Source organism: Hyaena hyaena, unplaced genomic scaffold, assembly GCF_003009895.1.
Source record: "Hyaena hyaena isolate Hyena2069 unplaced genomic scaffold, ASM300989v1 scaffold_378, whole genome shotgun sequence".
Lineage (NCBI taxonomy): Eukaryota > Metazoa > Chordata > Mammalia > Carnivora > Hyaenidae > Hyaena > Hyaena hyaena.
In genome coordinates this window covers 1,545,018-1,656,985 of record NW_024081009.1, presented here as the reverse complement: position 1 = coordinate 1,656,985, position 111,968 = coordinate 1,545,018, and the positions used below count along the sequence as shown (strand labels likewise).

The 111,968-nt window shown below is 52.9% G+C and overlaps 3 protein-coding genes across 5 annotated transcripts in view; 1 reads left to right on the top strand and 2 right to left on the bottom strand.

Moving 5' to 3' along the window:
* WNT9B (Wnt family member 9B) overlaps positions 1-18,840 on the bottom strand; it is a 23,105-nt gene extending 4,265 nt beyond the window's left edge. Inside the window, exons 1-2 of the mRNA XM_039250662.1 lie at positions 18,720-18,840; positions 261-517 (exon numbers count right to left, since the gene is read on the bottom strand). Coding sequence (XP_039106593.1) covers positions 261-517; positions 18,720-18,799 — 337 coding nt within the window. The 5' untranslated portion in view covers positions 18,800-18,840. The remainder of the gene's footprint in view (positions 1-260; positions 518-18,719) is intronic.
* Positions 18,841-44,639: 25,799 nt separating this feature from the next.
* WNT3 (Wnt family member 3) lies at positions 44,640-91,723 on the top strand. 2 transcript variants are annotated; one of them, XM_039250679.1, is made up of 5 exons: positions 44,640-44,846; positions 81,869-82,110; positions 85,675-85,940; positions 86,661-87,148; positions 91,035-91,723. In XM_039250679.1, exons 1-4 carry the CDS (start codon positions 44,767-44,769, stop codon positions 87,138-87,140), a joined length of 1,068 nt encoding a protein of 355 aa, XP_039106610.1. In that variant the 5' UTR covers positions 44,640-44,766; the 3' UTR covers positions 87,141-87,148; positions 91,035-91,723. The 2 variants fall into 2 exon arrangements, with proteins under 2 accessions (XP_039106610.1, XP_039106609.1); XM_039250678.1 differs by having other exon boundaries at positions 91,030-91,723.
* Positions 91,724-97,151: 5,428 nt separating this feature from the next.
* The window catches only part of NSF (N-ethylmaleimide sensitive factor, vesicle fusing ATPase), a 138,899-nt gene continuing 124,082 nt past the window's right edge, over positions 97,152-111,968 (bottom strand). For both annotated transcript variants that reach the window (XM_039250659.1, XM_039250660.1), the window contains exons 18-21: positions 103,655-103,789; positions 102,450-102,563; positions 99,256-99,311; positions 97,152-98,807 (exon numbers count right to left, since the gene is read on the bottom strand). In XM_039250659.1, the coding sequence (XP_039106590.1) occupies positions 98,762-98,807; positions 99,256-99,311; positions 102,450-102,563; positions 103,655-103,789 (351 nt within the window). In that variant the 3' untranslated portion in view covers positions 97,152-98,761. The remainder of the gene's footprint in view (positions 98,808-99,255; positions 99,312-102,449; positions 102,564-103,654; positions 103,790-111,968) is intronic.

Here is a 111,968-nt window from a genome sequence, read left to right as displayed (position 1 = left end):
CCCCCCAGCCACCCCTCCTCCCCAAGCGTGCTCCCCCTCCCTAGTCCTCCCCGGCCCCCTAGTCCCCTCCTCCCCCAGCCACCCCTCCTCCCCAAGCGCACTCCTCCTCTCTAGTCCTCCCCAGCCCCCCAACTCCGTCCTCCCCAACCACCCCTCCTCCCTGAGTGCCCTCCTCCTCCCTAGTTCTCCTCAGCCCCCCAGTCCCCTCCTCCCCAGTGGTCCCTCCTCCCCAGCCCCCTCCTCCCCACTCCCCCCACTACCTCTCTTGAGCAGGCCTGTCCTCCCCTCCAGGCTGCAGTTCCAGCGCTCATGCCGGAACTGAAACTGGCACTCGAGCAGGCTGAGGTGGGCAGCGTCCTGCAGGGTCTCGGCCAGGCCGGGCTCCCTCCGGCAGAGCTGCTTCTGTCGGCGGGACAGCTTCAGCAGGTCACACTGCTTCAGGTGCGCCCCGCTCTGTGCTGGGGCCGCAGCGGTGCCCAGCCCTGGGAAGGGTGTCAGGACCTCCCGCCCGGTCAGGCTGGAGAGAGCAAAAGAGGAAGACAGTGACCCTCAGGGGTCATGATGGGGGGAGGGGGTAAAGAGGACATGGGACAAGCAAGAGGAAGGGGTCCTTCTAGGGGGGGCTTCATTTATTCCCTCCTGGCAGGCAGGCCAGCCCCATGGGGTATGTGCCCATTTCACAGAGTAGAAAACCCAAGTGCTTGTAACAAGGTCTGGTGCCCAAGTTTTCCAGATACCAAAGTCTCTGCTCTTGTTACCATTCTATTTCCCAAATTTGCCCAATCATACAAATCATCTGGGTGCTTGTTAAAAATATAGATGCCCAGGATCTACAGTTGGCAATTCTGATTCTATCAGTCTGGGGCGCAGTCTGGGAATCTGTATTTACTCCACACCTGGGGCAGCTTCTATGATCAGGAAAGTTTGGGAAAAACTGTGTGTAGTATTGGCTGCTGCCTGGAGGGGACAGGCAGACAGATATGGATGTTGAGCACTCAACAATTCCCTGTTATCCCTCTCTCCCGTAGGTTACATTGCTGTCCATGTAATCCCATGCCAGCCTAGCCTGTTTCCATAATTCCCAGTTAGATCTCCAATCATCTGACCGCTCAGTGCCTGTTACAAAGAGATCCTTAGGGAATACCTGGATGGTAGAAGGAAAGAAGGAGGGAGGTAGGGGAGGGAAGGGAGGAAGGAAGGGAGGGAGGGAGGGAGGAATGGAGGAAGGAAGGAAGGAAGGAAGGAAGGAAGGAAGGAAGGAAGGAAGGAAGGAAGGAAGGAAGGAAGGAAGGACAAATGAACAGATGAATGGATGAACTGACAGATGGGTGGATGAATTTCCATCAGGCCGTCAGTCCCAGTCTTCCTATTCTTCTGTATCCGAAGTTCATGGATTTTGAAGTCAGGCTGCCACTTCCCAGTTGCATAACCTTGAAGCCTTGGGTTTCTCCTCCGGGAAGAACAAAGAGGATCCTTTCTACCTCTTGGGGCTGCTATGAAGATTATATGGAAAGTACCCACCACAGTGCCTGGGACTCTCTGGTTCACCTTTCTGCTGGTTAGAGTTTCTCAAGATTCCTTCCTCTTGCAAGATGCTTTATTCTCTCACCTGGGCAGAGTCTTCCCTTCGTCCAGATAAGGAAATAAAGTTTAATGAAGAGGCAGGGACTAGCCCGAGCCATACAGCAGAGATGGTTCTGAGACTGTTCTTCTATTTTCTATCCTGTACTCTGGCGGTCCTCAGCATGGGCAGAATATATACCATTCCAGACCCAGGTGAGAGAAAGCCAAGATAAGTGAGCAAAAATAAAACCAGGTGATGGCTCTTAAAGCTTATGCTTGGATGTGGCCCTTGTCACTCTTGCTCATATGCCATGGCCAAGGCCAGTCCGGCCCACTGGAGTGGTCGGAGAGGCACCTTCTCCGTGGAACCAAGGGCCCGGCTCTCCTGTGTAGAGCCACCTGCCCCAGCCAGGACATCTGGCTGGATGCCACACCGCCCTAGGGAGAGCATGGGTTCTGGCCAGGCCCCAGGTGCCCCCAGAAAGTGCCCGTAGATTCTAAATCCATCAGATGCAGCCAACCCAGTGTGGAGCATATCTCTGAAACCCCTGAGCAGAGACAGATGCTATCAGGCTCCTCCCGGCCCAGCCTGGCCGTAGCCTCCCCTGCTAGACAGGGTGAGGGCAGGGACCCGTTAATCATTAACTTGGGGGCAAATGGGTAAATTTCCGGTCCACCAGGTCTACACCCAAACCCCTCCCTGCAGCCTGGCAGGAAACCCTTAGAGCTTGACCCTTGGCAGGTCCAGATGTCAGCTCTTGCTGAGGAGGCCCCACCCTGACTGGCTTCCAGTGTGAAAGGCGCAAAGGGAGCAGGGGCCATCTAGTCCCACAGATGTCCGCCTCCCCATGGCAGGTGCTGGTGTGAGGGAAAACCGCTCATGCTGCTGCTGTGTGTTGGAAACGGGGTCCTCCCTTGTAGCGGCTGATTGACAGGTGAGAGAACAAGCAGAGAGTGATAGCAGGTTTGACCAATGGGGCTGCGCATCCTTCAAGGCCTGCCTCAAATGGCATTCTAAGAACGATATTGTATCTTTATAGCTATATGATATCTTATATCTTATCTTCTATAATTTATATCATTATCACTTTTTGAGTGCTTATTACTCAGGCCTTTAGATTGCAAATGTCTGTTGAGTTGGCTACACACCACTTCTTCCCAGCTACACAGATACCATGGGGCCAGCCATTTTATACCACATGACCTTGCTGCTCTGGCCTACTGATTGGACCAATGAGGAATCACGTGACTTAAGCTGGGCCAATCAGTCCTTTCTCTGGGAACTTGGAATTTGAATGAAGTGCACATACAGTTGCTTTCTCTCTTTCTTTCTTGGGTGATGGGGCTTGTAACTCAGGAGATAAATAGAGGATGTTGATCCAAAGAGAGAGAAAAAGAATGAACCAAATGCATAGAGGGAAGCAGAAGTGAGAGTGGGAGGGAGAATTTGGGGAGCTTTTCAGCCCTGGGCCCAGAATCTTCCTGTGTGCAGCCGTGTTCTTGCCTTAGACACTCCTTTCTATAGTACAGTGTCAAGGCCTGGAGTTGGTTGTCCAATTAAGGGTGCTGTCACTGATCATGACCTTCTGACAGCTGTGGAGTACCAGCATGGCCTTGCCTGCACTTGTGAGCCAGAATCAGCAAACACCCTCTCCCCTATCCATAGGCACCTATTTTTAAAAAATTTCGTTTAATAGGCCCTGTGATTGATGGCCCCAGAAGTCCAGTATAAAGTCGGTTAATTTTATTAGCAGTAATGACACTTAGTAGCGATTAATGGTCAGGAAAGGCAGCCAACCGCATAGAGGCCTCAGGCCACACCGGGCCCTGGTCTGCCCAGGGCTGCTCTCAGAGAAGGCTCTCTGGCACTGCCTTCGGGGTCCCCACAGGGCTTAGGAAAACAGCTGGGAGATCTTCCAGGACCCAGTTTCCCTTTTATTTATTCTTCACGGCCAGGATCATTTCCGTCGACGAGACCGTGCCATGCCATCAAATTTGGAAAACACCATATTTCATCGGGTGGTGTTAGCAAGCTATCCTGCCCTTCCGGTGGGATCTACTAGGGGAGGCTCCCTCCTGGACCTCAGGAACATTCCAGGCATTGCAGGCTCCAGTCCATTTCGGGATCTACGGGCAAGATCCCCCATCCCCGCCTTGAAGAAAGCACATTCCCTGGCACCCCAGGCCTGAGAACCAAAGCCCCCGCCCCCACCCCCCCGGCCACCTGCCTCTCTGCAAAATCTTAATTGCCCGCATGTCAGTCAGACCCCATGAGGGTAAGCTGCACACCCGGAAGAGATCAAGTGAGCCTCATTGGTCTTACGTATCCAGACAAAATTTGGAGTTTTCATAAAGATACTGCCCTGTGGTCAGGTCAGATGCCATCGCCACATAAGTCGTCAGTGTTCTGAACTGAAGAGAAGAGGATGAGTAATTTGTGAAGCTGCTAGTTGCTCTTCTGGGCTGTGGGACAGAGGTTCCTTCAGGCGTCTGCCTGACTAGCGTGTTCCTGAGCCATCAGGGACCGCTCTCCCCAAACAGGTTGTATCTGCTGGTCTGGTCTCCCCCATTTCCTGCTTCCAGCTGGGGCCCCCAGGCTGACTTGCAGCCCCTCTTCTCCGGTCAAGAAAGCAACAATTTAACAGAAGACCATGTGACCAACTCCATTCTCCTCCCTTCTTTGCCTCCAGGCTGTGACTCTGCTCTCTCTACCCTCAGCCCAAAGCCCTTAGTTTAACAATAAGACCAGAAGCCCCCCTCCCCTACACAAGATGTCCCTGGCTTTGACCCCAGAGCATCCCCAGCTACTCCCTGGGCCACTTTGTCTCCACCCAGGGTGGAAAAAGTCAAGGGTGCCCCTCAGGACTTCATCTCACATACACCCCCAACCCCAGGCCTCCTCCGCACACCCTGGCCCCTTCTGCCCTGGCCTTCCTTTCACTCTTCAGGGCTTACCCCATCCACAGTTTGGGCTAAAGCCGCCCCATCTGGGATGACCTTGAAGGAAGGAAAAGAACTTGGAGAAAGTGTCTCAGGAGACTGCTTTCATTTACCTTCAACACGATCCCCTGGTCACCACTAAACCCCAGACAGGAAATGGAGCTCACACTGGAATGGTTACCCACCACCTGCTGGAGTAGGGGACCCGAGGATCTCAGGTCCCCAAAGCTGCTCTGGCCTGGGTAGGCTGGTCCCAGTCTGCCCACATCACTGTTGACCTTGGGGACACCCACTCTGCCCCTGAGCTCATTCCATCTAACAAACACACAGTGATCAGGGGGAGAGCGTGACCGGCCCAGACTCCCGCCTCTTACTAGTTGTGCCACCTTGGGCCAAGCACTTCACCTGTCTCTGCCTCATCTATAAGATACAGACAATCACAGTACCTACCTCACAAGGTTACCGGGAGGATTAAATTAGCTAACTTTTGTGCAGCTCTTAGAACAGTGCCCGACACCCAGTAATCTCCAGGCACGTGGCATTCCTGGGCACTCACTATGTGCCAGGCGCCATGCTGGCTGCTGGGACCTGCTCCCGCCCTCAAGGAGCTCACAGTCTAGAAGGAACTTGGTTGCATTTCAGGAGTATCCCAGACTTCTCCCAAGGAGAAGAAAGCTTCAAACCAGCCCAACTCCTCATGGAACAATCAGTAGCTGCTCAGAGATCAGAACTCTTAGCTCCATCTGCATGAGAACCTGACCTTGGCTGGTCCTGTCCTGCCTGTAGTAGGAGGCCTGGTGGGGGGGGGGGGATGGAGAGGAGGCTGGAGGGAGCTCCTAAGGAGCACCCCCCTGGCTAGCTGGGGAAGACCTGGCAGCTGTAGTGCATTTCCCATCACTTGGGGGCGCTCTAGGCTCCAGTCTTCCACCCCCACTCCCACCCTTGTTTCTGCTTGAGAAGTCTGTTGATTCCAGGGGAGGGCCACCCCCAGGATGTGGGTGACTGAGAGGGTGGGTGGTGGAGGACAAAGCTGGCAGTTCCCAGGGCACCAGGTAATGCCAGCCTGTCTGGACCCTTAGCTGGAGGGGCCAGGAGCTGTGCCTGGCACCAGCGACCATGCCAACTGGGGGCAACTGCCTGGGAACCAGGAAAGCCTTGCTCTGCCTGAAGCATTGGCCTTGGCCCTGCAAAACCCCATTAGATGCTCCTGATAACAGGCTTCCGCTGTAGGGCCATTTGCATGGTAAGTGTTCACTTTGAGCTTTCATCTCAAACATCTCAGCCCTCCACTCCCAGCCCTCACTAAGTCCCCCTACACACACACACACACACACACACACACACACACACTCCCCACCCCCACCCTGTGCTCTCCACCACTCATCTCTTTCCACTAGGGGAGGGTTGCTGAGGGCAATGCCAGGAAGAGAGGGCATATGGCTCTGACAGTCCTTCTACAGAGGGGGGGGGGGGCGGTAACTTCAATACCCACCCCAAGCTTCTCTCCCCTCTTCCTGTCAAGTTGAGGGGCCCCAAGTTTATGCTGCTGACCAGCATGCCATTCTCTCCATCCTTCAGACTCCTCTCTCCTCTCCCGGACTCCGTGTCTACCCCATGCCTCCTCCAAGAACTTGTCCTTAATGAGCAGGCTGGCAAAGTCGCCAGCTGTCATTTCCTACCTCTCCCTTAACAAGTGCCATCCCCTCTTCACTCACCCATTCATTTGAATATAAATATAAACGACTTTATGGATGTCAGCTTCCTGTCTACTCACAAGAGACCAAATTACACAAAAGATCACTCACTACTTCCCTGTCTGGGTCCCCTACCCCACCTGCCCGCCCGCAACCCCCCCCCCCCCCGCCGCCTCTCCTGGGTCTGGCCTTCCTTTCCTCCCCAGCTCTTAAGTTCATGACTCCATGGGCCCACCTCGAGGACCGAATCNCCCCCCCCCCCCCCCGCCGCCTCTCCTGGGTCTGGCCTTCCTTTCCTCCCCAGCTCTTAAGTTCATGACTCCATGGGCCCACCTCGAGGACCGAATCTGGCCACCACCTTCCCCCTAAAGCTCATCCCCAGAGCCCTGTCCCCCAGCCCAGCGCAATCCCCCTGGCCAGCTGCGGGCTTTGTCTCTCTAACAACAGCTCTACTTCCTGTTTCACAGCTGCAGACCCGGCTGCCCGCTGAGGGTGGCATCAGGGAGACTCGTGCTCACAGCTATGCGGGCAGTGAGCAGCCCGTTCAGCAAGCACGCTTTGCATCTCAACAATCTTGGGTATTTAGAGCTTGGCCAGTACAACATCTGCGGAGGAAATGCTTCCCCCTCCTCCTCCCTGTCTCTCTCCCTCTCCAGTCAGGCTCAGACAGAAGCAAGGAGAGGAAACCTTCATCCCTGGCATGCATGGGTCAGGTGGCACAGTGGCGATGGAAGGTCCCCATGTGCAGAGGACTCCCTCGCGTCTGCAGGCCTGAGGTTAGGAGCATCTCCCCCAGCTCACTGCCTGGGTGCAAATGCACGCCATTTGAATCATTGTGGCTTAAGGCTGGAGAAGCCCTTTGAGATGGCCCGGTCACCCAGATGACTCCTGGGAGGTATTCCAGAGGCTTCTAGGGGTAGGCAGGAGAGCAAGGCGTTTGCCAAGTGTGCGGGTCTCTACTTTGCCCTGTCTACTTTTGCCCTGAGTTCATGTAATATTTATTGTCCAAGGTGACCCACTGAGTTCATGGCATGACTAGGACTGTGCCTAGGGTCCCCTGATTGTTTCTGTCAAGCCTGGCAGTTTCTGCTTGCAGTTTTAACATAACACTTCAGGGAAGCAAAATCAGTCGCCATCCTCAGCAAATGTCTAGGTTGAAAAGAACACAAGACAGGTTGGTTTGAAAGGAAGGCAATCCGGTTAGGACTCCTCTGGGACCCTGGGCAGCTAAAGGGAGGAGAGAGGTATGCTTTGTTTAAAAGGCTACCTTTTCCTCGTCTAAAACTCTGTTTGTTTTTGGCTAAAAATCAGAAATAAAGCTTAGAGAAGTGGCCTGTTTATTCATACTAAAGTGTGAGAGTCTGATATAATACTAGTGTCTGAGAACATACTTTGCTAGATAGAAGGGAGATCAAAGGAGAGGGTCTGGGATCATGAAGAAACTGAAGAGAAAGGGGAAGCCTGGAGCGAGGAGAGAGAGGGGTAGAGAAAAGGGGGTGCTGGAGGCTTTAAGACAAGCTCCTCCAGCTTCCTGGGTTCACGGGACCAGCCCTGACCCAGGGAAGGAGTAGTTTAGGGGACATGGGATGGAGGCTATAGGGAAAAGCAAGGAGTCGCTGAGGCTGTCTCTTCTTGCAGCCAGCAACACCCCCACCCAGTTCTGCCGCAACCATGAAAGCCTGCCTCGTGGGTTGGGTAACTTCGGCCAAGTTAATGAACCACAGTAAGTTGACCAACTAACCAGCTTGGTAGCCTCTTGACCGGGGCCCACGGACAGGCAGGCAGGCTGAGCCCCTGGGGGAGTGCCCTGCGCCCGATCTCGGTGTGAGGAGGAAAGCTCCGCTATTTGCAGCTGCTCCAAGAAGACATGTCCACGTGTCCCCCCGGCAGGGCCCAGGGATGGTCCCCACCCCCACACCACTTTGCTCAGCTCCAGGGAAGCAGGAGCCTCCCAACCCGGTGAGGGAGCCACTCCCTAAATGGGCCTAGGGAACAGCAGAGTGGCCAGGACAGCCCGCAGGGATGAAGCTGTAAGGGGCTCCCTCGGGAATAGGCCAGGAACCCCCGGGGGCAGGATCAGAGCAACTTCCCACCTTGGGCTGTCCTGGACCCAGGACCAGCCATGGCTGTCGCAGAGGGTCCCTCCCCTCAGGGCAGTCTTGGCTACCACAGTCGGCTCCACGCCTTCCTTCACACTGTAACCCCTGCCTGGCACGCCTCTCCCAGCCCCAAAGCCCTCACAGAGCCCCTGGACTCATGGCCATGGCCTTCTTCAACGCTTGCCTCACAATGTAAGGAATAGGAAAGGTGATCCTGAAGCCCCGTCTGGTGCTGGCATGTTCTAATGCTTGACTGCCTCCTCCAGGAAGCCCTCCTTACTTGCCAGTCCCACCTGTCTCTAACTATCCTCTTTCTTTGTCTTCTCTCACTTTTACAAATATAATACCCTTAGTTCTGCATGGTTGACACTTTTTTCTTCCTCCTCAGAGCTGCAGATAGGTCTCTTCAAGGAGTCTGTAAGCCCCTTGGCAGAGTCCTGGTTCTTGTACCCGGAGGTCCCCCGTCCCCAGCTCAGATCCTCCACCCCAAGCAGGGGCTCCTCAGACACCTGCTGGCTGCATAAATCCCTGATGTCCAACCCCAGGCAGAGAGTGTAGTTCCAGGCCATCCCTCAGCCTTCCCCCATGCCCCATCCCACACCCTTGGCCTCCCTGCGGCCTCACTCCCAGGCTGCAGAGGCCACCCGACACCCCACACCCCCACCCTTCCCAAGCTCAGCCCTGCAGGCGCTGGGAGGGCGTGGCTCTCAGACCCTGATCACTGACACATGCTCTCCCCAGAGCCAGATTGCAGGGCCCCCTGGCCTTGGCCGGTCAGACCCCGACTCTTACCCTGGCTCAGCCTCTGTGGGGAGTGGGAAAGCCAAGTCTGTTCCCTCTGAAACTCAGTTCCCGGAGATGAGGAAGCCAGGCAGCTGAAGCCACCCTTTGATACCCAGTGAGGACCAGACAAGACTTGGCCCAAAGCTTTCTGATTCATAGGGTCACATATACCCCAATGTTTATAGCAGCGCTTTTAACAATAACCAAAGTGTGGAAACAGCCCAGTGTCCATCAACTGAGGAACGGATCAAGAAGATGTGGTTTATCTATACAACGGAATACTACATGGCAATGAGAAAGAATGAAATCTGGCCATGTGTAGCTACGTGGATGGAACTGGAAGGTGCTATGCTGAGCGAAATAAGTCAAGCAGAGAAGGACAGATACCATACCTTTTCACTCATATGTGGAACTTGAGAAACTTAACAGAAGACCAATGGGGGAAGGAAAGGGGAAAAGTCATTTCAAACAGAGAGGGAGGCAAACCATAAGAGACTCTTAAATACAGAGGACAAACTGAGGGTTGGTGGGGGAGGGGGAAATGGGTGATGGGCATGGAGGAGGGCACTTGTTGGGATGAGCACTGGTGTTGTATGTAAGCAATGAATCATGGGAATCTACCCCCAAAGCCAAGAGCACACGAACACATTGTATGTTAGCCAACCTGCCAATAAATTCTATTAAAAAATAAATAAATAAATCTCTATTATAAATAAATAAATAAATAAATAAATAAATAAAACAAACTCAGCTTGCACAATCTCTAGAGGTGACACACACTGAAAGTTTACCGCAGATTCACAAACCTTTATCTACAATTCCAACTCCAGAAAGCTCGGACGACTACAAATGTTTGTGCAGTTATGGTGAATTCATATGGCCGCAAGTCCTGACCTGAACCAAAATGAGACTATTTATGGTCTTTATTTATCCCAACATGTAGATGTTTTCCTGCAAAAATAATAAAATGTCTGATTATGGGGTGCTGCCCTCAACATGGCATATGCATTATGTTGTCTTTCTAAAATTCAAAAATTCTTGAATTCTGACATGACCTGGCCTTAGAGGAAATGTAACTGTCAAGAGAGCAGACCTTCTCTGCTCTCACCCTAAAACTGGTCTCTTTAGAATTTCCAGGACTCTGGGGGTGCCTGGCTGGCTCAGTGGGTAGAGCATGTAACTCTTGCTATCTGGGTAGTGAGTACAAGCCCCAAATTGGGCACAGAGCTTACAGAAGGAAAGAAAGAAAAAGGAAGGAAGGAAGGAAGGAAGGAAGGAAGGAAGGAAGGAAGGAAGGAAGGAAGGAAAGAAAAGAATTTCCAGGGCTCTGAACATGGTGGTTTAAGAATATTCTGGCTCTTTGAGACTCTCCAGCCTCCCCCTTGGGTCTTCATCGCTCCAGTGAGGGGTCTGTCCTATCCCTCAACCCATCTCGGAGATTCCCATGGAAGGCCCACTGTGGCTGACTTCTGGAGTCTGAATGAGACAGACTCTGTTTTCTGCTTTGTTTCTACTTCCTATCCTGACAGAGGCCAGGTCATGACCAAGCGGTGTGTGCTCAAGAGAGCCAAGCGTAAGCAGAAGAAGAAAGTGCAAATATGATGGAGTAGAGGAAGGTTCTGGAGGAGAGGAAGGGCCAACGAAAGGGAGAGGGGCCGCCCCTTTGGACATTCACTGTGCACCACGAGGCAATGCCAAGACCCATGGGGGACCCAGCCAAAAACAGGGCCCCCAAGACCCTCGCCTAAAGGGAGCTATGCATGAATTGAAGACCTAAGCACGTCGGGGGCAAAAAAGGACAACGAAACGAGAGTTTAGGACACGCAGTGCCAGAGATGCTAGGGCATATGCCGGGTGAGGGTATGGGCGATGGAATGGAGGGCTCAAGGGTCAGGGCCACCCAGGGAGAGGCAGACCCCGTTGAGCCCCAGGTCAACATGAGGCAGGGAGGACGAGCTTGGCTCTGGATTCTGACAAGCTAGAATTCAAATTTTGGTGCTGCCAGCCACAGTAGCTGTGTGACTTTGGGCAAGGCACTTGACCTCTCTGAGCTTTCTTCCCCACTCACCTCTATGAAGAAAATTATTCCAGCACCACCTCCTGGGGTGTCGCGGTGGTTAAATGAAATCATGCACATAAAATGTTGAGCACAGGAATGACTCAAATTATACAACGACAGGGGCTGAGATGAAGGGAGAAAGGAATCGAAGATGCTCCTTAACTTGGGAGGCTCTAAGGCCAGATTGTTAGATTTCTTGAACTCATTTCAGCACTTTTATATGTACTTCTTTAACTGTCACAATAACCCTGCAAGGTAAGGATCTGCCCATTTTATAGATGAGAAAACTGAGGTTAGAACAGTTAACTGACTTGTCCTGGGTCACAGTTAGTGAATGGTTGGATGGAAGATCTGAATTCAATCTGTGTGACTCCAAGTCCAGTGCTCCTTATGCTGTAGCAAGGCCTTGGGCTGCCTCTCTCCCTACTTAGGCTGATGCCAGGGTGAGGTTCACCCTCACAGCACCTGGCCCACATCTCCCAAGACCAACCTTTCCCAAGAGCTGTTCATATAATCCTAAAGGCACCAGGATCTCTCTTCCAGGGGATTCCAGCCCAGGAGTCCCCCTGCCTTACCTGTCCTCCTCAGCCTTAGAAAATCCATCACTATCCATGAGGAGGCTGGTTTGACCCTGAGCCCAACTGCAGAGCCCAGCTTCTCAAGGGTGGGGGTTGGGAGGGGTTACAGCCTAGCCTGGGACAAGCCGGCCTAAATTCCTTCCCCAAACACAATGATTCTTATCAGTGATGTTTGGCTTTCAATCCACCACCCCAAAGCAGTAAAATTTCTTTTACCCTTTCTTCCCTCCAACCCTGTTTTTCTCAGGACCCAATCAATTTCTAAAAATGTTTTCAGATGAAAACAATACCATCCAAATTCATAAAACCCTCAGGAATACGTCTTTTTATATTATTTGCAAGACGTGCATACTGAAAATTTAAAAACATTGCTGCAATAAATTTTAAAAGCCCCAAATAAAGAGATATGCCTGTTAATAAATCGGCAAATTCAATATTGTTAGAAGGTCAATCTTCTATAAATTGATTTATAGATTCAGTATAATCCCAAGCAAAATCCCAGCAGGCTTTCCTATAGATATTGACAAGCTGATTCTAAAATGTAGGTGGAGGGGCGTCTGGGTCGCTCAGTTGGTTAAGCATCTGACTCTTGATTTCGGCTCGGTCATGACCTCATGTTTCATGGGGTAGAGCCTCAAGTCAGGCTCTGTGCTGACAGTGTAGAGCCTGCTTGGGATTCTCTCTCTCCCCCTCTCTCTGCCCCTCCCTGCTCAAGCTTGCACTCTCTCTCAAAATAATAAATAAACTTTAAAAATGTATTAAAAATTTATGTGGAAATACAAAGGACCTAGAATAGCCAAAACAATTTTAAAAGGGGAGAGAGAGAACTTATAGTACTTGGCTTCAAGACCTACCATACAGCTTACTATAATCAAGACTATATGGTATTGGCATAAGAGTAAACATATGGATTAATGGAACAGAATAGAGAGTCCAGAGATAGGACCTCCTATATTGAATCAATTAATTTGCACCAAAAAGTGACAACAGAGAGGGTACCTGGATGGCTCAGGCTAAGCATCTGACTTCAGCTCAGATCACAAGATCATGGTTCATGAGTTCGAGTCGCTCATCAGGTAAGCTTAAGCTCTGCATTAGATGAGCTCGTGCCCTGCTTTGGATGAGCCCCACCTCTCTCTCTCTTTCTCTCTCTGCCCCTTGCTCACTTGTGCCCCTACCTCAAAAAAAAAAAAAAAATGGAAAGAAAAGAAAGAAAGAAACAATAGACCTAAGTATGAGAGATTAGACTATAAAGTTTCTAGAAGAAAATATAAGAGGAAATATTTACAGCCTCTGAGTAGACAGAGATTTCATGGATAGGACAACAAAAAAAGCACAAAGCACATAAGAAGATGTAAATTGTACTTTGTCAAAATGAAGAACTTCTATTCTTCCTAAGATTCCAGTAAGAAAGTAAAAAGGCAAGGGGCACCTGGGTGGCCCAGTCGGTTAAGCATCTGACTTTGGCTCAGGTCATGATCTCACAGTCTGTGAGCCTAAACCCTGCATCAGGACCCTGCTGACAGCTCAGAGCCTGGAGCCTGCTTCAGATTCTGTGTCTCCCTCTCTCTCTACCCTTCCCCTGCTTGCACTCGTCTGTCTCTCTCGAAAGAAAGAAAGAAAGAAAGAAAGAAAGAAAGAAAGAAAGAAAAGAAAGAAAAGGGAAAAAAAGGAAGAAAGAAAAGAAAAAGGCAAGCCACAGATAGTGATGAAATATATACCAAGAACTCTTACAACTCAATAATAAGAAGACAAATGACCCAATAAAAAAGATATTCAAATGACTACCATGTACGTGAAAAAAATATTCAATACACCATTCATCAGTGGGAAAATGCAAATTAAGACCATAATGTGATAGCAATACATATCCACTGAAATGGCCAAAATTAAGATGGACAGGGAGCCGCCTGAGTGATTTGATCTGTTAAATGTCCAACTTGTGGTTTCGGCTCAGGTCATGATCTCGTGGTTTGTGAGTTCGAGCTCCACGTCGGGCTCTGTGTTGACAGTTCAGAGCCTGCTTGGGATTCACTCTCTCCGTCTCTCTCTCTGCCCTTCCCCACCTCAAAACAAATAAATAAACTTTTAAGAAAAATTTTATTTTTTTTTTAAATGTTTTATTTATTTCCAGGAGAGAGAGACAGCGTGAGCAGGGGAGGGTCAGAGAGAGAGGGAGTCACAGACTGAAACAGTCTCCAGGCTCTGAGCTGGCAGTCAGCACAGAGCCCGACGCGGGGCCCGAACCCACGAACCGCGAGATCATGACCTAAGCGAAAGTCGGACGCTTAACCGACTAAGCCACCCAGGCGCCCCAGAAAAATTTTAAAAGAGGAGTAATTGGAACTCTGATACATACTGCACAAAATGGTGCAATCATTTTGGAATACTATTTGGCTGTTTCTTATAAAGTTAAACATAGGCATACCGCGTGGCCCAACAATCAGGTCCCAGATATTTATCCAAGAGAAACAAAAACATATGTCTACATCCGTACATGGACGTAAATGCTTAGAGCAGCTTTATTTGGAATAGCCCCCAGCTGGAAACAATATAAATGTCTATCCGCTGGTAAACAGATAAACAGATTGTAGCATATCCACACAGTGAAACACTACTCAGCAGTAAAAAGAGATGTGCTGATATACATAACAACATGGGTCGGTCTCAAAAACATTATTTTGAGCAAAAGAATTCAGACACAAAAGGCTGACTGTATGATTCCATTTCTAGGAACTTCAATGGGCAAAATGAATCTCTAAGGACAGGAAACAGAGACGTGATGGTCTGAGGCTGGTGGGGGAGGGTTGACTGCAAAGGAGCATAGGGATCCTTTGGGCTGATGGAAATGTTCCATCTAGTAGTCGTGGGGGTGGGGACATGGGATATACATCGGTTATAACCCAAACTGTGCACTTAGGGTGCTTGCATTTTACTGTATGTGATGTTGATTAGAAGGAAAGATTAAGGTCGTGTCTTGCCTCTTCACAATGATGCCTCTATGACCCAAGAAGATGGGTAGAGCGCCAGCCACCACCCAAAGCACCCAATCAGACCCTTTCATTCATCATCTCAATTAAGCCTCACATCAGCCTTTAAGGTAGGTATTAGCATCACCTGAAGCTCAGGAAGGTTAAGCTATTTGCTCAAAGTCACATAGCTAGCAAGACAAAGGGCTGGGATTTAAACTCAGGCATAGCTGACTCCAAAGCCTGTGTGTTCATAAACGTCTCTGTACCATCCCTAAGGGGAAAGAAACCCAAGTAATGCAGAGATCACACATTTTAAAAGCACCACTAAAGTCAACAAGGATTTTAAAAGTTGTATCCAAAAAAAAAAAAAAAAAAAGTTTGTATCCACAAGAACTGCTGCTACTTACAAAGCCCTTGGGATGACTTAAAGACTGGGTGCAGTAACAAGGTCTGTATGGGCTCCACATGCCACATAATACAGTGCATGTTCATTTAGAAAACACCACACAAGTTATTATTTGCAGAATCCCCAAGCCATCCAAGCCAACATATGAGCTCCTGAGTCATCCTAGACTTCTAGGCCAGGATCAGCCCGTTAGGAATGGGGAACTGTGGGGTTCCTGGGTGGCTCAGTCGGTTAAGCTTCCGACTTCGGCTCAGGTCACGATCTCACAGTCCGTGAGTTCGATCCCTGTGTCTGGCTCTATGCCGACAGTTCAGAGCGTGGAGCCTGTTTCGGATTCTCTGGCCCTCTCTCTCTCTCTCTCTCTCTCTCTCTCTGTTCCTTCCCCATTGTGCTCTATCTCTGTCTCTCAAAATTAAATAAACATTGGAAAAAAATTTTAAAGAATTGGGGAACTTTAGGACCTCCAGGTGCTATAGACCTTGGAGGCAAGTGATGTGACCAAGTGACCAAGCAGGGGAGGGGGCTCCCCTCCACCCCCTTACTCTCTGCAGCTCCTTGCAGCTGCCGCTCCACTGGATTATCTCACAGTATTAGCTCTTGAGACTCTTTCTTGGAGGGCAAAGGGCCCAGACTGGAGGCAGGACCTTGTTTCTACCCTGCCTCTCCCACTGACTTGCTGTGTGACATAGGGTGAATCACTAGACTTTCCTGACTCTCAGTTTCCTTTAGGGAACTATTTACCCCATCCTATATTCCTGTAGAATGGCTCTGGGGATGAGAGGAGAGAGAAGCTGTATGAGAAAGTGATTTGTAAACTGAAACACTAGTTATTAGGTAATTATCAGCATCACCAGCCTTCAGCCCTGGGTTCATACAAAAGCCCTAGAAGCAATTGCTGGCTTACTGTGGTTTGGAGTATGATGGCTGCCTCATTTGAAAAATGGAAATAATAACACATGACCTGTTTGAAACAGGGAGTTTAACCACAGGTGCTTTTGGGGCACTTGCAACTCTTAAATCTAAGATTCTATGATTTCAAAGACCCCAAGAAGATTGGCCTCACTTGCTCTCCTGATATTTGCATTTTCTTCTTCTTCTTCTTCTTAATGTTTATTTATTTTGAGAGAGAGAGATAGAGAGCAAGCTGGGGTGGGGCAGAGAGAGAGGCAAACAGAGAATGCTAAGCAGGCTCCGCGCTGTCAGTGCAGAGCCCGACATGGGGCTCAAACTCATGAACCACAAGATCATGACCTGAGCTGAAATCAAGAGTCGTTCACTTAATCGACTAAGCCACCCAGTCGCCCCTGAATTTTCCTTTATCAAATGCCCAAACACTTCATCTTATAATCAGAAATGATATTTCAAATGCAAACAACCTGGAGACAGGAGAAGCAGATTTCCTCTCATTCTCACTATCGTGTGGATGGCTGATATCAGATTCCTTCCAGAGAGCAAATTCTGATGGGAAGCTGGGAAATCTGACCTGACTTGAGTCACAGTAGGGCTTCCTCAGTGGGAACTCAGACTGAACACCCTCTCAGAGACTAGACACATAATAGTGCAAGGCCTCAGTTTTAGCTTATTCTCTAAGTATTTGTCCCGTTCCCCAGACTGGGGTGGTGGGGGCTTGAGTCTATTTGGTCACCTTTGCCTAGTTGGATTCATGACCTGGAAGAGGTGGCTCCAATACTCACATGATCCCTTTCAACCCTAACCCAGGCCTAATCAACCATCCCCTCCTACCCCGATTTCAAGGCTGCTCCCCTGCTCATATGTCTCAAACTCTACCCCTGTGCACTGCTACAGACTCCTTTCCCCTCCAACCACACACTCCAGGATGCTCCAGGTCTCCTGGAGCCCCTGTCCTCTCACCCCGTCTGGCCCTCACCCCATCCCCAACCCCAAAACCCAGACAAAGAATTGTGGAAATGAGCTGGGGTCCAAGTGGATGGAGGTACATTCATCCTCTTGTTCTCCATCCCAGCTCAGAAACCCCTGGAAGGGCTATCAAGATACGATGCCCCACTGTCTATACTGACAGTAACTGTGGCATTAGCTGAGCATTTACTATGTGCTAGATACTGTCCTAGGTGCTTTACGTGTACTAATGCACAGAACGCACATATGAAATAGGCACTATTCTCCTCAGGTTACAGATGAGAAACTGCGACACAGAGAGGTTAAGTGATTTGGGCAAGAGCACACAGCTAGCAAGTAGCAGGGTTGGGAACTGAACCCAAAGCCTGTGCCCTAGCCATTCTATCCATGCCTTCAAGCCTGAAGTCATTGGCATACACGTTTGTACACTGTTCTGTGTGGAAATAGAGGCTCAGTGCTATCAAGTTCAGCCCCTTCTCTGTACAAAAGGGGTCACTGAGGCCCAGAGACGGGTCTTCCCCGGTCACCAGCAAGCTGAGCTCAGACCTAGGGTCTGGCCTCACCTGCCTACCCCCATCCCTTATATTTCAGGAGAGGCCCCCTGCTCACAGCCAAGGCACGTTTTAACCAGGGGTCATGACCCGGAAATTAGCCCACAGCCCTTAGCTGGGCCTGTGCAGGCGCTTCTCAGATCCTTACTCGTTGTCTCTGGCAGGTCACTGGCCCGGTGTTTTATTGCCTTCTCTTTAGTCAGACTGTAAACCTCACCCTGATTTGGAGTGAAGATCACAAAAAGTGACACGACTAAAGTCATAATCCGTACACTTTTGGAGCAAGCTGTGGGTGGAGGTCAGGGAAGTGCCTTCGTAGCTACGACCCCACCTCCCACCCAAGTCCCTGGGTCGGAGAGAAGGGACAATTGCCCTGTAACTTGCACTGGGTTCAGTCCCGGCTCCCGCCCGCTCTCCCCAGGTGTCTCCCCAACTCTGATCCTCCTTTTCCAACCACGGACACCTCCTGCCTCCTCACTCCTGCTCATCCTCCCCAGAATTCACGCTTCGTCAGGTCTGAGATTTGGTTGGGCTTCCCTAGGGGAAGGTCCCCCCCCCCATCTCCAGCTGACACTCCCCGAAGTCTGCAGGTCCGCATTCCCCCGGTGTCCGCGCGATCCCCTCCCCCGGCTGGGGTAACACCCCACCCCGCCCAGCCACGCAGCCCGAAGGGTCTCCATTCTGCAGGGGGAAGGCAGAGAGAGGGTGGAGAGAGAGCCCGAGGCGAGGACGGGGGCTGGACGGAGACCGGGGTACAAGCAGACAGGGCACAGAATGAGGGTCCAGAGAGGGCATCAGAGCGCGCGAGGGGCGCCTGGAGCAGCAGGGACAGGGCGCGCGGAGAGGCTGGGGCCAGGGTCCGCAGCCTGGGCAGAGTCCGGGCTCTCGGACGGGGGTCCGAGACAGCGCGGGGTGAGCGAGATGCGGTCGCGGACAGGGCGGGGTGGGAAGAGCGGCGGCGCAGAGGACCAAGAGTGCGACCCCAGAAGGCGCTCTCCGGGCCTGAGCGGGGGAAAGCCAGAGGTCAAGCTCGGCGTGCGAACCCCGACAGCCAGCCGGGACTGGGGCCCGCCGGGGGCTAAGGTCTGAGTTCGAGGTCCCACCGCGGCCGGGGCGGGCGGGCGGGCGGGAAAAGTTGGCCCTGCTCTAGCCGGAGGAGGGGAGGCAGGCGGGCCGGGGGCGCGGCGGGCACTGACCCGAAGTAGGCGGCGGCGGCGGCGGCGGGCAGCGCCAGCAGGCAGAGCGCGGCCAGGGCCAGCGCGGGCGGGGGGCGCATGGTGCCGGCGGCGCGGCGCCCTGTCGCATCTCCTCGCGCCGCTCAGCGCTCGCAGCGCCGCCACCAGCCGCCCGTGGGGCTTTAAACCCGGGCGGGGCGGAGCGGGGGTGGGGGAGGGAGCGGCGCCGGCGGCACCCCCCACCCCCGGGCGGTGAGCCCCCCGCCCCATTGGCCCCGCCGGTATCGCCCCGCCCCGTCGCGGGTGGGGCCGCCGCCCAAGGCCCGCCCCCGCCCCGCCCCCATCTCCCGGTCCCACCCGCCCCAGGTGAGAGCTCACCTGTCGCCGCGCCCGCCGGGCGACGAGCCGGCGGAACTTGAAGGCCCCCGGGCGCGGAGAGACGGGGATGGGGGTACGCGGCGGAGACCGGGGAGTCTCTGCATCTCCCCGCGGGGTGGAGGGAAGCACGAGATTCTCTCCCCCGAGGTACGGGGGTGGGTGTCCCCGAAGGAGGGAGGCTCCTGGAATCTGCGGAGAAGCCGTGCGGTGTCCGCCCTCCTGCGCGTCGGGTGTGGGTCTCTCTGCTCAGCCCCGGGATTTTGAGGGCAGGGCCACTGTCCCGAAATGGGAGATCCAGATCTGATGGCTGGGCGGGACCCTGCTGCCCGGCAAAGGGAATCCTGGAGGGGCATCCCTTAGGGCAGAGGGGGTGAAAGGAACCCTCGTTCTAAAGGGGAGACTGTGTCAAGGGCAAGGTGCACAGTGCGGGCCTCAGTGGGCGTTTGACAAAGTGCTGCTGATGTTCACTTGACAAAAATCTAGATTCTCTGGTTCGTGGGGCAGGAAAAGCAAGGGTGGGAGTGGGAGGGCCAGGGAGGAACCTGCTTTCCAAAGTGTGTGGATGCCAGAGCCAACCATTACTGGCCCACAAAGCTTTGTCTTGCTTATCCTTTTTCAAAGTTTAACCCCAGTCCCTCCAGCGAAGGTGCCATCATTGAGGCAGTAGGTGACAGTTGTCTATGAGATATGTACACCACCAATGCCCCAAGTAAGATTTAAAATGTTTTTGAGGGTCTTGGGTGTCTGGGTGGCTCAGTCGGTTAAGTGTCTGACTTCAGCTCAGGTCATGATCTCACTACTGGTGAGTTTGAGTCCAGCATTGGGCTCTGACGGCTCAGAGCCTGGAGCCTGCTTCCAGTTTGGCTCTCCCTCTGTCTCTGCCCCTCTCACTCACACTCTCTTTCTCTCAAAAATAAATAAGTGTTAAAAAAAATGTTTTTGAGGGTCTTGAACACTGGGCCAAATCAAGCAAAACACAATATAACTTGCACCAAATGTCAAGATCTGCACGCAAAGTTTCCAAAACCTCAGCCATATGTGTATAACGTCACGTGACAGTGACCTGGCTTTGCCGTGGACACCAGCGTGATGGGGGCCTAGGGGGCTGGTGGATAGATGGCAGCTTCTGTGTTAGGCAGGATTAGCAGAGGAAGCCCCTGCCACAGCGAGCCTCTCTGAGCTCAGTGTCCCTGCGCACTCAGTGGAGGGATTAGATGATCGATGATCTTTAACAGCTCGGCTGGGCCTTTCAGTTCTCCTGGTTCTATTTATTGCACGGCCCAGTGTGGTGAGTGGAGACCTAGAGTCAAATCATGTAAATCGTGAACCCTGGATATGAAACGGAGATGATGATGAATATCTCATGGGATTTTTGTGCAGAGCAGTGTGTTGCCAAATGCTGAACACGGGCTGGTGGGTTGTTACAGCAGCAGGCGGGACCAGTGGTGTGCTGGTGTTTTACCTACTTTCAGGGGGTGGATGGCTGTCTGATTTGTATCATTTGCTGATTTCCTGTGCTGGAAATATTCCCACCATGGCTGATTTCAAGATGCCAAAGTGGCATCATCTTCGAGCTCCTGAGTTAGGAAGAGATTTGCAGTAATGCTTCTGCTAACCGGCCAGAGCTGGCCCCAGCACACCCCTGGTGAAAACTTGATCTAGGCTCCAGGAGGCTCAGAGGAGGTGGCGGGGGGGGGGGGGGGACAAGCTGAACACTGTGAGTCAGGGAAGAGGAAAAGCCCCCACCGGGCCCCACCACACCCAGTGGGCACCAGCAGAGTTCGGCAGGTGAAGAGGGAACAGATCCAGCAAGGCCTCCTAACCTCATGCCCTCAGGCCCACAGCACACGTCACTACACAACAGTGCACACAGACAAGCATGTGCACCTTTTTCCAAAGTGACAGGTCCTCAACATTTTATAAAAGTTGCATGTTGAGGGACACCTGGGTGGCTCAGTCAGTTAAGTGTTCAACTTCAGCTCAGGTCATGATCTCACAGTCCGTGGGTTCAAGCCCCACATCAGGCTCTGTGCTGACAGCTCAGAGCCTGGAGCCTGCTTTGGATTCTGGGTCTCCCTCTCCCTCTGTCCCTCCCCTGCTCGAGCTCTGTCTGTCTGTCTCTCTCTCAAAAATAAATAAACATTAAAAATTTTTTTATTTTTTAAAAAATTGTTTAAATGTATATTTAGTTTTGAAACAAAGAGAGACAGAGCATGAACAGGGGAGGGGCAGAGAGAGATGGAGATGCAGAATCCAAAGCAGGTTCCAGGCTCTGAGCTGTCAGCACAGAGCCCGACACGGGGCTCAAACTCACGTACCGCAAGATCATGACCTGAGCCCAAGTCAGAGGCTCAACCCACTGAGCCACCCAGGTGGCCCCTGCTTCCCCCCCCCAAATTTTTTAAATTGCATGTTGACACCTGTTGGTTAAGGCTGTGGTGCAGAGATTGGAGGAAAAGCACCAGGATGGGCTAGAGCCGTCAGTGGCTAGAAGGTGAGGTACACACAGAAAATATTCAGATGGGTATTCTTGTGCCCTCACTAGACAATGGCACGGACCCAACCCTTGGTGCCTTCCTTCCAATGTTAGAACTGTGTGGGTCTCTGCCTGCTGGGGTGACTCCTGGCTTGCCCACGAAGACATCAGAGTTCTGTTTATGCCTCCCCCGTCCTCTGACCCCAGGGGTGCAAAGAATTGCCCAGGCAGCAGCTCCTGATGCTGATAATAATTCCAGCAGCAGCTCCCATGTGCTGTGTGTGTGTGTGAGGCCTGGTATGTGGTCTCAGTGAAGCCTCCCACCCACTGTAAGGTCAGGGAGATCATGATCACCATTGCAGGTGAGGAAGCTGGAGGTTCAGAGAGGTTAAGTAGCTGATGAGGGTGACCCAGCATAAGTAGCGGACACAGAAGTTGAGCACAGCCCCAGTAGAATGGTCACACTGGTTGTGATTGGCCGTGGCTGGCTGAGGACTGCCCAGGCATAGCCTTGCTCACAGTGGCCTTTCCATAAGCATCGTGTACTCCCTAACAGGCTCCCACCTGAAGGGGAGATGGTGCCGAAAGGATATCATCGTCACAACTGTGGGACTGTGGAATCCCTGAGGAAGGACAGGAGGGGCGTCCCTCAGGACTCATAGCCCTAAGCCATAAGTGGTTCATTGCCCTCTCACCCCATGAGCTCCTTAAGGTAGACCTGAGCATCACTCAGGATCCAGCACATAGTGCTCAGGAAATATGCGCTGTTGGGGCGCCGGGGTGGCTTAGTTGGTTAAGCGTCCGACTTTCGCTTAGGTCATGATCTTGCAGTTCGTGGATTCGAGCCCTGCGTCGTGCTCTGTGCTGACTGCCAGCTCAGAGCCTGGAGCCTGTTTCAGAGTCTGTCACTCCCTCCCTCTCTCTCTGACCCTCCCCTGCTTATGCTGTCTCTCTCTCTCTCTCTCCTAGAAATAAATAAAACACTAAAAAAAAATTAAAAAAAAAAAGGAAATATGCGCTGTTGCCAGCTTATAACTGGTCTGTGGCCTTTGTGTGGGGCTGCAGAGATACAGTGTTATACTGACAAAATGCATGCCGACAGCATCCCCTCCTAAGCTCATATTCCGTCTCTCTCACACACATACACAAAACTCTGACACTCTACAACACAAGTCCAGGCATTCAGTGATACACGAACTCTCCTGCACCTCCCCCACGGATGTCTAAATTCCTAGGCAGACCCACAGCTGCTCCTGGACCCACAGGTTCACACAGGTATGCAGAGAAGCATTCTTAGACAGCCACATGCAGCTACCTGTCTCCATTAACCAGCCCAAGGCAGCCACGCTCAGTGATAGAGTCCTCCCCTCCCCCTGCATGTACACACACACGCGCACACACACGCACGAGTTTGGAGGGTGCAAGCACGTACCTGAACGGCTTGCAAAGGCTGCATTAAATCCAGCTCTGAGGTGTCTCCAGACCTCCCTTCTCCCCCTGAACCCTGTCCCCAGACCAGGCTGATTCTAACCCTCAGGAAGCATCCATCTTTGTCTGGCCCCAGGGCTCCCGGGACTCCAACCCCCAGCTCAACCCAGGCCCCAGGCAGAGCCCAGCAAGTACACAATCTCCCAAGCTCACAACCAAGCCACGAGTGAGTGGAAGTGAGGAATTCCAGGCTGGCTATCTCCCTCTAATCGCTCTCACGGCTGCACAGGAAATGGACTTAACCTGACAGGAAGTGGGGCAGGTGATGATGCCCCAGCAGCTGTGAGGGAAGGAGCCAGCACTCAGACCAGTCCAAGGCATGGCTGCTCAGGAGAGCTGGTCCTGGGGAGGCTCACTTATCCCTCTGAGTCCTCCCTACCTGCTCGTGACCAGCCTTCTCTGCTGTGGCCTCATTATGACTACGTGTGTTCTCACCACTCCCAACCACCCTACCTCTGCACCTTTGAACCGGACTTGACTCTCACTTGCATTATTGGACTCCGGGGCACTGTGAGGTAGTGTGCTGGGCATCACGGTCCTCACCATTCAGAAATGACACTAAAGTCCCAAAAGTTGAGTGGCTTCCTCAATGTCATGGAACTCACCAGCACTTGATGGTTGGGGATTTGATGTTTCTAGAACATCAGACTGAGATAGGACTGAAACGAAGTGGCGAAAATGGGTTACCAAATCCCATGCTCAGGAGACCCATGGCAATGTGTGAAAACAATAAAACAAGATGGCAGAGAAAGATACCAAAATGTAAAAAAAAAAAAAAAAAAAAAAAGGGTGCCCTGGAGGTTGAAAGTCTGGGGTTTTTATCCTCTTTGTAGTTTCCAAATCTTCTATTATAATGAAAGCATTCTTAATATTTATAATGAAAGTTTCTTAGAAGGACAAATAGCCAAGAAGAAGTCTCTAATGATAGGACTTAAAACATTGGCAGGAAAGATATTTGGAAGGGGAGAGGGAGGGGCGGGGGGAAGTATTCCTGGATGTCCTTCTATGGCAGTGTTTCACGCTGTGATGTGCCACCCCTCCTGGAACCTTACCTGCCTTGATGGGCCACTCCTACCTCTGCTCACTCACCACTTTGGCCCTTGAGAATTTATAGGCACAGCTTAATTTTATGCTAGTGATGATGTTAATGCACCTTGTCCCTGAGATCGGGGAGGGGGGGTGTTATGTACCCCTGTTATGTGTAGATTGCAGATTTCTCAAGGTCCAAGACCCTGACCCCTGCTTCTTTTATGTATGCTGAGCTCAGCCCATAGTAATCATTAAATATTTGAATTAATGAATGAATAAACACTGGACCGTAGATAGGTCAAACCTTACTCACTGATGGCTACAGACTCTGCCCCTGATTTTATAATCTTCATGAGAGACAGGATGTTCATCCCTCTGTACTAGACTCTAATCCTAACCCTAACCTTAACCCCAACCCTAGCATGGTTAGACCTGGGGGTGGGGGCGGGTTCTGATCAGTCCAGTTCAGTTAACGAATCATAGGTTTGTAGGCAGGTGGTTGGATATGTAGTTAGATAATAATCTGAAATGACAATCCCAATTTAAGTAGCCTGCTCTAGGAGCATCTGGGTGGCTCAATCAGTTAAGCCCTAGACTTTGGCTCAGGTCATGATCTCACAGTTCATGGGTTCGAGCCCTGCTTCAGGCTCTGTGCTGACAACTCTGAGCCTGGAGCCTCCTTTGGATTCTGTGTCTCCTCTCTTTCTGTCCCTCCCCAACCTCATGCTCTCTCTGTCTTTCAAAAATAAATACATGTTAAAAAAAATATTTTAAATAGTCTGCTCCATTGTGCCCTTAAGTGACTGATAAACGTTAGGTGACATATATGTCCGTGCTCTGCCTGGGCACTGAGCTCACCATGAATATACCCACCCCCTAGGTCCCCACCTCTAGAAACATTAGAGTACAGCAGATGACTGGCCAAGCGGCCTTGGGCAGCTGCCATTCTGTCTTGGACAATTGTGAATCCCCTACAGGGATGACCCGTGGGCAAAGCGCTCATGAGAGACTCTGCTCTGGGATGTCTTACAGCAAAAAGGTATTTCTTGCACGGTGCGGCTACTGTCACAGCTCAAAGAAAACAGAAGGAAGCAGGGAAAGAGGAAGGCAAAACAGCAACATCAAAGCCAACTTTTTTAGCAAGTAGAAATGAAAAATAATCCAGAATTTATTACAAATAACCTTCCAGAGATTTGATTCTCAACATCTTCTCTTTAGTCGGTTTTCATCTGGGTACATTCTTGCCCTCTGGAAGGGAAGGGGGAGGGGAATGGAGTCGCATCTTGAAGTTCCGAATGCCTCCAGAGCTCGAGGCCTGCCTTTCCCTGAAGTTGTAGGAAAAGCCAGCACAGATCGCTTCCTCCAGGCAACGTCTTCACAACTCCAGGTACAAGTAAGCTTGCAGGGAGCATGTTAACAATGTCTTCACTGGTAGACAGTTGGACCACAGCATGTTTTCCTCAGTTCGGTGTGGGGCTCCATTGTCTCAGCCTGAGGTCCTTAAGATGGGGAGAGATGGGACACCTGAGTAGCTCAGTTGGTTGAGCGTCCGTGTCTTGGTTTTAGCTCAGGTCATGATCTCGTGGTTCGTGAGTTTGAGCCCCACATCGAGCTCTGTGCTGACAGTTCAGAGCCTGCTTGGAATTCTGTCTCTCTCCCTCTTCCTGCCCCTCCCACTCTTTCTCTTTCTGTCTCTCAAAATAAATAAACTTAAAAAAACTGGAGACTCAAACCTTGACTTATATCTGGGAAACAGTAAGCTCAGAATTCAATTCTTAAAAAAACAAAACAAAACAAGGCGACTAACTCCATTTTACTGAGAAATTTGCATTTCACATAAAGTATGATTCTATAATACTCAATTTAGTGAACTTTGATGGAGCCTCTGGTGTGAAGCCCTGGGAGTATGAGATGATTAAGCCAGGTCTTGTCCTTAAGGAGCAGGCAGCTTGTTGGGAAAGATATGTAAATACATAACAGCATTTTGACATTTCTCTATAAGTGTAAGCTAATTAGTTAGTACTTACGATGTCTCGAGCATTGTTCTAAGTCCTCTGGGAATAGTAACTCATGTAATCCTCACATTTTACAGAGGAAGAAACAGAGGCACAGGCAGGTTAACAGCTGGCCAACTAGTAAGCCTGGACCTGGGATTAGAACCCCGAGAGCTGGCAGCAGAGGCTGCGAATTTCCTCATGGTGCTGCCATAAAGAGTAGAAAGTCCCAAATGAGAGGAAAACGGCCAGAGAACCATTCACTCATCGTTCCAGGGGAGGGGTGTCTGGGACACGACCAGGGTGCAGTGATATTTGAGCTCGATCTCACAGAGTGGCTTTTCCATTCCATCTTCCTGCACTTTGCCAAAGGGAGCCATCCATCCGGATGTGCCACATAAATGTTCGAGTAGAGGTCAAGTTTTACCAGTGGTTGTGGGTATAAATATAGACGTGACCCTCCTTTGCTATACTGAGTCCACGTTTGGAGTCAGGAGTAGATTGAAAGGGTTCTTAGTTGGGGGGAGGGCGGGGTACCCGGGTGGCTCAGTCACTGGTTAAGTGGTTAAGTGTACAACACTTGGTTTCCTCTCAGATCATGATCTCACAGTTCATGAGACCATGCCCTGCCTGGGCTCTGCTGACAGCGTGGAGCCTGCTTGGGATTCTCTCTCCTCTCTCTCTCTCTCTCTCTCCCTGTCCCTACTCTGCTCCTGCTCTCTCTCCATCTCTTTCTCTCAAAATAAATAAACTTTTCCATTTTTTAATGTTTATTTACCTTTGAGAGACAGAGACAGAGACAGAGAGTGAGAGACTTAGCAGGGGAGGGGCAGAGAGAGAGAGGGAGACACAGAATCCAAAACAGTCTCCAGCTCTGAGCTGTCAGCACAGAGCCTGACACAAGACTCAGACTCACGAACCGTGAGATCATGACCTGAGCCGAAGTCGGACGCTTAACCAACTGAGCCACCCAGGCGCCCCAAAATAAATAAGCTTAAAAAAATGTTTATTTATTTTTGAGAGTGCAGCAGGGGAGGGGCGGAGAAAGGAGGGTGGTGGAACAGAGGATCCAAAGTGGGCTCTGCATTGACAGTAGGAGCCTGATGTGGGGCTCGAACTCACAGACCCTGAGACCACGACCTGAGCGGAAGTTCAACGCTCAACCAACTGAGCCACCAGATACCGCCAATAATTAAACTTTAAAAAGGAAAAAAAGAAAGGGTATGAGGGCCTTTAGAATAGGAAATGCCTTTGAGTCTTGCTGAACCTTGCCACCTTGTATTACTGACTGTGGGATCTTATTTTCACACCAGACCCCCCGGCTCCAAAGTCAAGGTCTACCCTAGTCTCTCTTTGGGCTTAGCACCCAGGAAGTGCCTGCCTTCTTTCTTACCACCTGGGGGGCATTCAAGTGTCTACTAGGACCTGGTTGTAATGCCACACGTCTCCAATAGGGGTCGCTGACTAACAAGACGATGGGACACCTTTAGTTGAATGGAGAACCTGGCTCCTAATTTAACCTTGTTCCTTGGCTTCCTCTGTGACCTCATTTCCAAGGCCATAAAATGGATATAACACTTGCTATCTGTCTTCCTCACAGAACAGTGGTGACACATGTGAGGATGAATGTGGACACCTTCTAGCGTGATTCAGAAGACGCAGCTCCTGTCCAGATAATTTCAAAAAACCAGTCATTCCACAGCTACCTTTTGAGCATCACTCATCTTGCCAGGTACCCTATGGAATCCAGAAATGATTTCTATCTTTGTATGAAAAGACTTTGAATAAAAGTTTTAAAGCAGACTGTAACGCTGGTTGGGGGAGGGTGGGGGCGGGAGGAATTTTAGCTCTCCCTGGAGAGCAGTAAAAGAAACATCCTCTGCCCTGGGAAAATGATGAGGGGTAAAGTGCAGGACAGCTACCTCAGCCTGGCGCAGGAAGTCTCCCCCACCCAATTAAGTCATCTCTTCTTCACATAACCCAGTTTGCACATGGAGAAACTGAGGCACAGAGAAGCTAAGTGGCCCGCTCAAGAAAGAACCTGCATTCCAAGAACCTCCCAGGCAGCTAATTCCAGAACATGGGGGTGGGAGAGGGCACTATGGGAAGGCAAGTGACCCGAGCGGGCCTGGAGGGACGAAGGCCTACGGAGCCGGAGCCGAGGGGGCTGCCAGCCTTCTGCAGGAGCGCCCCCTGCTGGTCACCGGTGCTGCCGGGTACGGCGGCCGCGGGCGGAGGAGGATTCTCAGCGCCAGAGGGGCTGTTCTCTAGACGCCTGGAGCTAGAGCCGGAAGGGCCCAGGGGGGGCGTCCCAACCTCTTCGCTTTGCCCGTGGCAAACGCAAAGCTCAGAGGAGGAAGTGACTTGCCCAAGGGCTCTCAGCAAGCCCGTGGGACGCGGGTCCCGCCTCCTCTGCAGAGCCCTCCACCTCCCCTTCCCCCCTACCCCGCGTTCCTGAGCCCAGAGGGTCTCTTCCTCCCGCCCTGCGCGGAGCCAGCCGTCACGCCTTCCTTTCTCTCCAGTCCTGTCCCGCTCCACAAGCCCACCTCCTCCAGGAACCATCCCGTCCTGCCGCCCCAGAGGTACCCCCGCTCCGAAGCCCTATTGCCTCGACGGGCTGCAGGTTTAAATCGTGGTTCTGCCAGCCTGTTGGCGCGATCTGGAAGACCAGAGATGAGGCCCTTTCTTTTGGATTCTCCACTCACCCACTCAACTCTTCCCCACCCAGAGGTGCCCGGTGCAGGGCCAAACTCTCACCTGGTGATGCACAGTGATGAATGTCTTTTTCTTCCTCCCATTGCAAAGCAGCCCAGCAGTGTCTGTGGCCCTAGGCCAGGATTTCCATCTGGCTTTGAGGCTCTTTTCTAGCCTGTGACCTTGGGCAAGTCGCTCTCAATCTCTTAGAGCCCCTGTTTCCCAACTGTAAGATAGGAATAAAGCTCTTCACTTGGCTGGTTGTGAGAATTACATGAAATCGTGTTTAAAGATATGCCTAGAACATAGTAGGTGCTCAATAATTGCAGGGTTGATGAGTCAGATTTCCAGGGAGCCTTAGGCGGGTCTCCTTGGCCTCATCCCTCTATTTGACACCCTCTTTCTTGGCTGTGAACCTTCGGAACCGTGTGAGCAGCGTCAGGGAAGGGGCCGCACAGTGACTGTGGAAGGGCCCTAGGAAAGGAGGCTCCTGTTAGAAGACAGGGAAGGCTGAAGGTAATCAGGCCACACTGAACATGACTTTCAGGTACCGGGGTCTGCATCTCTGGCTCCCCTTTCTGTGGGCTTCCTCGCCCTGCACTCTTTCTCAACACCCCTTGCTGTTTCTGTTTGTTAACTCCTCGTTCCCGCTTCCTAGAACATACACCCTGCACACGGCCCATCATGGCTTCCGTGACATCCTCACGGTGCTATGGCCAGTCAGCTCTGGAGCCCAGTGGCATCTGCCACATGTCTGTGAACACATGGGGACAGCACACTGGTGCTGCTCGGACCTCTCAGAGGCTCTTGGCCAGCTGTGGACTGGCTGCCCGAGGGTCAGGTATCCACACTTCGTCCAGTTGTGGTCATGGGGACAGAGTATGTGCTGTCACGCGTAGCCACACATGTATCTGCAAGCCTAATAGAATAATCATTTAATAAACACTGGTATAAACAATAATATTCAAAACTGATGGGAATTCACTGGAAATTCATCAGTAAAGGAAACAGCCCCCTATGAGCTGCCCAGACCTCCATGCCAAGTTATCTGTTTTGTACGCCCAATTTTTATGACTGCACCTGCTTGTTACCACAAGCTCTGCCCCAGGAAAGAGTCTTAGGATCCCCCAACTTGACTGATGGTATTGGAGGAAAGACTTTGTTTCCCTTTTCCTCCAAATGATCTACAATGTTATTAGAAAGAAAATCTGTGATATGAGAAAAATAAAAGCCAAACTCCTGCTCTGTATCTTCCCTTGTACTTACCCACTGGGCTCCTGACTCTCCTCTCCCTCCTTCCCTCCTCCCCCTTCATGCCTAATTATAAAGCCCTGCTCCGGCAAAGAGAGCAAAAGCCTGAATCTTCAGCCCGATGGCTCTGAGAGAGAACAGCAGGATCAGTGGTAGAGTGAAGGCTTTTGCTCCTTGTTACCCTTCTGATGGCTGTTGGAGCAGAAAATGCACAAGGTTTCTCCACTTCCAGGCTATGGCCTGGAGTTACCCCAACAGCTTCTCGCTCCCTAGGGTGGAGGTCTCCAGGAAGATGAGCGTGCCCACCCACACAGCACCTCCAAGTGATTTAGAAGCAGATATGTCCTTCTCCAGGCTCTTTACTTCCTACTGTTGGAAAATGATCCATGCAGATGGGCTTGTGATGCCAGCGGTGCCTTCCTATGTGGGGTTCTGTTTTGCAGTGCCCAACCTGTGCAGCTGTGCATGAGGCAGATACCAGGTCGCTTCTCTGCCCCATCGGTGGGAAACTGAGTCTTGCTGACCCTGAGCTATCCCTCCAAACCTTCCCCCATGCACATTCCCAGTGGGGCCACCGCCACCTTCCTGTGTACCCAGCCTCAGCCCTTTGGAAGTCAGCCTTCACTTCCGGGCTTCGAAATTCACATCTCAGGTCTAGCACTTACTAGGACTGTGACCTCAGTGAGTCCCACTTAGTGAGTCCCACAGTGCCTTGCCTGTGAAGGGAGAGCAGTGGCAGCCTTGATGTGGAGCTTCGGCGAGGATGAGTCGGGGAAACAAATGTAGTGCAACACAATCAGGCCTGGCGCCACTGAGTTCCCAGCACCAGCCCCTCTCCCTGTATTCTCCCGTTGATACTCTAAACTCTGCCCAAGGAACATCAGCATGTGGCAACCTGGGTAGGTCTCGCTCTCTCTGTCCTGTTGCTGTAGGTGGGGTTTGATTATACTTTAAACCTCTCAGGTAAAGAGCTGTAAGAGCAAAACAAGTGATACATGAAATACAAGAGTCCTGGACTGAGTTCCTTCTGAAGTGAAGGAACAAACTGAAATACTTACCCCTGGACTTCTCATGCACACACCTGGCTTTTCATTTATTCCAGGGGGTGCTGAGCTGTACACCTGTGCGTTAGGGCACAGGTCAACTCGTGGCTTCCAACCAAAACATCGCCCTTCAGTCCTGAGCAACTGCACACCCACCTGGCTCGCCAGGGAGGTTGATGGCTCTTTCTGCCATGGGTTTCACTTTATCAACGAACTGCCCCCAATATATTGGCCATTTGCCATGCATCAGGCATGATGCTAATTCGTTTCATGATCTTAGTCATTCCTTCCAATTTCTTCAGAAACTGACATTACAGTCATCACTCGGATGGTTTTGAATCATTGACAATTACAGTATTACACACTTTTCTTCCTCTGAACTATGCAGTAAAAGAGATCTACAGAGGGTGTACTTGCTCTTGGCCCTTAAAGATTCCATTTCACGTATAAATGCAAAGAACCGTCTCAGACTTCCTTCTGGGTATATCCCTAGAAACCAGACTCTGAATGAAGTTCAAAAAAACACCACCAGTTCTGAGGAATGCAGCTTATGTCCTTGGGGCCCTGGCTTTCCCTAGGCCCCCAGTTGAAATTCCAATGCCCCCCACTTCCAATCCCTCCACACCTTCTCAGACTTCTCCCCTGGGAAAAGAACAAGGTTTAATATCTGGGGGGAATTTGAAGATCATTGCCCTTCCTGCCACTGCCCCCCCCCCCAACCCCACCGTCAGCTCTCTACAGCTGCTGTTCTTAGAAGGCCCAGCAGGTGTCACTGTGACCCTGACCATCCTCACAGGCCCCTCCTCCGGCCCGTGTTGGACACCTTTGAGGCCTGGGGGGGCTCCCAGGGGTGGGAATTCACCTCTAAGTAGAGTCCTACAGGAAAAGTCCTGACTCTGCTGCACTCTCTCCCAGGGCCATTTTAGGGAAGGGCTGTGGTTCAGTGACGGTTCAACTTCATGGTCAAGGGGCTAGGCAGAGGTTGCAGAGAGTAGAGAGTGACGGGGTAAGTGAGGCCTTAGACCCTCCTCTCTTTCCTGCCTCAGTGTCTTCTTGCACTGCGTTAGGAAAGTGTCCTCCCCACCCCACTCTCCCTCAACCTACCTGACCACCAGCCCTGAGCTTTGGGAACAAATCTTGGTGACTGCTGAGGGCCACTCAGGGTCAGAAATCATTACACTGATGAGGAGCCAGAAGGCACAAAGAGGTCTGTAAGTCAGGGAGGCTTCCTGGAGGAGGTGAGTGTGGACTCCAGAGATGAGCTCCCAGCCCTGCCTCACATGAAGAACAAGGGAGAAGAGGGGCCAACCTGGGAGCTCGGTACTGTCTGGAGGAGGAATGTTGAGAAAGGAGTTCAGTCGTGGCCATTTTGGGGGATGTTTCTGGAGTCACGTTGGCTTCCAGGAGCTAGCTCTCTCTCCACAAGCCAGAGAGGCAACAGCCACAGATGAAGTGTGTGTGTGTGTGTGTGTGTGTGTGTGTGTGCATGCGCGTGTGTGAAAGGGTAGAGGGGCGCCTGGGTGGCTTAGTCGGTTAAGCGTCCGACTTTCGCTTAGGTTATGATCTCGCAGTTCGTGGGTTTGAGCCCCGCGTCGGGCTCTGTGCTGACTGCCAGCTCAGAGCCTGGAGCCTGTTTCAGTCTGTGACTCCCTCTCTCTCTGACCCTCCCCTGCTCATGCTCTCTCTCTCCTAGAAATAAATAAAACATTAAAAAATTTTTAAAAAATTAAAAATAAATAAATAAAAGGGTAGAGAGTCTTGGGAGGGGCTTACAAGGGGTTATGAGGGGATAACAGGATGCCGAGCAGGGAGACGGGAGAGGAGACCTTCCTTCCAGGTTAAAATTGGGTTGTCTGGATGGGGGAGGGATGTGACAGGGGAGGGGGGAGGAGGGGCAGGCAGGAAGCACTAAGCCCGTGTCCGGCCTCAGGTACAGGGCTGAGCCTGTCTGGTGTATTTGCTGCCTTGAGCCCTTGGCCTTTCTTGGGATGAAAAGTCAGTGACAAGCCAGGGAGATGAGGTTTTCCACAAAAGGTGGACTGTCCATTGTGAAGCCCAACTAGACCCCAAAGACCCGGTAGAACTGCCCAGTTCCCTCCTCCGCACTTGTTTGTGACCCCTCTGTCCACCCCCCGCCGGTTCCCCCAGAGCCCCTCAAGTCATCAGTACCAGTCACTCCCCCCACCCCTCCCCTCAGAGCTGGCAAATCTGCCCTTTTGGTCATGACCTCACAGAGATCTGATCCTTCTGGAAGCAAGCCTTGACACCTAGGATGGAGCCTGGCCCAGATGGGGACAGGAAAGGCTTGAGAGCTAGTAAATACACACACGTCGGCAACACACAACACACAAGGGCAGGTGGAGGAAAAGCTAGGGTCTCCGACAGAGGCTGGTGGGCGGTCTCACCTTCTCTTTCCTTCAGGGGTCCTGGCTTCCAGGAGCCACCGCGTGTGGAAAACATCTCAGGGCGCGCACGGATATGCAGGGTGAGAGATTTCGCAGAAGATGCAGCAATTTTTCCGTCGTGTCCGGAGCTGGCCTCTTCTGAGCAACTTCACACCCAGCCCTCCCTCACTCCCCAGGGCAGGGTGTGGGGTGGGGAGGTGGGGAGCAGGCTGTCTGTGGCCCTGAGCAGAAACAGGCCCCCCTTCCCGTGCACATAGAAGCCCGACTAGCTGGGAAGGTCGGAGCTGGGGGGGGGGGTGGGAGGGGGCGCTGTCTGCTTCTTCCCAACACAGACTCAGACGCTTCGTGGGGGAGGGGGCTGGTAACCCTCCCAGGACTAGAACTCAGGCCCCCGTGGCAAGCCGGAGAATCAGAAGGAACCGCCTTCTCTAATCTGCCTGCTGCAGGAAGCAACAGGAATCACAGCCTGCTGTCGGCGGGGCAGGAGAGCACGATGAGGAAGGCGCTCTGACACCAAGGGGGTCACACCCACGTCGAGTGCAATCGGCTGGGGCTGGAATAAACCCCGCGGGGGCTCCAGCCCGGCTCCCAGGCTCGGTAGCAGAGGCTGCGTAGCCTGGCTCACTGACAAGCCCCTGTCCTGAGTGCACAGTGTGTGACCCCCGCGGCTGATGTCTGTCGACTGACAGCCGAGGTCTGGGACGTCGGAGTCCTGGTGTTACCAACAGCCCTCACCTCCCAGTTACTCCAGTGGCGGTGTGGTGGAGTTCCCATCACAACAGATGCAGCCACAGCGGGGCTGCTGGGGCACTGTGTCCCCAGTGCCAGGGCGCAGCCTTGGGATCCCCACAGATCTCTCATGGGGTCTGGGACAAGGACCAGGGAGCCAGACCGCAGGTTGGGGGACTTGCCAGCTCCCCAGTCCCCCGTTGAGGGTTCTCTGATACCTAGACACCCCCGTGCCGTCATGCCCCCCCCCCCCGCCCAGAGCCCACAGAATACCCTTCCATAGCCATGCTGCATTGGATGACCCCGGGCCCCCCCGCCCCTGCCGGCCCCCGCCAGCTTCCTGGCGCCCCTGGCTGGTGAGTTTCACCCCAGAGGTGGCTGTGGATCTTTTGGTGGCCAGGGCCACTGCCTTCCCCAAGTCCTTTTCCATTGCTCTACAGCCGGTCTCCCTCATCCATAACCCCCAGGAGCGGGGGGCAGGGCTGGGGGCGAAAGGGGCTCTCTCCAGGCAGCGGCAGGGGGCGGGGGCCGGGGGCTCCCCTAACTGCTGAGGCTAGCCTTACACACCCAGCAACACATGTCCCCCTTTATGGCCAGGGCTTTCTCTCCGTGCTTAAAGGCAACAGTGAAAAGAGCAGGACTGATTCTGGCTGCCTAGCCGTCTCCTGGCAACAGGCCTGGCAGGAGGCCTTTCTTTCTCCCCCCACCCCACCTCCCTCCTCTTCTCCACCACCCCCCTTTTTCTTTTCCCCCCTGTGTCTTGTGTTGTGTATCATTAAAACTTCCCTCCCAGCCACTTGCAGCCAACAACCAGGCCCTTCTGGGACAGCTCGGCCAGCCGGGCCTGGGGGTGGGGGCTCCGAAGGGTCAAGCCCCCAGAGACAGGGCTTTGTGCTCTGGAACCAAGGCTTAAACTCAATTTGGCAACCTTCGGCATGTTCACGAGGGGCCGCCACTAGAACCACCTCCCCCCCCGCCCCCCTGCCCAGCCCCGCACGCCCCTCTTCCTTCTCTCCCCCCTCCCCCGTCTCAGCTCCCAGCCTCTCCTGTTACTGCCCAAAGCCTGCCAGTAGTGCCCCTGGGCACTGTCCAGCGTGCTAGGGCCTCACCAGGCTGGACACCAACAACCCCTCACCTAGAGGGACAAACCTCCTCCGAAGGCGGGGCCAGCCCGGGCCGGAGGCCTGCAGCCAGCCCTGGCCCGGTGTCCTGGTCTGCCCTGAAAGAGGCATGGAACACAAACGTAGTGGGATCATAGGGAGGGGGATCATCCGCGGTGAGTGTCAGGACCAGAAGGACTCCTCCCTTGGCCACTTCAATCTAGAGGGACACAGAGACCCAGAGAGGGTAAGTGCTTTGTCTGGGAACACACAGCCAGTCAGGGGAAAGATGGGGCTGGACCCCTGGTTTCTGGTCCCTTTTCTGGGGCTCTTTTCACCCCTTACAGGAGGGAAGCAGGTGGCTCTCGGAGGCCAGTGCACCTTCTGAGCTCTGACTTGCCGACCTCAAGGCTGGCCTGGACTGGAGGGACACCCAGCCACTCTGGACAACTGGAAGATAGTTGAGCTTCCTCCTCCATCCATCCCCCTCCACCCGCCATGAGTGTCCGGGTCACAGAGGCCTGGGGCTGGGCCACCCTGTCATCTAACATATCCATAAGGCTGGATGGGTGGCCCCAAGTTTCCTATCAGATACGTCAAGGTAGGGATGATGTTGGGAGTGAATCTCAGCTCTTGGCCAGGGTGGCTTCCAGATCTAACTCCAATGCCTCTCCAGCTCTGCCAGTTCCGGCCTGGCTCACCTGCAGGGCCCCCGGCCAACCAGCAGGCGCAGGTCACCAAGAAGGTGCCCTGACCACACGGGTTGGCAGCTGCAGGACACCCTGACCATGAGCACTCAGCTCTGCTATGCCCACAATCCAGTGTTTTCCAGATTCCAGGCATTTCCATGCCACATATACTCTACACCACCTCATTCGTTATTTTCTTAACATTTTCCTTTAAATTGGTTTGCTTTGCTCTTAATAACTTCAAGTAAAAAGGAAACGTTAGCTTACTATGATTTTCGACAATGTGATTTCATTTGAACTAGATGCTGCGCACCCCCCACCCCCCGCCCAGACTCTGCATGTGTGACCTTCTCTCTTTATTAGAAAGGAATCTTAGTGTCGTATTAGCAGCAAACAGACTTTCTCCTTGACAATACTCAAAAGGAGTGAAGGAGAATGGAATAGGGAATGTGAATAAATGAGCTTTCTCATTGTGTGATTCAGAGTTATTAAATACTACACTTCATCTCGCAAGGCATCCACGGTCCTCTCCAGCTTCTGAGAAACATTACCAATAGCAATGGAAATGCTCTCCAAATCCCAACCTTTGGCCAAACTATATTTCAGGCTTTCTTAAAGTCTGGAGCAGGAAAAAAAAATATTTTTTAAATTAAATGAAAAATATTTTGGTGACATCATGTTCTCTGATTTGGACTTCAGAAAATGATTTCTCGGGGCACCTGGGTGGCTTAGTCGGTTAAGTGTCCGACTTCGGCTCAGGTCATGATCTCACTGTTCATGGGTTCGAGCCTCATATCGGGCTCTGTGCTGACAGCCAGCTCAGAGCCTGGAGCCTGTTTCAGATTCTGTGTCTCCCTCTCTCTCTGACCGTCCCCTGCTCACTACCTCTCATTCTCTCTCTCTCTTTCTCTCTCAGAAATAAATAAAACATTAAAAAAAACCCAATTTCTCACCTTAGCACCTGCCTTGATGTGCAGAACAAAATGCAGAGGGGGTGTGGGGAGGGCCCAGGTAGGGGTAGGAGAGAAGGATGAGGGTGAAGAAAGCCTCCTGGGCCCAGCAAAGGGTATCTGGGAACATCGTCACTATCACCACTGGCCCTTGATCATTAGACAGTCTGGGCAAGATTTTGCCGTCGTGGGAGTTTAAAACAAGTCTTGGAGGCATCAGCATTTGTTGTCTTCTATATGCCCCAAGCTCTCTGGGTAAATTATTCCATTTAGCCGTAGGAGTTGTGGAATTAGCATACCCATATGACAGATAAGAAAACAGGCACACACAGGTCCAAATAAATCACCCAAAGTCACAGCAAAGCAGTGGCCGAGCCAGGATTTGAAATGCCTCCGTCTGACCCTACAGCCCATGCTCCTCCCACAGCATTACTCGGACCCCTCCTGGCAACCTAAGGCTAGCTGGCCAGTGGGGACAGGCCTTAGAAGATCCTGGTCCCTCTGATAAAAGAGTAAAGCTGATGCTCAGAGGCCTGAGCATGGGGGCGGGGGGCAAGACAGAATGCAGATCTCCCCCCTTGCCCCCCCCCCCGCCCTGTTCCCAGAGGAGTCTTCCACCAGCCCCTGAGAGCCCAACTCAGGAAGTGCCATGTGGGTGTGTGGGAGGGGGCTTCTCTGGGAGTCGGAGGAAGCCAGTGAATAGAGGGCTGTGATTACAGGTGGAGAGAGTGTGGGAGGAAAGCAGCTGAGCTCCAGCATCTTTTCCCTCTTTTGTTAAATGGAGATATAATTCATACACCATAAAATTCAGCATTTGAAAGTGTGCAGTTCCGTGGCTTTCAGTATATTCAAAAAGTTGTACAACCATCACCAACGATCTAATTCCAAAACCTTTTCACACAAACCCCAAAATATATTGAGTAGTCAGGCTGCATCAGCCTTCCGTTCTTCCTCCACTACTCGGCCTCATCCTCAGGCAGTGTCCCTTATGGTCACAAGATGGCTGCTGCAGCTCCAGGCATCCCACCCAGCGATGACATCCAAAAACAAGCAAAACGGGCAATTTCTTAGTCTCATTTGAAAGAGTCCCCAAAACCTTTTCCCAGAAGTCCTTTTGCATCCCGCAGCAGACCACCCCTCATGTCTCAGTGACCAAAGCTGTGTCATCGGCCTCCCTCTAAACCAACCCCTGCTAAGAGGAATGATCCCAGCTTCGACCAATCAGGATTTATCTCTGAGCCAGGTGGGGGAGGGGTAGATACCCGGACAGACTGAGAGGGCCTCTTTCAGCCTGGAGGAAAGGGGGCACCAGCATCGAAGACTTTGCCTTGGAGAGGCTCAGGAAGGAGCGTCTGCCTGCCATAAAAATATAGAAGGGCTACTTACTGATCACTTACCATATCCCAGGTTCCATTTCACATGCAGACATCACTCCACTGAATAGGCAACCACTATTTGAGGCAGGTGTTATTTTGGAGGTGAGGAAAGAGGCTCAAGAGAAAGGCAGATAATGTGCCCAGTGTCACCCAGGAAGAGGCAGAGCTGGGATTCACTGGGTTATGGCGGTGGTAAGAGAGCTGGGCTCGAAGACAACCATTCAGACAGACGGTCTCCCCCCAGACATGTGAGACCCCACTCAGGCCTTACCCGGAAGCCAAGATGAAGGAGCGAAGGAGATGGGAGCTCCCAGGTGTGGGGCAGTGCCAGACAGGTGCCCCTGGTCTGCCCGAGGACCTGCCTCTACTTATCCCAGCCCCAGCCGCCTGCTTCCGGGCTCCTGCTGATGATCTCTGACCCCGATGCCAGCCCACTGGGTCTCCAGCCGTGTGTCTCGGCTCCTGGGACCCAGGGCCAGCAGCCGGCCCCATGCTGAGTTTCCAGTAATGGCTGCTGTTGGCTGTGGTGGTCTGTGGGCAAGCTACTCACCTGGCAGAGCTCTGGCGGGTACAAGCCAGGTTTTGACCAGAAATGTCTACACCATCTCCAAGAATCATATCAGTCCTGTTCTGCCTCATCTCCCAGAAGTGCCCCACGGAAATCTTTCACCCGAAAGACCCCTATGATGGAAAGAAACTTCGTGGCTCTTATTTTGGTTTCAAAGGAAACTGGGAGCCACAGTCCATACCAAGAAAAAAATGTGCCAGCCATACACTGCCAGCCACACGAAGGTCTGGTTCTACTTGCTGGGCAGGATCACTTCCCCTGGTGGGCCAGCCCTGTCTGGGTGAGGGGCTCCTGGCTTTGAGACAAAGGCAAAATAAAGGGGATGTTGCGGGGGGGGGGTGGCAGTAGAAGGAGAAGAAAGGGACTGAGAAGGAGGGGAAGAGGAGCAGAGAGGGGTCCTGCCATCATGGGGAAGGGCAGCATGAGGGCCACCAAGCCCCAGATGCCAACAGGCTGCCAACCCCTGTCCTCACCCAACTTGGGGCAGTGCCAGTCTCCTCTGAAAGGGAAGTAGGAGCCAAAAAACAGAGTGACGGAGCTGGGGTAAGTGGGGAGCTCTAGGGGTCAAGGTCTACTCACGATGGGGACCCCCAAGGGCCCTAAGGAACCCAGGCAGGAGAGAGCAGTCCCCCCACCTGAGGCCCCAGTCCCTGCCTCCCCCCTCCCTCTCTCAGCCAGTCACCAGCAACACTTATATGGGACCTACTGTGTGCCAGCCTGCTCTGGGCGTTGGGGCTTCAGACGTCCCTCTCAAAAGTTTTGATTTTATGTAGCAGGGATCACTAAAGAGATTTTTTTTTTTAAGTTTATTTGTTTTGAGAGAGAGAGAGCGCGCACGCGTGTGCACGCAAGGTAGGGAGGGGCAGAGAGCAAGAGAGAGAATCCCAAGCAGGCTCCCTGCTGCCTCCAGCAGTTTTGATTTTACAGTAGAGACGAAGTGAGCAACTTCACAGACAGATCTGATATAGGACGCATGCAACCTAAGGCAGAACAAGAAAGTGGGCTAAGAGACCAAGAGAAACCGGTCCGGGAGAAGCGAGTGGTAAGGGGGGGGTGGAGGAGAGTTTGAGGGGGGTCTCAAGCTGGAAGTCAGATGTGATTTCCCTGGATAAGCCCTGGTGGAGGAGGGCTCTTGGGCGCTGAGGGGAGACAGCTCGGCTGAGTCGGACCGAGGCAGAAGGTGTACCCCTAGAGCAAGCAGCTTGTAGTCCTCAGCCCCTAAGAGCAGAAGGAAGAAACCCAATATTTATTATTCCCGGCTGCGGTCTGGCATTCTGTCAGCGCCGCTCTCATTTAACGCTGACGACTCCCTATGAGATGTCAAGTATTATCTCCACGTCCCATAGGATAGAGGAGGCTCAGCCTTAACCGGCAGCTGGCCAGTGGTGCCCTTCCATTCTTTCTATCGCTCCCTTCCCTTCCAAAGGACTCTGACCCCAACTCGCTTTCCAAAATGCCCTTGGGGGCCTCGAGATGACCAGCGCCAGAGGCGTTACCGCGACCGGAAAACACCCGTCACGTCACTTTCCCACAGGTGGCACCTGTGATCCCGGGGTGCGGTGCAGGTGGGCCAGGCTGGGAAGGACTCGGTGACATGACTCTGCCGGTTGCAGCTGAGGATCTCGACACAGAGCTGAGGCAGCCGAGGGGGTCCCGCCTGGCGGTGCTCAGGAGACCTTGCATCCCCTCGGCCCGCCCGCGTCCTGCGTCTCGGGCCCTCCCGCCCGCCCTTCCCGGGGAGCCACCTGGGTGGGGAGGAAAGGGGAGCCCGAAGCCACGCACACCTTATCCTCAGCTAAGCTCGGGATTGCGAAGTAGATTAAAGGCATTCACTCACGAGGACGCCTACTTAACCTGGATCCCCGAAGATCCGGGCCGCTCACCAACAAAGTCTCCGGCTCCCCCACCCGCGGGGTGCGGGTGCGGGGCGGGGCGGGGCCGCCTTTCTCCCCTGCGGACTTTCCGCCTTTGTATCAGCACCGCCGCCAGGGGGCGCGCCAGGGCCGGTCGGCGGAGGGGCTGCAGGCTCCCGGCTCTTCTGTGTATTCCACGGGCATTTGCTGCGCACCTATGGTGCTTACCGGGTGCAGGATCCCGGCATTTCCAGGACGCTACCTCCACGCTGCGCAGTTTAAAGAAATCTTGCTCGGTGAATTCCTGTGCTCACCACCCACGCTACGACCTGCCTGCCTCCAGGCTGTCCTCTCTGGTTGTCCAGCCTTCTAGAGGCCTGCGAGGAGGTTCCCTATAGCTCTTCGGAGAAAGTTAAAAGCCCCTCTCTCCGGGGAGAGAGCAGTGGAGCCCCCCCCCCCACCCCCTCCGTGCTTCCCCCTTGCTATTTCCCTCTCTCTTCACCCTCCCCAGGCTGGTGTGGGCGCCAGGTTTCTGAGCCCGGAGCAGCTTTCGGGCACGTTCCAAGCAAAAATGAATAGCGCGTCCCTCGATCGGAGATTTCCTCCTCCCTCCCGGCGACAGACGGGTAGCCCCCTGCGGGCGGGCGGGGGCCTGGCCGCCCTATTCTTTGTCTCCGCGGTGCCTCCGCAGGGGGCCAGGCAAGCGGCGCTGAATACACAGCTGCCGACTGCGTGCTTCGAAGGAGCGCACATCAAACGCAACCTCGGGGCGGCCAGAGAGGTGGGGGTGGGATGGGGCCGGGCAGCCACTCGGCAGTCACTGAGGTCCCCGATATTCACACACACAGCACAAAGTGCTTCCCACGTGCCAGCCCTCAGTTCTCGGGGCCCCCGGCCCTCCCCGCCTCCTTTGCGCTCTTTCTAGAGGCCACCTTCCCATTCCGGGCCGGAGGCCTCGGGGTCCCAAGCACCGACGCCTCCACCACACCCACCCTGGCTGGGATTGGGGTGAATCGAGCGCTTTCCCCGTCGCCTGCAACCTACCCTGAGGTTCGGGGTGCCTATTAGTGAGAGGGTGTTTCCGCTTGCGACACGTGGCGCGGGGGCGCCCTCCCCCTCCCGGGTAGGGACCATTTCTGTGTTCCACCGGCAGCGCTGGGCGGGCAGGAGGAAGGAAATTAAGCCTGTGTTGAAGGAAGGACACCTGGCAGGGGAGGGGAAAAGGCTCAGGAATCCCCTCCTCTGGGGAGCTTTCAAGTGGGGGGAAATCCCCACACACACTTCCATTCTCCAGGGCGCCATGCGCGGCCACTGGCAGGTTCCCACACCTCCAGGGGGACCAGGCCTCTCCTTCATTTTCCCAGGTTGTGCTGCCGGCCAAGGTCCGGGATTCTACCCTCCCACCCACTTGTTTGCTGGTCTCTCCTCCCTTCCCTGCCTCAAGCTCTTGACCTAGGTCTCCCGGTGCTCCCAGACTGCCTGGAGGAGGCATTGGATACAAGGGGTCCCTTGGAGAATGACCAGTGTCGCCTACACTGTCCAGGGCTCCTGGCTGGGCTTGTCTCAGCCAATCCTCAGCCCACCCACAGCCTCAGGGATCTTTCGCCCCCTCTTCCCAGGGCTAGCACCTATGGAATGTTAGAGCCCCCAAAATGACCCCAAGAGGTCATCTAGTCCAGCTCCTGCCTCCTGGTCACACTGAATCCACAATCGTGCCTCAGTGGCCAGGGCAGGTAGCTCCAGTTAGCTCTCAGAATGACGATTTGGGGCCCTGCAGCCTCCCAAACTGCCAGGCAGAAGTTGAGATCCAGCAAGCACCTCCGATCAGGAAACCCACAGAGAGCACCCACCGGGCAGGACAGAACACGGTGTGGGACCCAGCAGGCCACCCGGGTGTGTGGAGGGCTCTCTACCCCTAGAGCTGGGCTCTGGGGCTCCACAGTCAGCGATAGTGGCAAACCCACTGCGACCCTCTCTCCAGGTGAATCAGAAACAAGGCCCCCCAGAATTAGTCCAGCACAGGGCATTTCTAAAGGATCCCCGTCTCTGCAGCCTGCACCCCAGTCTCTGTTCCTCCTGGGCAGGTTGGAGCTTTTTCTCCGTCTTGCTCATCCTTCTTTTCTCAGCCTCCCTCCTTCCCCCTTCCTCTCCTTCTCTCTCCTGGGGCTACCCCAGCTAGTCTCCCGCCCTCTTCTCTCCGTACTGGTGTCTCTCAGTTTCCCCCCCCCCCCCCCCCCCCCCCTGTCCCCCCCTTCCTCCTCTCTTTCATCTCTCCCCCCACCCACCCCACCCCTCCAGCCGAGCACCCGGCTAGGAACGCGGCAGGAGCCGTGACAAGCCCAGGCGGCTCTCCCGACCCTTGGTGCCCCGGGGCCAGTTCCCCGAGCTCCCCGCGCCCGAGCAGCCGTTTAGGGAGAGGACTCTCAGGATGGGCAGGGGCAGCAGGTTCGAGCTGTGGGCACGGGTGGCCCAGATCAAAGACCAGGAATGTCTGGCCCCCTGACCCGGACTTCCTCCAGCCGTGCCCCCCACCTGGTGGGAGAGATAGCCCGCCATTCCAGGCCTCTGCGGGACTTGGGGGCAGCTCATTTGCTGCCATTCTGCCGCAGTCCCCTGAGTAGTGGCCCTTGCCCCCCCCCACCCCCCACCGCTGGTCTTGCTTTCTTCATCCCAGGCGGGGGGCTGCTCCTGGGTCCCAGGTGCCTCTAGGGCTTTGGGTGGTGGGCAAGGGGAAGCAGGCTGCCCAGGTGGCAGGGGGGGCAAGTCCCCAGGATCTGGCCTCCATCTCAGCCCCACTCCGGGCTGAGACCTAATTCTTTGACTCTGGAGAGGGAGAGGACAGAAAGAACCCGGGGGGTCGTGGTGGGACTTTTTTCCTATGGTGGGGGCTGGGGGTTTGGGATACATTTGGCTTCCACACAGGGAAAGGACCCATTATCACTGATCGCCAGGTGGGAGCTGGGTAGAGAGTTGGGGGGAGGCCCACACCCCAGGGCAGCAAGGTCTTCGTTGGACCTCAGCTGCTCCCTGCTGGGGCTGCTGCGTTTCCCCGGCTCCAAAAGGGCTTATCCGAAGATCCGAATGGGACTGCGGGCATTGCTTCCGACCCGAGCGGGAGGCGGGCCTGAACCCCTCGTGGAGGAGAAAGTGACCTGGCTCCGCGAGCAGGAAATGCAACTGGCCGCCGGTGTCAGTTGCAGGAAATGCAAAGGCAGCAGGAGGTCCCGATACCGATCTGATCCCTGACAAAAGACTCAAATGACACTCAGCTCCGTCCCCCGGCGCCGCCCGCAGCCAGACCTTCGAGCCTCCGCGGACCCTTCTGCGCGCCTCTGGGACACCCGGGAAGCGACCTCCTGCAGCTAGGGTCGAGTGGCCGGCCGGCTCTCGGGCTCCGGAGGCTGGAGGCTGGGAGGGGTTGTATTTCCCACCCCCTTCCGAGACCCTCGGATCCTGTCCTGGCCGAGCGAGGCTTCTGGAAACATCCCTGTGCTTTCTACTCTCGATTTCTCACACGCCCAAGTCCAGAGAGGTCACGGTCCCCCGAGAGAAAAGGAGCCACCCGTCAATGCCCACGCCAACCCTGCACCACGTGAACGCCCCGGTCAAAGCCCCAGCTTCTTAAACCTGCCCGGCGGGGGGCCGCGGCAGTCCCGGGCCAGCAGAGGGTCCGGCGAGCCGGGCTCCCCCCCGCCCCCCGCCAAGTTCCCACTGTGTCCGGGGCGCGGGCTTTGCCCAAGTTTGCTGGGCGATGCCCTTCCCGGAGCCCGACTCGTGGGCCGGGCGGGAGGGGCGCGTGATTGACAGGCTGAACTACAGACTCATCTCTTACCTTAGGCCGCGGGCGCTGATTGGCTGCTCGCTGACATCCTCAAACCCGGCTGCTCCGCGCTGGGCTCGGGAGGGGGGCGGCTGCGGGTGGAGGTGCGCTTCTGACAAGCCCGAAAGTCATTTCCAATCTCAAGTGGACTTTGTTCCAACTATTGGGGGCGTCGCTCCCCCTCTTCATGGTCGCGGGCAAACTTCCTCCTCGGCGCCGCTTCTAATGGAGCCCCACCTGCTCGGGCTGCTCCTCGGCCTCCTGCTCTGTAGCACCAGGGTCCTCGCCGGCTACCCAATTTGGTGGTAAGCTCGCCTCTTGTCCGCCCGCCGCCCGATTTCCCCGCCGAGTCCCGGGGAGGTGGGGGGCGCCGGCTGGGGGTGGGCCGCGGCTTCTTTCTCCTTGCCTCCCCCCAGCCCCCCACTCGCCCACCCCTCCTGGATTTTCTGCTGGTGTCGCCTTCAGAATCCAACTCCTGGCTTTTCTGATAATCACCATTTTCCCTGCTCCTCGCTGCAGAGGCTGGAGGACTTTCTCCGGCTCAGAAGGTCTCTGATTCTTAAATCCTAACCCTCCACCCGTCCCAATCTGGGGGGGCCTGAAGACCCTCCATTTGCCTGCAGATAGGTTTCTGGAAACCCAGCGCTGTCCCTGGGGCCCGGCCACTCCTCTTCTCCATTTTGGGGTCTTCATGGGCAAAATCTTCATTGCCACCCCTGTCTCCGCCGGCGCCTCCATCAACGGGATTTCCCCACAATAACCCCGCTTTGCCTTCATATTTCAGACCCTGATGGCTTCAGGGATCCCAGGGGCAGGGGAGCAAGGGGGATTTCATCAGATTCTCCCCACTCTGCTCTAGATTAATCTTGAGGCTCAGAAGTGAATATGGTATTTGCTGATCCGAGATGCCATTGAATTCGGATTTTATACATTTCTTGTTTGTCCATCCTGGCGAAAGGGGGGCTCTTAGAAAATGTAGTTGTTGGGGAGGGGGTGGGTTTGTTCTTTGACCGAAACCCCAATTCTCCATGTCAAATTCGTTCCTTTTGGAAAACCGAGGACCGAGGAGAAAGGGAAAGGGAAAGGAGAATTCTGTTCCCCGAGAAATGCGGATACAAAAGACATTTTTAGTAAATAAGGCTGGGAAACCAGGCGCGGTGTTTGGGGGGGGAGGTGTGCGTGGATGTGGGGACTGACCAAGGAATAAACAGCCCTCTGGGAGCCCCAGTTCCTGGGAGTCCCCTTGTTTTCCAGGCAGCCCCACCGCCCCCCGGCAGGTCCCAGAGGCCAGAGGGGAAAGACACACTGAATCCAGCTCTCTAAATTATACCCCGCCTGTCCTCAGTCTCCAGCCCCCTGCATTCCGGAAAACTTTAATTAAAGAATCTTACCCTCCTGGACGTAGGAGAGTCTCGGCCTGGGGGGGTGGGAGGTGAGGAGGAAGAATTTGGGGTCTGTGAGTAAGAAGAGGGCCCATGGCCCCCGGGGTGAATGTCAGAGAGGAATGCCACCGGCACGCAGTGCCACCTGCGTGTCCCCCTTTCCCTGACTTGCTGCCCCCCCCCAGCCCAAGGTAGGGGGAGCAGAGCCAGGAGAATTCCGGGGCCACACCCTGAGCCTGCCTCTGGTTGCTTGGGGACAGTAGCATTTGGGCCGGGATGGGGGCAGGAGCAAGGTATGGCCAAGGATCTGTGTGGAGAGGGTGCGGAGCATTGCTACCAGGACATAAACCCAAGGGAAAGTCTTTCTTCTGCCCAACCCATCCTTCCCGCAGCTTTGGGCTGGCCTGAGGCCTCCTGCACATAAAGAAGTCCAAGGGGTGGCTGGGGCCGACAGGGCTGGGGGCTCTGCCTGTTGGGAGAAGGCCACTGTCTAAACCAGCCCTGCCTTTCCAGCCCTTTCTGACCCTCTTCCCATCCCTGGGCCAAGGCCATGCTGTTCTTTGCCTTCCTGGGTACTGGGGGGGGGGGGGGGGGGGGGGGGGGAGGGTATGGAGAGAATGCTTGGAGCCCCACTGGCTGCAGGGGCGAGGAAGAGAGGCCAGGTCCCCTACCCTATTAACTGGAGGAGGACACTTCCCCGGGCAGCGCCTGTGGGGAAGGGTTGGGAGTGTGGGGGTGTCTCCTGTGTAATGGTGTTCTGGGAAGCATCTAGATGGGAAGATGTTGGAAAAACCTGGAGAGCCAGGACATCTTTCCTAACATAATGCTGGACATACAGCTTGTTTGGGGGCCGGGGGCGGGATTGGGGGGGACAGGGATGCTGCTTTGTCTGAGCAGAGGAGGTGTGTGTGTGTGTGTGTGTGTGTGTTCCAGGTCTCTGATCCCAAGAGGTGTCAACTGTACACTAGTGTGTCTGTATAGGGAAGGGTCTGTGCCTACAGCTGGGTGACCATGGATGTGAACTCACATGGGATGGGAGACCCACGGCTGTGACCGGGTGTGCTGTGTCTCTATAGACCAGTGTCAGCAAGTGGCTGATTCTAGGATGTGTGTGTATGTGTGTGAGACAGAGAGAATCTAGAAGTGTCTATGCCCATGTAAAGGTCAGCACCTGTGTCTGCTTGTGACACTACACATGACTGTGTTCATGACTGGGCACGCGAGTGTTGTGTGTGTGTGTGCGCGCGTGTGCGTGTGTGCGTGTGCGCGCATGCCTTCATGACGGTGTAAGGGGAAAGCCCCACAGCTGTCTTTGTGCATGGATATCAGTGCTCACGGCCATGACCTGATTGTGCTTGTAAGTATGAGTGTGAGGCTGTGTCTGGGTCCGCCCTTGACCCTGCCCTCAAGTGCCAGACGCTGGCTGAGCCCATGGTTGTGGGTAGGTCCGCAGACCTATGGCTTATGGGTGTGAGTGACATCCAAGCTTGGGTGCGTGGTGGGTGCCCATGGTCCTGGATGGGCAGTCTCGCAGGAGACAAAGATCTAAGGAGGAAGCTGCAGGGGGCACAGCTGGCCGAGGGTCCCGGGCTGGGCAGTGTGGGGCAGGGCGCAGGGCCTTTCCTGGTGCAAGCCCATCCTGTCTGCCTGAGGACTGTGATCAGCAGCCCTCCCGTCTCAGGCCGTTTGTCTTTGGTCTTGGGCCTGGGGTGGAGGGTAAGTCACCTTCTCCCAGCTGGGGCTGGGCCTGGGACGGGGCCCACAGAGGGGGCAGGCCTCGGATTCCGGTTCCCACTCTGCCTCCGGGGCAGTCGGTCGGATTCCGGTTCTTTGAGCGTCTGAGTCCAGCATCGCCTGCTCCCTTTGCCCCCCACCCCCACTCCCCAGCTCACACATACCCCAGGAGGATTTGCAGGGGAAAGCGTTTAGCTGGGATTCCTGGCCATGCCACCCCTGGAGGAAGGCACCCCTGGCCCCCGGCTGCCCCAGCCCTGAGAAAAGGTGGACCAGAAAGTAGAGCTCTCGGGCCTCAGACAGGGGCTCGTGGAAGGAAGCGATGTGCTCCGGGGCTTCCCAGCCAGGTAGTGGTAGAGCCGGGACAGGAAGCGGGGTGACAGCAGCACCGATTTCTATAATTCTTCTTGTCAGTCCCAGTTAGCGACTGCTGGAGCAACTTGTCTTTCTTCTCCTTCTTGGGGGAAAAATGAACTCCCTTATTAGGACCCATCCTAGGGCCCTGCTACATTCCAGAGACAGAGGCCCTGATGGAAGGGGCCTACCCCGAGGGGTCAGGGGCACACCCTGCCTCTTTGTGACCCACCCATATGGGTGCCTATGTCCTCATCATTCACTCAGGGCTCACCAGCCTGCCCTGCCTCCAGCTGGGGGGAAAAGCGTTCTGCCGAAGTCAAGGGCAGTGAGCCGGGAGATAAGACACCCGAGCTCTCTCTCCACCGTCGGGGACCTATTTCCCCCACTCAAATGGCTGCCCTAGTCCCTGCCTCAGTTTCCCCTATCTGTCAGCTGTCCCGCTGCCTCCCTACCCCGCTCCCGCCTCCACCCGCCTTCGGAGGCTTGTGAACATGTTCAGTCAAACCCCGTGGGGGTCAGTGGGCTGGGCCCAAGGAGGCACCTGGAGACTGCGGGGGAGGAAGGCCCCGGGCCAGGTGTTAACACTTGTAACAGGCAGGAATTACAGCTGGCTGGGGCTGGGGCTGGCGAGGAGCTGAGCTGGCTGGAGGCTGTTGATCCCACAGACAGACAGACAGACAGACAGATGGGCAGATCCGATGGCCAGGCCTGAACCGGGTGGTCTCCCTTCCAGGGCAGGCCATTCCCTGGGGGGAATGTGGCAGGGAGACCAATCTGGGTCTCTGGGGAGTGAGTTAACCCTCCTGCCCACCGCGGGTGGGGTTTGCTGTCCAGACGGAGCAGCATTGGTGGCTGATCTGTTTGTATTCTTATGCTGGGACCGCATTTTGTTGAAAACAAAACCAAACACAGGTCAAATGTTATGAGAATACCAGGAGCCAGGCGCCGAGTTAGGGCTTTAGAAGAACCTGCTAGTGGGGGAAAGGCCTGGGGGGAGGGGCAGCAGTCAGGGAAAGTTCTCGCAGAACTTCAGAGCAATTTTCAATGGCTCTGCGGCCAAGGGGTGAGCCATGGGTGGAGGCTGGGCCCTGAGCATCACCTCCACCCCGGGGATGTTGAGGGCCCCAGATCTGAGACAGCTGCCTGGTAGGAAGACCTTCGGGGGTGGGGGGTGGGGGGTGGGGTCAGAAAAGGCAGACTGCTCTGTGGTGCTAAGTTCTTTAGTGGACACTCTCCTTACCTGAACCTTCCTTGGTGACAAACCCCGCCAGACCCTGCCAGCACCCACACTCCGGCATCTGGGCGCATGCTCAATAACTGACAAAGGTGGAGAAACTGAGGCAGGCCAAGAGGGCTCGAGGTGGAGCTCCCCAAGGAGTGGATTTAGGGAAGCAAGCATCCCTAATCCACCTACTATGGACGCTCGAGAAGGTGATAGGGAACCGAGACGGGAAGGGAGCCCTTGGGAGTTTCTCTGGACTTTGAATAGGTTTGGGCAGGACTAGGAGCATTGAGTCAGGGCAGGAGAAGTGACTTTTCTCAGAGGAGAACGGAGATTAACAGACTCTTCCAGGGAGAGTGGGGAAAAGGAAGACCCCCCTGGCCTCAGACAGTGGCGAGCCCAGGGATGGAGGGGGACCTGGTCTTCCGGCCTTTTCCAGCCACCCCTCTGTAAGCCGCAGAATCCTTCTAAAGCGCCAAGGAGGGAGAGACATTCTCTACCTCTGTCCCTAAGTGGGAGAGGAGGCATGCCTAACCCCTCCCTCAAATGTTAGGCCACCCTGGTATTACGTCTACACTGTTTTCTCGGGTGCCAGGAAGTGGTTAGAGCCATGTCTGAGTTCTGATTCACCTGTGTGCCCTAGGATGAGTTCCTTTTCTTCTCTTTTGAGTCCCCGCCTCCCCTCTGGACTTCACTTTCCTTGAGTACCGGGAGGGGTCCCTTCTGCCCCTCGGAGTTCACAGGCCTATGACGGGGCTATGACGGGGCTATGACGGGGCTATGACGGGGACTGGGACATTGCTGCAAAGGATCAGCCCCAGGCAGCCCCAGGGCCACCTGCCCCCCACCCCCCACCCCTCCCGGGCCCAATCAGACATCCAGAGCCTGCCTTAGGCAGCCTGGCCCTTTACTTCTGCAGCACTGTCTGACCTCAGTCCCAAAGCCACATTCACATCCGGCTTTTTCACATACTACCTGGGTAACCTAGGGCAAGGTAACCTCTCCGAGGCTCAGTTTCCCCATTTATAAAATGCAAATAGTGATTGCTTCTACCTCAGGGTTGTTGTGAAGATTAGCTGAGTGGATCCATGTAGAGCTCTTAGAACAATACCTGGCATAGAGAAAGTACCTGGTAAATGTTAGTTACTTACACCCCGTCTGCAAGCTACCTGGACCCTTTTAAGTCCTAGATCCAAACTTGCCTCTTCCAAGAAGCCCTCCCAGGTTGCCTCACCTGGCTCTGTTTTCTTATCTTCAGAGCTCAGCTTGCCCATTATACTTGGTGACCATGAGCCTGTTGCTTTCTTCTTTTTTCAAGTTTATTATTATTATTATTTTAGTAATCTTTGGACCCAACATGGGGCTCGAACTTACAGCCCTGAGACTGAGAGTTGCTTACATGCTCTTCTGACAGAGCCAGCCAGGCACCCTGATGGAGTTAAGCCAGGCTGACCTAACCTAGGCTTTTTGCTTGCCCAGGAAGTGTCGATAGAGGCACCGGAGCCTCCCCTAGACCCCCTCCCACCCCACAGTCTGTGGGACTCTTGCAGCCAGTGCCATTTCCAGCTGGGACCTGGAGCCACCTCGGGCCTGGGCCGGACTAGGGAGGGGCGCGGGAGGCAGGCTCACAGGGGGAGTGGCACCGGGGCTGCCTGGAGCAGCCGGAGCACAGAAGTTGCTCCTCCAGGAGCCGAGAGATGATTCAGAAGGTGATTTATAGACGGAAGGCAGAAAGCTTGGCTCCTGGCCGAAGCGGCTGCTTAATTACATTCTTTAGTTTGGTGGGTGGGGGGGGGAGATGAGTGGGGCGGCAGCAGGAGATCGACTTGTACCCCCTCCCCCTCCAGGCCTTGTCCCCATAGCTGCCCCAATTCCAAGCAGTGTCCCCTCTTTTTCCTGCTCCCAGAGATGGAATTTCCTATTCTCGATGGGAGACTAGGGCAGGAGAGCAGGAACTTCTGGGGCTGGAGGAGGGGAGGGACAGGGGAGAGGCCAGGGTCCCATCTCCCGGGACTCCTCCAGGGGAGTCCGGCATACAGAGGGGGCTGGGAAAGAGGACCGCCTGGGGAGCATCACTTCCTCTCTCCCCTGCTTCTGGGCAGGTGAACAGCTGACCCACCCGATGGCAAGGCGTTTCTAGAATCTTCCTGCAGGTGCCGACTCCACACTTTCCCTCCAGTGCCCTATGCTACTGCTGCTTCTGGGTCCTGCCTTCAAGTATGTTCCTTTTAGGTTGTTCGGTTCTCAGCCAGCCATGGGCCGGGGACCAGGGACCAGGTTCTATGCTCAGTGGTCGAAACCCAGTTCTTAAGCGCCCGACAAGCTGTGTTAAGTGGGCACTACGTCTGCCTTAGTTCCAGAGGGTTCTCCAGGCGGGGTCTGCCTTGTATCAAGAGGGAGAGGAGCTTTGCTCTCCTCGTATGAAACCAATATATCAGGGCCACCCCACGCCTCCTGCTAAAGCTAAAATTGCTTCTGCCCTGTTGACAAACAGTCCCCCCTCCCGTTGAGTTCCTGGCCGTGCTGACACCTGGATTCCCTCCGCGAACACTGACCCGTGTGGCAGCCTGACATCTCTCTTGGGTCCTCTGCGGTCTCATCGCGGCTCTGAAGCCCCAAACCCCACCTCTAGTTCTGGAGGCTAGAAAGGTGTGTCAGGGGCAGGGCCGGAGGGCAGCCTGGGCCGATGGAGCCTATTTATCTGTTTGCAGCTTGGCGTGTGCAGCCAGGAGGAGTTGGCAGGGGTCAGGATGGGGACACTAGACAGCTCTCTGGTTCCCCCTGAGGCAGGTCTTCGCAAAATGGCCTCATTATGTGTGTGGAGTGAATTCCAGAAATGTCAGGCACACCCATGCATCCAGGGGAAGGATGGAGACGGAGATGCAGGAGAACAGTGTGGGGTGGCGGGAGGCTGCTGGCCAGTGAGTTAGGAGTCCCGAGCCCTGGCTCTGGCACTAGTTGTGATGTGACATTAGGCCAGTCCTTTCACTGGTGTGGACCTCAGGAAATAGGGCACCTGGGCAAGCTGCTGGCCTCAGATTCCCAGCTCTGAGATTTCAATCCCTGATTCTGATCACCCAGCGATTAGCTAGCTGCCTGGGGGTGTGTGGGGGAGGGGAGCGGTCACTGAGAGCTGACCTCAGGGCAGGGCGGGGAGTGCTGAGCACAAAACTTTATACTCAAACAGCTGTGAGGTCAGGGATGAGTCTCTCACCTTCCCAGGCCTCGGTTTTCTCATCTGCAAGGTGGGTGATGATAATAACGCGATCGCTTGCCCTGCCTACCTGCAGGGCTGCCAAAGCTTCAGAAGCAATCATCTTTATGAAGACCTTTGAGAAGCATCAAGTTCTTTCCAGAGAAGTTAGCATCATGGCTGGGCCTACCAGAAAAGAGGAGTAAGAGTCAGCCCCTGGTCAGAGGGGGGCTAGGTGCGAACCCAGCAGGACCCTCGGAGACCCTCGGAGATGCGGGCATCTCAGCTCCCTCCCATGGGCTTCGTGAGGCTCCATGGGGAGGCTCCCAAGGGAGGGGCAGAGGTTGAGGCCAAGTGGCCACAGGACATGCCCGGGCTCACAGCTTACAGCACCGGACACAGGAGCCTTCCCAACCTAATGTGGAGACCAGGGACCTGACCTGGGCTCGGCCGGACACAGAGTGGGGTTTCTAAGCAGGGACACACAAGGGTGGGAGATGCAGGTGGAAGTGAAGTGGGGGTGAGAGTGCAGAGCTCTTGTGAGGCCGGTGGTCATCGGGAAGTCCTCCCCGCCCGCCTAAGGACTGGCAAACTGGCAGACCGTTCACCCAAGCGAGGCTGGAAAAACAGAGGACTGAGTGTGTGTGCGTGCATGTGAGCATGCATGTGCACATACATGTTGGGGGTGCTGAGGACCAAGCGCCTCGTCTGTTGGGAGGGCTGTTGTGTGAAACCCGCCCCTGGGTGGAGAGTCCCACTTATCTGACAGAGCCAGCCCGCCAGTGAGAAAAGCCGATCTCTCTCCCCCTCTCTCCTTGCAGGGCCATTATGAATGCAAATAGGGGTTGGTGGCACTGTGAGGGAACCAGCACCCGCTCTCCTGCCTGGCTCCTAACTGGGATTTCTGAGGGCCTCTCCCCTGCTCTAAGACCTCCTATGGCTCCCCACTTCTTGTCCGGCACCGAGGCTCCCTTCGATTTGGCTTCTCTACTCAGTAGTAGTTTCCTAGCCCTCCGAGAGCCCCCCAGGTCCTCTGTGCCTGTTCATGGAAATACCTCACCACCCCCTGTCTCCCTGCCCCACACTCAACTGCTGAAATTCCACTTTGTCTTAGACCCAGATCAAAACCCTCTTCCTTTGGGAAGCCCTCCTAGATTTCCACAGCGATGTCCCCCTAAGCTGGGACTATGTCATCACTCCCTCCTCTTTGTACCCCACAAGCGAACACATCATATATTCCCACTCCCTTCTACCGTGGGCTTTGGGTGTCTTATTTTCCTCCTAGACTACAGATGTCCCCCTCAAGGGAGAATCTGGGTTGCCCCCCACCCAGTGCCTGGCATATAGTAGCGGTCAGTTAACAGAAACATGACTGTGCTATATGCAGTGTGCTCTGTTTAGGCACAGACCAAAAGGTGTTTTGAAGATGGCCAGCTGCATCGTGCCTCACGACGGACGGTGTCACGAGTAGACTGAATGGGCGGAGCGGATACAAACCCCAGCCCCCAGTGTGACCTGAGGCTCGGAGCACATGGTGTCTGCTAACTTTGAAAGGCAGCCGGCCCTGCTTCCCCCTGACCAGCGGTCAGCCTGCCCTGCTCCACTCAGGTCCCCCGGGCTCCGGCCACGTGCCTGACAGCCCTGAACCATGGAGGGTGTTCAAGGAAGGTGGGAGCCCAGACCTGAGCAGGCTGCTGTCTGTCTCTCATCCCCAGAGTCTCTGTTCCCCCGAGGATTCATTTTTCTATCCCAGCTCCATTTGCAAACATTGTCCATCGGTGATCTCTCTCCCTCTGCACCCCCCCCCCCCGTCATCACCAGCTCACACTATACTTGGGAACCTAAATCTTTAGTTTTGAACTCCCATTTGGTGGGATGTGTTTCTCCACCCAGGATTAGGGTGGTGTCTATGTCCCGGCCCCTAAACACGCGTCATGGCCTTCTAGAACCAATCTCACCCTATTTTGTAGATGAGAACTCTGGTCACACAGCCTGTACTCGGAATCCACATCCCCAAAGCTGTTTCTTTCTACCACCACTCAGGCTCAAAAGATGACTCCTTATTTGGGGCAAGAATTTACTTATTCATGTTCTACCTTATTCCCCAAACGATGGCTTGGAGGCAAGACTATATTTGACCTTCAAATTGCAAGCTGCTGCTTTGGGTCTATTGACACTCTTTCTGAAACTCTGGGAGGTCCCTTCTGTGGGGATGTGTGCAAGTCACTGGCGAACTTTCCACATGTCTTCAAGCTGGGCTAGTTGGGTGTTGGCATTAGACGCCAGGCGACGTTTTCTCGCCCCTCGGATAGGCACGAGGCACTCCGGCAAATCCCTGCTTTCTGAGCCTTCGTTTTCTCACCCGTGAAGTGACCTCTCACATTACTTTCAGCTGCAAGTTTTATCCTATCTAGTCCCTTCTGCCCCTTCTCACCGACCTCTATCAGACACATACCAGAAAGCAATCAGACAGAATCTTGCCCAAACCAATTCTTGTGTTAGTTTACCTGCTATAGCTGATTTCTTTTTGCCCGATCTTCACAATTCGGTATTCAACTCTATTCCTCCCTGAGGACAAGCAAGATCTCTCCTTTCAGATAACGTAGATTTCCCTTTATGTCCTGGCTGTTAGGAAACCCAGAGTCAAACTTGAAGTTCAGTCCTGGCACCTGACCTTGACTTGGCATATTTCTCTTCCTCCTCACCTTGATCCTGATTTTCTGGTTTTAAGGTTATTATTTAATCCCATGTGTTTTGTAGTATAAGCTTCTTGAGGGCACGCACTGTCTTGCGCACTGGCTATATTCTCTCTGCCTGGCAAGTACAGAGTAGGTGCTCAATAAACATTTGTTGTCTTTGGAATAAACATTTGCTGTCAAATCCTTTCTGGAAAAAGGCAAGGCACACATACATTAAAAAAAAAAAATCTGGCTCTGGAGCGCCTGGGTGGCTCAGTCAGTTAAGCATCGACTTTTTTTTTTAATGTTTATTTATTTTTGAGAGAGAGACAGAGCATGGGCAGGGGAGGGGCAGAGAGAGAGGGAGACACAGAATCCAAAGCCATCTTCAGACTCTGTCAGCAGAGAGCCCGACGTGGGGCTGGAACCCATGCCCTGTGAGATCATGACCTGAATCAAAGTCGGATGCTCCACTGACTGAGCCAACCAGGCTCAAGTGTGTCCGAGTTTTGATTCGGGCCCAGGTCACAATCTCACGGTTGTGAGATCAAGCTCCAAGTTGGGGCTCCATGCTGGGCGTAGAGCCTGCTTAATATTCTCTCTCTCTCTCTCTCTCTCTCTCTCCCTCTGCCCTTCCCCTGCTTATGCTCTCTCTTTCTCTCAGATGGGGAAATCCTGCTCTATCAGGGAATTGGGTTGCAAGAATTCTGATCATTTTCTATTTCTTTATCATCAGCTCCCCCTACATCCGAAATCTATTAAAACCTTGCCTGTGGGTAAGTCACTATCTTTTCTTCTGTCCATGGTCTGCTTCATTCGAAACTTGAAATTGGTACATAATCTTCCTCTTGGGAAGCTCTCTTGTTTCCAGCCAATGATTCTGCTTTTCCCTTGCCCTGGCTTCCTTCATACTGGTTCCTCCCACCTCCGCTTGCCCTGGAGGCCAGCCAGTGCCACTGCTGCCATTCTGCTGGTGACAGGGTGCCCTGGTAGCAGCTACCCTGTCTCTCCCGCTGGGATGCTCCCACTTCCCTAGCAGCCACTGTGAGAATGGCTATCGCTATAAGGCACAGAGGGGAGGTAGAGCAGAGGGAGACCAGGCCCAAGGTCATACAGCATGAACACCAGGGCCCCTCACAGCCAGCCAGGCCTCTCCCATTGGCAACACTGGCTTGGCTTGGAAGGTGCCAAGCCCCCATCTATGATAGATCTCCAGGGAGGGATAGAGAAGGGCATATGGGAGGGAGGGAGGCCAGGTGGGCCTCGCCCATCGGCCAGTAGGGTATCCACTCGGCTCAGAGCCACTTCTCACCTCCCCTGCTTCTGCCCTGGGTGGCACTTCTGGAGACCACCCCACACAGTCCCTTGACTTTAGGTAAGAGAATGCCTAACCACAGGCTGGGTGGTCCTGCATCTTAACTGAAGCTTCTGCAAAGAAAGAGACTCTGGAACCTGCCTCGGCTATCAGGAAGGATGGGGTCTAGGACATTAGTACTGTCCTGGCAAGGACAGGCACCTGCATCCCTATTTTGTCTGTGAGATAATCGAGGCTGCCAGAGCCCAAGGATGGAGCTAGGAAGTAAGCAGGAGATGCAAAGTTGTGGTTAGCTGATAATGCATCGTGTACAGTGTGTGATGAGTAAACACAGCACACACTTTATTTATATTTATTTTATAAAATAAAAATTTTTTTAATGTTTATTTTTGAAAGAGAAAATGAGGAAACTGAGGTCCAAGAGAGCCAATCCAGCCTCCACAGCTGGCCAACCCAGGCCCTCCAACCACAACACAACTGCCCGTAGCTGGGCCCACCAGGCCTGTCCAGTGACACCACACCACATCCTGACAGTGAGGAGGTTCCTCCTTCGGTCTGACTGCAATCTTTCCTGACTTAGTCCAAGCCTGGATTCTCTTGTCTGTCCTCCTGGAGACACGAGCTGCACTGTAGATTTCCAGTTTGTCTCAAGGACAGGGGTGTATTTCTCTCTGAGTCTTCTCTTCTCCAGAACGATCCTTCCTGGATGACCCAGCCTCCTGCACGCCTTTAGCCACCTTGCTTTTCCTCTTCTGATCTCTCTCCAGCTTCTTGACATCCTTTTGCAAGTTATGTGATTCACACAACCTGCCTTTAGACCGGTCCTGCCAGACCCTTCAATTTAAAGGGCTCCACTCAAGTGTCTTAGGCTGTGCCCCTCCACACCAGGCAGGGGATCTGGGGTCCCAGGGGCCGTACCCACCCAGAGCCCACACTCTCCAACCCCCAGCCAATGCTCTGGGCACTCATGCTTCTGGATGTTCTTGCCCAAGTGGCCATGAGCCTGCTTCTGGGCCGTGCAGACCTCGGTCTGGATTTCACCCTGTCAAGCCGACCATGCTGCTGGTGTCGCTGGCGTGGGTGCCCCTGGGCCCAATGGGGAGCCAGGGGAGGCCATCTGCAGGGACTGCTTGGAGCTGGGAGGTTCTTTGGGGAGGTCCGCTGTGTGATAAAACGGGGATGGGCAGACGGCAGGCTGGGGGCCGGCTCTCCCCATGTAACTTTCTTTCTTTTTATCGTATTTACATTATTTATTGATTTAAGTCATCTCTACACCCAACGTGGGGCTCAAACTCACGACCCTGGATCAAGAGTCACATGCTCTACTGACTGAGCCAGCCAGGTGCCCCCCACCCCCCCACCATGCCACCTTTCTAGCATAAAACTCTGTGGAGAACCCAGCCTTTCAGGTGGTGAACAAAGATGAGAGAATGACCTTTTTTTTAGCTTGTTTTTGAGAGACAGAGAGACAGAGTGTGAGTGGGGAAGGGGCAGACATACACACACACACACACACACACACACACACACACACACACACGCACACACACACAGAATCCGAAGCAGGCTGCAGGCTCTGAGCTATCAGCACAGAGCCGGCTCGGGGCTCGAACTCACGAACCGCCAACTCATGACCTGAGCTGAAGTCAGACACTTAACCAACTGAGTCACCCAGATGCCCCGAGAATGACTTTTTCATTCATTATGAAAGGATACATAGAGCACAGTACAGAAGGTAAAAGTGGAGAGCTCATGGAGGTGAACAGCACAAGTCATATTTAACAGCATCAACCTGATACGAAACCTGGTAGATGAGCCTCTACTTACGCTCTCGCGCAGGCCCCGTGAATGTCCCAGCCGGGCCTACGTGGACACGAAACGGGGCTTCCCCAGGCTCACGCCTGCACAGAATCTAGAAGAAGGCTTGCTTTCTCCAACTTGGCATCGCCTGCCATGTCCACCTTAGCACACCGACTGCCTTCTACGTGGGCAACGCTTCCAGCCCCTCCATGGTCTGGGGTCACCTCACATCTTCACATCCCTTCTTGTTAAGCTGGAACGTTGACTTAACCCATCCCGAGCTTCAAAGGAGCTTCCTTCCTCTTTGCGCGGTTTTGTCGTTTGTAAGTGGCCCGTCGCAAGAGCCTTCAGCTGACTCTGATTGCTGTTCCTCCTCCCGGGCATGGCCTGGGATGCCCTGTGTGATCTAGCCTCTCCCGAGCCCCCCACCTAGCTCGTGGCCCACTCCCACCCCCTCCCCGTGACCTACTTTTCCTTGCTTGGGCGAGACTGTGAGCTTGGGGGACAGCAGTCCTAAGCTCTAGATGGTTCCGCCTTTAGCAGCCGGGTGACCCGAAACTCTCTGTCTGAACCTCAGTTTTCTCTGCAAAATGATGGCTGCTCTCATGTCTCGTGTAAAATGAGGAGTCAAGGACATAACGCGCGTGAGACTTAGGGGAGGGGCTGGAGCCCGTGCACTTTGCGATCCTTCCTTGTGTTATTGTCTGGGTTGTGCTTATACCACCGCACACTTCCAGGCCTTTATGCTCACCCCTGCCTTCCCTCCGAAGGACCTCTTCGAACTTTTGTTTATTTTTCAAAGCGGGTTCAGGCGACATTGTCTCTGGGTGGCCTTCCCTCGGCCCGGCTTAGCCCCTAAAGGTCTTTCATTGACTAGACTGGAGGCCCCTGTGGGCAGGACCTGCCCTTGATCACCTTTGAACCCCCTGAGCACAGCAGGGTGCACCCAGTGGGTCCTGGGATGAAGGGGACCCTGTTGAGAGTCACCTGCCAGTCACAGGCTGAGCCTTCCAGCCCCGGCTCAGGGCCCTTCTGTGAGCGCCTCCTGGGAAAACCTGCTGGCACTTGTCACGTATTTTCTCGAATTCTCAGTCCTTCGTGTGCATCTGACTGGCCTTCCGGACTAGAGGGTCAGCCTTTGAGAGCAGGGTTCCGCTGATGTGTCTTCATATCCCTAGGGAGCCTCCCACCCGGAATAATGCAGTAGCACAGCTGGTAATTCTGTTGGTTGGTTGGCCGACGAGCCAGGCTCCCTCCTGAGCAAGTTCACATCCAGGTTCAGCTGGCTCCCATTCTCTGGGACAGTGCTTTCCCCCACTCTGTGATTCCTCAGGGTGTCCAGCTTGGAGCCTCAAAGCTTCGATGCTGGAAGGCAGCCTGGTGTTCCAGAAAGTGGGGTCATATTGGCCATAGTGTGAATCTCAGATGTGCTACTTAATAGCTCTGGAACTTTGGGGAGCTTCTTAAAAATCCCTGAGTCTCAGTTTGTTCATCTGTACAGTGGGAGTAAAATTTCTGATCTCAGGGCAGTTTTCAAGATGAAATGAAACAATATATAGGAACATAGTTAGAGGGGAATAAATACTGACTAACTCAAGGATGTTCTGAAGGTCATTGCAATGCAGCAAGGGTTATAAAAATATTCTCTCCCAGGCCAGGATCTGTACAACAAAAAGATCTGAATTCCTTCCCAAATAGAGAAGGCCACGCTTGGGGAAAGCCATATGCTTTATGTTGTTTTGCTCCAACCAACTTAACCTATTTGAAGAAGGAAGTGGGTGATGGGCATGTGGCAAAAGTGTGTGACTCGGTGGACCCAGTGCAACGTAACTCTGGCCTGGCCTTCTGACCGAGTGTCCTGTTCGGCCAAAATACTCAGCTTGCAGCTCTTGGGAAGAGAAGCGCAAATCGGATGTGGAAGCTGTCAGTTCTTACTGGGGTTCCAAGGACTGGTCTGTGTAGGTTTAATATGGCTCTGGTTAATGGCTTTGACACTGGCCATTTCAGCCTTGCCAAGTGCCATGAGCAAATTAGGCTGAGGGTACTCGGAGGCCTGGGTAGGATGCAGGCCGTCCCAGGGACAGCAGCGGGAGGCGAAAGAGGCCCTCTAGACCACAGGAAGGAATGTTGAGAAACTGAGGTACGGAGAGGCCATATAATGCTTTTTGTTCTTTGAAATGTTTTCGATTGTTGGGGCGCCTGGGTGGCTCAGTCAGTTAAGCATTCGACTTTGGCTCAGGTCATGATCTCACGGTCCGTGAGTTTGAGTCCTGCGCCAGGCTCATGCTGACAGCTCAGAGGCCTGGAGCCTGCTTCGGATTCTGTGTCTCCCTCTCTCTCTCTGCCCCTTCCCTGCTCACGCTCTGTCTCTCTCTCAAAATAAATAAACATTTAAAACGTTTTTAAAAATAAAACATTTTTTATTGCAAACTGATAAAAAATACTTTTTGTTATGTGATACTTAATACACACAAGAGAAAAAACATACCACATAATATGTAGGTTGTAACACCAAGATGAAAACCTGGGAATCACCATATTCCTGAAGAAGCAGAACATGATCAAGGTCATGGTCTTGTCTGTGTGCTCTTCCCTAGCCCATCCCTCATCTCCCTCTAGACATGACCACATCTTGAACTGTGTGTATTTGTCCCATCCCTTTAAAATAATAGTTTTTCCAGGGGTGCCTTGGTTCAGACAGTCGGTTGAGTGTCTGACTTCAGCTCAGGTCATGAGCTCTTGGTTTGTGAGTTCAAGCCCCGCGTCAGCCTCTGTGCTGACAGATCGGAGCCTGGAGCCTGTTTTGGATTCTGTGTCTCCCTCTCTCTCTGCCCCTCCCCTGCTCCTGCTCTGCCCTTCAAAAATAAATAACCATTAAAATACTTTTTTAAATAATAGTTTCCCAGCCAAGAATGCCTAAACAATATATATTTCATTTTGCTTATTTTTAAGCATCATAAAAAAGATGTTATGCTGTATGCAGTCTTTTCTAATTTGTTTTTCTCCCTCTACAATATGTTTCTAAATTTCAAACTATGTTGCTGGATGTTACTGGAGTGCCTTGGTTTTCATAGTTGTGTAAGAGCCCATCGTCTGGCTACACCACACTTGCTGATTCCATCTCCCGCCAACGGATGAGTGTCTTGGCGGTAGACACTCAAGTGACGGGGGCTCATGCGGGTGCCTGTTGCACGATGCGCAAATGTTCCCCTTTGCAAGTTGACATCAAGCTCTTCAAAGAGGTTGTGCCCGTTTCTAACTCTCATCTTTGCTCTACATGTTCGCTGACGCTTGGAATCAAGTGGTTTCGTTTTTGTCAATCTGGGAGCTACCAAAGGTGATCTGTGGTCTTCCTGTGCAGAGAGGGGACTGTGTTAAGGTCCCAGAGCTGGCAGAAGCAGAGGTAGGGCGGGGCGATGTGTAGGACATGCATTTGGAAGAGCATATGGCCCGTGTCTGGTGTGTCTGGTGGAAACCCCCAACTTGGCCTTCCGTCCTTCACGCTCCTTGTATTTTCTGCCTGAAGCCCAGAGGGCATCACTGGCATTCAGGGACAGGGGCACGTTGCCTAATCGAGTCCCAACCTTGTATTCTCTGGCTCCTCTCTCCATTCTTTGTGCTCCTCAAATGCGCCCTCCTGGGCTGTGAACGCCTGCCCACTTTCCAGAAGCAATGCCACTCCTTCCAGGAAGTCCCACCCTGGCAACCCCGTCAGACCGAGGGTCCGTCCCCCCTAACCCCCTGCCCTCTCTCTGCCTCAGTTACAGCCAGAACATCTCCCAGGTGACACTTCAGGGAAGATCTGAAGGTGAATATTTCCCCTAAATCTATCCAAAAGCCTGGATTCCTTCCTTCTAGAAGAAAAGCCACGAGCAACTCAGCACACTTCGGGAACCAGATGTGGCAGCCGTGTCCTGAAACCTCTGTCCTCACAGCTTGGCCTTGCCCATCCCCCCTCCCACCCTGGGGTGAGACCCCACTTCCTTAGGCCTTACTATAAGGATAAAGAGGCATAGGACCCCTTCTCCAACTGGAAAACTCCTTCACCTGACCATCGCCTTCCCAGGATTTTCCAGAATCCAGCTCAAGGCTGCCATCTTTCTGGGCAGGATCTTCCCAGCCTAACTGCTGCTACCTCGCTCCCAGCTCATCTGCATGCCTTTGGGCCAGAGCAGGGCTTCCTATGTGCGTGGATGTGCGTGGATCCGTGTGGATGTGTGCATGAGCTTCTTACACCTGCCCCACCCACGTGATCCTGCTGAGAAGGGCTTCTGGGGTCGATTAAGTTTGGGAAGTGCCACTTGCTACTTTCAACCCCTTGATGTTTATGGTGCTCATTAGCATATTAGCATCATTAGCATATTAGCAACACAGGCCCTGCAGGGATGACCCCTCGCTTTCATTTGTTGAGTCTGTTTCCCAAAAGTACTGAACTTGGTAGCCTTTTCTCTCTCCCCAGACAACTACTATTACTCATTTGGAAAATGCCATCTGGAAGATTCTCCTGCTCCTTTCATCTATCAGTTTGTCCTTGTGGCCTTATTTTTGTCAGCAATCAGGCTGTGATTCCTCTTACTTCTTACTTTTTATTTTATTTTTAAATTAAGTCATTACTTTCACAATCTTTACACCCGACATGGGGCTCGAATTCACAACCCCAAGATCAAGAGTCGCCTGCTCTTCCAACTTAGCCAACAAGGCGCCCCTCTGGCTTTTAAGAATCATCCTTTGTGAACTACTTCAGTCCAGAGTACCCTTTCCAGAGGGGCTTGAATTGAATGAATGCGTGTATTCACGAATGAGTGAATGAATGAATGAATGAATGAAGCAATCAGTCAATAGGCTGGTCATCCAGCTGTGAAGAAGCAGTCAGAGGCAGCCTGGTCATTGTATGCTGGGGACACACGGCTATGTGGCCAGTGTCAGACCCTCTCCACAGAGGAATGGATCACTCTCCCACACTAGCCTCCAGTAATTTGTTTTTAGGCATCTCTCTCCTGGTGAGACTAGGAGCCCTTGCAGGGCAGGACCCACATCACCCTCACCTCTCTGTACTCCCCGGAAGTGGGGACACAGGCCCTGATTGCTGGCTGACATCTCTCCTCTGACTCCTTCCAGAGGGATCTAGAATGCCGTGGTCAGGCCTGCAGGCTCTAGAGCCAGGCTGGATGTGTCTCTACCTTCCCGGGTAACCTCAGGCAAATTCCTTCACCTCTGCGCTTCAGGTTCCCTAGCCAGACAGGGGTGACGATAACAGTCTCTTCCTTACAAGGTTGTTAGGGGACCGCATGTTAATGTGCGTGAAGCGCAAGAAATATGCCCGACACGGAGGGCAGGGCTGGCCTGTGCTGGCGCTCGGAACAACAGCGACCCGCCGTTCATTGTAGTAGGGACTGTGATGCTGTCGTTTCTGCACCATCTCAAGGACTCCTCCCTGCGGTCTCTGTGAAGGAGGCGATGTCTGTGGTTTTCCCGTCGGAAAGTGGAGTCCTCCCGGACGGGCCCAGGAGTGAGTGGGAGCAACGAGATCAGGGCTCCGGGCAGCCGGCTCGGCTGTGTTAACCCGGGGGGCAGCTGCTCTGCGCCCTCGCCCACAAGCACCCCCACTGAGAACCCCATCCGCTCTTTTACCCTCCGTCCTGCCCCGAAAGATGGGGGTCCATGGCACTGCACGGGTTGACTGTGTTGCACACAAGGGAGAGAGTGGAAGCGAGCGAGAATGAGTCCTTTGAGAGGCCCGGGGGGGTGCCACCGCCTTCGTGGTAGACGCAGGAAAACAAAGACGTTGAGGCAGGACGCGGAGAGCACCCAGGGCAAACTCACCCGTGAATCAGCACTGCTGCAGAACCGGCGGAGAGAAACTGGAAGCCAGCTTGGTGATCACCCCCCTGGCACCTTGCCCAAGGCCCTGTGTGTGCCCGGGAAATGTCTGCAGGCAGGAATCTGTGCTCGCCGTTATCCAGGCAGGTTATCTAGGTGGAGGACAGACGGTGTAAGAGGGCATCAGGGCCGGGCGGGGGTGGGGGGGCATCCCTGACTTCTGGGGCGAATATGCTGGAATCCCTTTCCCCACGGGCCAGCTTCCCAGACCCTGTAGGCCGACTCCACTCTTCTCCACCTAAGAGGAGACCCTCGGGAGCCATGGGGTTGACTGTCCTCTTTATTTCCAGGGTGGCCATGGCTTTATTCCAGCATCATCCAAGGCTCGCGATACAACAGAAGTGCGACGTGAGGACGAGGGAAGGGCTGGGGGGATGACGTGAATGTAGGAGGTTTAAGACGAACACGCCAGGGGCTGTTTATCTTGGAGCAGAGAAGGTCGGGGGGCTGCATTCCAGGCAGGGAGCAGCGGCTCCGGCAGCACCCGAGGAGAGGCCCCGAGAGCCAAAACGGTGGCTCCGAGGGATGGCGGTGAGGTAGATGGATGAGACTGGCCATCGCGTGTCACAGGCAAAGGCACCGTGAGGGGAATTGGTCAGCGAGTTCAGCAGAGGGACCAAGAGAAGTGAGGCTAAGAACGTTCTGGCCTGGAAAGAGGAGAGACTTCTCAGGAATCTGTGGCCAGGCTGGTCTATCAAAAGCTTGACTAGTGTGAGAATCTGGTAAGGGGGTGAGTTTGTGACTCTTCACCTCTCCATGGCGGTGTGGTGCGCTGTGTGGACGGAGGAGAACCAGAATTCCGTTCTTCTCCATCTGGAAGACGGGGAAGAGTCCCTTAGTTGGCTGAGTTCTTCTGCTCCTCAGCCCCTTGAGATCCCAACTGAACTCCCAGTCTGGGGCTTCAGAGCCAGAGGGTGTGAACACTGGGTCCCCTTGGCCTTGGTTTTGTGACAGACAACCCAGCCCCGTGCTCCTTCCAGCTTTGACAGGATTCTTTCAGGGGGAACAGCTGTGGTCGCCGCTTAACTGCCTCCAAGGTCTAAACTCATCCGTTGGGATCTCAGTCGTCTCTGCTTCCTTCCCTCTTTCCTCTTTATGTTTTAGGTGTTTTTGAGTCACATCAATGTCCCAAAAGTCTCCTTCCTCTTCCTTTGCTCTCAAGGCATAAAAATCTACCTCAGAAGACCCCACCTCCCCTTCACTTACTCGCCCCCTGTCTGAAGCTCAGTTTCCTTATTTGTAAAGTGGAGACAGTATCCATCTCTCAGGGCTGTTGAGAGTATTGACCAAGATGCTGCATGGGGAAATGCTTTCCAAACTGGAAGGTGCTGGAATGTTTGTCATCTCCCTTGACCCCTCTTCGATGCCTCCAGGGAGGGATCCTGAATTCACATGTCCTGTCTTACGCACAAATCCCTTCCCTCAGAGGGAGGTTTCCTCCCCTCCGGGGGATGCCTGGAGTGTGGGTCTAGCCCTTTCTGAGATACAGACAAGTAGACCTCAAGTAAGGAAGAGCCATTACGACATGCAAAAGAAGAAAGAAAGACCGACTGACCCACCCGTGGTCAGGGGCCCTGGTGTTGGGTTTACAGCCTGAGGGCAGGACAGACTTGAGTATGTATTTCCTTCTCTTCCCGCCCTCCATCAACATCTCTTTCCCGAGAAACGTGTCCCCTTGGTTGCGTAATGAGGCCACACGGTGCTACCATTTCCTAGCTGTGTGACCCCAGAGAAGTTTGCTCAACCTCTCTGAACCCATGTGGTTCCCTGTCAGATGGGGGTAATTATAACCTCAGTGGGTTCTTTGGCAAATTAAATGATATATTCTATGTGACGCATTTTACACGGCTCCCTGCACGGTCAGGGCTCAATAAATGTTAGAGCTGTTATTATTCATAATAAATAACCAATCCGAGGGACCCAGTAACTTGGTTTCCTCACTACCTTACTTACAGAATTCAGTCATTTATTTCCTCCTGAGCTTATGAGGCACTCTTTACCCAAAAGAATACACCCTACATTCTCTTTTCCACCATTGGGTATGTACCTGTAAAGGCATTCTTCTTTATTTCATTTAGAGCTCGGGGTGTCCCTGTTAGTGCGTCCTCCCTGTGCTTATGTGGGCACCTCCTCCCGTCTGTGGTGACTCAGGCCTCCTCTCAGGCCGCAGTGACTCCTGAGGGGACCTTACCGGAAGCTAATATGCCTTGACATGTTGCCCTTCGTGTTGAACACACATCCTATTTGTAGAGAAAATGGTTCTTTGTTTTGCTTTAAATGTTTGCTCTGTGTGTGTGTGTGTGTGTGTGTGTGTGTGTGTGTGTGTGTTGTGCTATGTGATTATTTTCTTGTCTGTCTTACATGTGTCTCTTCCTGGAAGAAATTCCTTTCTACTTTGGTCATGAACGTGACTAGAACACAGGACTCACAATATAGAAATCTCCGTGGCACCAGCACTTACGTGGCCGGGTCTGGTGGGATGACAGGGTGGGTGTCGGCCGCGAGCAGCCGAGAGTGAGGACAGAGCCGGAAGAGGGGAGGGGGAACTGTACCGGGGGCTCGTGGAGAGAAGGCATCCCAGTGAGAGAGGACTGGGGCCTCGAGGTCCTAGACACAAAACAAAGGCAGCCGTGGGCCAGAACGGGGCAGATGTGGACCCCCAGTAGGAGAAGGCCTTGGTGCCTTGGGAGCCCTGACCCCCAGGGAGTCAGTGTGCCGCGTCTCTGCAGAGAGTTTCCAGGGCTCACAACATTCCCACCGCTGCAAGAGGGGGAAGTAAAGGCAGGAAAAAACCAGAGGACAGTCGGATTGAAAGCTTGGAAGAAGGTCACCAGAAAAAGCATCAGGCTGCAGGGGGAAGTGATCTCTCTCTCTCTCTCTTTTTTTTTTTTAGCTTTTATTTATTTTTGAGAGACAGAGCATGAGCAAGGGAGGAGCAGAGAGAGAGGGAGACACAGGATCCGAAGCAGGCTCCAGGCTCCAAGCTGTCAGCACAGAGCTCGAGGTGGGGCTGGAACTCAGGAACCGTAGTGATCTCTCTTGAAATAGACTTTTTATCTCGTCTTTTTCCAGTGAATGTTAGTGCGTGTTTTGTAATGCACGCAAAATACGAGCATGGTAGCTGGCCAGCCGGTGCTGTAGACCCAAGTGTGTGTGTGTGTGTGTGTGTGTGTGTGTGTGTGTGTGTGTGTGTGTGTGTGTAGGGGCACGCCCAAACACTTTTTACCGGTGTGCTGGTGCTGGGTCAAAAAAGTTTTGCTTCTCTGGCTGTGAAGAGGAGATTTGCAGAGAGCCCAGGAGAAGGGATGTTGAGGGAGGGCTCCTTCCCGAGAGGAAGGTGGAAACACCAGCATCTAGAAAGGTTGGGCTACTTCTGGGAGCAAGAGAGGTGGGGCCCTTGAGAATGGGTGGCGGGGAGTGAGGGGGTCCCCCTCCCACCGCCACCCTGGGCAGGTTCTGAGCCTCCTCTGTGACCCAGGACAGCCTCCACCCTGCTTCCTTCCCTTAAGGTGGAGGACACCCCAGAAAGGAGGGGGTACCAGGCCCATTTCATCTGTTTCTCTGGGCGGGGGGCTCGGCCTCGGCAGCTGTAAGCTCCCCCAGGCCCATCTGAGGCTCAGCAGGGGATGAGAAGCAGCGATCCACCCCTCAGAGTGCTGGAACGGGGGCCCGGACTTCAGCTTTCAACAGGTGCTGAGTAGATGTTTGCAAAACCCCATCAAGGCGCCTGTGGCAATGAGCCCCTTAGGAAGAAAGGGCAGAGGGAATGAACGCAAGGACCCCGCAGAGGAATTGGCTGCAGGACTCGGGACTGGTGAATTGGGGGCGGGAGGGGGCGCAGAGGAAGATGTTGAGGCTCGCTCCAGCTGCTTCGGCTGCAGATGGGGAAAGGGGCGGGGGGGGGGCCAGCCACCGCTTTGAACTTGCGTGGAACCTCCCTAAGCAGAGTGGGGAAGTCCAGGTGCCGCTCAGGGCGGTTTCACCTGAGCGTGCTCTGCTCGTCCCGGGGACGAGCTCCTGGGAATGTGGTGGAAATACCCACCTTGAAAGTCAGGGAGCGAGCAGCACCCTGAGAGCCCAGGAGCCTCAGTGACCTCGTGGAGTCTCTCGTGAGGCCGCGTCCCCCACGCACAGGCCGTGTGCATCTGCCTTCAGGGTCCCAGGCCCCTGGGGTCCAGGGGTTCAGGCCCCAGTCCCTCCCGGTTGTCGCCAGAAGTCCAGAGTGTGGAGGAATTTTAATGTTATTGTTTCTTCAAAGTTTTATTATGAAAAGTGTTAATCCAGAAAACAGAAAAAATAGCACATGGAGCACACATACGCACACCTTCTAGTTCAACTGTTATACACTTTGCCACAGTTGCCCCGCCCCTCGCCCCCCAAAAGACCCCCGCCCCCAGTTCGGTGTGGTTTCTTTTTGCTGAACCACTTCAAAGCAATATAGTCATCATGATTTTTCACCCCTGGATTTCCACAATGTAAGGATGACCCCCGTGGCCATATACCATTATCACACTTAACAAAATTAATCGTGATTCCTAATGATTCGGATTTCCCCCAGTAATCCTCCAAATGCCTTCCTTGCCAGGATTTTCACACTAGGTTCCAGTTCTTTTTGGTTGTTATGTCTCTTAAGTTTATTTTAATCTAAAGCGTCCAACCCAACGCCGCCAACACACACACGCACACACGCGCGCACGCGCGCTTTTAAAAAATGACATGGACTTCTGGAAGGTTCATGCCTGTAGCCCTGTGTGCCGTTCCACATTCTCGATTTGTCTGGTTGCTTCCCTATCGTGTGGTTTGGCTTGTTCCTCTATCCTTCCTGTTTCCTGACTGGATGACAGTTACTTCTCGAAGCCTGGGGAGATTCAGGGCAAACATTCTGGACCAGAGAACTTCCTTCAGGATGCTGGGTACTGCACATGGCGCCACCTCTCACCATGCCGTTGTCACACTCTGGGGGAGGTTTTTAACGATCCAGTTTTCTGGACTCCTCCCCAGAAAGTCTGATTCATCAGGGCTGGCTTTGGATCCCAGGTGTCTGTGTTTTTCGAAACCACCCAAAGTGATGCGAATGCCCCAGTGCCGCAGCCCATACCCCCGACTAGAGCAGTGAGCCAGTGAATGCTTGTCCTCGGGGCCCCTGAAAGGTGGTGCGAGGGAGCAGAGGTGGGGTGATTGATGTAGGTGAGGTCCTCGAGACCCCAGCCTTCCCCAGTGTGTGTGATCAGTGCCGTCTGGGTGTGAGGCGGGGTGGGTGGGCATCTGGGTCCCAGTAGGGGAGGAGCGTGAGAGATCTGGTGGCAGCCCCCAGACTCTGCTGGGAGGTCTGGCGGGACGAGGGGTCCCCCACACACTCGTCTGTGCCCCCCAGTGCCCAGCACAGGGCTTGCCCTAGCATATGCGTTCTTTCGCGAGAAGATAACACATCAAGCCTGCAGACGAGCCCTGGGAAGAATCCCAGCCTAGTGATTCTGCTTTCTGTGCTTTCTCCCTCCCGGGCTTCTTCCTAAAATTCAAACAAAGGACTTCGGGATGGTAGAGACAGCTGCGTAATCGGGCCCAGAGAACCAGTGGGGCTGTCCCCTGCCCTCAGCTTGTCCTGATGGTAGCCTGCGGGACCAGAGGAGTTGAGAACGGCTGGGTGAGTCAGGGGGTGCGCTCAGTGCGGCCGCAGGCACAGGAGTGCGGGGCCTCTGGTGAGGCGGACACGCTGCCTGTCCGGCACCAATGAGTGACATCGTTCAGCCTCTCAACAAACTCAGTTTCTGTGGCGAAAGACAGAAGCAATGGACAATTCGATGGAATGTGTTTAAGCTCCCCCTGGGGTGCGTAGAAGAACTGGGAAATACCCAGAGGGACCAGTTCAAACTGGACCATTAGGAGGGTTTTTAAATCGAACCCTGATGGATGAATGGGGGTCTGACGTGAACAAGAAGGCTGGGCAGGCTGTCTTGTCTTTTACCAGAACTGGCTTGAAGGTGGTACTTGAACCCGACAACATCCTGGCCTGGGAACCAGCAGATGTGGCTTCTCGGAACCAGCAGCCTGACCCCGTGGAGTCCATTTCCCCCATCTGACCTCTGCCTTCTAGAACGTAGGGGCTGGAGGAGCTGGAAGGGGAGAAGTGTTCTCAGGCTGGAATGAGCTAAAGATGCAAACGTGGTTTTAGGAAAAGGTTATATCAAATCTGATTGGTGGAAGGGGAGACTGAAGAAATGGATGGCCGAGATCCAGGAGTCAAAGTTGGCCCAGCTGAACTCATCTGCAAGGCCCAGCTCCAAGGTGGCCCCTTTGAAGAGGGATTCCCTGACTGCACCCTCCTGTGGCTTCCAGCCTGAATGAGATTTCTCATACTCTGCCACTACTGTGGTCACCTGGGGGGATGCCCCGCATGCACCAGGGCAGGGGCCAACCCCCCAGGAGGGCGGAGCTGCATCTTAAACACACCACGTGCATGATGCACGTGTCCTGAATGCAGGCTCCAGCCCTGGGACCTGAGGCTTTGAGAAGGAACTGCATGCACAGCGTAAGAGAGACAGAGTTCCGACTGGGGTCCCGAGGCCTGAGCTGTCTCCCTGTGCTGCCTTCAATCGGTGGAGGAGCCCTGGGCGAGTCACACTGCCTCAGTTTCCCCTGCAGAAGTAGACTAATGATGTCCAAGACCCCACCCGGCTTCGACATTCTACGGCCTGGTACTGTGAATGATTAACGTGTGTGGCTGTTCACGGGATGGTTCTCAAGCCTTTCTGGGGTCCCTTGCCTCCTCCAACTAGCAAGAGACCCACAGGGACTCTCCAGGCAGACACTTTTATTTCTCAGGGTTTTGTGAAACACCCACCTTGTCCCAGTGAGCATCCTGGACACGCCCGGTCCCACGGCAATTTCTGGAATCCTTTGCATCTCTCGGATTGGAGAGCCGGGACCCACTGGGAGGGAGCTTTCAGAGAGTCACCCCAAACCGAGAGGCAGGAGTGTCACGACCCGGAGCACGTCACTGCGTGTCTCTGGGCCTCAGTGGCCTCATCTGGAGAGAGCGTAACAACCCTCAGTGTGTCCGAGAGCAGAGACTGGGCCACGGCTTCGGCCCGTGGAGGACACCGTTGAACCAGGACAAGATCATGTGGGCTCCGCCGTGAGTCCTGAACTGCTCAGCGAAGCAAGGGGCCCTGCGAGCGGATTCCCCTCTGCGATCACCTGTAGGCACCTGTCCACCTGTGTCTTAGTGCCTCTCGGGAGACCCTTGGAGAATCTGAGGGGCAAGGCTCTGGGCCTGGACACCCGCCTGGGCTCAGGGAGTTCCGGGCCCCCCAGTGAGTCTTCCTGGGCCCACGCCTGCCTGAAGGAGGGGACCCCCAGCTCACGGTGTCCTCTCGGTGCTGAGGGAGGACACAGCCCCGAGGAGGCACAAGACAGGCCAGAGCTGCAGAAACTCTTCCCTCTACTCTCCTCACCTTCTCCCACTCCACGCCCCCCCCAGCCTCTGTCAGGCCTATCTCTGCCCCCACTCACCCCACTTCTTCCCGGTTCTCACCCTCCTTTCCTTCCCCCCAGGTCTGACCATCCTGCCCTGAGCCCTGCCTCCCAGTTTGGCTGAAGGGGACAAGCCCTCTCCCCCACCCTCCTCTTCTCCACTCTGACCAGCTCCACTTTCCTATGAAATTGAGAGGGGGGAAAAAAAACACCCTACAACCTTCATGCTCACAACACAACAAAAAACAGGTTTAAACATTTTACAGGTTTCAACATTTTTCAGGCCGCCTTGTCACATCTTATCAGATCAGCGGGAGCCTCAGGCCAGGCGCTCTGGGAGCTGCTCTGCAGAACAGAAGCTGTAACATTCCAGCTGAGGCTGGCCCGCCCTCCCCTCCCTCCCTCCCTCTTCTCCCCAGAGAAACATCCCACAGGGCTCCGGGGACTGGGGCAGGACAGAGGGGATGGAGCTCAGGACCAGCACCTCCTCCCCTCCCTCTGACTGGGACTCAGTGTTTGATCGACCCCTTGGCTCTGAGTGTCCACCCCACCCTTCTCTTCCTCCCACAGTTGCCCAGAGCTGTGACCCCTCTGGACTCTCAAGTGGTCTTACTTCACCTCCCCAGAGGGCCCCACTTGGCCCTACACGGGGACGTCTAGAAGGTGGCAGGCGGAGGGAAGTTGTCAAAGTCACTCGCAGAATGTAGACGCGGCCACTGGGCCACTGTGGCCAGCGAGCTGTGTTGGGGAGTTTAGGCAGAGGAAGGAAGATATGGAGGCTCTTTTCAGGCTCCCGCGTGAGTCCTCAGGGCCGCCCAATGGGAGAGAATGGCTTTTTACTGTGGTTTCATTTGTTGGGAACGTGTGAGTTTATCCTCCGTGGTGGTGTGGATGATTGGCCTGGAACACCCCCTCTCCCCCTCACTCACCCCCAGTCTCCCATCTTCCTGCTCCTGCCACACCCGCGGTGACTTGGGGCATGCACTATAGGTCCAGAAAATACGGACCGAAGTCTAAAGGTGCAGATTTCAGCCAAGCCGACCTGAGGGAGAGGCCGAACACCTGTGTCCCGGGGTGAGAGGGAAGGGCTCCTCCCAGGTAGGAGAAGCATTGAGCTGGGAGGTGCCTCCCATGTGCACAGAGAGGGGCCCCACGGGAGGAAGAGACTGTGGGCTGATGGTTTAATGCGCGTTCAGAGCTCTCACCCAGGGAGGAGGGTGGGGACGAGAGTGGAAGAGGGAAAGACCAGGGCGAAGGAAGGGTGTGGTGACTCACTCTGTCCAAGTACGTTGGCCGCGGGGACCTCATCAGAAATGCCGGGAAACAGGAGGCAGACGTGGGCGCTTGGTGCCAACGTTGGCTGCGTGAGGCCCAACCGAGCTGGCCCCTGCAGGGGTTTGGGTGAGCCCACCCCGTGTCTCAGCCTGTAGTGTGAGCCCGTCTGCTGTGAGGTCCCGGCCCCTGTCTCGGGGGCCTCGAGGCACCGCTGGGGCTCCTGCCTTGGCGCGTGGCATCCCGCACCCACACCACGTGGCTCCCTGGTGGTCTCACCCTTTACCATGTGCCGCCTGCGGAGGGACAAGGCCTTAGGCGGCATCCAGCGAATAGTTCCGGCACAGATCCCCAAATCTGAATTTCTAGGCTCTTTTTCCAGCACTGTCTGGACACGGGGTGCCTGGGGGGGTGTCTCCTGGTCCCCACAATCTATTATCTTTGTTCCCAAACCTGCTTCACCTCTTAAGTTCCCTTTCTCTGTTGACATCATCTCCATCTTCCTGATCCTCCTGACTTAAACCCTTGGCCGTGCTTTCTTCCTTCCTGCTGTTTCCCATGTGGCCATCCCTGGGCACAGCTTCCTCTCTGCCCTTAATGCCTCTGTCCTGAGCCCCGCTGCCACAGGCCCCTAACACGGATGGTGGTGCCCAGCCCCAGCCAGCTGCACAGCGGAACCTTATCCCCCAGGGGTCATGACGTGCAGCCAAGTCTGAGACTCTCTTTGGCATAAATGTCACACCAGCCTCCCTTTCCCAGCCTTGGGTCACTAGAGCCTACCCTCCAGGGCCCACTTGGCAGTTAGGCTTGGTCTAACGGATGGATATTCCCAAGCCCAGTTTAGGAGCCTGTGGTGCTGCCCCAGCTGCCTGGACTGAGCTTGGTATTCAAGACCCCTGTCCCCTCCTGCTCCCTCGTATTGTTCCTGGGCTCCAGCTGGGGTGGGACAACGGCGGTTCCCTCTCCCACCTCGTGCCTGGGGCTGGTTCCTGTTCCCCCACCCAGCTCCTCCTGAGGAAGCCCCAGCCACGCCTTTGTGATCGCCACTGTCTGGGACCCTCTCGCCTCTGGCTTCCTGGCTGCTTCGGCTCCTGCCTACCATGGGCTCTCTGGCCTGGCGGTTACTAGGGTTGTGAGTTACGAGGGCCTTGGGACCCTCTGTCGCTTGCTGATGGCACCCACGGCATCTAGATTTAGTAGGTGCTGGGGAAATGCTGTGGCTTTGAAACTGACAGATGCCTCCTGGTCTGGGTGCTCCGGGGGCGTGGCTTAGGGCACCTCCACATTCCCAGTACCTGGCGCTCTGCCCGAGTTCGAGTCATCACTCAAATGTGTGTTGAGGGAATAGGCGGGGAATGAAATTGTTTACCAAAGGAAGACTTCAACCTGCCCTCCCCAGGGCAGCCACCGCCATTCACTCCACATGTTTACTGCCCTCATGGATGGCTGGGACTAAATCAAGACGGGAAGCCCAGTAGGAGGCTTGGGCCGCCACGGGCTCAGAAGCTCTGACAGTTGCTCCTTCATTGATTCCTCTGGGGCCTCTGGGGCCCAACTCAGTGCATGGACCCTTTCCAGGCTCCCCATCATCCCCTTCCCTTCCTGTATATCAACAAGGGCACTGCCTAGTCTGCCGGAGACACATGAGAAAACTCAGGCATTCGTGCCCCCTGAGTGAATGAGCCGAGGTCCCGAGAGATCTCCCAGCTTCCTTGATAGAAGGCATCGCTGGGTTGTGTCTAGGGTTGCTCTGTGGATCACGGGGGGTAAAGGAGCCCCTTGGGACTCAGAAGCGACTCCCTGTCCTTGGCCTGCACTGAGATGGGGGCAGTGTTGAGATAGTGGCTCTGCACCCACGGGGCCCACATGTGCTCCAGGGAGGATCAGTGGCTGGGCAAGCAGAGACGTGGCTTGTGAATCTTGAGTTGGGTCTCTCTTGCTGTGTCACAAGCTCCCTGCTAAGTCACCAGGTGAGTGTCCCAGCCGGAGGCCTGCCACGCCAGGAGCACCTCAGGAACAAGTGATTGCCTCGCCATGTAGTTCCTGGAGTTAGGTGCATCAGGGCTCCCCAGGCCCTGCCCCGGCCCTGCCCCATGAACTACATGCCACTGAACTGGTCAGGCTCCCCTTGAGCCATCTACTAGAGCCGGAGGGCCTCTTGACCTAAATGCAAAGGCAGTAGCCTTGAGTTCCCAAACCAGCACTTGGCTCTTTACTTCCTGCCCATTTTGAAACTTTTCCTTCTCCTTCTGGAAGTTTTCATCTTGTCCCTGGCCGGGGTGGAGCCCCCCTGGACCCAGGAGCAGGGAGGGCACCTGTCCAGTACTGCCTGGGAGCCAGCAGGTGGAGCACCAAGCACTGGGTTATTGTAGGGGTTTCCAGAAACATGGTGGTCACTCTGGAGGAGAGAGAGAGAGAGGTGACTGCAGAGGAAGTGGTTTCTGACTCTGTCCCGTTCTGTCGCCTTCCTTCCCTCCCAGCACCCATGTCAGGTGCCCTGCCTGGGCCGGCAGAGATTGTAGGCTTGATGACTCCACAAGAGGCATGACTAGGGCAGGCTTGGCCACGGGGCTCACCCGAAGACAGGAGGGAGCAAAAGGGGAGACTTTCCTTGGGCTGTGACCCTCCCCATCTTCCACAGCCCCGCCCATAGGTGACTGTGTGACTTGGGGAAATGACAGAACCTCTCTGGGCCTCAGTCTTCCCAGCTAGAGAAGGAAGGGCTTGGACTAGACTAGCGCTTCTCAGGGTTCGTCTGTTGGTGGGGTCCGTTGGTGGGGGCAGAAGCTGTACTCATTAAGCAATAGCTTCCCTCCCACTTCCCGGCCTCTGGTAACCTCTACTCTCCCTTCTGTCACTAGGGATTTGCCTGCTCTAGGTCCCTTGCGTAAGTGGAACCATACAATATTGGTCCTTTTACGACCAGCTTGTTTCACTTAGCATCACGTTGCCCAGGTTCATCCATGTTGTAGCAGGTGTCCAAATGTCATTCTTTTTCTGGCTGAATAATATTCCACCTTGTGGCTATGCCACGTTCATTCATCTCACGGGCACCTGGGGTGCCTTCCCGTTGGCTGCTGGGAGTCACGCTGCCGTGAGACTGATTTACGCATGACTGTGCTCTTGCCTCCAAATCTCTTGGGCATGTAGGTTGGAGTGGAATTTCTGGATCATGTGGTCATTCTGTGTTTAGCTTTTTGAAGAACGGGCTCCTCTTTTTATTTGTTTTATGTAGAGTGGAGTTGACAGGGAGGCTGTGTATGATTCCACTTGGAAAAAATAGCTAACAAATCCGTAACACCCGAGATGGTGACCCCTGAGGCCCCTCCAATCTCTAAAACCCTATCGTGTTGGGGGTGGGGGGCAAGGTACAAAATATAAACAAGTTTGGGCCACAGCAGAGGCTCGGTTGAGAGCCGGGGTCCAACCCTAATGGATCCTTCAAACGAAAGCGGGGCAGGGACAGCACAGTCTGCACCCCTTGCCACACACAGTCAGCCCGACGCAGGGCAGGCCATGGTGGGTGGATGGTAGAACCTGTGGGCTGACAGTGCCAGCGTCACTGGACGGGACACAATCACTGCGCCGAGACTTGTTAGTGTCACCGTGGCGTCTAAGTCAAGTCAGCACCCAGGCCGACCTGCATTCTTTGGTTACAGGTTTTCTCTCTGCCCTAGCTCGCCACGCAGGCCCGCCTTTGGCCCCCTGGAGACGGGAGGTGTCGTCGGGGAGAGGAGAGAACCGGGGTGCGGGGGCAGTCTGATAAAGCAGCGCACGCATTCAAGGCCAGCCTATTGCGAGAGGGAGTCTCCCACTGAGAGGTCAATGTCGAGGGCTCCACGAGCAGCCTGTTGCTTGCTGGCACCAGCTCTGTCCATCTGCCTGGCTGCCGGTGTCTGTCCTTAGCCCAGCTGGGTGGTGGGTGGTAGAGGTGGGGGACGAGCTGTCCTCAGGGGAGGGTGGCAGGGCCCTCGGGAAGGGCAAGGCCAGGAGTTGGGTATAAATAGCCCCCGCCCAGCTGGGAAGGCCTGCAAGTGCCCTCCGCCCTCCCCCTCACCAGCTGCCGGTGCCAGGCGGGTCCCCACCTCCCTTGGGAGCCTGGCTGTTGTCCGAAGGTCCTAACCAGAGGAACTTCCTCAGCGGAACCGAGGAGTCTTGTCCTGTGCGGAGGCGAGACCTCCGGATGCCTGGATTCCTGGGCAGTGAGGCTAAGAAGCCCCAAGGAAAGGGCATCGGACTGGCCTTTGGGAGAAGGAGTGGCTCCTTCATTCCTTCCCTTGAGAATTAGCAAGGGTGTGCCTGGCCCTTCGGTAGACCAAGTGTGCTCGTGTGTGCGCGTGTGTTACAGGCCGAGGCGTTGGAGAAATGGGAGGAGACACGACCTCTTTCCTCAGGGAACTCACATTCCCACAGCCGGATCGACTCCGAGACAAATGAGTCCAGCCCTTTGCCATAAGGTTCGAATGAAGTAGAGCAGAGACCCAGAGGCAGGAGGGGTTACTTCTGTCTGGGAGCCCATGGAAGTCTTTAGAAAGGAGGTGACCCAAGACACATGCCTTGAAGGATGGGTATGGTGCTTGCCACTGGCTTGGCAGCGGACGGGCACTCTGGGCGAGGGCTCAGCCCGGGCGGAGGCGTGGATGCGTGAGGCTGCCCGGCAAAGCACCCAGGGCCACTTGCACTTTGGTAGGAAGAACTGGGGAGAATGAGGCTCACTGTGTGACCCGCATCCCCTCCAGGGGAACGTGCATCTCAGAATGGGGACAAGGAGCTGTGAGTTGAGTTGACACGTCTGTGGCAGTGAAGGTTCAGACCTGAGCACCGTGTGCACTCAGCCCCATCTCCCCCCCGCCACCCCCATCCCCAGAGGGCCTTGCTCACTGCCAGATCTGAGCTGAAACCGTCGCAAGGAATATCCTGGAAACGTCTCCATGCCCTTGCCCTTGGGGTTCCCTTTAGCACTCAGCCAGATCTGTCCAGCCACGCCGGTTAGGACTGAGCTACTGAGGAAGGGGCTGACTTTGCTCTGATCCAAGGCATCCTTCCCAGTGATGGACGAGAAGGGGCTCTGAAAATTCTGATGTGTTCTATCAAGTCAGGAGTGGAGGGCAGGAGGCTGAGGGTGCTGACAGGGCAGGGACCGAGTGCCTGGGACACCCCCTAAACACGGTAACCCCATGACCATCCTTTATTCCTCTTATGTCTATGTTACAGGTGAAGAAACTGAGGCATGGTAAGGCTCAGTAAATCATCTGCCATCAGTAGTTAGGAACCAGCACCGGGGTGCACAGCTGGCTGGCCCCCAGACGGCATGGAGGAGCCAGGGTTTGGCGGGAAAGGGGACAGGTCTCATCTCTGAGAAGAGACTCATTTCAGAGGGTGTCATACCTGGAGTCAGACAAACCCAGGGTTGAATTCTGCTCGGCCACTTCCCCGTGTAAGTTGCCCATCTTCTCCGTGCCTCAGTTTCCCCATCTATAAAACAGGGGCGACAACGCCCACCTCACAGAGCTGTCGTGAAGATTTCATGAGCTAGCGTATGTGATGCGCCGGGCACAGAGGTGCCAAAGAAATGGTCATTCAACCGCCGGTGTTGCGTGTGACCTCAGAGGACAAGCGGGAACCGGCGTGGGCTGGAGGAGACACTGCAGTCGTACAGGGGGACGGACTCGGGCGTCGAGGCCTTGGTGTCCTTCAGAGGAGGGTCAGGGGATGAGGCATGTCCCAGCTGGGGCCTCCGTGGCCAGCCGAGCCACGCCAGCTGGTGCCTGGGGCTCGGGTGCTCTGGGCTAGGGCCACCCACCTTGGATGCTGGGGGAGGGGACTGGTGAAACCAGGGGGCCGGGAGCTCCTTTGGAGCTGGGACGAGAAGCAGCCCCCGAAAGTGGACACGAAGAGATCGCGGGGCATCTCTAGTCCGGGGTCTCCCTCCCCAGCAGCCTGACCTGGCCCCGCCCTGCCGGCTGTGCAGCCGTGGGCAAGCCACCCCTCTCTATGGGCCTCGTGCTTTTTCACGCGTGTGTAAGGGCTCCTCTCGTGGGCCCGGATTCTGGGCCAGGGCTCCGCTTTGCTTGAGGGTGCCCGGCCTGCAGAGGGGCAGGGTGAGAGCTAGGAAGGACGAGGAAGGAAAGTCATGGAGGGGAAGGGGTAGAGGAAGCCCCCCCGAGTACCCCTCGGGCCCCACTTTCATCTCTGGGCAAAAAGAGGCTGGAGACTTGGGGCCCTTGGGACCGTGGCTGGTGAGCAGGCGACTAAATGGGGAGGTGACAGGGACAGGGCCCCTGGTGCCGGAAGTGACTGTGGGATAGACCGGCCCCGATGAGAGTGTGTGGTGGGGGCAGGAGGCCGAACTGATGGCAAGCGCGGCCACCTCAGGGGCAATCCACGTGCCAGACACAGGCGTGGACAGGTACCTGTGGTGGGGACGTTGGGGAGACTGAGGCCAGGGATGCGGAGGCTGGGAAGGAGGCGCCAGGTCTCCCCATGCTGCTCTGGGACACGCATGGGGAGGGGGCAAGGACTCACCACCACACTCCTGTAGGGGGGTCTTCATGGCTACACACTCAGGACCAAACCCAGGTGGGCTGGCAGAGTCGCCCACTGGGGCTCAGCTCTTGTCTCCGACTGTCCTTCTCAAATGGGGCTTCAGGTCCTAAATGTCCACGGAGAGAGTGGGAGAGGCCTGGGCTTCTTCCCAGGAGAGCCTTGCTCCCAAGCCGCCGTCTCGAGATGGTGCTGTGCTAACCACCTACCCCCAACCCGGGCTTGGGTCCTGCTCCGGTAATGGGGGTGCTACCCCGGGCGGCTGTGGGGCTGGGCTGAAGGTGCTGGCTAGAAGCGGGTTGGGTGGCAGTCTGAACTGGGAGGGAGGCTCAACTCTGTCTGTAGTCCTGCAGACAGTTTACTTGGCTTCCAGGCCTCAGTTTCCTCATCTAGGAAATGGGACAATAACAATGATAATGAACTTCCTATCTCATAGACTTGCTATGAGGATTACATAAGGCAAGAGACATAAGCGCTTAGAACTCGCCCAGCATATAATCGGGAATAGATATTTGAATATCATTATTATCACGATAACCTGTTTATAACTGGAAACAGGGTGGGAGCAGGACAGGGCCCCATTGGGTGCTGGCTGCCATGTGCCCATCCAGGGGCTCTGGGCTGACCTGCTTTATCCCACTCAGGTGTGGGATCGGTGGTGTGGCTCAGGCCACAGATGGGCCAGGCCTGCATTCCTCAGAACCCCAGCAGGCATAGCCCAGAAGGCAGGTGGTACAGTGGTTTGGCCCACAGGCTCTGGAGTCAGGTGGCCTGGGGCCGGATGAGCAACTTCTTAGCAGCTCTGCGGGCCTGGCTGGTTACTCGGTACACAAGGCTACACCATCTGCAACCAGGGCTGCTGTAAGGCCCCCTTCTGTGTCATACAGCCGTTCTAAGGATCCAGTGAAGCAAACCCAAGGGACAGACTCCGCTCAGTGAGGATGCCGCAAACCTGGCATCAAAATGCCTTGAGCAAGCTAACTTCCTTCCCAAACCCCCGCTTCTTCGTCTGGGCGATAGTAATATTCTCCACCTTGGAGAACTGATCAGAAACGAAGCACACAATAAGAGCTGACAAATGGCAGACATTTGGTTCAGCATTGTGTCTAGTCCAGGAAGCATGTGTGTGTGTGTGTGTGTGTGTGTGTGTGTGTGTGTGTGTGTGTTGTTTCCCCTCTGATTTGCATCTCGGGTCCTCTGACCCTCTTCCCAAGGCTTCCGTCATCACTTTGGGTGGGGGGCTTGACCAGGTTCACTGCCAGACTGGGAGCTTTGGGTCAGTGCTGGATGTAAAGGGCCCCAACGCAACTCTTCTTTCAGCTTACACTGTCCTGATCACAGGGCTGATTGCAACTGATCTTAAAGACCACTGAGACCCACGGATCATTTTCTCAGTGTTTCCCATGAAATGTCATCTCCACTCTTCCTGTGCTGGGGGAGAGAGCGGAAGTGCAGCACCTTGGTTTTTCTAGTTATTTAAACTCTTGTTCCTCCTTCCCTGGCTCCCCCCAAGACCTTTCCTTCTGTTGACTCTTAATAAAATCTGAGAGGCTTTAGAAATGAGGGTTAAAAGGTGAGGTGACTTGAGTAAGGTCATGAGTGTTGGCTGGGAGAGTATGATCTGACATCTTCTCCCTCCTGACACTGAGCTAAACTTGTCTTGCAACAAAGCCAAGCCCCAATCTCGGGGGAGGGGGAAGATGACACTCTAGAAACTTATAGGACGCTCCCAAGGTGGTCCTGGAGGGCCTGGTGGACAAAGGACAGAGGACCTAGTAGAAGCCATCAGTTCCCTGGGGAGGCACTGGGATGCTTTGGGCTGGGCAGGCAGCGTCCCGGGGAAGGGCACTGCCATGGGCAGTGTGTGTGTGTACGTATGTGTGCAAACCTCAGACACATGCCTGTACACGTTCCCCACTGGAAGTGGGGCTTCTCTGCTTCCCTGCTTTATCTGAGATGGGACTAGGGTCAGGCCAGCTCCTGCAGCTTCCTCGATTTAGGTTTGCGTTATTTCCCATAGATCATCGGGGTCTCTGTGTGGCTCGAGAAACTTATACTCCCTGGAAGACTGTCCAGTCCAACTGTTTCAATGCCCATCAGGGCAAATGGCCCAGAGCCTAGGAGGGACTTAACCTGGGCTCCCAGTAGTATCTTTCCAGTCCAGGGTTCTTTTCATGGGATTGCATTGCCCCCAAGGGCCCCCACGAGAGGTTTCTGTCGGTCCCCATGCTCATGTCAGATACGCTCACATCAGAGGGCTGACTTGGCCTGGGTCAGAGCTCTGAAGAGTGATAGTGTATTCTAGAGGTCAAGGTAGCACATTCAGGTGCCACGTTTCTCAAGGCCACAGGTTCAGGCTGATGGGCCCTCCATGGCTCCGCCTGCTCCACAGGGCTCACGAGGAAGACACAATGCCCATGATGGACCGTGTGCCCTGTGCCGGCAATGCCACCCACCCCTCTCTCTGTCTGTCTGCAGGTCCCTGGCCCTGGGCCAGCAGTACACCTCGCTGGGCTCGCAGCCCCTGCTCTGCGGCTCCATCCCAGGCCTGGTCCCCAAGCAGCTGCGTTTCTGCCGCAATTACATCGAAATCATGCCCAGCGTGGCCGAGGGCGTGAAGCTGGGCATCCAAGAGTGCCAGCACCAGTTCCGAGGCCGCCGCTGGAACTGCACCACCATAGACGACAGCCTGGCCATCTTTGGGCCCGTCCTAGACAAAGGTACTGTCTCTGGGCCGGGTAGGAGGTGGGGGGGGGGGGCTGGACTGGGGGAGGGCATCCACCTCAGGGTGCCTCAGCTCCCAGTCCAGGGGCCTCAGGAGAGGGCAGTAAAGCTGGTCACAGCCCCACAGCCTTTACAGGGCTGCGAGGGCTCCCTCGCTGGATGGACCCAGGCTGTCACCATGGCTGCCACACCTTCCCAGGTGCCGCCGGAGGCTGAGCAGCGCTGAGATGCTCTGTATCCTGAGATCCTAGGGCAGGACTGGCAGCCATGGCCTTCCTCCCCATGCCCCCTCCCCGCTGCACAGTGGAGGGCGCAGGCCTTGATGTGGACGGTTGTGACATTTTCCCACACTGTGTTAAGTGCTATGCAAATTCAGCTTTGGGGTGGGATGAGGGGATCACCCCCTCTAGGTCCCTCACATCTAGAAAATTCTGGAGTTGAGGACACTGCCTGGAGCTGGTGGCATTGCAAACTCCCCAAACATTTCAGGGAGAAGATCCCGTTGGTCCCCATATGCCCCCACGGACTGTGGAGGGGCTAGGGGGCGTGCTGGCCTCCGGGTAACGTCCAGCCCTCCTGCAACCCAGGAGTCTAACCCACTGCACCTGAGATGAATGGGGTTCACACAACTTGACCTCAAACATGACCAAGAGAGAGCGATAGGGGGGCAACTGCTTCCGGAGACGGGACTTTAGGGCTGGAGAGTTCTGGGCTGACGATGGGCAACTCTGAGGAATTGCAGTGTCCAGGAATGTAATGACCCCAGCTGGCCTCCTAGGACCACGGCTTCTCTTCCGCAGCAACTTGAACCCTCCCGACCACGACCAGGGCTTTACCACCCAAACTGGTGAGCCTGGCCCTCCATCCTTTTACAAAACTGTGTTCATAGCGGAAGGAAAAGGGATCTGAGAGCCAGGTGGATCTGACCGGGGAGGCTGGAGAGTGCGGGGACCCATCCCCTACATTTTAGTGTGCCGGCCCCCTTTACCTGTGCCTCAAGTGTGCTGAGTCCTCTGACCTACAGGCCATTGTCAAGGGACAGAAGAGCAATTAGCGAATCAATGGATGATGATTCTCTTTACGCTTCTATTACCGAAGCTAATTATTTCTTGTTTACATAAAAGGTTTGGCCTCTAATTGGGGCCAAGTGGCGGCGGTTTGCATTTCAAACCAGATCCTGCCGGTGTGTCGGTCTCACCGCCTTCCGGTGCCCCACCTCGGGCCAGGTAGCACTTAATCAAACAGCCTGGCGTCTAGACGCGCTCCCCAAAAGCGAGACTCGCCTTCTGATTGCTCTTACCCTCTTGGGACATTTGGCAATGAAAATCGGGCCTTTGAGCTTAATTCCCCATCCACGTCTGTGTTTAATGTTTCAAATCACCGTCGTGGGTTCCGGTACCTGCCTTCAACTGTTCACTGCAAGAGGGCAGTTTTGTGTTGGGCCGGGGCTGGGAGCTGGGCTAACTTGCCTGATACTCTACGAATTTGATGAAGCCGAGGAGGGTCTGGGAAAGGGGTCCACGCACGCACTAGCGCCCAGTGCCCGGGCCGTGAACTGGGTTCGAACCCTGCCCTGGGCTCCACGCTGGCACGCGGCCCTTGGCAAGTCCCCACGCACACGGCGTAGGCAGCCGAGAGTTCATCTCCGCCCCCGGCTTGGAGAGCCAGGGTGGCAGGGCCCGGGCCCGGGGCGCGCGTCTTCCGCGGAGGCCGGGGCCCACTCCCCACGGCTGGCCGGGCCCGGGGACACGCACCGCGCCCGTGTAGGGGGCCTTCCGCGGGGGGTGGCCCGCGGGGGTCGGCGGCCGGAAGGCGATGGGCCGCGACGGCGGGGCGCGGGCGAGCCCGGGATTGCGTTCCGCGGGCGGGGCGGCGCGGGCGGCCCGGAGGGGCTTAGGCGGCTTGAAAGGGGCCCGAGCGCCGCCCCCCACCGCGCGGCCCGGCCCCGCGCCCGCTGCGGCCGCCGCGCCATTCACACGCCCTCTGGCCATTCGGCGCGGCGCGGGGGCGGGGGGCGCCGCTTCAATGGGGATTTCGCGGGCCGGCGCCGGGGCCGGGGGCGCGGCCCGGCCGCGGGAGCCGCCCGTTGCTACGCGGTGGCGGCCGGCCCGGCGGCCCGGGCCCGGCGGCCGCATTATGCGGGTAATGCGGTGTGACACCGCGCGAACAAAGGCGGATTGAGCGGCCCAGCGGGCCCCGCCGGACGGGGACCGGCACAGCGGGGCTGTCAGCGCCGCTCCCAGGCTAATCCCCGCCCCGCCCCCGCCGCCCCCGCGTCCCCGGGGCTGGGAACCGAGCGCGGCCCGGGGCCCGGGCGCCGCCGCCGCCGCGAGAGGCCGCGGGCCCGGCCGGAAGCGAGGCGCTGGCCCTCGCCGCCGCCGCCGCCGCCCCCGTGTGCCTGGGGGAGGGCGGGGGCTGGAACGCTGGCGGGGAGAGCCGGGCGGTGGGGGCCCCGGGGCTCGGGCCTCTGGCCTTGGTCGCTCGCGGCCGCGGCCGCCCGGGCTGCGCGGGCTCGCTGAGCCCGCGGGGCCGTTCGTGGAAGCGGGAAGGACGGCTCCTCCGCAGGTGGCCCGCGAGGCCACCAGAATTCCTGCTTGTGTGCGGGACCGCGATCTCACAAGCCTTGGCTCCTAAGCCGGCCTGCATGGCCTTGGGCAGGTCCCCTCCCGTTCTGGGTTCCTCGCCTGTAAGGAGAGAGATAGTTGGACTGTAGTCTTCCAGGCCTTTGCCCTGTGGTCGTCAATGTCTGCGTCTGTAAAAACGGCCTATATTAAGACTTTCTGCCTCGTGGTTAAGGGGATTGAATGAGCTACAGCACATGAAGGGCAGAATCTGGTGCATACTGAGCGCTCAAAGGTGGTTATCAGTAAAAAGGAGGTTGGGGGGACACCCTAGCGAATCTCTACTTCTCCTTCACGGGACGCTGGGGCAGAACCAGGGGAACTGCCTCGTTTTCTGATCCTCTCGGTGGTGGCGGGCAGAGGGCTTGGGATGCAGGCCACTGCCCTCCTGGTCAGGAACTCTGGCGGCGGAAGCAAGTTATACCCGTTTTACAGAGAGGGTAACTGAGGCCCAGAAAAGGAAAGGGTCTGCCCAAATGCATCTTGGTGGGAAATGGATGGACTTGGGTACGTTTAGGGGGTCGGTTCCCAGGCTTCCCGCCCACAGACCTCAGGCTCCCTCGGGAGTGGGAAGGCTCAGGCCTGCACTGTGGTCTCTGGAGTTTGGGCTCAGAGGGAGGCAGGGGCCCTGGGGCTAAGACAGAACAGGATTACTTTATCTCTTCAGCAACCTGCCAGAGCTATAGTCCCCACCGCGGTTTGTAACAGCCTCGGCTCTGCCCTGTAGCAGGTGTTGAGGCCGAGTTCATCAGTTACTGCCCTGGGCCTCAGTTTGCTCATCTGTAAAGTGGGGATACCTCAGAGACTGGGCCAGTCAAAGGGGGTCGGAAGGGCCCTTTGGTTCCTCCCTCTTTCCTCGGGGCCTCCTTCCCGAATGGGGAGGTCGAGGCAGAGAGGCTGCCCCCCCGGGACCCGGCCTGAGCAATGCCCTCCCCGCAGCTACCCGCGAGTCGGCCTTTGTGCACGCCATTGCCTCTGCCGGCGTGGCCTTCGCTGTCACACGCTCCTGTGCCGAGGGCACCTCCACCATCTGCGGCTGCGATTCGCATCACAAGGGGCCACCAGGCGAGGGCTGGAAGTGGGGCGGCTGCAGCGAGGATGCCGACTTCGGGGTGCTCGTGTCCCGGGAGTTCGCTGACGCGCGCGAGAACAGGCCGGATGCGCGCTCCGCCATGAACAAGCACAACAACGAGGCGGGCCGCACGGTGAGCTGCGGCCGCCCTCGCCCCGACCCTGTCCGGTACCCCTTCGCGGACCCTGTCCCTGGCCCCCCCCCACCCTCGTCCCCCGGCTGACCTCACCTCTGCCCCACCCTGCCCTTCTTGTGACTCTCATGCATCCCGGGCTCCCTGCTCTCCTCTTTCCCCTTGGCGGAGCTCAGCCCCCCCCACACCCCACAATCACCCCTTCTGTTCATCCTCCGTTCTCCTTGGGCTGTTCCCCACCTGCGCCCGCCCACCCGCCCAGGGGTGCGTCAGGGGTGTGTCAGCTTGTGTGGTGGCCTGTGGAGCAGGTACCCGCCAGCCCATCCAGTGCACTTCGACTGCCTGTGCAGGGCTGTGAAGACCCATGGGCTTGGCTTTGAGTTCAACCTCTACCCCTTCCTCTGGGGGTTTGACCTAGGGCGAGTCACTTAAGCTCCCAGCCTCAGTTTCCCCATCTGTTAAACGGGGATCACAATCCCTACTTCCTGCAGCTTTGAGAAATGGCTGTGATTTCTGCCAATGCTTGGGCTGTGAAAGGGAGGGCGACTATGGTCGTCATTTTTAGGTCTGCACCTTGGTCCCCAATCCGTTCTCTTCCTGGCACCCAGTAGGAATGGAGAAGGCTCCAGGGATGAGGGTGGGCGGGGGCAGCCTGGGAGGGCCTAGGCGTGCTTCCAGGTGGGGTTGTTCCGGGGGCCAGCTGCTCCTCCTCTTTCCCAGACCATCCTGGACCACATGCACCTCAAGTGCAAGTGCCACGGGCTGTCAGGCAGCTGCGAGGTCAAGACCTGCTGGTGGGCCCAGCCCGACTTCCGCGCTATCGGTGACTTCCTCAAGGACAAGTACGACAGTGCCTCGGAGATGGTGGTGGAGAAGCACCGCGAATCCCGTGGCTGGGTGGAGACCCTCCGCGCCAAGTATGCGCTGTTCAAGCCTCCCACCGAGAGGGACCTGGTCTACTACGAGAACTCCCCCAACTTCTGCGAGCCCAACCCCGAGACGGGCTCCTTTGGCACCAGGGACCGGACTTGCAATGTCACCTCCCATGGCATCGATGGCTGTGACCTGCTCTGCTGTGGCCGCGGCCATAACACGAGGACGGAGAAGCGGAAGGAGAAATGTCACTGCATCTTCCACTGGTGCTGCTACGTGAGCTGTCAGGAGTGCATCCGCATCTACGATGTGCACACCTGCAAGTAGGGAGCCAGGTAGGGTGGCGGTGTGGGGAGGCTGGGGAGGGGGGAGGTACGGCGGGGGGGGGGAAGCTGGGTTTGCCCAACGCCTCTTCTCCAGCAACCCGCTTCTATTTCTGAGCTATCTGAGGCACACAGGTTTCCAGGGCCCAAACAGGAAGCCAGGATTTCCCAAGCTTCGGTGGAATGACCTTTGGGCAGCTTTCATGGATCGCCCAAAGCACAGATAACGCGAGAGGGTGCACACAGGACTCCAAGCAATTGATTAATGTTTGTATGCAAGTTAGTCACTTATGAGCCAGGTCAGATCTTTGCGTGGCCACTGGCTATCGTTGCTGACCATCTGTGGAGCCAGAGGAGGCCACCGTGGTGTTGGAAGCCAGGACAACCCGAGTTGCCCTGTTCCAGGAAGTCCTTAATTTCCTGTTCTTCCGCTTTCGTGGGCCTCAGTTTTCTTACCATAAAACAAGGGGGTTAGAATACTTGAAATAGTAGGCCAAAGATCCTCTTTTATCCCTGGGGCAGAGTCATTTTTGCATCCACCTCGAGCGGAGAGGGCAAGTTTTTGCACAAGCATAAATCCTACCGACCTGGAGGAGGTGGGGGCGGGGGGGAGTGGTGTATATAAGCCCATATCCTGACAGATCTGAAGCTTGGGTGGGGCGGGGGCACTCTCATAGAGTTTATGGAAGGGGATGGGGAGGAGGAGGGATTCAAGTTCAGAGTGATGGTGGTGAGTAATCAAGGCATCAAAGGCTGGTGGATTATGTTCCCAAGCTTCCCAGAGGTGGCCTCCGTGGGAGACACGCAGGGGCCGGGCCCCTGCGTCCGTAGGTCAGCACAGGTCAGGAGCGATGTAGGGTGGTCCTAGAGTCTTGGTGGTGGAAGGTCTGAGGCCACTGTGCCCCTTCTTCCTCCTCTCTGCCCTGAGAAGGAGCCTAGTCTATAGAGTCATGAGCCCTGGTCCATCTGCCACCGCTTGCCATCGGGGGGACCAAGACAAGACAGTTTTGTTTTTTTCTTAATTTTGATGTTTTTATTTATTTTTGAGAGAGAGAGAGAGAGAGAGAGAGAGAGAGAGAGACAGCGTGAGCAGGGGAGGGGCAGAGAGAGAGGGAGACACAGAATCCGAAGCAGGCTCCAGGCTCTGAGCTGTCAGCACAGAGCCCGACGCGGGGCTTGAACTCATGAACCACAGGATCGTGAGCCCTTAACCGACTGAGCCACCCAGGCACCCCTGACCAGAGAGTTTTTACAGAGCTGCCTCCTTATCCGCCATCCTCCCCAGGGGTGCTGTGACAGGACCCTGGGGACAGTGCTTGGTTCGTTGCAAAGAACTCGCCTGCTGGGGTCATCCCCCCACCCTCCTCCCTGGAACAGTGCAGGGAAGAGCACCCCACTGGGTGATGCAGTTCCACAGAGGGCACTTCAGAGCTGGTGGTGCGGGCCTGGGGGCGGGGCCAGGCCTCTCTGAGGTGTGGGGGAATCCATGTCATGGTCACGGGGAGAGCTCTGGTGAGGGGACTCGCTCAGCCCATCTGGGAGGCCCCTCGGTGTAGCTCAGGTTATGACCTGGCCGGGATGGAGCCCAGAAAGGCAGCGGGAGGTACTTGGTGCTTGGTACTCTGTTGGTGTCTGATTAAATTCGGTGTGGCCAGTGGAGAGAGGAGGACAGAGGTGAATGCTTGTCTGAATCTTTTTTTTTTTTAAATTTTTTTAATGTTTTATTTATTTCTAGGAGAGACAGAGAGAGACAGCGTGAGCAGGGGAGGGTCAGAGAGAGAGGGAGACACAGACTCTGAAACAGGCTCCAGGCTCTGAGCTGGCTGTCAGCCCAGAGCCCGACGCGGGGCTCGAACCCACGAACCGTGAGATCATGACCCAAGCGAAAGTCGGACGCTTAACCGACTAAGCCACCCAGGCGCCCCAATGTTTGTTTGAATCTAATACTAATAGAGAGGGATAGATGCTGTCAGAGAGCCGTGACATGAGGGTGTCTTCATGCAGTGAGATGGCCAAGTTTCATTTCTTGCTTCTCACAAGGACAGAAGTTAGTGACCGTGAAAGAGCTCACAGGCCCGTTGTAGCGTGGCCCACCATGGCCAGAGGCAACATGGTGTCCCCACCATCAAGCAGGACAGAGCTCTGGCCATTCCGAGAGGGAGCTGTGGGGAAGTCGGATTTCAGAGCACTAACACCGGACATCTGTCCTGCTCTCCCGTTGCCGGGGTGGGGACGCTGAGTCCAGGTCTCTGCCTCCAGGAAGCTTCATGTGTGGCTCCTGCAGAGGCTATAGCGGCAGGAGCCCAGGCCCCATCGGTGGCTCTGGGGGGGTCATTGCTTCAGCCCCCCGCAGCTGTGTTCCAGCACCTCCCCTCCTCCAGGTGGGCAGCAAAGATGACCCATCAGCCAAGCAGAGAAGGAGGTGTCGTTTTGACCCTCGGTCTCCAGAAAATCCCCTGCCTTCCACCCCTGGAATGAGTACTGATCCTAAGAGGAATTAATACAGCTTCAGCCCTCTTTTCTCCCATTTCTGAAGTTGAGCAGTGTCTTCTCCAACTTTATCAAAGTGCTACACAGACATGGTTTCAAGATGCCGTGTCTGCGTAGATTGGGGCCCCCAGGCCCCTCCTCTCCGGTCACTCTGGAGCCCTTGCTCTGGGACAAGTGGAGGACCCTCTCCCAGTGTGGTGCCCTTAGACAACTAGGCTACTGGTTGACTGATTTGGGGCAAGCTATTTAGTTCCCTGCACCCTGGTTCCCTCATTTGTGGACTGGGGACAAGAGCCAGTCCCGCACAGGGCCTGGCACATGGGCCGACGAGGCGGCAAAGATTCCCAGGCCAAGCAGAGCTGACCTCCACGAGCGACTTCGCCCGGGCTGGATCAGAAGCCACAGGCCCCAGGTTGGCTGAGACCTGGTTTACCTCTCCCGTCTTTTCATCCACACTGACCCCGGGGGCAAGATGGGAACTTTCAAGACAGGCTGGCAGGGACATGTGCCCCCCCCACACAGGGTGGGGAGCCCCAGTCACAATGGCTTTATACCATAGGAAGGCCAGAGACTCCTGGTCTTTCCGGGGTGGGGAAAACATCTTTTCCAGTAGCTTCTGGGTCTCACGCTTACCACTCATTTCCTCCCTTGCAAGTACCGCGTTCATTCCTTGTTATACAGATGTTGTGAGCCCAGTAAGCCGGACAGGGCCCTGGACAAGAGTCAGGGGGCCTGGCTGGCCCTCAGTGCTCGATCTGTCCCTAACTGCTGGTCTGGCCCTAACTGCTGCAAAACCTCGGACATGTCCCTTTAATCTTGCTAAGCCTCGGTTTCTGTCCCCGTAAAATAATCTTCCCTTGGCCCTGTCAGCTCCCTGAGGAGCAGAGGGTTGACTGGGGATGCCCACGAAAGCGCTTTGGGGCTCAAATCCTTTATGAGATGTAAGTACCCAAATGAGTCAGATGTGCACGTCAGTGCTCTCCCGAGAAGGAATTATTTATAGTTAATTAAATAGACGTGCTCCTGTGTGGACGGCTCATCATCAAACTATTGGTGAGATAGGGAAGCACAGGGCACGGGTCCACTCTAGCTGGGAACGCCCCCCCCCCGCCCCCCGACTGGCAGGGTTCGCCCCCCAGTCTCTACACAGAGCGGATTCCTGTAAAGAGACTGTGGTGGCTACAGCCCTGCCGTTCCTGTTTGAATCTTGCGCCCTTCCTCAGTGGGGGCCCCACAGCGGGGGCGGGGGGGGGTACGGAAAAGCCACTTACGTTCCCCATTACCCCCGAGCACATGAGAAACGTTGAGATCTCCCGTCCGCAGCCTCTGATCTCGGCCCGCCAACGAGTGGTTTCTCTGGGAAGGGAATTACGTCTCTGATTCTCCCTCTTTGTTTTCCGAAGGGCAGTGGGAACGGGTGAAGCGTGCGGCTGGGCAGAGTCACCGAAGTCCCCTGGGAAGCAGGACCTGGAGCCGGGCTCAGCCCTCAGCACCAGACCGCAAGGCACCCGGACTGTTACCAGATGCCCGGGCGGCCAATTACCCGGACCCGAGCCGCCCGCTCACGGGGAGGCCTCCCTCGCACTCTCGCTTCCGTTTCTCACCCTGCTCTGGATGGTGTGTGGTTTTTAAAGAAGGGGCTTTCTTTTTAGTTCTCTAGGGTCTGCTAGGAACAGACCCCAGGCTTATCTTTGCACATGTTAAAGAAAATAAAAATGGAAAAAAAAAATTCTACTCCGACCGAACAGGCTGGGCTCCCGGGAGCTCTCTGCCTGGTGGTGAAGACCCGAGCACGGGCAAGATTCTGTTTCCAGACCGCTGCTTCCGGGGACGCTGCGAAGTAGGACAGACCCCTGCCGTCTCTCCTTTTCTCTGTCTCCTCCTGTTCAAATCTGATCTACTTCCACATTCTGACAAAAGCCATAGGTTTAGCTAGGATAAAGTGGTAGGGAGGCCCAAGGCGATTGTGGGAGTAGGGTTTTGAGTTTTGAAGAACCCGGAGCGCTGGGTGGCCTGGTAAGCTGTTTGAAGAGCAGCTGTGTGTTCTCAGTCTCGTTTTCTCTGTAACCCGGTTCTGCACAAGAGGCTCTTAGGAACTGCATTTAGAGCCGCCCATCTCCCATCGCCCTTCTGCGCCTTCTACCAGTGACGCAGTACGGTGGGGGTGTTTTGTTTTGTTTTTGTTGTGGATTTTTAGAGGCTGATGTAAATAGGTTCTGTTTCAAGGGGGCAAGACTTCTGCAGCTCGGGCGGCTTCCTAAAGCAAGAAGTGGTACCTTCAGACGGGGCCCTTCGATCCCTCCCAGCCCCATTCACCTGCAGATTCTCCACAAAGACAATCCCAGGGAGAGCAGTTGGGAGTCTAGGTCGCCTTGGTAGGCAGAGGGTCAGAGAGTGGCAGTCTAGTCCTGAAGTTCCAATCTGGTGACGCATAGATTGGAGAGGTTAAAACTCGCTTGGTTTCCTCTCTGATAAAGACTTGTCTTCCAGCCTCCATTTCTTTTGTTGGCCTGTGTGGGTAAACAGAGGCATAGAGTTCTTTAACACACATCTTCCGGCCTCACCTGCATGCTGAGATAGGACCCACGTGTGCAGTTACCAAGGCAAGAGATTGGGTGTTCTTAGGGGGTCAGGTGGTCACTTGGTCCCTTGGGTAAAGCGACTCACGGTCAAGATCCCCCCTGTTCCACACTGGTCTTCTAGCGCTAGCAGAACAGAGGCAGGCGGATCGGACGGTACGAATCAATGCAGCTCCATCTTAAAGAGCATCGGGAAGAGGAGATGCAGCAGGCAGACTAGAACAAAGTCATTTCTTCTTTCTCTCCCTCCTCTCTCTGGTCTGCCTAACACTGACCTAAGGTACCGGGGGTCAAAGCGATCTCCCCGCTTGCTCAGGCCAACTTGCCGCCACTGTCTAGAAGCCATGCCCGCCCTCTTGCATCTGCTGGCAACGAGCCCTGATAAGGATACACATCCCATCCCCTCTCCAGAGAGTCTGAAATGCCCCTCCCCATCTCACCTTAGACTCATGTTTTAAATCATGTCCACCGGATAATGCTTGCTTTATGTGAGAATTATTTCAGCAGAATGGATACAAATTTTCAAAAAGTCTTTTCATATCTATGTATTCTATATTAAAAGTGATAAAGTCATGTTTCTGGGGCGTATTCAAGTAGCTGACAAGTAATTATTTAATAATAGTACATTGAGTGCATTGTAATTATTCTTGCCGTAGTCAGGTAATAGTATCCAACAGAAATTTCCTACCAACCTGCTGTATCCAAAGTTTTGTAAAAAGTTGTAGAAGTTGTTGATCTTTTTGATTTTATATTCAAAAAGTCTCTTTTTATAAATATTATTTATTATACAATGTATATACCTTTGAGTTAACTAAGATTATATATTATATAAATATATATATATTTGGAGAAAATATATTTCATCATGCAGTTTTTTTCTGTTAAGTCATTAAAGAGAAGGTAAACAAACTTAAAACGGATACATTGTACAGTGTGTGGAGTTTTCAGATTCATGCTGAGGAGGTGGAGAGGATCCGATTCTCGGTGGGCTGGCCTTGACCTACACCCTGAAGTTAGTGGCCCAAATTAAAGCCACTCCCTCTGTTCTCTAAGCGGGATCATCGGAAACATGGTGGACAGTAGGTCTGCTCTACCGCAGGACTTTTCTTTCAGGCTTGCTTTGCTCTAAGTCAACATCCAACAGATAATTCCCAGTTCTGCAAGCAAGCAGTTGGGGCACTAATGCTTTTCATAGACTCAGGCACTCCTACCGCACAAATTAATGTCACAGACACTCAGAGACGTGGCTCGAGGCCAGCAGACCACGGGGTTGGTTAATCCTTTCCTCACCCATGTTTTCAACTCCATTTATTGGGAAAATAGGATTTGCGCTATTGAAAACGAGACCTGACTGGAAATGGTCCCCCCCGCTGCTAGCTAATCTACAGAAGGGGTAGGTGGGTCAGGATGATGAAGTGGTGAGCCCTGGCCTCTGGGTGGCCTGGAACAGGTGTCATTTCAAGTTTGAGATTGGGCACAAAGGAACCACCAGTGGGCACGCTCCGGGAAGGGCATTCTGTCCTCAAAACGCTGCTTCAAAGGGACTCACCTGAAGCTCACAAGCAACGCCTTCTCAATCGTGAAGAGACTATAACCCGGTTTTATGACAATAGGCAATCCTTTGGTCTTCAGACCTACCCATAAAATGTCACCTTCGGTTGATGTAGCACAGCTACGATGCTTTTTCTTTTTCTCGATTTACCTATATTCGAAGCAAATCTTACTCGTGTCGCTGCACAGAAAAACTAACATGAAAATAAAGCGGTCGGTCCGCCCTCTGTGGTAGTGATGGGCTGACTTGTGCTATAAGGCAGACCTCTAACCTTAGATTAGGAATGGCTACTAGAAGTTCATGAACTTCACTGTGCCTATTATGTGTCTTTCTTTAGTCTCTGAAAAGCTTAAACCATAAAAGTAGTGGTATCGGCTGCACAAGAAATTGGACATGGAAAGTATACGGAAACCTCCGTAGCCTACAGCCCTGCTCATCTTGTACTTAATTTTCACAGAAAGCCAATACTCATCTACCCACCGTCCCAGCATTCTGGGTGCCTTTTTTTTTTTTTTTTAACCTAGTAGATTGCCAAATATTTAAATGGTCCCTATTCATACTTACCAAGGCCATTTGTAATCCTTTCTATGATTAATCATATACTATGATTAAAGAGAACAGTTTATTGCAGTGCTTGAACATTCAGTTTCTCCATAAGTATAAATACTAATAAACATCTAAAAACAAGAGGAAGTTAAGAAAAAAAAAAAGATCCAAGGGGCGCCTGGGTGGCTCGGTCGGCTAAGCGTCCGACTCTTGATTTCAGCTCAGGTAATGATCTCATGGTTCTGTGAGATGGAGCCCTGTGTTGAGCTCTGCAATGAGAGCCTGCTTGGGATTCTCTCTCTCTCTCTGCCCCTCCCCCCACTCATGCACTCTTTCTCAAAATAAACAAATAAACTTAAGAAAAATCTTTGGGGCACCTAGGTGGCTCAGCCAGCCAAGTGTCCGACTTCAGCTCAGGTCATGATCTCATGGCTTGTGGGTTCAAGCCCTGTGTCAGGCTCTGTGCTGACAGCTCAGAGCCTGGAGCCTGCTTCGGATTCTGTGTCTCCATTTCATTCTCCCTCTGCCCCTTCCCTGCTTGCGCTCTCTCTCTCAAAAATAAATAAACATTAAAGAAATTTTTTTAATCTTAAAAAAAAGATCCAAAAGAGACAATATAATGAGAAGACTTCTTTCAAAGCAGTATTTTATGAAAAAAGGGAAGAAAGTGTGTGCGTTCAAGGCTGACAGGATAAAGAATAAATAAAGGGGAAGGAAAGGCAAAGAAAAGCAGGGGAGAGGTGATGGTGAGGCTATTCTAGGTGCAACCAAGTATGGTATCCAGTGGTCCAGTGGTAGATCCACGCCGCCCGTGGTGTGTGGACGGACATGTGAGCTGTGGCTGATCTACACACACACACACACACACACACACACACACAGCAAAATCATGGTTGCTCCGCTGTCATTTCTCTTAGCTTCACAGAGAACTTTCTAGGAGGCCAAGTGTTACCTTGCCATTAATCTTATACTATCAAAATAGTGGGACAAAGTCAGTTGTGTGGTGAGACCGTATGCTGGGAAAATTTCAAACATGCATCCTCCTGGCAAATTCTGTCTTCATGTCTCGGGATTCTTGTCTCTCACAGGCATTCTGCCAGGCGTTACCATGCCACAGCGCCTGCGCAGCACGGCCTCCAGGGCCCAGCCTCGGCACCACCTGCCAGTGAAAGAGTTGCTTAGCTCACTTTGCGATGACTTCTGAAATGTACGCGCTTTTTTGAACTTTCACCCAGACCTTCCCCGTTGAATCGAGCGGCCAGGCGAGGACCAGGGAATCTTGCTTTCACCTTCTGTGCTTGGGCTGGGCCGGTTGTCGATCACAGACTTGGTGCTCCCACAGTCCTCCTTCCCAGGATTTCATGATTACACACTCAAATCTACTCCATGACTTGCTGTGGAAACTTAAAGCAGAGGCTGTTCACTGTAGGTTTCAGGACATGAAAAGACAGCCTTAAGGCAAACCATGTTTCAGAACTTAGCCACCATTATCGTTTTTCTGTTTATATATATATATACACACACACACACACACATATATATATTTTAATGTTTATTTTTGAGAGCCAGAGAGAGACAGAGCATCAGCAGGGAAGGGGCAGAGAGACAGGGAGACACAGAATCCAAAGCTCCAGGCTCTGAGCTGTCAGCACAGAGTCTGACGCGGGGCTCGAACTTGTGAACTGGGAAATCATGACCTGAGCTGAAGCTGGCTGCTTAACCACCCGAGCCACCCAGGCACCCCATGTTATAGACTTTTAAAGGTATTTGAGTGAAGATGTACAAATAACAGAAAGGATGAGATAACCTTCCTCTGAGACTTTAATTACATCTCCTGACAAAACTAGCTGGTTCCCAGTGCATCCGTGTGTGAAAAAACTGAAGGCAGCAGCGGGCCGGGGTCTCCTTTGCTTTGGCACCAGGCCTGTGACCCCAGATGCTTTCTTGCTCTGCCCAGCGCGGTTGTGCAGGGCACGAGGATAGCGACCAGACCATGCCTTCTCGAGGCTACACAGGGACCAGGGTAGTCTCAGGCTCCTCCTGGGGAGCCGACCCCACTGTCCGAGAGGCTCTGAAACCGACCTCTTCCCGCTGAGCCTTGCTGGTTCTCCGGGCTGCCTTTTGTCCAACCGGATCCACCTGTGAAGATTGGGCTCTTAGGCTAAGAGATCCGATAGCTCAGAAAAATGCAAAAAGGATGCAGGATTCCAACATGAAACAGGTGAAGAAATCCCACTGAGAGCCTCTGAATCCCTTGGTTTATGCACTTCACAGGAAGGAGTAATTCTGAGAAACAATTTTCCTTTCTGGATTATTCCTAACCCACTTATGGCTTTGGTATAACTTGTTTTTTAATAAGGTGGAAATAAGTAAAGTAAGTGTGGGGTTCTTGTGGTGCATTAACTTCTTAAAATATGCTAGTGATCTATTTTCCTTTTAAATGACTATATGTCCTAAATAGTGAAAACCAGAGGTGTTTTTTTTTTTTTTTAATGTTTATTTATTTTTGAAAGAGAGAGAGACAGAGTGCAAGCAGGGAAGGAGCAGAGAGGGAGGGAGTCACAGAATCTAAAGCAGGCTTTAGGCTCTGAGCTAGCCGTCAGCTCAGAGCCCAAGGCGGGGCTCAAACTCACAAACCGTGAGATCATGATCTGAGCTGAAGTCAGACACTTAACTGACTGAGCCACCCAGGCGCCCCAAACCGGAGATTTTTAAATAAAAACCATCTATTTCCTTAGGCTAGTTAGTTGTAACAAAGCAAGGAGGGGCCTTTTCTGAGCCCCCTCTTCTTCAGCCATTCCTATCAGTTATCCATGTGGTTTTGTATAAAATACTGGTCTACAGAGTGTTTTCAAGTATAGGTATTCTTTATTGCATTCCTTCATTTGCATTAAACAATATATTTATATTTTTCAATATAGTTTTGGACAAAACACAAAGACACCAACCTCATTTGACAAGAGACATAAGTTAATACAGTGTGTGCTGCTTTCTCAGGAAGAGAAGAGAGGCAAGCTGTGAAACAGATAAGGGAATCCAAGATACTGGCCACCGGGAATCACAGAATTTCACAATACAATCCACTTTTTAAAAAGCCACAAAATAAGCTGGGAATGAAAACCCAAAACAAGATTGATATGACACTGAAGTCAACCAAAACTATACAGATGGCAAGATCTGGAGATAATTTGCCTTCTACCACGGGGACAAATGACAGAGCTACGACCCAAGTGCCCCTGTGGCAACAAGTCCCTGGGCGGCGTAAAGCCCCTGCAGGGGGCTTCTGATTGCTTGTCTCTGCGTTTTAAGCAGCAGTGGGGAGAGAGGGGCATGCTCTGCAAGTCTCATCACAAATATGATGACCTACTTAACTCCTTTAGACTCCAGTAGAAGACAAACCACTGGCCCTCCTTCCCTTTGGAAGAAGGTAAAGGAAATGTGTTAAACGTACTGGAATGGATGTTAAAAGACTCAGAGGGCGAGGGCTAGAAAACGGTGTCTTCTGGAGAAAAGTGTTTTATTTAATAGATGCTAGATAGTACAGATAGTTTAAAGTGAAGGAAAGACAAATTCTAAGTCATTAAGCTACGGAAACAGAAGAATGTTGATACTAATAAGCCTTTAATATTATAAAGAATTGTCCCATTTAGAGCTGGACACTAGTTAGTGCTGAGAGTTTATAAATGACTTTACTGTAACGACTCCTTTCTATTTAGCGGTGTGTGCTTTTTCCACACGGGTCTTTACCGAATCTTTACCAACATCTACCAGGTGGTAACGGCGAGCAGATCTCTTACCACAGAGCAAGTTAGTAACACTGTGGGGGTACCACGGCCAACACAGTAATAGTCAGCCTTCTGATTAGGAAAGATCTCCTGACTGCAACTTGGAAACAACTCTGAAAGTGATTGAGAACAGCATTTAGAAATTCAAGTCCCTGTTCCTTCAGGCAAAGATAACAAGCAGTTTTCTAGGAGAGCCTTTAACCAAATACCCAAGTACCTTTAGTGTCAGCACAGGGGAGCTGAAAGATAATCCCTTTGAACCTGCACCTCTAGTCACTCTTCCCGCTTTACATCTCGGAAGTCTTCCTTCGAATAAGCCAAGTGCTGTCTTGCAACATCATTACATTTACAGAGAGTTTTGGGTGTTGGCGGTGGTGGTGGGGAGCCTAAAACGTGTAGTGTTCACAAGTGCAGTGTGTCACCCACACTTCGAGACCACAGAAGAAGCAATCAACTTAGCTTGCACAGAAAGGTAAGCACAGCATTCTAAAGCAAATTTGTACCTTCCACAAAACAGCAGAATATCTGAGTAAGCACAAGGGAGGGGCTTTCATTGCACTAATCATGCAGAGTGAGCATGTGTCAAAGGTAGGGACTGTTTCACTTCGTCCAGGATCTTGAGTTAAGCTGGGTGAAGATCCCAGGCCATCTTCACCTTGGTCACTTCCCTTGGTCACTGCGTGTGTGCAAAGATTCCGTTTTCAAAGTCAAGGGGGCTACTGAAAAAGAAATACCCAAAACAAAAAACACAGCTGAGGGTCTGCAAAAAACAATGTGTCACAAAATCACTAAAACTCTTAATGGTTTTTCTATATTTTTCACTATGCATTCGCTATTAGATAAGCATTTCACAAAAGAAAATGGGCATAGCCCCATGCATTTGAAGGCAGGTTCCAATAAATATGTACCATCGAGTTTTTTCCTGCATTGTGACAAGGAAGTTTTGCGAAGCAGGACAAGGAGAGCAAACCAACAGAACAACCAATTTCCTTGCTTGGTCTCTCAGACCTACAACACAGTGAAGAACTCTAATAAATGGAAACAAAGTTGTCCAAGAAAGGTTGAGAATTCAAATTTATATGCACTGTACAGCAACTCTTAGCCCAGGCCGTGGGGCGTAACGGATGGGGAAGTCTGGCTGACGTCTCAAGTGTTGTGTGTACTTACGCTCCTTCTTCTCTTAAGAGGGCCAAGAATTTTCTCACACGGTATTCAGGATCCATCTAAACACATCAGAAGAAATAAAGAAGATGGGTTAATGGTACCTTCTAATAATGATGCACTTCATGCCAAGGAAACGGGCAGTTTCCTACTTCCTCCAGCGCTCTGCTGAGTCACAGCAGTGTGTTGCCCTGCTCCCTGACCAGCATCCTGACACGCGGTGAAGCTGATTACATCATCCCAGAGGAGGGAGCGGGATTTCCAAGCAGAGAATTGCTGTGCGCGAGATTCCAAGTGACCCAGCTGGCCATTCCCAGGCACCTCAGCTGAGTGCCCCCTTAGCTAGCACTGTGTGAGGGGACACGTGTGAGACCAGACAGTGGCCACTCCTGGGTGTTCAAAACGCATCCCAGTCATAGGATTTACACAAGGTATGAAAGTGAGACCAAGCAAAAACAAAAACATGGGACCAAACTTAAAACCAATTGAGGTTGATTAGATGACTAAAAAGTAGCCTACCATCTCTTCACGACACGTTAGCTTTTCTTAGCCTCGGCCTCCCTCACATAGTTTTTACTTTGCAATTAATGAAAAACATTGTGCTGGAAGTACAAAATGAAGAGTGGGGCTGGCTCCCCTAAGTGACGCCTGGATAATCTGGGTCTCCCCTGACAGAAAAGCACCGTGCCCAGGGCACCTGGCTGGCTCAGTCGGTGGAGCGTACAACTCTGGATCTCCAGGTCGTGGGTTCGAGCCCAGTGTTGGGTGCAGAGACTACTTAAAAATAAAATCTTAACCAAAAAAAAAAGGCATCATGAGTCCAGGTAAAGATAGAGGAGTTTTGGTTCAGGGGCTCGACTTAAGATCATTACTACTTCTCTCTATTCATTTTCCTTTCACATTCATATTTACTCATTTGTTTAATCACAGTTTGTTCTCCGCGGTCAGCCAGAGATGTTAAGTTATCTAAAAAGATGAGCGTCAAAAACATCTTTAACTCCTTGAGATGAATTTTTATTGTGAGAAACATACAGAACTTTTAAAACACGTTCCAGGAGAGGAGTCAGTTTCCCAAGAGGGAACTCCCTTCCCTCCAGGAACAGCTTTTAAACGTCGGTGCGGCTGTGCAGAAAGGTCCAACGGGGTCCCCCACCAGCCACACTTTTGTTTTGTTTTTGTAAGATTTCTTCTCTTCTATCCCCAGAAAAACATAGAAGTTTCAAATGTATCAAAGTTAAGAGGTCAAACTACAAAGGACTAAGAAAAAGTGTGAAGAGCTAACAAAAGAAATCTTTTCCCTCTTAGGGAATAGAATTACATATGAATCAATTGTCAGGTTCCTTAAAAAAAAAAAATGGAACTGGCTGGAGCTCAGCTGTAGTCAGTACTTGCAGGTCTTTGCCCATTAAATATATTTAATATGTGTGAGCAATGACTTACTGACTTGCCCGTAGCTATGGAATTAAAAGTCAAGAGAAAGGGAGGAAAAAAGTAATCTAGATAAATGACTTTATTCCCTCAGGTGACATCCAGTCAGAGCAGATACTCAGCACTGTGCAAGTTTTAACAGAATTGTGCAGAGTGAACAGAGAGGTAACGTGACTTATATTCTGCTAAGCTACATGCCTCTTCACTTAGGCTCCGTCTCTCGAAGGCAGATCTAAAGAGCATTCACTCAGCTGCACCAAATCCATTTGACATGAAGGGGTTCAAACTCAGAGGCCTATGAAGTGTCAGTTGCTAAAGATTAGGCCTGAGTACTCCACTCTCACTTTCTGCCCCACACACAGAAGAGGCATTAAGGTGATCGCTGACCTGCAGGCATCAAAGGAAGAAGGAGTAGGGACTGGGGACAAAAGCCCACATAGTTTCTTCTCTGCAATTATTGAAAAAAAAATTATGCTGAAACCAAAAAAAAAAAAAAAAAAAAGAAGAAGAAGAGTAGAGCTACCTTGACAGATTTATCTTTTATTAGTTAAAGAGCTAATACATCTGTATACGCACCTTTCCCAGGAAGAATCCCGAGCAAAGTGATTAGTCTGTACCTTTAATTTGCCAGTCCCCATGGAAAATAAATAAATTTCAGTTGGGCTGAAAGTTCAATAGATTAAACTTTAGGTTTCTCAAAGCGACAATTTTGTTTTCAAATAAATGTGCCAGCAAAGATTAAAAAGAATTCACTTCATGTTCTCAATGTTATTGGTCCAAGAGCCGATTTCAGGTGTAGTCCTCAAACTTGGACTTCACCTCCGCCACCCAGCGCTCACACGGAGCGAGTGACCGGACTGGGTACAGCACGTCGTGCTAACAGCACAGCCGGTGTGTCCTAACCGCCTGGAATGGATACACTGGATTACAGTTTAATGAGCGCCCTACTGTGTGTCTGGCTCTGTTCTAGGCACTGTGGACTCAAATAATGAGGGATTGCCAAGGTCCCTGAACTCACAGAGCCTGTAGATATACATTTGTTATCTAACCAGTGTGGCAGATAAGGACAGAAGACACAGGATGGGTACATGCAGGGGTGGAGTTCCCAAAAGAGGAAAGGTAGGTTGCCAGTAGATGTGAGGAAGTCTCAGAGAAATTTCATCTGTCTTTGCCCAGGTACTAGCCTAGGGCTCAGTTTTCCATGTGATCCTGCATGCTTCAGCCCTATAGGAGTCTGCATGAGATTTCTAGGAGCCCACCAGGGGGAAATACACAGAGCCTAAGTCGACTCTGTGCAATTAATTTGTCCTTTAAAACAGTCTCCCAGGCCCCTTTTGGTGTAAAGTACAGTAGCTTCTGGACCTCTGATGACCAACATCATCTTCCTTCCATCCATAATTGGCTGTGTGATCTTGCATGATTCTTGACCACCTGTGGGATACTCAGTACCCTCATCTCTAAAATGGGGGGGTGGGGAGGAACAGGAAAGCAACTGTTTTTCAAAGCCCTTTCTAGTTCTAAGATCTAATGACACTTCCAGTGAAAATTGAAAGTAACCTTATAATTTTTTCTTCTATTTCTGGATTTTAAGAATAAAGAAAAGTCCCAATAAGTTATTGCTGGTCTCAGAAGCAGGCTGCTAATAGCAACTTGGGTTCAGAAATAAGAGAATTAGAACAAACTATTTAAAACCTTAGCAAAGGAAAAATACAACCTACTGGCATATCATGAAGCTGCTGTGTCTTCATCATACGGAGAATGAAGCATCTTACCTGTAGCGACATCTCGATCAACATTAGTAACTTCTTGATTCCTATCCAAACCTTCTTCCCTTTGACTTGCTGTGAAATTGTGGTACGTTCCTTATCTTTGAAGTTGCCTAAAAGCTACAAAAACAATAAAAATAAAGAGAGCGCTTTGATAGTAAGTTAATTATAACAACATTAGTTAATGGTCACATTTATCCCTAAAAGAACAGTGGTAAGAACTACCTGACTGGTTCAAGTTGACAAGATTTTCTCATATTTTAAACTCCAACCTGACCTTCCTAAACCCATCAGGTACAATTATGAAAGTGAAAGCTGGTATCCTAAATCCTGTTTTCCTATAAACCTCCATTAATTTAGAGATGTATTTCCTGGCTGTGGGGAAAAAAAACTCCAACCCATGATAAATATCAGTTATAATTGTTAATGTGTGTCAAAGCAGAGACTAAATTTCTTACCCAATCTCAGCACAAGAGCTTCTCACACAGGTAACCTGGAGACATTTATCATATAGATAATTTCTATTTTGCTGGGAGTATGCCCCAACCGCCTGGGTCTTGAGGATTTCAAGAAGGTTTTACCACTGCTGAACAAATCACTAGGTAACATTTTTTTTTCCCCCCACAGATCTCATCAGGTCATTTATGTACATTGATATTAATCAAAAGTTTTAATGAAGAGTATAGTTTAAAAAATTAAACTTTGTCATCCTAAAAAAATTTAAGAAAACCTTTCCGTATTATGCACTTAGTAAAACAGTTCCTTTTACTTCTGCAGCTTTTTTGAAGTCTCTACTGTTTTAATCATGTTCTAATTTATGACATGCAGGTAAATGGGCAGAAAGTTGTTGCAAGTGACCGAGTTTTCTGCATGCTGATTACCCCACCGTCCCCTTTCCCCACTCCGAGTTTCTGACTCATGCACCACTCAGGTACCACATGCACCACTCATTGGTGGTGGGCACAGAGTAATTCATCCTGGCAGGCTGGGTACCACTAACACCAAGGAATGAGATTCCTTCACTTTCACTGACATTCATCTCTTCCTCAAATTCCTGAAACTACTCTAAGTAAGTATATCCCAGGTGCCCTGTTCTAGGTCAGCACAGGAATGAGGCACTGGGGGCAAGGTCCGCAGTAGACCCTTAGCGGTACACCCTTAGCCCCGACTCCGGTCTTACGGAAGGTTTGCAACCCATTGACTTGTTTCACCTCCAGAGCCTCCAACAGCTGCTCGCCCGTGGCAATGTTGGGCACGTGGATGGTGGTGCTGAAAGCGTTCAGCATTTCCATCTCCTGAAGGACATCTTTGCGGCTAGTGGTCCCAATGATAAGAAGCTTGCGGCCCTGATCATAGGGAGAAAACGTGTTAAAACGCATAGGAGAAAACTGGTTAGGAAACCAGAGTAAGCCTGAACAGTATCCATTTATTAAATTGTGGAAATGTAACTTATTACATGTTATATGATTATATTTGATTATATAAATATGATGGGCAGCTAAGCCATGTAATATACTATTACATTTCCTTTCTTAGGAAACATTTTGTATTTATTAGAGTTAATAACTGCCATTGTCACCCTTAGCTTAGTTTACCGGTACCCGGTGCCTATTACAAGTTCATCCCCAAACACACACAACCATGAATGTCCTTCCAACCAGGTCAGAGAGTTTTAAAGGTTGTTTATTTAAGACCTCCCCCTCCTAGAGTCCTCTGTCCTCAAAGTTCAGTCTGAGCTCATAGCTCTCTAGGCCTGTTGCACAGCTCTAGTTCTAGAACCTTCCTCTCTCCTGTTATATCCCCTATATCCCAGTCTTCCCTTTTACTTCATCTATTTCTTCTTTTCCATCTACTTCAATAATTACCCGAGAAAGGATGCATAGGAGGTGAAAATGTAAAGACTTCAAATGCCTGGAAATGTTTTTATTCCACAGTCAATACTGTCCACTCTATACTTGACAGTTTGGCTAGGTAGAAAGAACAAGCCTAAAAATAGTTTTCCCTCCAGAATTCTGAAGGCATTACTCTATTGTCTTTTCATTTTCAGTGTTGCTGGCTAGGAGACTGATGCCATTCTGGTTTTCTGATTCTTTTCTTTTACTTTTTAAAAAAAACTTTTAAAGGATCTTTTTCTTGGGGCGCCTGGGTGGCTTAGTCAGTTAAGCGTCCGACTTTCGCTTGGGTCATGATCTTGCGGTTTGTGGGTTCGAGCCCCGCGTCGGGCTCTGTGCTGACTGCCAGCTCAGAGCCTGGAGCCTGTTTCAGAGTCTGTGATTCCCTCTCTCTCTGACCCTCCCCTGCTCATGCTGTCTCTATCTCTCTCCTAGAAATAAATAAAACATTAAAAAAAAAAAAAAAGATCTTTTTCTTATCTTTATATTCTATAATTGCAAAATTAAGCACTTTGAGATACGTCTTTCTTTACTCCATCTGCTAGTGCTAGATGGGTCCTTTCTAAACTGGAAACCTCTAATCATTCTGTTTTAGGAAATATCCTGGATTATTTCTTTTCATTCACTTTCTGTGTTTTTCTGTTTTTGTTTTTTTGCCTCCCCGCCCCGTGGAATCTCCATTAGTTGCATACTGGTCTACTAAAACTAATCTATTTTTCCTGCTCCTGGTTTTTATTTCTTTCTCTTTCTAATGCTTTTTGGGTTAGTATCAACTTTATCTTCCAAATTTATATTACGTTCTTTGTATATTTTCATTTCTAAGCGCTCTCGTTTCTTGAATGTCTTTTTTTTTTTATTACATCCTATTGTATTTAATGGCTATGATGCTTTAGTTTAAGTCTGTGTGAATATTATACATTTTATAATGTTTTTTTTTCTGTTCTCTGCTTTGTCCCTGTCTCCCTGGAGTTCCTTTTTTCCTATTCATTCACTGGAGGTTTTCCTTAAGTATCTTGGTGGCTGTTGGATGACCATTCAGATTTAAGAATTAAGCTAATGACTGGAAGCTCTGAGTCTGATGGCTTCAGTACAGGATGATCAGATGAGACTTGGCTGAAAACTGGGAGTCCTTCAAAGGTCAAGAGGTGTTCCTCCTTCTTGAGGGGCATAAAGGCTAGTTTCCAGCATCCTGGGAGTAGATGGGGGAAGGGGTTGTGGGCATCTCATCATTCAATATGCAGACTCCCACTTATTCTTATTTACAGTATGGCATCTCTTGAGATCAGTGTCTCACTTACTGTTCATATAATCCTGACAATTAAGTACTCATATTATCTCTACTGATGAGGCTATTGAATCTCAGTAATTTGTTCAAGGTCAAATAACCAATATATGATAGAGGCAGGAACCAGAATCCACACATTAAAAAAAAAAAAAAAGTTTACTTGGAAAATGGAAGAGGAACACATTTTAAACTATGTCACTAGATGGATGGTACACAGTCACTCCACAGATAAGCCTTTAATACAATCATTAAACCTATTCATGGATCTAGAAACTCATGATGTTAAAATAAATGAGAAAATAAACTATTATGCAAAAATTAAAATAAATGCAGGAAACGATGTTAAGAAATTGAAGATCAGACATCAAAACAATTTCAATTTGGGTTTTGTAAACATTACACCACTACTATCAATAAGGCACACCAACCATTCTCAGTTTTATTCATCATTTTTGTCCACCTACTATGCCAATAATGGAAAGTGAATCACAAGTATATCAAAGAAACATAGGCATAAACAAAGGCATATCAAAGAAACAAAGTTGGGCCCTTCTGGCACAATTAGTCATTGACGTATCAGACGACTGTGCAAAGACTATGGGGTAGAAGTACACTTGTGGGGCACTTGGGTGGCTCAGTCAGTTAAGTGGCTGACTCTTGATTTAGGCCCAGGTCAAGATCTCATGGTTTGAGATCTCATGGTTGGGCTCTGTGCTGACAGCATGGGGTCTCCCTGGGATTCTCTCCCCCTCTCTCTGTCCCTCCCTTGCTTGTGCATGCACAGCACTTTCCCTCTCAAAAGAAATAAATGCACACTAAACAACAACAAAAAAAGCATATATACTGTGGAGTTTATAGAGTGAAGGATAATCATTCTTCTTCTTCAAGAAATCAACTAGCTAAAAACCAAACACATTCTAACAGAGCTTCATCAAGCTCCTAGATGAATCCGGAATAGATGCTGTGCATATGGATGGCTACAAAACAGAAAATGACGATCCACCATGGACAGGTGGGAGGTACTGCGCACAGGATGTCGTGATAGAGGCAGGGAACATGTGGCACAGAAACACCTCCAGCTCTTTCTCTGGAACCGAGTCTTAAGGAATGAGCAGGTGGATTAGGAGGACGAAGGCTACTCCAAGCCAGGAGGACCAGAAACACATACATCCGAAGGTGAAATAAACCTGGGGAGCTGCGGTCCTTACAAGCACAGAAAGACATACACGCTTCTGCTATCCCAGAAGAGTGGTGGTGCTCTAACGTTCAGCAGGAAATTCCATCTGTAAACTCAGGAAGGGATCTCTGAAGGTTAACAGATGCTAAAGGCCACACAGGCTGGTAGAGCTGCATTATAATGAAAGTAACTGACTGTTCGCTCTTCTTTTCCTTAGGTTTTTAATGTTCTGTAGCCCATAATGCAAACTCCCTCATCTTGTCTTCTCTCAAGGGAGACAACGTTGGCCCTAGAAGAACGGCACCGAGGAAGAAGCTTCCTACTCCAGGAAGCTGGAGTTGCCGTCTTCCCAGTGAAAACTTCTCCATTGGTAACAACGACTGCGCTCCTCGGAGTGCTGAAAGACTGGGAAATGCAGAGCAACTTATAATGGAAACACTAATTTATGTTTTGCTTTACTTCTTGTTTAACAAGACTGCAAACACTGCAGAGAGGTCATGACCCAGGTGAGCTCAGGCCTTGACTTGTAAAGCATCATCTTTAAGAAAACACTGAAAATCATTACCAAATAATTAAATTGTGCTGGGCCATTTTGTCCATTAATTAGTGGTAATGCTCATGAGGAAGCTTTATCATGAAAAAAAACCTCTGAGTGTATTAATGTAATAAATCATATTGGAGAACACGGTGGATGAAAAGCTGCCAGCAGCATGTAAGAAGAAAGTCAGCTTTAAAAATAAAAGTAGAGCTCAACCCAAGAAGGGAAATCCAACTGGTTAATGTGTGGCTCCTAGTCTTAAGTCTACAGCACTGGAAACATGCCCCTTGATGGAAAGAAAAAAAGAGAGAGTGATAACTTATTTGAAGGGAAAAAAAGTTGTTCCCAGCGTACTCTTTACTGAGATTTGCTAGTTCCTGATACAATAAAGAAACAGGCCTAAATAAAATGACTATCTGCCAATCGGATTATGATAAACATTGTTCCAAGGTTAAATAAGTATTAGTTAACTAATTCTTGGTACCATAAGAAGCAACTCAGGTGAAAACATTACCATGAAAAAGGCAGGGCTCAGTCAGGTGTTGATCCTTCAAAAAAACACTTCTTTACACGATGAAGAATGAACAAAGTACTAAGCAGTATCTAAGCCTTTTGCCACACAAAGGACTAACCAGATAATCCACACCCTTTCAGAGGTCCTGCCCATTGATTGGCCCCAATAAACTGATTTGTAACAAAAGTTCATGTGGAAGAAAGCTTTTTTTCTTAAATAAAAATGCCACCAATATAATACTGCAGTGAAATGGAAGGGCTGATTTTAACCTGTGAACAAAAGTAAAGTCAGTTATGCAGTAAAGAAAGGCCATTCTTTCCATATCATTCAATGCTGAGCAAGTGTAATACACCCTCGGTAGGAAGAATTAACTGTGAACAATTGGAAACCCTGAAATGGATTAAGAAGTGAGTTTAAAAGTGCAACTCAAAACTGCTGTGTGCTGGGGGCCTTAAACTTTATTTTCTGATTGTTAGAATCTGAGGTTTTTGTAACTGAGAGTGAAAATTTTCACAATAGTAAGAATTTATAAAGCCAGTAAGCCGAAACTTGTTGATCCGACCATTACCAAGAATTTATTCTGTTCAGGTATTGATGGAATTATGAGATTTGGCTTGTGCCTTCCAAGTGACTATAATTTAGCTGGGAAGGGCAAACAGACACTCAGGGACCAGTAGCAAGGAACACATCAGCAAACACAAACTAATAATGGCCGTGGGGGCAGAGCATAAGGAGACCATTTTATTGGAGAAGGTTTCCCTAGGAAGACCCCTGTAGTACTGTAGGGACACTGACAGAGAGGAGGCCCTGGAGAAGGGACGGGTCTCTAATGCTATTAAACCCTCTGTGGGTGGTGGAGGCAGCTGAGCACTAAGTCTTTGCAGAGAGGTGAGTGGGCGGCCACTACAAGGAAGACTTGGAATGCTAAGCTAAGGAAGGAAATTGAGTATAACAAGCAACAGGAAACCACAGAAGGTTCCTGAGGAGGCAGAAAGGCCGATGGAGAGAGGATCTTGGCAGCTGGAGGCAGCACGGTCCAGGGGCCCGCAGGAAGCTGCACATGAGCGGTGCGCCGCCACCACGAGTCAGCGTGCCCAGGAAGGACTGGCGCTGTCCCACCAACACCTCACACACGCCGTCCTTTTGAAGGCAAGCCTCGAGCTGGCAGAATGCAAGGGAGGAGAGGCAAGACCCCTCACGGCCAGGTGGCTTGGTGTAGTAGTAGCAGAAGGGCAGGCTCCATCATTCATAATCGTGTGATTTGGGGTAGGTTATTTGACTTGTGAGTACCCGTCTCCTTCCCAACCATACAAGTGGGATACAAATCCTGTCTATACCTGCCGTGAAGAATGCTTGGGGATGCGGGGTCTTGGCCATTGCTGTTGGAGGAAGCCAGAATGAAAGGAGATGCAAGTTTGAGTGCATGGTCTTGACAGGAACATGAAAAAGCATCTTCTGCCTAAGATGTCAGGGCTCCATAGGGCTAGGTGAGGGTTAGGTCCGGTGGACGAGCAGTGGGGTGCCTGGAAATCCCTGTCTTCCCAACACAGGGGCCTGGCAGCAAACGGCGTGCAGAGAGTGCATTCTCGCAGAGGGCCAAGACTCACTCTTGGGGGAAGATAAGAGCTCCCATCTTCTGCGTGACTAAGGTTCTGGTGAGGCCCGGATAAGGCCCGAACTAAAGATCAAACGCCCCCTTGAGTCGTGAAGTGGGTGAGAGTGAGTGGCCTCAGCAAGAGGCTTTGGAGGGAAAGGTCTGCTCAGGGCCGGGGTGTGAAGAAGCGTTTGTGGTAAGCCCTGCTTTAATCTACTCCTTACCCTAGCTTCATTCTTGGAAAGGGAATAATTTCACATATTTTTACTTAGTTTGTATTACCCAACATGGAGACCTTTAAAAAACATTCTACCTACCATAGTGCTTGTACAACTTTATCGCTGTATTTATTTGCAAGTCTGAATCTTGTTCCTAGCCTGTCAACTCCCGGGGAGTAGGAGTTTATTCATCTCTGTCCTTGCAGCAGTTAGCACAACATGCCTGGCACACAGAAGATACTCCTATGCTCCCCCCACCTAGAATGCTCTTCCCTTGTACATCCACGCAATTCTTTCCCTAATGTCAAGGCGTTGCTTGAAAGTCACCTCTTCCACTGGGCCCACACAACCCCCCATGCTCTGCCATTTAAAACCAGTCTCCCCTTCTTCCTCTCCCTTTAGCCTGCTCTCTCTTCCACTGTATGGATTTTATTTTATTTCATTTAAAAATTTTTTTTTAAAAATTTATTTCTAGGAGAGAGAGAGCGTGAGCAGGGGAGGGTCAGAGAGAGAGGGAGTCACAGACTGAAACAGGCTCCAGGCTCTGAGCTGGCAGTCAGCACAGAGCCCGACGCGGGGCCCGAACCCACGAACCGCGAGATCATGACCTAAGCGAAAGTCGGACGCTTAACCGACTAAGCCACCCAGGCGCCCCCCACTGTATGCATTTTAACACACTATACATTTTACTCATTTACTACTCTCTTTATTTGTTTGTTGTATTTACTGCAGGTCTTCCTTCGGGAGAACAGGATTTTTGTCTGCTCGGGCTTATGGATACATCCAGGGCTAGCATAGTGCCTTGTACATCCTGGGAAGTTAATAAACTTGTGTTGAATGAATGGTGATCTGACTGTAGGCATCAAGGGCAGCAGATCACTCCTTCCTTGTTACATTCTCTCTTCTGGCCCTCGAGAAATGCACATTACACCAGTGTTCAACAAGAAAATAACTATCTACCATTTCAGAGTCTATACCTTGGAGCCCCAAGTGGTGAATGCGAGGGCAAGTTTTCAAGAAAATGATCCAGAACGAACGGCACGTATGCCTCATTTACAATGTAAGTAGGTGCCATAAGGTTCTCGTCTCTTTCTTTTAATCAAGTGATCGATGACTAGTTAAGCCATTGATTGGAAAATACAGACTTCTCTAACAGGGTAAAGATGAGATTTATTAGAGGCCATTAATTTAAGCTAGTGAATTAAGTATTATGAAGCATCTCCTACAACTCTTGGTTTCCCCCCAAAAGGGGGAAAATTGACTATCAATGAAAACAACCAGAGTCTGGACAGTAAAAGGAGAAGAATGGGGCCTCCTTGCATATCCTGCATGCATTTCTGATTTCTCATGCTCAGATGTCTGTAGCTTTTTCTTTTTTTTTTTTTTTTTTTGGTAGTTAAATGTTTAACTTGAATACCAAAGGAAGGATGTTTCAAATAAATCATGCTACAACGAGGCAGACAACTACACTTAAACTCTCCATTAGATTTTACCCTGAAGCAAATTCTTAGTCTACTGTCTTTGTAACCATCCTCATGGTGCTGTAAGAGGGACAGAGGGCAATAAGGAGGGGAATTCATGATGCAGATCGGGTATGAAATAAGAAACTTCACCCCAAATAATTTAAAATAATTACTATAGGCAAGAGCAGACCACTTTGTGATATTACAGAATATTTTAGTACCAATTTGTGAAAAAGACACTGAATCATCAGATTTTACACTTGGAGTTGCTCTTAAAGATTACCCAGTCCCCCCGCGGATATTTTGTAGATGAGAAAAGTGGGATGAGAAATGAAGTGACCTGTCTGAAGCTTTTATATCCAGGCAGGGAGCTGAAGCTAGTGTTCAGGTCTCTTTGATATTTCTATTATGCTTTGCTGTGCATTATTCTCATCTGTGTAATTTGTAACTCCTATCGGCAATGGCTGATCTCTTAATTATGAGTTAGGGAGATACAACACCTAGAAATTACAACCTCTGAGCTCTTGGGAGAAAAGTTTAAATTAAGAAAATAAAGTCGTACTGACCATGGCACAGTATTCTTAGTGCCAAAAGGAATAGTTTTGTAGACACTTTCTCTCATTAGAAACTGAACTAAGGGGGGGCGCCTGGGTGGCTTAGTCGGTTAAGCGTCCGACTTTCGCTTAGGTCATGATCTCACGGTTCGTGGGTTCGAGCCCCGCGTCGGGCTCTGTGCTGACTGCCAGCTCAGAGCCTGGGGCCTGTTTCAGTCTGTGACTCCCTCTCTCTCTGACCCTCCCCTGTTCACGCTGTCTCTCTCTCTCTCTCTCTCCTAGAAATAAAT

Bases quoted from the DNA above. Each gene is read 5' to 3' on its own strand.
- WNT3 (XM_039250679.1), top strand. From the start codon at position 44,767: ATGGAGCCCCACCTGCTCGGGCTGCTCCTCGGCCTCCTGCTCTGTAGC. The intron at 44,847-81,868 runs GTAAGCTCGCCT...GTCTGTCTGCAG, and splicing joins GCCGGCTACCCAATTTGGTG to GTCCCTGGCCCTGGGCCAGC. The intron at 85,941-86,660 runs GTGAGCTGCGGC...CCTCTTTCCCAG, and splicing joins ACAACGAGGCGGGCCGCACG to ACCATCCTGGACCACATGCA.